The sequence below is a fragment of the Lynx rufus genome, unplaced genomic scaffold, assembly GCF_022079265.1.
Source record: "Lynx rufus isolate CCGP_SWC_20201006 ecotype Redwood Valley unplaced genomic scaffold, mLynRuf1.p SCAF_17, whole genome shotgun sequence".
Lineage (NCBI taxonomy): Eukaryota > Metazoa > Chordata > Mammalia > Carnivora > Felidae > Lynx > Lynx rufus.
In genome coordinates this window covers 10,508,132-10,652,310 of record NW_025814831.1, presented here as the reverse complement: position 1 = coordinate 10,652,310, position 144,179 = coordinate 10,508,132, and the positions used below count along the sequence as shown (strand labels likewise).

At 48.0% G+C, this 144,179-nt stretch overlaps 1 protein-coding gene and 1 long non-coding RNA gene across 7 annotated transcripts; one reads left to right on the top strand and one right to left on the bottom strand.

Moving 5' to 3' along the window:
• Positions 1 to 35,431: 35,431 nt before the first annotated feature.
• On the bottom strand, positions 35,432 to 108,682 carry DICER1 (dicer 1, ribonuclease III). Of its 6 annotated transcripts, none has more exons than XM_047080164.1 (29): positions 108,452 to 108,672; positions 87,551 to 87,614; positions 86,534 to 86,634; positions 82,971 to 83,157; positions 82,175 to 82,337; positions 80,616 to 80,746; positions 79,501 to 79,635; positions 78,893 to 79,053; positions 76,498 to 76,666; positions 74,562 to 75,034; positions 67,370 to 67,502; positions 65,800 to 66,042; positions 65,071 to 65,225; positions 62,089 to 62,221; positions 61,031 to 61,106; positions 60,067 to 60,206; positions 57,911 to 58,090; positions 57,493 to 57,706; positions 57,137 to 57,290; positions 55,544 to 55,726; positions 55,158 to 55,263; positions 54,568 to 54,743; positions 52,829 to 53,612; positions 49,258 to 49,413; positions 45,284 to 46,172; positions 43,187 to 43,455; positions 40,589 to 40,751; positions 40,421 to 40,496; positions 35,432 to 40,063 (listed from the first exon to the last, which is right to left on the bottom strand). In XM_047080164.1, exons 4-29 carry the CDS (start codon positions 83,115 to 83,117, stop codon positions 39,898 to 39,900), a joined length of 5,775 nt encoding a protein of 1,924 aa, XP_046936120.1. In that variant the 5' UTR covers positions 83,118 to 83,157; positions 86,534 to 86,634; positions 87,551 to 87,614; positions 108,452 to 108,672; the 3' UTR covers positions 35,432 to 39,897. The 6 variants fall into 6 exon arrangements, 5 of the variants coding, with proteins under 5 accessions (XP_046936120.1, XP_046936121.1, XP_046936122.1 ...); XM_047080165.1 differs by having other exon boundaries at positions 86,534 to 86,629; XM_047080166.1 differs by lacking the exons at positions 82,175 to 82,337; positions 82,971 to 83,157; positions 86,534 to 86,634; positions 87,551 to 87,614; positions 108,452 to 108,672 and having other exon boundaries at positions 79,501 to 80,493; positions 80,616 to 80,962.
• Positions 108,683 to 108,967: 285 nt separating this feature from the next.
• LOC124512351 (uncharacterized) lies at positions 108,968 to 112,154 on the top strand. The gene is made up of 4 exons (XR_006962106.1): positions 108,968 to 109,400; positions 111,283 to 111,478; positions 111,580 to 111,650; positions 111,887 to 112,154. It is a non-coding gene; the product is annotated as an uncharacterized LOC124512351 (long non-coding RNA).
• Positions 112,155 to 144,179: the final 32,025 nt, after the last annotated feature.

The following is a 144,179-nucleotide window of genomic DNA, read 5'->3' as shown; positions in this document are numbered from 1 at the left end:
CGGCCACTGCTGGGTGCCAGGCACGTGCCACCCCATCCGGGGGCCCCGTCGGATAAGGAGGAAGTCAAGACTGGGTAAAGCCAAGTCACGGTAGAGCCAGAATCTGACCTCAGCCACTCTGCCCAGAGCCCATCGGTGCTCTTCCCACCACCTCACTGACCCTTCCCCCGTCACCGGAAGTCCAGGGCAGCATCAGCAGACCCCACACAGCCATGGGCCTCGGAGCACTTTCACCCCTTCTGCACACAGATCACATCCGGCCCACCTCCTGACCGTCGAGCGCTTCACCTGTCCGCTTCCCTTACTTTCCACTGCCAAAGGCCTAGTTAGACCAGGCCACCACGGTCATGGTCGTAGGAGGCCACCGTGACCTCTCAACGAGTCTCCCAGCTTCCGTCCTCGCCCACGATGGTCCAACAGCCACACCTCAGCGGGTGCCATCTTTGTAAAACACAAGCCATACGTCGCCTCTCCCCCTTAAAATGCTCTTGAAGTCTTCCCCTCGCCCTGGAGACAAAATCCTCCACCTACGAGGATCTGCACGATTCAGCCCCACCTCGCCCCGGACCCCGGATCGTGGTCTGGCGCCTCGTCTGCCTTCCCTCCGTTTTTCCAACACGCGTGCCTCTTTCCAGCCTCGGAGCCCTCGCGCATGCCGTTCCCCTCCGCGAACGTGCCTCTTGATCTTTCTTGTTTAGGCGAGACCGCTCTTTTCCTTAAAGCCCCGAGCACAAGTCCTAACTGTGTATTTTCCCATTTACTTATTAAATGTTGGTCTCCTCTCCTGAGCCACAAGCTCCCGGACATCCAGAACCGGAGCTCTTTTGTTCACATGCGGTTCACACGGCACAGAGTTGGTGCCAAAAAACGTGCCGAGTGAGCGCGGGGAAGACCGTGGAAGACAGAACTGCCGATCACGATGGCGTGCGCTCCGTTGACCGGGATGAGATCGCCGTCGCTTGTCCCCGTGTCCCAGGTGGCCACCACCAATGGGGCGGACCTGACCATTTGGCTGGAATTTGAGTGAAACAAACTGGTACATCGCACCCTGGACTAATCCTCGGTAATAAGAAAGGAACCAACTGGGATGGATCTCAAGGGCGTGATGCCCGTCTCAGAAGGTTCCATAACGTACGGCTCCATTTATGTAACATTCTCCATCTGAGCAAACAATGGAGCTTCAGAAAAGAATGGAAACCGAAAACAGAGACGAGAGGTCCCAGGCGTGAGGCACCGGGGGGTGAGGGGGGGAAGCGACCGTCAAGGGGAAGGAGGAGGGAGTTCCTAGAGCGGAACATTCCGGATCGTGATCACGGTGGCGGTCGCACGAACCTGCACATGGGATAAAGTGTTGTAGGACTATACACAGAGCCACACAAAGAATGAAACCTGAGCGTGTGTGAACGCTGGTGAGATCTAAGCAAAGCCTAAAGTCCGATTCGCTGCATTGTGCCACACGATGTCCTGATGTTGACAACGTGCTGGAGTCACATATGTTGTCGCCGTGGCAGAAAGCTCACACAGGACCTCTTGGTTCTGTTCTTGCAACTTCTTGTGAGTCTATAATTGTTTCAAAATAAAGAGTAAAAAAAAAAAAAAAAAATAAGATGAAATCCATGTGCCGCCCCGGGCACAGACTCTCCGTACCCATCACCGTCCCTCCATCCTCGGGACACCAGGTGCCTTGTGAACCCATGCGCAACAATCTGGGGGCGAGGAATCTGTAACCGCACCATTCTGTCCCAAAGAGGACAATTCTGTCAGTCGGGCCACAGGCCGCAGGCCGAGGAGCCGCTGGTTTCTGTTAAGGGTGGAAGCCTTGCCGGCCTGGGACCAGGGGACAGACGTGCCAGGAGGCCCGCGTGGCTCTGCGGCTCGGGGACGGGAGGACAGGCCTGCTTTGAGTGCGGTCCAGCTTCTGGTGGGAGAGAGCCAAAGAAGGAAGGAAATTCCCGTCTTGGGGCCACACAGGGGGCAGGAACTCCGTCTACACCCAAACAAGGCTGCGGGCACGGTGTCGTCTTCAGCCCTGGCCAGCCCTGAGCACGGACTGTCTACACAGGCAAAGGACCGGCAGAGCCCCGGGGTCTCTGGGGTGACCCAGGCAACTGAGTGGGACAATGAGCACCGGATGAGGAGTCACTGGGGTTCTAGTCGTGGCTCTGCCTTGACTCACCAGGTGAGACCCTTCCTCTCCCTGGGCCTCAAGGAGGGGCAGGGAGAGCTGCTGCTTTGATCACTTGTGGTTCCCACCCAGGGCCTCTACACCCCAAAAGAGGCCTTTAGGGAGATGGGGCCCACGTCTCTCTTTCGTCAAAGTTTCCTGACTTATGAGGTCATCATCGGAACTATACCTTTGTCTACACCAGGGTTTTTCACCCACTGTTCTATGCACACTTGGAGCCAGAGAATTCTTTGTTGTGGGGGCCGGAGTGAGCTTGTAGGCCAGGTAGCAGCACCCCTGGCCTCTACCCCACTACAAGCCAGCAGCAAAGCCCCCCACCAACCCCACGCACGCAGTGTAACCACCCCAAATGCCTCTGGACATCGCCTAATGCCCCCTGGCGGGGGTGGGGGGTAAGATCGCCCCCCATGGAAAACCACTGCCCTAGACTCCCAACACTCAAATCAAGGAGGAGCAGGGAGTCCGGACCCTCACCTGACGGAGGGGGTCCTGGCACACCTTCTCCATCAGACTGTCTCCCGCCTCTGAGCTCTGGAGTGTGGTCCTTCCCTCCAGGACTGCGCTCCTCATTCAAAAGTTCTCTTTGGATTGAGCCGCGGGATCTGTCGCTGTTTGGAACCACCCAGAACCCGGCTGGGCTTTCCCCTGTGGCATTTGAAAAGAACCATAATTTCCCTTCTCTCCTCCAGGGCCGCACCCTCGGAGGCCAGGTACCTGCACATGGGAGGACAGAAAGGGGGGGGTGACCCCCATCGGGCTCTGAGAAGGGGTGCCCCCTTCCCGGTCCACAGCGGCCCCGGCCCCTGGCCCTTCTCCCTGTTTCTGAGCACTCACCGTCACCTGGCCCCGGAGCAGACATGACACGCGTGTGATGGTCGGGCTTCCCTTCAATGTCGGCCCTGTTCACAGCTGTCTGCCCGGGGACTCGACAGGGTCACACCAGACGGATGCACAACGGCTGATGGCAGACAGCCCCGCTGATAATGGAGGACGCTGCCCGAGGCTTCAAGACCCCAGTGAGCCGGAGCTGGCGAGGGCTGGCCAAGGAGATCAAACGTGTAGAAACCTCGAAGCTCAGGGCTTGGGACACGAGGGCAGGAGAAACGAGTAAATGCTCGAGTTGGCGGCAGACCTATCAGAGGCGACACGAGCCACCCTACGTGGGTGTGGTAATATATTTGTCAACTGCTATGCTAATAGAAATGAATATACTCATCAATATGTAAACACGACTTTGAGAAATATTTGACTTATTCCAACGTGCACGTGTGTATACAAACCACAGGGTATCACTTATCGTGGAAGCTGCTCGACCATCCATTCTAACAATTCCCCAGCAGGCGGTTGGCTTTTTTTTTTTTTTTTTTAATTTTTTTTTTCAACGTTTATTTATTTTTGGGACAGAGAGAGACAGAGCATGAACGGGGGAGGCACAGAGAGAGAGGGAGACACAGAATCAGAAGCAGGCTCCAGGCTCTGAGCCATCAGCCCAGAGCCCGACGCGGGGCTCGAACTCACGGACCGCGAGATCGTGACCTGGCTGAAGTCGGACGCTTAACCGACTGTGCCACCCAGGTGCCCCCAGGCGGTTGGCTTTTAGCACCTGCTGGGCTGGCCTTTGACGGGGCCATTACTAACTAAATGGCATCCTTGTCTGAGCCGTGACTTGATAGGGGAACCCCCTGTCTTAGTCCGCTCGATCGGGCTGCTAGGACAGGACGTCGCAGACCGGGGGCTCAAACAACAGATGTTAATTTCTCACAGTGCTGGAGGCTGGAAGTTCAAGATCAAGGTGACAGCAGATGTGGTTCCCGGTGAAATCTCTTCCTGGCTTGTAAGTGGGCACTTTCTCACTGTGTGCTCACATGACCTCTTTGCATGTGAGTGGAGAGAGCCATACCCTCTCTCCCTCTTCTTATGAGGGCACTAATCCCATCCTGGGATCCCCCCCCCCCCGATGACCTCATCTAAACCCGTGACCCCTCAGATGAAGGCCCCCTCTCCTAACACATCATGTTGGGAGTTAGGGCTTCAACTTCTGGATTTGCGGGGGAGACACGAACACTGAGTCCATTACACCCCCTAAAGGTCTCCAGCAGCCTGCCCGTCGAGAGTCCTTAGGACGCTGGTGCCCAGCCCTGTGCCGCCCCCAGCAGGCGGATGTGACCTGGCTACACAGCCAACTGGACACCTGACCCCGTCTGACCTCGCCACGTCCCTGACCTCGTCCCCAGCGCTGTCATATAGATTCCGTGGAAAACTCCTTTGGGTTTTGACTCAGTTTCATGTCTCAGTTAAAACTTCCTTGGCCACCCTTCCTAAAACTCCCGGCTACCCATATGCCTCCTCTGCCCTGTTTTCTCCTGGCACTTGTCCCTAGCTGGCAGTCCACACATCGTCAGTCAGTAAGGAGCCAAGGCCGGGACTCCCCTCTGGGGAGGTTAACTGGGCTCCATAAGGTGGCCTATGGCCCCCGTGAGGAGACTGCTCACCGGGTACCCTCAGCTCCACCGTCACAAAAATATAGGATTAAAAAATTTTTTTTTTATTTATTTTAAGTTTGTTTATTTATTTTTGAGAGAGAGAGACACACAGAGAGTGAGCGGGGGAGGGGCAGACAGAGGAGGGAGACAGAGAATCCCAAGCAGGCTCCACGCTGTGAGCACGGAGCCCGATGTGGGCCTCGAACCCACACGCCGTGAGACCGTGACCTGAGCCGAAACCAAGAGTCAGACGCTTAACCGTTTGGGCCGCCCGGGTGCCCCCAAAATATCACAGGATTTTTTCAAGGCAAGGGGTGGGGGCGGAGGAAAGGGACTTTCTTGAGTGCCCAGCGCCTTCTGTCCATTGTCTCACTTGTCCCCCACGAGGACCTGTGAGGCAGGCGCTCTCAGTCCCGTGTTCCAAAGGGTTTAAGTCCAGGTCATGGAATCTTTAAGCGCAGAGTCGGGACCGGCCCCAGGTCTGTCCTGCTCCAAAGCTCGTGTCCCCTCTCTGCATAGCCTCCGGTTCTAGGGAGCAACGAAGACACAGACACCAAGCCCCCCGGGGATGTGAACTTGATCCTCACCTGCGTCCAGCCCAGCGATCCCAACGGCCTGAATGTTGGAGCCTTCGGAGGGAGGCCGGCGGCAAGGACCCGACCCTCTGGAGCCGCGGCCCTTGTTCCACCGAAAGGAACCGAGGACACATGCCCGGCCTGGCGTTCCTGCCCGTCAGAGCTGTCTGCTCCCATCAGGACAGGGCCTCTGACGTACAAAACCCAGGCCCTGCCTCGGGCTGGTCTCAGGTTTCCACGGCACAGTAAAGCGGCGTGTTTTTATTTCTCCATCTGTAAACATCTCTCCCTCTAACACGGTAACTGCTGTTTATACAGAGCTATAAAAACAGAGGTCAGAGCACAATAAGATTATAGTCTTACTTCAATACATCCAATCCATAATAAAATAAAATCTTACAAACGATCCAGAGGACCCGTTTAGGGGTTCTCGAAGAATTAATGTCTGTCGTATGTAAGGATTCTATTTGGGCATAATATTTTCCACAGCTGTCAGGGTCGATTTAAAAGGCAATATCCTTTCACTGCATTTGATTTAAACTCTGTTTATACCACGTGGGGGATTGTTAATTCTGCAACATCTGACTCAGGGGTGTTTGATTACGCCGAGGCCACCGCCAAGGGGATGACACATGATGTCGTGGGAGCCCGGGGAGCAGGGAGAGAACCCAGCGGCGGGAAACGAGGTGCTCTGCTCCCCAGGCAGAGCTGGTGGGCTGGTGGTGGGAGCTTCGGTCTGAAATGGCTTGTCCGTGGCCACGGAGCGAGAACGCGCAGAGGTGGACTGTATCGGGCGACCTGGCCCCTATCCGCCACCCCTGTTGCCCTACTCCGCTCCTTCCTGCTCTAGAACCCACCTCACCCCTCACAGCTCGCCGGCTTGAACCCCTGCCTGGGCCACGCCGGGTGTCCGGAAGTTTCCACGGGAGTTAATTTCCGATTGCCCAGTTCTACCGATGTCTGCTCCTGAGGAAGCGTATTTGGCCAAGGTTGTCCGTTGAAACAGAACAATAAAGAGATTTGTTAGAAGGGATGGGCTCACGAGGTTATGGAGACGGGCAAGTCCAGGCTCTGTAGGGCGAGCGGGCTGGCAGGCCGGAGACCAGGGAGGAGGCGATGTTTCCATTCAAGTCTGTCGGCTGGTGGAATTTCCTCTCGCTCAGGGGAGGTCACTCGTCTGTTCTCTCCAGGCCGTCTACTGCTTGGAAGAGGCCCATCCACTTAATGGAGGGTAATTTGCTTTACTCAAAGTCTACCGATGTAAATGTTCATCTCATGCCAAAGACGGTGGTCACAGAAACACCCAGAATAACGTTTGACCGCGTGGCTGGACATCGTAGCCCAGCCAGGCTGAGACGTAAATTAACCATCAACAGAAGTCAGGACGTCCACACACCATGCCGCTCCTTGGAGCCTCAGACAGCACAGCGGCTCGAGCCCAGGGGCTGCCGTCAGCTCCGCCTTTCGCCAGCTGGGGACCTTGGACAAGTCACTTCCTGTGTCTTGGGTCACGCCCTCTGCTGACCAGGGGAGTCAGAGTCCTGCCCCTTGCGGCTGGGGCGAGGGCCGAATGGGCCGGTGTCTGTACGAGCTCAGCAGCGCGGCCGGCCCGCGGGGAGGTCTGGGAAACGCTGTTCCGGGGCGGCGGCGACGGCACGGCCCCACTGGCCGGCCCCCCCTCCCTGCACCCCTGCCCTCTGCAGCTGTCACTCGCCTGCCCCCTCTTCGGAAGCAGTCCTATGCTCTCCACACCTTTCCATTTGCTCCGACCACTGGCTTCTGACTCAGCCAGGCCCTCTGGACCCTCCTTAGCCTCCATCCCTGGAGCCCACAGGGCTGATCTCTGTCCCCCTCCCCCCGTATGTGTGCACATAGACACAGGTGCACACTCGCACGTGTCCAACACACGCACACACACCCCTCACGTATACACACGTGCACACTCCAGGATTGGGCAGCTGTGCTGGTTTGGCAAAAGCAAGTGGTTTATAAAATCCCCTTTGTCTCCGCGTTCAGACAGGGTTTACAGAGACGCCCTCCGTGTCCGGCACTGTGCCTCCCTCTGGCCGCACGGAGACAACAGCGAGAGCGTGTGCTGTGTTCTTCGGGCCGCCGTGACCTCATGTGCCCGCTGAGGGGCGGATGGACGCCTGACACGGAAACGCGGCTGACAGCCGAGCACTTTCCTTCATCCCACAATTACTGGCCCCCCACCGGTGTGCCGGGGGCTCGACCAGACCGCTCCGAAAGCTTCTATCTGAGGCTGTCCTTGTCCCAGCCGTGACAGACCCCACGGACTGTCGTCCCCTGCTGCCCCGGTCGCGGGGGGCTCCAGCCCCACGCGAGGCTTGTGAGCCCTAGAATACTCGTCCACAGAGCCAGAGGCAGGGCAGCGGGACCCGAGCTCCACGCCATCCGTCACCAAGCACCCATGAGTGACAAATCCGTGCCAGGCCCAGGAACACTCCAAGGGATCGCCGCGGCCCAGTCCTCGAGGAGGAGGTCGGTAAACCCACACGGTGGATCTCATCCCGCCAGGGTCAGCGGCAGCAATGGCGCCGATGGCCAGCGTCACAAGAGCCCTCGTCCCAACCACCGCCCCGGGGTGCTCCCGCCAGCCCGGGAGCGATGGCTGCCTCCGAGCGCGCCCAGCCCTGCCCTTTCCCTTCCTGCACCCGGCGCCTCACGCTTCCCCACCCGAGCACCAGGCCACGGGGTTGGCGGGTGTCTGGAGCCGCATTTCAGGAAAAAGATGCCCCTGTGAGTTCCTGGGAGCTGGGGCTGAGGCAGGGCTGGAGGCAGGCCTCGCTCGGCCGCGGGTGGCCTCCGTGGGCCTGGGGGGGAAGGAGGGAGGAATCACCTGAATCGTTTAGATTGTTTTTCACTCCCGTTTTTCCCACCGGCTGCGTATAGTTGAAAATGATGGTCCTGGGACTCCACGGTGCGTCCTCAGATCACGGCTCACAGGGATACGTTCTGTGACAGGGGCTGTGGCTCTGTGAGGGTCTGTGACACGTTCCGGCGTGTCTTTGTGTATAAATGTGTGCGTCAAGGACTTCAGCTGCGCAGCCAAGCTGTGTGGGTGACATCTGTGTACAAGGTCCAGCCTCACGGAGGCGGGTAACAAGGACGGCCATGCAGGTCGGGAGGCCGGGGGGCCTGGAAGCAAGGGGGGTTGGGAGGCCGGGGGGTGGGCTGGGAAGCTGGGGGCCTGGAAGCAGGGGGGTTGGGGGACCAGGGGGCCTCAGCCCAGCCTCGTGGCCCACGGTGTCGGGGCAGCCGGGTCACTCACCTGCTCTGTGCTGGCACAGGACCAGATTCCAAGCCTCTCTGGCTCTGATGGTCCTACGTGCGTGGAATGTTCTCGGCTTTCTCTAGATTGGCAACAAGCTGTAGTTGTGCGACTGTCCATAGATAACTTCACCCTAGAAAACTGCGGGAAACCAGAGCGATAAAGAAGGTTGAGGGAGAGCCCAGGGGGTGCTCCAGACCTGAACGAGGGCCTCGGAGGTGCACCGCAGTGGGGCAAAAACCCGGACTCTGAAGTCAGACAGACCCGGATCCCTGGCTCTGCCCCTTGCAGGCTGTGTGACCTTAGAGAAGTCACTCAACCTCTCTGGACTTCATCTCCTTCATCTGCAAAAAGGAACTGGCCACAACGGCAATGACAATCACACGGGCCACACGGGGAGGGGCGAGGGCGGAAACATCACCGCGAACTTACTGGCAAACCGCCCCATGGTACGTGCTTCCTGAATGTTTGTTGCTATGATTACTGGAATGCGTACCCGAGGTGCACATCGGCGGCCCCTTCCCTGGTGGCCGCTGGTCGCAGGGCTGAGCAGCACACGGCAGCGCTTTGCCTGTGAAAACATTTTGGTGCAATTTTCCGACCCGCAAAAATATTTTTACAATGAAAACGCACGTCTGGTGTGGAGCTGCTCAGTCTCACTGGCTTATTTAGCTTTTCAGGAAAATAAACAAAAGCGAATTTGCGGACACCGGGGGATGGCCTCCAATCAAACAATCGTGCCCTCCCCCCTACCCTCAGCATGCCCCCCGCCGCCACCGCCCTGCCCAGCAGACAGACCGGGTCAGCCAGTTTGTCACTTGTCTGGGAGGCCGATGAGCCCAGGGCCTTGCGGTCTCGAGGTGCAGCCGGGTCCCCTGGGCGCCTGCCCGGTCCTCGTCGCTCAGAGGAGGTGACAGCCCACAGCAGGAAGGGGACCCGCCCAAGATCTCGCCGCAAGATGGTGTTTGCTCACTTGTCAGCTTGTTTAGATATCTGATATGACGTACTGAACACACAGCGATTCCTTAAGGAAGCCAGTCCGTCCCCGTTTTTTTCACAGGAGGAAGATGAGGTTTGCAGAGGTTGCTTGACATGCCCAAGATCATCAGGCATCAGGGCTTAAGATTCCTGAAGTCCCAGAACGTCTCCGGCCACGGCTAGATGCACCTGCAGCCGGCTCACCCCGGGGGCCTCAGGAAGCCGCCCTGGCCGGTTCCTAGCCACCCGAGACGTGCGGCGAGGTCCGCTCGGGCTAGAGGCACCGGCAGAAACCAGTGTCCTCACGTTTTCCCAAAGGCCACTCTCCTGTGCCCGCAGCGTTTGAAGGCTTCTCGCAGGCACAGCGGGCCCCTGGCCTCCGGCAAGTGCACCCAGAGCTGCACCTGCAATCACCACTGGGACGAGTGTGGAGAAGGAAAGGCAGGGACACGTGGGCGCAGATGTCGGGGGGGGGGGGGCGGCCTTATCTGGGGGGCAAGGAGGCCAACCGGACGAGGCACCATCGCCGGGGTGAGGTAGCCAATGAGCAGGAAAAAGCATCCCCACAAGGGGAGGGGCGGGGAGGGGCGGGGAGGGGCACAAACGGGGGGTTGATGAGCCAGAGGTGGCGAGAGCAGCAGGTGGGGGCAGAGCCACACGACATGGGGCAGGGCTGACTCAGGCCACGCCTCCAGGCCCCGGAAGGGATTCGGGGCCTTCTGTGGACACGGGGCCAGTGGCGCCAGGGCTCTGAGGGTTAAGCAGGAGCCTGACTTGATGGGAATTAAGCGTATTTACCGTCATTCTGGCTGCCAGGTGAAGAGCGGCTTAGAAAAGGCAGGTCTGGGGGGCTGCCTGGGTGGTTCAGTGGGTCAAGTGACCGACTTCTGCTCTGGTCATGATCTCACGGGTCATGAGTTCGAGCCCTGCGCTGACAGCTCAGAGCCTGGAGCCCGCTTCAGATCCTGTGTCTCCCACTCTCTCTGTTCCTCCCCCCCGGCTCACTCTCTCTCTCTCTCTCAAAAATAAAGGTTAAATTGGGGCGCCTGGGTGGCACAGTCGGTTAAGCGTCCGACTTCAGCCAGGTCACGATCTCGCGGTCCGTGAGTTCGAGTCCCGCGTCGGGCTCTGGGCTGATGGCTCGGAGCCTGGAGCCTGTTTCCGATTCTGTGTCTCCCTCTCTCTCTGCCCCTCCCCCGTTCATGCTCTGTCTCTCTCTGTCCCAAAAATAAATAAAAAACGTTGAAAAAAAAAATTTATATAAAAAAAAATAAATAAAGGTTAAATTTTTTTTTTAAAAAAGAAACAAAAGGGCAGGCCCGGAAAGCTTCAGGGCCCCTCAGAGTTGTCGGGGAAGAAGCAGAAGAGACCGGCCATGGGGACGGAGTGACACCAGGCCTCCTGCCTTCCTGGGCTTGGTGACCAGGCAAGGGCAGAGGGTCACGAGAGCACCTGGCTGGAAACAGAGGAAGAAGACAAGTCCGGGGGCCCCTAAAGTCTGGAATGTCCTCCTTTCTTCTCGACACGAGACAGGCACCCGCAGGCCCCAGCAGGCCCCAGGTCTTAAGCGCTGCCCAGCTCCGGTGGAAAGCCCAGCTGAGCCCAGAGGCACGTGAAAAACAAGTTCAGCCACATTCCCTTCCACAGCCCAGCACCTGGCCTCTGTGATGCAACGTGCCCCAGGCACCTTGGTCAAATGCAGGTTCTCAGTACGCAGGTCTGGGGAGGGTCCCCGGATCTGCAGTCTCACGGGGCCGCTGCTGTTGGTCCCCATACAACCAAGTAGCAAGGGGTTACGGGGACCCTGCCTGGACTTCCAGTCGGAGACTCGATGGCCCCGCGTCTGGGGGAGGGCCTCCGGCTCGTCCCACCCTCAAAGGCAGGATATCTGCCTCTCTCCCTTGCCATCCTCGGCCCTCCCGAGGAATCCTGTTGTCGCTTACGTGCTCTTGGCCCACGGGTGGCATCTGCCATTTTCCTGCTCACCTGCTCCAGGACCCAGGCGTTTTGAGCACGGAGGCCGCCGATGCCTGCCTGGGCACCACAAGGACACAGCCAGGCCCTGCTGCAGGGAAGCTGGGCTGGAGGGGCGCAAGGAGCGTCCGGGTGGGCACTGCCAAGCAGCACTTGTATATGTGGGTCTGGAGCCCAGAGCGCCGTGGGTGGGAGTGGGCAGTGAATGGGTCCCGGCGGAGGCCCTGGAGAAGGGAGGGGCTCGTTAGCTTCCTAGGGAGGCAGCTTCACGCAACAGGAACGTATTCTGTCACAGTGCCGAGGACCAGAAGTCCACGGTCAGGGAATCGGCGGGGCCGTGCTCTGATGGTTCCGGAAGGAACCCTTCCTTACCTCTTCCAGCTACCAGTGGCTCCCGGGATCATGGCAGTCCTTGGCTTGTGACGGCACGACCCCAACTCTGTCTCCATGGCCACAGGGGCTTCTCCTCTCTGTGTGTGTCTGTGTCTTCATAGGGCCTTCTTTTTATATATATATATATATTTTTTGTATGTATATTTTAATTATATATTTTATATATTAAAATATATTTTAATACATTATGTATATATTTATTAATATATATTTATTAATATATATTAAAATAGATTTATATAGTGATTTATATAGAATAAATAAATTATATAGTAATTCATATAGTAATAAATAAATATACATTTATATAGTATATAAATATATATTAATATATATTTATTTATATTATTTATATATTTTTTATTTTAATTATATATATATTTTAATTATTTAATCTTTATTTATTTTTGAAAGGGAGAGTGCGAGCAGGGGAGAAACAGAGAGAGGGAGACACAGAATCCAAAGCAGGCTCCAGGCTCTGAGCTGTCAGTGCCGAGCCCGATGCGGTCTCGAGCTCTCGAACCACGAGATCATGACCTGAGCCGAAGTCGGACGCTTAACCGACTGAGCCACCCAGGCGGCCCTCTTCATAGGGCCTTCTCATAGGGACACCAGTCATTACAGATCAGGTCCCATCCTGATGACCTCACGTCAACGTGACTACATCTGCAAAGACCCTATCTTCACGTAAGGTCACATTCCCAGGTATCGGGTTTAGGACTCCAGCATCTTTTGAGGGGACACAATTCAGTGCACAGCAGTGGGGGGCGGGGAGACCCGAGGGAGCCAGGAGCCTCCCAGTGCTGCCGGTGAGGCGGTCCCGCCAGCCAGCACACCCCCCACCAGCCCCTAACAGAGGAGTGACTAGCCGTGTGCCCTCTCCGCGGCCCCTCAGGGCCGCCCGGCAGTGAGGTCCTTGCCTGTAAACTGTGCTCCATTGGCTGTAAACTGTTTGTAAGGTTTTAAATAAACACCCACAGTCCTTCTGAAGTCTGGTGGCTTTTACCACTCAGCCTGGGCTTTGGCAGTTGTCAGCAAAACTCCACGGCCCCGGACTCTGGAAACTAACCAATGGGCAGAGCCACCCACAGAGGCCAGCAAGGACGCTGTCGCCGCCCTGCGGGGACCCAACAGCCCAGGAGGCCGGGGAGGGGTGGGCTCTTCTCTGGCTCAGACGCCGTCTGGAGGGTAGGAACTTGGCACGCTATTTCCCCCGTCGGCCTCGGTTTCCCCGGTTGTACAGGGAGGTCCGGACTCAGCCTCAAGCAGGGACACTTCAGCGGAAGGTCTTTACCCGCCGAGGCCGGCTGGGCCCGGGGAACAGGCCCCTTCCTTTACCATAATGGAAGCCGGGGGGACCTCGGCTCCCCTACGGGAGAGGCAGATGGCCCATTTAGCCCCGTAGCTTCTAGCCCGTATCACTTCGCAGCCGGGGCCACTAGCTGGTAGCCAGCGGGCAAAATCCAGCCCCCACATGGGGCTAACTGGGCGACCAGAGGGTGGATTTTAAACGTTTTTAAGTAGTGACCCGTATTTTAAGGTGGGGAAATGTCCTGTAGAGATCTGGATCTGGGGCCTTCCTTGAAAACCCCCACCGGGCAGCATGGACCCAACACTGCCTTCTGGAAGGAAGCCCACAAGCGTTCACTCAGCAAGCTGGGAGGACGGCAAGGTAGCTCTGGCGCCCAGTAGAGTTAGCCAGTGGGAAAATGAGAGAGCAATTCAAGAGGCAAAGAAAGCGTTTCGAAAAGAGCGGTGAGTGAGACATGAGGCACGGCCCGGGGTTTGCTGGGCTCACGGGGCCCCTCAGCAGCGGCCCGGCCGGCCCAGACCTCCTGGCTTCCCGTCAACCAGAGCTTTCCCCAGCGTCGAACTTCCGGACGGTTCCACCAAAGGGCACCCACACGACCGTGTGCCTAGAGGTGGGAGCGCGGGCTCCAGACGCTTCCAGAGCTGGAGTCCCCGCGCTGTGCTCGTGAGCCGTGAGGCCGGGGCGAGCCGGGTAACCCCCCTGCGGCTCAGCGCCCTCATCTGGAAATGTGTCTCCTGCGAGGGAAACGGAAGATTCAGGGAGGATGACGCGTGGAAAACGATCAACCTGCTAATCGGAATCTATTTCTATTGTCGTTATGGTCGCTTCTCCCGCTGCTGCTGTGGTGGGGGTCTCGCGGCTTAGTTTCCTTCCCCCAGAAACAGACTCTGAGGCCAGGCGGGGGCGCAGGGGCAGGGGTTTGTTTGGGGGAGAGGAAGGATCCCAGGACACAGCGGCAGGGAGGGGGAAAACGAGACGAGGAAGGGAAGGCGGCCGGAAAGGTCTAGGTGGGCAAGCCTGTGACCGTGGTGGGCAACTGCCCCCCAGGTGCTGCTGGGGACTCTGGAGCCAATGTAGCCCATATGCCTCAGAGCTTACACACCTCAGGGTTTACACACCTCAGAGCTTACACACCTCAGGGTTTACACACCTCAGGGCTTACACACCTCAGGGCTTACACACCTCAGAGCTTACACACCTCAGGGCTTACACACCTCAGAGCTTACACACCTCAGGGCTTACACACCTCAGGGCTTACACACCTCAGGGCTTACACACCTCAGGGTTTACACACCTCAGAGCTTACACAGCTCAGGGTTTACACACTTCAGAGCGTACACACCTCAGGGTTTACACACCTCAGGGCTTACACACCTCAGGGTTTACACACCTCAGGGCTTACACACCTCAGGGCTTACACACCTCAGGGTTTACACACCTCAGAGCTTACACACTTCAGAGCGTACACACCTCAGGGTTTACACACCTCAGAGCGTACACACCTCAGGGTTTACACACCTCAGGGCTTACACACCTCAGGGTTTACACACCTCAGAGGTTACACAGCTCAGGGTTTACACACCTCAGAGGTTACACAGCTCAGGGTTTACACACTTCAGAGCGTACACACCTCAGGGTTTACACACCTCAGGGCTTACACACCTCAAAGTTTATACACCTCAGAGCTTACACACCTCAGGGTTTACACACCTCAGAGATTACACACCTCAGGGTTTACACACCTCAGGGCTTACACACCTCAGGGCTTACACACCTCAGAGATTACACACCTCAGGGCTTACACACCTCAGGGTTTACACACCTCAGGGCTTACACACCTCAGGGCTTACACACCTCAGGGTTTACACACCTCAGGGCTTACACACCGCAGGGTTTACACACCTCAGAGCTTACACACCTCAGGGTTTACACACTTCAGAGCATACACATCTCAGGGTTTACACACTTCAGAGCTTACACACATCAGGGTTTACACACCTCAGGGTTTACACACCTCATGGCTTACACATCTCAGAGCTTACACACCTCAGGGTTTACACACCTCATGGCTTACACATCTCAGAGCTTACACACCTCAGGGTTTACACACCTCAGGGTTTACAAACCTCAGAAATTACACACCTCAGGGTTTACACACCTCAGGGTTTACATACCTCAGGGTTACACACCTCAGGGTTTATACACCTCAGACCTTACACACCTCAGGGTTTACACACTTCAGAGCATACACATCTCAGGGTGTACACACTTCAGAGCTTACACACCTCAGGGTTTACACACCTCAGGGCTTACACACCTCAGGGTTTACACACATCCGAGCTTACATACCTCACGGATTACACACCTCAGGGCTTACACACCTCCGGGTTTATACACCTCAGGGTTTATACATCTCAGAGCTTACACACCTCAGAGCTTATGCACCTCAGGGTTTATACACCTCAGAGCTTCGCACCTCAGAGCTTACACACTTCAGGGTTTACACACCTCAGGGTTTACACACTTCAGAGTTTACATACCTCACGGATTACACACCTCAGGGCTTACACACCTCCGGGTTTACACACTTCAGAGCATACACATCTCAGGGTTTACACACCTCAGGGTTTACACATCTCAAAGCTTACACACCTCAGAGCTTACACACCTCAGGGTTTACACACTTCAGAGCATACACATCTCAGGGTTTACACACCTCAGGGTTTACACATCTCAAAGCTTACACCTCTCAAAGCTTACACACCTCAGAGTTTACACACCTCAGAGTTTACACACCTCAGGGTTTACACACCTCAGGGCTTACACACCTCAGAGCTTACACAGCTCAGGGTTTACACACTTCAGAGCGTACACACCTCAGGGTTTACACACCTCAGGGTTTACACACCTCAGAGCTTACACACCTCAGGGTTTACACACCTCAGGGCTTACACACCTCAGAGCTTACACAGCTCAGGGTTTACACACTTCAGAGCGTACACACCTCAGGGTTTACACACCTCAGGGTTTACACACCTCAGAGCTTACACACCTCAGGGTTTACACACTTCAGAGCATACACATCTCAGGTTTTACACACTTCAGAGCTTACACACCTCAGGCTTTACACACCTCAGGGCCTACACATCTCAGAGCTTACACACCTCAGGGTTTACACACCTCAGGGTTTACATACCTCAGGGTTTACACACCTCAAAGTTTATACACCTCAGAGCTTACACACCTCAGGGTTTACACACCTCAGGGCTTACACACCTCAGGGCTTACACACCTCAGGGCTTACACATCTCAGAGCTTACACACCTCAGGGTTTACACACCTCAGGGTTTACACACCTCAGGGCTTACACACCTCAGGGTTTACACACCTCAGGGCTTACACACCTCAGGATTTACACACCTCAGAGATTACACACCTCAGGGCTTACACACCTCCGTGTTTACACACTTCAGGGCTTACACACCTCAGGGCTTCCACACCTCAGGGCTTACACACTTCAGGGCCTACACACCTCCGGGTTTACACACCTCAGGGTTTACATACCTCAGGGCTTACACATCTCAGAGCTTACACACCTCAGGGTTTACACACCTCAGGGCTTACACAGCTCAGGGTTTACACACTTCAGAGCGTACACACCTCCGGGTTTACACACCTCAGGGCTTACACACCTCAGGGTTTACACACCTCAGGGCTTACACGCTTCAGGGCCTACACACCTCCGGGTTTACACACCTCAGGGCTTACACATCTCAGAGCTTACACACCTCAGGGTTTACACACCTCAGGGTTTACATACCTCAGGGTTTACACACTTCAGAGCTTACACACCTCAGGGTTTACACACCTCAGGGTTTACACACCTCAGAAATTACACACCTCAGGGTTTACACACCTCAGGGCTTACACATCTCAGAGCTTACACATCTCAGGGTTTACATACCTCAGGGTTTACACACTTCAGAGCTTACACACCTCAGGGTTTACACACCTCAGAAATTACACACCTCAGGGTTTACACACCTCAGGGCTTACACACCTCAAAGTTTATACACCTCAGAGCTTACATACCTCAGGGTTTACACACTTCAGAGCATACACATCTCAGGGTTTACACACTTCAGAGCTTACACACCTCAGGGTTTACACACCTCAGGGCTTACAAATCTCAGAGCTTACACACCTCAGGGTTTAGACACCTCAGGGTTTACATACCTCAGGGTTTACACACTTCAGAGCTTACACACCTCAGGGTTTACACACCTCAGGGTTTTCATACCTCAGGGTTTACACACCTCAGGTTTTACAAACCTCAGTGTTTACATACCTCAGGGTTACACACCTCAGGGTTTATACACCTCAGACCTTACACACCTCAGGGTTTACACACTTCAGAGCATACACATCTCAGGGTTTACACACTTCAGAGCTTACACACCTCAGGGTTTACACACCTCAGGGCTTACACACCTCAGGGTTTACACACCTCCGAGCTTACATACCTGAGGGTTTACACATCTCAGAGCTTATGCACCTCAGGGTTTATACACCTCAGAGCTTCGCACCTCAGAGCTTACACACTTCAGGGTTTACACACCTCAGAGTTTACACACTTCAGAGCTTACATACCTCACGGTTTACACACCTCAGAGCTTACACACCTCCGGGTTTATACACCTCAGGGTTTATACATCTCAGAGCTTACACACCTCAGAGCTTACACACCTCAGGGTTTACACACCTCAGGGTTTACACACTTCAGGGTTTACACACCTCAGAGTTTACACACTTCAGAGCTTACATACCTCACGGTTTACACACCTCAGAGCTTACACACCTCCGGGTTTATACACCTCAGGGTTTATACATCTCAGAGCTTACACACCTCAGAGCTTACACACCTCAGGGTTTACACACCTCAGGGTTTACACACTTCAGAGCTTACACACCTCAGGGTTTACACACCTCAGGGTTTACACATCTCAAAGCTTACACCTCTCAAAGCTTACACACCTCAGAGTTTACACACCTCCGGGTTTACACACCTCCGAGCTTACATACCTGAGGGTTTACACATCTCAGAGCTTTCACACCTCAGGGTTTACGAACCTCAGGGTTTACACATCTCAGAGCTTATGCATCTCAGAACTTACACACCTCTGATGTTACACATTTCAGAGCTTATACATCTAAGAGCTTACACATCAGGTTTATACATCTCAGAGCTTTCACACCTTAGAGCCCATGCATTCTCAGAGCTTACACACCTCAGAGACCACACACCCCAGAGCTTTCACACCTCAGAGCTTACACACTTCAGAGCCCATGAATTTTCGAGCTCACACACCTCCGAGCTATCCATCCACCCTACTTCCTACCCCTGTGAACACACGGAGCTGCAGCCTTGATACACCAACACCACCTTTAGCCACTCATTGACTGAGGGCTGCCACCAGGGGTTGTTCATCTCCCAGCCCTCTGACCTGCACGGGGGAGGAGAAGTGAGCTTCCATAGCATTTGGGAGACAAGTGGTAAGACCTGAAGTTCTCTAGGTGAGGAGATGTGGGCAGGCCACCATCGTGTCTGCCAGAGCTCATGTTTCTCTTTTCCATGGATGCAAAATCTGCATTCGATTCCGTGATATGTTCATGTTTGTTTTAATGTAAAAACATATTGGTGGGGTGCCCGGGTGGTGGCTCAGTTGGTTAAGCGTCCGACTTCGGCTCAGGTCATGATCTCGCCATTCGTTGGTTCGAGCCCCACGTCGGGCTCTGTGCTGACAGCTTGGAGCCTGGAGCCTGCTTTTGGATTCTGTGTCTCCTACTCTCTGCCCCTCCCCTGCTCGTGCTCTGTCTCTGTCCCTGTCTCTCTCTCAAAATAAACAAATATTAAAAAAAAGATAGATAGATGGATAGACACTGGGCCTCAAGAATTGAGTAAAAGCGAAATTATAAGAAAGTGCCTCATACTTACCCTGCAATTCTTTGTACTCCCTAGGACACTGCTACACACACACACACACACACACACACATGCCCGTAACCCTGTTTGTGAAACTGAGCCCGCCTTACTTCCTTCAAACCTCACAACGATCTTGTGTGTTAAGCACGTGTTATCTATCCCCCTTTCACAGATGGGTATATTAAGGCCTATGGTGCTGAGTGGCCTGTTTAGACCTAGGGTGGTAAGCCGGTGAAAAACACTGGAAGGCGGCCCTTCAGCAGCGAGGCCCCGGGAGCTATGGAGGGGCTCCCCTATTACCCTATACAGGGAAATAGTCGCTAGGACCAGAGGTCTCCCGGAAGTGAGGCGGTGGTAGAATCAGCCTGGCATCTCAGAAACGTCATTGCGGTGACCGTGCAGAGAAGGGGTCAGAAAAGGCTGGAGTGGGGGCCAGAGAGCAGTGGGGAGGCTGCCGAGATGTGTCCTGCCTGGCCTGAGAAGGACAACCCAAACCAGAAGCTCTAAGAGAAGAAGACTTGGCAGGAAGAGGGCTCACCGGGAGGCAAATGGGGAGATGGCAAAGGCAGGGGACCAACGTGATTCCCACGTTTCTGATCTGGGCAACTGGGTGGAAGCTAAAGGAAGCCCTTTACTAAGACAGGAAGCACCGGGGGAGCAGCGGCTTCGGAGAGGCTGGGAAGGGGATCGGTTCTCAAGGAGCTGATGTGAAGGGCCATCCAAGGGGAAGTCAGGGGATGGACAGATATACGAGACCAGAAGGGAGCATGACTGGTCTCGACTGAAGATGATGTTCCGGGAAGCCATCCTCACAGTGGGTAATCAAGGCCATGGGAGTAGAAGAGGTCATGAGGAGAGGGAAGAAGGGAGAGCAGCACCGAGGGAAGAGCTCAAGGAACACCCACATCCAAGGCCAGGCAGAGAAAGAGCCAGTGCTGGAGACTAAGCTGTGGTCACAGAGGTCAAGGGAGAACCCGGAGAAAGAGACGTGGCGGCCAAGGGCAGAATGTTTAGGATCCAGCAGCCTCTCTGGGGCTGGCACACAGCGGTTGCTCTAAGAAGGCTTTGTTGAGTGAAGGAGTGTATGAATGAATTGCATTTCCTTAGTGCTTTGTAGCTTGCAAACTTCGACCACGGCTACGGACCCATGTGACCCTTATAAGAGGTGAGCAAGACTGACCCCACGCTACAGGGCGAAAGCCTGAGCTTTCAAAAACTTCCGCAGTTGGTGGAGAACCTGTAGGTTCTTCACAGGGTAATTTCTCTTCCCTGGCTCCCCGTGGCTCTGTCTGGCCCTGAGGGCAACTAATTGGTGCCCTGGGGTTAAGCGCTTTCCCAGAGCCCCCGCCGTGCCCCTCCCGCTGCCTCTCACACCCCTAAACACCAGGCGGGTTGCCTACACCAAGCAGGGATATTTGGTGTGTGAGAGTTGATTGGTTTTTGACAAAAACAGCTTGGCCTCTTTTTAGCACCTACTCATCCCCCAGGGGTTGGAAACCTGATATTTTAATGATTTGCTCCAGACCCTTTGCGGGCGGGGTGGAGATTTTGTGGGGCCAAAATCGGTGGAGGCAGGCCTGGTAGATGTAATTAGCAGGTGAGGCTCGCTGGCTGGGAAATCAGGTACGGTCAGCCCTCTGTGCTGGTCACTCACTTCCATTCCAGCCGGAGAGATTCTTAGTTCCCCAGAGGTGGAGGGGCGGGCTTCCCAGGCTAAGGATGAGAGAGACTTCGGGAGAGGTTGCTCTCTCGTCTCGTGGCCTCACAAACAATTTCCCTCCGCTCCTGTTTGTTTGGTCCCAATTGGTGTGTTTTCCTCCGGTCCCTTTTCTTTCTCTCCTAAAAGATTTTCCTACATCCTTCTGATCCTCCCTTTGGATTACAGAACCTCACAGGAGGAAGGAGGCTGACGTTCCACCTCTTCATGTTATAAATGGAGAAACTGAGATGCTGTGAAGATAAACGTCTTACCCAAAGTTACCCAGTGAGTTATTGCCATCATTATCATCTTCACCATTGTCATTGCCATCACCACCACCATCACCACCACCACCATCATCACCACCATCACCATCATCATCATCACCATCATCATCACCATCACCATCATCATTACCATCACCACCATCACCATCATCATCACCATCATCATCACCATCACCATCATCACCATCATCACCACCACCATCGCCACCATCACCATTATCATCACCATCATCATCACCATCATCACCATCACCATCATCACCATCATCACCATCATCACCACCACCACCACCATCACCATCATCATCACCATCATATCATCGTCACCACCATCACCATTATCACCACCACCATCATCACCATCATCATCACCACCATCACCACCACCATCACCACCATCATCACCATCATCATCACCACCATCACTATCATCACCACCACCACTATCATCATCACCACCATCACCACCACCATCACCATCATCACCACTACCATTACCATCATCGCCATCATCATCATCACCGTCATCATCACTACAATCACCGGCATCATTATCATCACCATCACCACCACCACCACCACCACCACCACCACCACCGCCGCCATCAACATAATCACCATCATTACCACTACCACCACGATGACCACAACCACCATCATGCCCATCATTTATTTGTTTGTCACCCCAAAAAGAATTCAAGGCACCTTAGCCACCACAAGATCATGAGTCTTCAGACTCCTTCCTGAGGGATACTCCTAACCCCCATCGTGTCCTCTGTCTCTTGCTAAGGTTTCCTACTTTCACACCATGTCTTCCTCCCCATCATCCCTTCGCCAGACTGGGAGCCGGCTCTCGTCACCTGTGATTTCTCACAGACACACTCCTGTTCAAAATCCCATCCGTCTCTATTGTCCCTGCTGCTTCGGGAAGGACTGAAACAGAAGGACCCTGGAGAAGAAACATCTACCACACAGAAGATGTGAAGGTGGGGGAACAGTTGAAGAAAGTAGCAGGTGCTCTCAAGTGAAAGGGGTCCCGGGCCGACCGCTGCCTCAGCTCCACAGCCGGGGAGGTGACAACACAGATGAGCCACATCTATTCTCTGCACCTCTCTGTCTCCTGGTTTAGAAAATGGTCTGAGAGAGGGAAGGAGTCTGCTGGAAGATCCGAACGCCCCAGACGGCCGTCACACTGCTCGGTTCTAACAGCATGAGGCCTGGGGAGGAGGGCGGAAGGTCTGGTCTGGGTATTCCCTGCAGAGGGCAGAGGAGGCAGTCAACACAGCCCCCAGCCCCTAAAATCTGACCGGCTCCAGAGGCTGGGCTGCATCTCCGCACCCCACCGGGGGATTAGGGTTTTAGCTGCCAAATCTCCTGACAGGCCACTCCTCCCTCACCAAGCCCCTTAGGTGGGGGCCGGTAGGTTCACACGTGGGAGGTGCCAGGGGCCTAATCTCTGCAGGGACAGCCACCGGGGCAACGCCGCCCTCCAGGCTGTGCCCTCCCGGGTGAGCTCCCGGGCACGTCATCCCCCAGCCTCCCCTCTCCCAGCCCTCCGCCGCCTCCGCCAAGTCTTCTTTCCCACCCTCCGTCCCCCTACCTTGCCTTTTGCAGCCTGACACTTTGAAATGCGGGTCCCACTTCGGCCGGGTTTGGCCAGGAACAGCCATCCGTCACGGCCGCGCTTTTGGAAGGAGTATGAAATTCACAAACCTCCTCCGAGAGCCTCCCAGCAGGGAAGAAGTTCGGCTCCACTGTCCTCTCCAGAGTGACAAGCGAAGGGACAAAGATGACTTCAACCGTCCGAGGGCCCCCACAGGGGCTCAGTCAAGGCCCGAGTGATGCCTGGCGGAGCGAGTCTGACAACACGGCCAGGATGCCTTCCCCTGGCAGCCTAATGAGGTCCTTCTGGAGAACGACAGCCAGGAGGCGAGGCCACAGCAATGGTGACATCCAGGGGACCGGCTCAGTCGTGGAACAACTGACCTCGCCATGGTGCGGGCCAGCAATCGACCCCCAGCCTGGCCTGGCGATTCCCGACCACGCGGGTGTTCGTGGCTCCAAGGTCTGAATTACCTTTCAGAAAAAGGAATGCAGTACAGTCCCCAAATAAATGGGGGTGCAGCCAAGAGCAGCACCTTTTCCCCTCACCTGGGGCTGGGGGCCAGCTGGCAGGGGATGAATAATCATCTTCAAGACACGGATGTGACTTAGGCGATAACAGGCCCGTTTATTTCACACGTGCTGTGTGTCTGGCCCCGTGCTAAGAAACAGAAGAGTCCTGAAGTGATGCAGCCATGGTCACTTCTACGCAAGAAGGTCAGACACCTGCTCAGCGGCACAATCCAGGTGCAAACCCAGCCCTGCCGGACTCCGAAGCCATGCTTCTTTCTGTCGTGTCACGTCGTCTCCACCTCGCACCATCCACGGCAACCAGACCGCTCATCTTAACCACACAAGAACCAAGGGTCGTGCCTAAGTAGCTGGCCCAAGGTCACCCAGCAAATGGATGGAGCCCGGTCCTGTGCGGCCCGAGCGTGGGGGGGGAGGGGGTGAAGACGGAGTGGAAGAGGAGGACTGGAGTCAGGTGACAGCTGCGGTGGGCCAGCTGAGGAGGCACACGAGCAGGGCGGGAGGCAGGGAGTGGAGAAAAGGGGAGGACAAAGCCATCTGAGGGCAGGGCATGGTCTGGGCTATTTTTGCCCGAAAAGTCTGCCAACTGCATGGACACAGATAGCAGGACAGGGAGGCTGAAGATCGAGCTGCCGCTTAGGGGTCATGAGGAAGGTCCGGGCAGGCCAGTAGGAGAGGCAGAAGCAGAGGATAGTCTTGGAGAGAGGGCGAGAGGAGGCAATGCTAAGGGAGAGGTGAGCAGGAGGGAGGAGGAAGAAGGCATTTCCAGAGACAGAGGATAGCAGGTGCATCGACCCAGCAAAGTAAGGCAGAGGAAGCAATGAGTCTCCCGTGCCCTTTGGAAAAGGCTGGGTAGGCACTGGGACAGCCAGGCCGGGCTTGAAATCCAAGCTGGAGTGTCAACTCAGGATGCAATCTGCACATTCAACATTATTCACCGAGTAAATACGTACTGGGAACATCTGGTTTCAAGCTCTGCACAGGACACTCCGGTAGGAGAGATGGTTTGTGATGGTCCTTGCACTGCAGGAGCTCAGACTGCCCCCATCCAGGGCACCAGGGATGATGACAAAGAGACTCCCCACCTTCTCCTTCCTCTAAGAGCCAGGATGCCCCCATCTCTATCCACCACATCTCCCTACCCCCATTTCCATCGCCCCCCATCTCCATCACCCCCATCTCCATCGCCCTCATCTCCATCACCCCCATCTCCATCACTCCCATCTCTATCACCCCCCATCTCCATCACCCCCATCTCCCTGCATTCATCTCCATCACCCCTCCGTCTCCATCCCCCACCTCCAACCACCTCTTTCTATTCGGTCCAGGTGTGAGTTTCTTCTCACTACATTGTTCCGTTTGCCTCTGTGCACCATTTCCCCACCTGGACTGGTACCACCTCCATGGCAGGAGCCACCAGCCTCCATCCACAAAATCCGTTGCGTAGTAGATGTTCAGCAGCCAAATAAGATACCCTTGATTACTATGCTTATCAGTTACTTAATAAAGGTACTCATTGCCAAATAAGTATTCAACAGTCCCAAGTCCTAATTAAAAACAAAAATCAAGCAACCTAACTTCTGAGACTTGTGGATGACGCTTTGGGATCTGTTCCTCCGTTTTGCTTTCTCATTCATTCAACAGACTGGGGCTGCCCTGGGCGATACAGAGATGATCCTGAGACCCACCCCCAGTGGCTCAAGGCAGGGCTCCAGGAACGCAGAGTAAGACTGATAACATGTGACTCGGGTAATAGTTCTACCAAGATGAGGAATCCAGGAAGGCTTCTCAGAGGAGGGGCTGCCTTGAGAGCTGGGCAGGGCAGGCCAGGTGGAGACGGACGATTGTTCAACAGAGCAGGGGCAGGGAGACTGAGGCCATGACAGTGGAAGTGTGTGGGGAGGCTGGAGTGTATGGATTTTCCCGTTTGGGGGCTACGGGGCAACCACCAACCTGTTCAGAACTCACGGACCAAGGTAGGCTGTAGGCTGATGGGATCCTGGAGTTTCCTTATCACATTATTTCAAATCAGGAATCCTTCTGGGCCAGCATTCCTAGCCCTTCAACCATCCGGCACTGGCACCCAACAGACGTCCCGGGTCCGAGCTCTGTGGGGACAACCTTGCCACCACGGCCCTGGAGTCCTGCCCAACCTCAGAGTCCATTTCCCTTTTAAGGTAACCTCCCCCCACCCACGCACACCACCGATTCCACCTCTACCCACCTTCCCCAGAACCCAGCACTGCCTTCGCTCCTTGTGACACCCCTTCCTTGGGGTGCAAACTGGGTTCTGGCCGGTCGGCCGGACGTTCAGATGCTTCCCCGTCCCCTGCAGCGGAGTGGGTGGGCGTGGGAGGGGGCCGGAGTCTTTGAAGGGTAAATAGGAGCCTGTGAGATGAGGCAGGGATGAGAAAGGGGCCTCCAGGCGGAGAAAGTAGCAGAGGCCGAAGCTGGAGGCGTGAAAACACTTGGCATTTTGGGATCGTGGTAGAAAGTCGGGTGAGGAGGAGTGTTAAGTGCACGGGGGGTGCGGTGGGGGGTGAAGAGGACGTGGAGGTCCGAGGGCCGGCGGGACAGGCTGCCGATAACAGTGTCCAAGAAGGTACGCGCAGCCCCTCTCGGGCCGAGCACGTGGCTCATGCCAGCGGCCGGCAGCAGGTGCTGGCGGCACACCCACCTGGACGACACACACCTCTAGGTGAGTCAACCGTGCAAAACACCAAGGCATCGCCTCCAGGGTTTTCTAACGGACCCTCCCGTTTAGAGCTTTCCTGCTGGACCCCGCTTAGCCCTCCCTCCCCCCTCCTTCCGGGGGCTCCAAGGCTGCGATCCTATCGGCCATCATTTTTTTTTTCATTCATTCATTCATTCGCTCACCGATCATTATCCTCCGCCCTTCCGACGCTTCAGACAGGCCGTCCGTTTAATTTTGTTAAAACTAAACAGCGTGCTCAGTTCTTTCAGGACGCGTGATGTGTTCTGGGCAATGTTTTTCAGAGCAGTGAAACATTTCATTTTTCCCCCCAGCATCGAGATGTGTCAAACATCATTTATGCCTGGACATAATTCATCCCTCAAGATAAATATTGAAACCCAAGAGAGGAGAGACGGCGGCAGAATTTCCAGGGGCCGGGGGAGGCGGGGGGGTGGGGGGTGAGGGGTGGGGGAGAGGCTAGGAAAGGGGGTCTCCCTTCCTGATCCCACCACCGGAGGGGTGAAAAAAGCATAAACGAAGCGAAAGTAAAGTAGCTAACTCCGGGTCTGCTCCCAGTCTCCCAGAAACGGCTGCAGACTTTTTTTTTTTTTTTTTTTTACAGGCCTCTTTTGTGTCTGTTGAACTGTTGCTCTGTCTTGCATAAAATCTCTTGCAATAGAAGCCCTCAATTAAAGTCACCTGCTGGTCTTTGTCAGCTGAGGTTGACGTTGTCAAATCGTGCAGAGCTCCTTAAGCCAATACAAGTCATTAAGGAGGAGGTGAATCAGAGATCCGACATGGCGGACAGGAGCCATCCATAATCAATTGATATCTTCCTCTGCTGGAGGCGGGGTCTCGGGGAGCCCTTTCCCGCCACCTCCCCCCCCCCACCCACCCTCAACTCACCTCATCCACAGGGGCCGCTACCCCTGGATCTAATTAGGCTGAGTCTCAGCAGGTCCGAGGCTGCGCTGAAAGGCCATCAGTAGGCGAGCCCATTAATAACTCGCCGGTGCCCTGCGTATTGTAATTGTCAGGCTGCAATTTACAGTAATCCTCCAATGCAAGAGCCCGAACTATTGCAGCTGATTGGAAATGCATACGCCCATTTGAAAGAGAAAAAAACACAAGATGCACGGGTTAAAAGGTCAGAGCATGCAAGTGTGTGTGCTGAGTGACAGGCATTTTAGTACTAGCCTGGGACCATATTTTAAAAGGTCACTGAAAACTCTTGGCTTGGGCCCTCTGACAAACAATGAACGTTCCATATATTTATTTGCCATCTCCTTGTTTTTACAGCAAGCAGAATAAATGAGTTAAATGACGTTGTGCGGGCCTGCATATTGTCAGCACAGGTTATAAGTCATTATTAAACTCCATCAAATCAAACCGAACCCGGTCAAGGCAATGAGACTAAAAGTTATTTGCATTCCTTCTGTCATAAAAAATCATATCCCCTTACTCAAGACTTTCGTTTCTTTATTAAATGCAGCCACAAGAGTATTTCAGGTCTGGCAATATAAGCTCAGGAAAACCTTCTCGGTATAACTCAGTGTAACAGCTTAGACCCGATTCCACTAAAAAGTCCCAGCTGAGCGTATCTGGGCACTCAATCAAGACATACATATTACTTTTAAATAAGATTAGCCTTTATATTTTGCTGCTTAAGTTAAAACTTTTCATGTCAGTCTCTACTTTTATGTAAACTCCAACATAATTCTGTTTTAGCAAAACACTTCAAACAAATTAAAAACCTCAAGTCCAACGTGTCCTTAACAAAAACTTTCTTAATGGCATCGCAATGTGTTTGCTGACACTAAAACACTTTTAAATGAGATGGATTTTCCCTCCACTTCCCTGCCTTTGTAATTACGGCTGCTGCGGGGAGTGCGCCTTCGGTTACAATGGCAAAAGCAGTTATCTGTGCTCCAAATAGTATTTGACCGATAGCTTGCCGGCGACCCACGGCAACTGCGTAAAAAACGTGTCTTCCCCTATCTGCCTCCGGCCGGGGTCACGTTGGTTGAGAAATGGAAGGTGACCTACGGGGACCGTTTCGGGGAGGGGTGCCGGGAAGCCAGGGGGTAGGCAGGGAGGAGGGGAGAACCCGTCCCACCGAATGGCCCTTCTATGGTTAAGTCACAGAGTTGTTGAGGTATCGTCAGCCGAAGCAGAACCGTGGCATTAGTGGCACCCCCCACACCTGGCCCCTCCTGCCTGCCCGTGGCACCTGGCACACGGCACCTGAGGCTCCCCAGCTTACTCCACGTTCTCTCACGGAGGCCACCAGATCCTTCCAAGACACGTAGAAATCGCCACCCCCGTTTGACAGCCCTCAAAGGGGAAGCGCCAAGAGGTACAGAAACTTGCAGAAGGTCACATCTGTGGTATGGCGGGCAGAATTCTCAGATGGCCCCTAAGACTCCCATCCCCTGGTGTGTACGCTGTAAATAACACCCTCCCCTTGAGTGTGGGCAATATGACGGGATGTCACTGTCATAGGTTATGGTATACGATCAAGGAGAAATTATTTTGCAGATGTAATTAAGGACCCTAATCAGTTGACCTTAAATTAATCAAAGTGGGCATCATCCTTGGTGGGCCTGACGTAATCGGGTGAACTAAAAAAAAAAAAAATAAAAGGATCCAAGCCTTCCCTGAAAAGAGACTGAGGGGGGAGGGCAGCTCTCCTACCAGCCTTGAAGAAGAAAGCTTCCGGAAGTTCTGCACCTGCAAGACGTGAATCCTGCCAAAAACCATGCGAACTTGGAAGGATCCCAGGCCAGATGAGACCACGGCCCAGGCAACACCTCGATCGTCACGACCTTGTGAAGCCCTAAGCAGGAAACCCAGCTAAGCTGTGCCTAGACTCCTGACCCACAGAAGCCTGGGGGGTAACAAATGTGTACTGTTTTGACCCCTCGAATTTATGTGAATCTGTTGCCCAGCAATAGAAAACAAGTCCACATGGCTTACGATGTACTCAAGGCCTCGTGGCCATCAACCCAGTAGACTCGCCCCAACATCCACACTGCGGCCATATTTCAACCCCACATGTACACTCCTTTCTAGTGTTTGCGGTCTAAACATCAAATGTATGCTTATTTTCAAGTGGTTTGTGTCTTACCGTTTTCTAATCCTAAAGTATAGTCTTAAATACACTAATATCTACTTCTTGATTTGGCTATTACTGCCAAATGTTCGAAGAGCTTTCTTATAATACGAAAAGCAAGAGCCCGCGGTGCCTTTTCCTTTTTCATTTCCAAGTCCCACAAACGGCAGCATGGGTGACACCAGGATGAAATTTTCTTGCTGAGCCCATAAAAATTAGTACCTTATGAGAAAAGCCGTACCTTTAAAAACACCTGACTAAATATTTCATAAACGCAACGTACAGCAAATTCCTACAGTAGATTCACTGGATTTACAACCATCAAACTATATTAAACTTACAATATCAAGATTTATCACCTATTAAATGGAGTCTCGTTTTAGTAATATCTAGCATTTGCTCCCAAAGGATCTCAAATACCTTCGACCCTTCACCAGGGCACTCCACCGTAATTCATAACGAGGTAATAGAAACCCTCGCTGTAAGGCCGCTGCTGCCGCGTTTGGGGATTAGCTCACCTATCAGCGAAAGGTAGCCAGAGCTGGGCTGGACGGCGGCCGCTTTACAGAGTGCGGAAACGGTACCGAGATCCAGACCGCGGGGGGAGAACCCCACAGAGAACCACAGACGGCCAGTCGCAGGGTCCTAGCAGGCTTGTGTCCCAGTGGTTCTCCAACATTAGTTTTTGGCAGTGGTGCCCTTTCTTCCCACGCGATGTCGTAAGAAAGCTCAATAAATAAAACAGATAAAACGGGAACAGCTCTGGCTGAGCTGGGAAGGGGGCCCCCGGCCCCCCCCCCCCGGGCCTTCCGCAGCACACACGGCGGGGGACAGTTTCCACTCCCGCGGTTCCTTGCCTGGGCCTCTCAGCTCCCCGAGATGCTGATTTTGTTGTGATTCTAACTCACATTTGCTGGTGCGGCTGAACCCCCACCTTATGTTTGAGGAACCCGAGACTCAGAGCGGGAGAGACGGGCTTATGGAAGTCAAGGCTTAAAAGCACAGCCCGGAAAAATACAGCCTGCCCTCAGAACGTGGGCAGGGATGTCATCATCCGTGTTGAAATTATAAACTAGGGGTAAAATGTGAGTTAATTTGGAAGATTTAGAATTCCTTACCTTAAAGAACTCAAAATCAGGGCTTTATGATATAGGCAGGTGTCATAACAAAGGAATAACAAAGAATGACGTGCTCTACTGAAAAGACTGCAACGTCTACGGCACCACAGACCAACGACCGCTATAGTGAGACGTTCTGTAAGAACTTCTATTCATCCCTCAAAACCCCAGCTCAAGTACTACCCTGTCAGTAAACCAGCCCTAAGCGTCCAGGCTTTCTTCTACTGTGCCCCAGTCAGTCCTTTATCAGAGGGAACACCGGATTGAAACTGATTACACACAGCCATTGCCCCCGGAACTTGAGCCCTGAATATAGCCTCTGTGTGTTGTTGGCTCTCAGGGATGTCTTCAGAGTCCCGGCTTCTCTTTACTCGTCTGTAAAATGAGAACAGCGGTCATACCTACTCTGACCTGAAACACAGGGAAAGTGCTTAGGACAGTAAGCACTCGACAAATGTTGTCATTACTATTTAAACTTGGTCACGTTCCCCCCAGCCTTTCACACGATTACACTACCCCGTTTTATTGTCTTCCCGGCGAGAATCATTCTCCAGAATGATCAGATTTCTTCTATTAAGATCTGTCTCCCCTCCCCACTCCCGCACCCCCACGGAGCGTAAGCTTCTGCGCAGGTGACGGACTCGTCTGGCTGACGAATGTCACTCACTCCACGGTGGCCCCACAGGGGCCCCGGCCACAGGGGGTGCCGGACCAATGTTCACGGACGAACGCATAAATGTGTTGAGCGAAAAGAGCAAGGACATGAGCTCGGCTTCTAGGAATTCGTGGTCTTAGCCAGGATTCAAATCTCTATTACTTCTGCGTTCGCAAATTCAACGTTCGTGGCTTTGCGTGTCGACTGTTAGCAGATCCCGTGGGCCAACTCCTTCACCGTAGAGGACGAGGCAGAGGCTACGGGAGGCTAATGAATGACTTGACCAGACAGTGGCTGGCCAGGGGCTGTGCTGCGGTGCGGGCTCCTGGCCATCGGCTGCCTGGCTCCTTTCAGCATCCTTGGTGCAGGAGGGTTAAAGCTGGATCGCCCTGGAGGCGTGTCTGGGACTCAGGAATCCCAGATGCCTCGAGATGCTCAGACCGCTGGTTGACAGTACGTCCCCTTTGTCAACAAAACTGGTTTCGGGGAGCCTTACTTCTGGAAAGCCTCGGTTTCCTATTTATAAACATAACCGCAAGTTGGAATCCTGGCTTGTTAAGAGGACTGATTCAGCCCTTTATTCCCAAATAGGTAAATATAAGTAAAAATAACTAACCGCCAAATAAAACCCAAAGTGGCCTTACGGCTCTTAAAAGAACTTGAAGCTCAAACGCGCTTTCCCATAAAAGCAACTCTGTCCCGCTGTGTCTGCCCACACTGGAGCCTGGCCTCTGGGTGGGAGGAAACGACGAGGGCGCTGCCTCCCCCCACCCCCCGGCCCCCTTGTCACGGGGAGAGCCACGGCTGGCTGTCTTGTCATCACCAGTGTGTGAAGGGTGGCTCTACCCACCCATCACACTGGCCCCCCGGCCGAAGCAGCAAAAGCCAGCGCCAAGTTCAAAGCTGTGACTAGAGCACTCTTTGCCTCCTCAAGGAGCCCCTTCCTCACGTAGGTCAGCCTCAGGTCAGACACTTAGTAGGCTGCTTAAGAAATATATTCTGGACCAAGGAGTACCAACATGTTTGTCCCAGCCCTTCCCATTCCCCAAAGGGTCTGTGGCAATAGTGCGACAGTGACAGTCCCAATGCTGCTACAGGACAGGGTGGAGATGCAAGGCGGGCGTCCATGATTACAGACGCGTGCGCTAATGGGCGCACCGGGAACTGCTCCCTGGAAACAACTATCGTCGATTTGGCCACGGCCTGTCTTCCCCACCAGGATGCACCACAACATAACGGCCTGAAACGAGGGCAAAAACTTCCCGTTATTCATTGCTCTGCCCCCAGCACCCCCCGGGGGAGGGCCTGCACCCAGAAGGTGCTGCATAAACATTGGAGTCAGTAGAGGGAACTGGAGGTCTACCAGAAATCTGGCTCTGAGTTGCCTAGTAGTCTGAGCAAAAAGGGAAAAGATCCACTGTGAGATTTGGGGTCCATTTAAACCGAATCTTCAGGAAGATCACAGGTTCTTCCGGGTATTTCTCTACCGGGTCTTCAGCTCGACGTGTCCCAAATGTGTCAGAATGACCAGGGGACCTAGCCTTCACCCAAGACTATGACAATATTTAGGAACGCCAGGTCCTAGTCTCTTTGGAGAAAATATTGTAAAAAGCAGGGATGTTCCCCACTCTGTGCCCACGCCCACCTCCCTCCTGACCCGCACAGCACGTCTCCTGAGGGATCACGGACGTCTACGGACAGCAGATGGAGAACACGGCAGCACTGAGCCGACACTGGCATCTAGCGAGGTTCTACTGTGGTCCAGAAGCATTTGGGACTTGGGACGCGTAGTGGTGGTGAGGACACAGTCCTTTGCATCCCTGTAGCTCATAGACACGGGGGGGCAGTGGCAGGGACCAAAGCACAGGCACAGGCTGAGGGTGGTGGGAAGGAGGTGCCCGGCTAGGTCTGCAAGGCAGGAGGGCAGTGCTGGAGGAGTAGAGGTGGCGGGGAGGGCCAGGACCGTTTCAGGCTGAGCCAATGACACAGGACAAGGCCTCTCTCAAAGCTGCAGACTTGGGATTACTGGGAAGACAATAGCCATCCACCCGAGACGGGCAGGGTGCACCCCTCTGAGGAAGGCAAACTTCACCTCTCCGTGCCTCACTGTCCCCGTCTGCAAAAGGGGGGCTGCGGCAGTAACAATGAGCATTGGTTGTGGGCTCATGACGTGTGGGGCACCGCGCCCAGCAATGTACACAACCTGCCACTGAATCCAAACGCTGCCCTTCCTCATGGTAGAGGCAAGGGCGTGAGGCCAGGAGGGCTAAACCACTTAGCCAAAGTCACGCGGTGCTGGGAACCAGGCGGGCTGAGTCCGGGTCTCAGTTAGAATCTCTGTGCTTTCCTGCCCTCCAGTAGCAGTCACGTCCATACTTGTGGTGAGGAGTAAGTGGCACGAAACGAATAAAACATGTAGCACAGATCAGGCATTTAGTATATGTTCAGTAAACCTTCGCTGTCATGGGCCCACAGGCCCTGTAAGGAAGCCTTGAGGCCAATGTGTTTTGCAATTCAGAACGTTTCAAGAGAGTCAAAGGCAACCCACAAAAGGGGAGGATAGATTTGCAAATCACAAATCTGGTCAGGGCTTAATATCCCAGAATACATAAAGAACTCTTACAACTCACCACCACCACGAAAACCGATTCAAAAACGGACCAAGCACCTGAACAGACATTTCTCCAAAGAAGTTAAAACAAATGGCCAGCAAGCACACGAACAGATGCTCAACAGCACTAATAATTAGGGAAATGCAAATCAATACTATGAGACGCCACCTCATATCCGTTAGCATAGGTGTGATAAAACCACCAACCAACCAGAGAAACAAAAAAACCCTGAAAGCAAGTGCTGGTGAAGATGTGGAGAAACCGGAACCCTGATGCACTGCTGAGGACAATGTAAAACGGGGCAGCTGCGGTGGAAAACGGTAAGGCAGTCTCTCAAAAAATTAAACACGGAATTACTGTTATGAGCTAGCAATCCCACGTCCGGGTGTACACGCCGAAGAACCGGAAAGCAGGAATGCAGGGCGTGTGGGCACCAGTACCAAAGCACCATTATTCACAACAGCTGAATGGCGGAGGCAACCCAGACGCCCATCGGCAGATGAATGGGTAAGCAAAACGCGGTGTTGATATACAGAATGGAATACTATGCAGCCTTAAAAGGGAAGGGAGTTCTGAACCTGCTCCAACACGGATGGACCTTAAGGACCTTATGCTGAATGGAATGAAGTCAGATGCCAAAGGGCAAATGCTGTCTGATTCTACTCAGAGGAGAAGAGTCAAATCCAGAGACTGAAAGTAGAATGGGGGATGCCAGGGGCTGGGGGAAGGAGGGGAAGGGAAGTTAGTGTTTCACGGATACAAAGCTCCAGTGTGGGACGAAGAAAAAGTTCTGGAGATGGATGGCGGTGACGGCTGTACGACAGCGGGTTGTACACCGAACAATGGCAAAAACGGGAAAGTTTTATGCGTGATTTGCCACAAAAAGAAGAAAGAAAAAGATCGAAGGGTCGTTCCCGCATTGCCTTGCAGGCAGCTTAGAAAGCGAGCTCTTGGCCCGCACCTCTACGGTGAGTGCACCTCCCTTGCTCCTGGCGTCTTTGCAAGGACAAGTCTGTTTACAACCCAGCCGGCTGTGAACCGGCATCCGCCAGCCCATCTAAAGCACGCGTCATGTTATGCCGATGGATCCGCAGAAAGAAAACATTTCACGTCCATCTGGATTCTTTTCACGCACATCACGACCTGCAAACCGATATGCTCGGCCCGGCTGTGTTCTCTGTTGCAAGCCAGGGGAGGGCAGGGTCACGGTGGCAGGAAGGGGCGGTGGGACCGGACCGATGCTCGGCCTGAACTAGCCAGTGATTTCTGGGCCGTGACACCGGCACGCACACGCACGTGGCCCTTAACCAAACCCCTCAGAATGAAAATACACAGGCTTTTTCTCCTTTCGTTTAGAGAAGGTGGAAGGAAGGGAAAAGTTAGGGATTAAACTTTTCACAAAGAAAAACTAAGATTTTTTTTTTCTCGTTCTGAGAAACTTATACTTACCGTCTTGTTCCTACAGCCAAATCATTTCTAGTAGTCCTTAGTTTACCGAGTTACAAAAAGATCGGGTCAAATCTTGGAATCACAGAATTCTTGCACAGCCAACAATAAATATCAGGAGTACGTTCTAAAGACAGAGAAGCTGAACCACTTGGTTTCAGAATAATCAAATTCACTTAAGGAACGTGGCAAATGTATCACATGATAACCCAGGACTCGGAACACATTCAATGTGGCAGAATTTCAGAAAAACACACTGGTTAGGATTTAAATCTTGAAAAGAAAAAGACAACTGTTACTATGCCACCCCACAAGTCAGCGTGAAGCAGAGCTCGGGAGACAGGCCTTTCATCTTATGAAAATGTGCATTTTCATAGGACCAGGGAATTAACACACTTCACGGGTCCTTTTTGCTACAACTATTTTAAGTGTTATCACCCGCTTGAACCGAATCAAAACGAATCAAAACGAGAAAAGAAAAAGAAAGAAGGACACAAAATGAACAGACCATAACTTTATTGGAGATTGACTCTGCTACAATTATTACAAAAGGAAACAACTAAAGGGAACTGGGACCCATAAGGTGCACTGCGTTATTTCTGCAGCATGGTGACCGTATGAATGAATTACATCATGTTCCTTAAAAACAGCTGCAGCATGTGATGGTGAATATGTTATTGTCAATCAAATCATGTTAGTTTTTCTCGATTTTAGTCATTTTCCTTCACTCTATTTACAGCAGAAAAAGCCAGAGATTCTACTTGGGGTTCACCTTTGCATTTCTGCTATGTAACCCTGCTGATGCAGTGAATTCTGAGTGCCTCTGTAGGATTGAAAGTGTCTGTGGTTGACGTCCAAATGAAAATGGACTAGGGGAAAAAAAAAAAAAAGACCAATCAATGACTAAAATATATTTACAAGTTAGTTCTGAAAGACCATTTTCACTGCGAGTGGAGAATACAACAGTCTCAATGTAAATTCCCGTGATATTGCTACCAGGGTCTCCAACAACTGTTAAAAGATCACTTTAATATTCTTGGTCTTAAACATTATCTTAGAAACTTCTCATGTACAATATAAAATAAAGAAATTTATTTGGAAAGAACTGAATTCCCGAAAAGTAATCAGCGGCTGAAAAAATAGACCTATTCAAACGCAATCAAAACGACCGTACAGGTTGATGGACGCGACACGAGTCTCTCTTCCGCAGAGAGCACGGGCTGGGTTGAGGGCTCCGACATTAATTTCAGATGCAGTTTAAATAAAGGTATCCAGGGTCTCAGCTTGGTGGCTTAACTTTTGTGTGAAAGGATTCGGTACCCTAGCAGAGGAAGGTAGAAGGTTTGAAATCAACCGGGCCTGAAGACGGAACGAACCGTGGTCAGTCTGGGATTCGACTCTTCTCTGCACCCCGCAGTCCCCGCAGAGCACCCCGGGGGAGAAGGATGGCAAAGAGCCCACTGCTGGGTGAGCGGTCGCATCTGGGAACTGAACCCACAGAAGCAAAGCGGCCTCAAGTCTCTTGCTCTTTAGGCAGGGCAGTCTGAATCTCTCTGAGGGCCAGCTATTACTAAGAATGTTAAAATATTAGTATTTTTAAGAGATAATTACAGGAGTGTTAGAGGTCATTCTAGATTTCATCACTTCACATGACGTTAAAGGAAAACCGAAAAAAAAAAAGAGTAACAAATACGTTTAAAACATACTTAAGAGTTCAGTGAACAGATCTTTGTCATACACAAACAGTAAGAAATGCCACAGACAAAAAAAAAAAAAAATGACCTATTTAAGTTGTGCGAGTATATGACACATTGCAGGCATTATAATCATCTTTTTCAAATCCGGCAAATCAAAACAGCAGCGAGGCCAAACCACATTTTTTTTTTTTCCTCTCCGTGAAGCAGATTTTCCTTGAAATGAGGTAAAGCATGGTACCAAGTGCAAGGCTTCTCTGTGCTACACGAACAGAACGGAGGGGGGACAAAGCTATTACAAAACGCAGCATAGTTAGGACCGTGGAAAGGAGATCACGAGAGAAAGGAAAAATCTGTACAACGAAGGTTCGTCCCCACTAACCTCCACACAATCATCGGAAGGAGCTTCTGCAGCTGCTTCTTCAGGACACCCCCCGACCCCCCGCCCTGCCCCGCACACACGTGCCCGTGGCCCCCCCCCCCCCCCCAGTGCCCTCGGCTTGCGGGGCTTCCGTTACATTCGCTCTCACAGTGCAATCACAGGAACAAAGGGATGACACACGCGGGTGGCAAGTGGGGCGACAGAGAGTGATTTTCCTCCTTAATTGATGGATGCAAAACATTTCAACAAGCTAAACCGGGGGGTCGGGGGGGTGGACTTTACAGCATTAAAAATCAGCAGCACGAAAGCGTTCGTAACCCATCTCATTTGTCTAACTCGAGTTTTTATTTTTTGACTTCGTAAACCAGGGGATCACAGAATCCGTCTGAGTGTGAGTCACAGATCAAAATTAGCTATCTGTCTCCAACAACAGAAAAATGGAATAGCGAAAGGTTGCTGTTGAGAAAACATTTTGAATGGTAGCAGGAAATTTGAACCCCTGAGAATGTATGACCTAATCATATCCGAGTCTGAACTTTTTAGTTTTAACAAAAAATACTCTTCTTAAGGTTACAAAATATATTGAGGCATTTTTCTCCCAACGGGAATTGTAACTGTGAAACAATCTGGTTTTGGTGCCAGGAGGCGAGAGAATCCCTTAACGCTGGGATTAGTGCATTAGACGCAATGCAAAGCCCTGGGCTCCCGGCATCAGGTAGTTTATAAATTAAGAAGAGATTTGTGATATAACGTTATCACAAAATCACCCTCACAAGTACAATTCACATCCAGCCTTACTTGTCAATTATACACGTTTACAGTTAATATAATTCAAGAGTTGCTTGGTTTTCACTTGCTAGGAGATCTGACACTGAGGTTTTATTTTAAAAAACTGAATAGAAAGCGAAGGTTCCAAATCGGAAAGAAGTATTTTCAAAAGGAGTCTACCCAAATCAATTTGCTCAAAGACACACTGAATAATTTAGATCGCAATTGAAATTTAAGACCGGAGACAACGAATAACATTGGAGAAGCTTAACATCCCCCTCCAACTCAGGTCTCCTTAGAAAGTGGAGCTGACCATTTTCCCTGCGCACGCGTGCAGAGAGAGGTGTTTCTCTGGGGGGGGGGGTGCAGATAAAGCAAGAAATACAGTATCTGAGTGTATCTGAAAACAAAAACACAGCATTACATGAAGCATCAAGTTCAGGATGATGTGCTGGAAAACATTAGACACCTCTGCTCGGCTTTCTTAAACTTCAAGCATAATTAACAGAGCAAATTGCAGCAAACCTCTACTGGTGTGTCGGTGGGAGTGCAGGACTGACCCGCAGCTTTTCAAAAGGTAAATTAAGAGGTATTATAGTTACAGTGCAAAAAAAAAAAAAAAAAAAGAAAAAAAAATTAAAATTTCAAGCATAATACATAAACATAGCACCAAACACGGGAAAAATGCATGCAAAAGAAAAGAAAAACTGAGGTATTTAAGTGAAGAGTGCCTACAGGTCTAATTAAAGAAACTTCGGCAAATGCCTAAAAATGTTTTTTTTTTCTTTTTTTTCCTTTTCCAAAGATGGAAAGAATGAGTTTATCTAAATTAATGACCTAAATCACAGATGTATCAAAATTACGGCAGTTTATCACAAACGTTACACTTCCATGGCATTAACAGCACGGCTTTGGTAGGTGAGATCTGCATGCAACACTGTGAAAAGTACAGTAAGACATTGACGTGAGAAGAGACTAACGGTAAAGGTGCTTTGTTTTGCTTCTTTAAATAAGTAACCAATCACTTATAAAATCTGCAGCATATTTTAGGTGTGATATGTCTAAAGGTTATCTTGTTAGAGCAACAGCCTACAGGGCAAAACTCTTTGCCACAATTTCCATCAGTGGAGCTACCTAGCAGGAGGTTTTTAGTAAAACTGGGTATTTAGCCAAAGATCCTTTTTATTATGGTGCTTAGAAAAAATCCAGAGACTACATATCTATTCTGGTTTTCAAGATGCCTTCAGGACACATACTACAGAAACGCTAATATAATCCTGTAATAAGTCACAACCACACTAGTGAGTTGCAAGTATCACACGGTCTCGACATCTTAAATGCATAATAAAATGAAGGGAATGTAAAATAGTTTGTTCCAAAAGGATCGGAAATCAAAAGGACATCCATGAGGGCTTTACTTTTAAGGCGAGAACCTTTTTCTATGCAAGACTACGTGGCATGAGAAAACGAAAATTTGATTCACCAACGTGCCAGCCGACGTTAATGAAAAACGTGTCCCTTACTATATATTAAGTGCAATGGCGACCGGGAGACATCATCTTACATGACAGGGCATGGAAAGAAAGGACGGTGCGGGCACTCTTCTCCTCTGGCAAACCGCACCATTCTCCTGGGCGCATGGGCCACCGGGGGGACCCGTGCCGGCGCCCACGCTGAGGAGGGGAGGACGCCCCACGGAATCCAGGGGCCGTCTCAGCTGTAAAGCTCCTTGGCCTCCTACCACTAAGCGAAGCTGACAGAAATGAAACTAGGTTAACACAAAAACAAAAACAAAAACCCCAAACAAAAAGAGAACTGCCGATAATTATTTTGAACACTTGCCAAATGTCATCATTAAAGCACTCTTGTGATCTGAACAAAGCGGAAGTGAGGAAAGAAGACGAGATTGTGTTTGCGCAAAAAACTAAAACTACAGTTAGCTCCAAAATTTTTATACATATGTTAAATGTTTTATTCTGTAATCTAGCTTGTTATCAAACAACCTTTAAATTCTGCCTTCGATTCATTCCGCTCACTACCGACTTGAAATCACCCTTGTCAATTTCAATGGTTTTCCCCTTAATTCTGCTTTTTTTGTGTTTTTCACTTTAAAAAGGGGCTTCAGCTGTTGGGAACCTGAGGTTGATTGGCTTTGAGGCTGCGGAGGGCTCTTCTTGCTGCCGCGGACTTGGCAATCCTGTAGCTTCGGCCGACGCCTTTAAATTTCCCCTTCCCCACCACTTCCACCGTGACTCTGACCTTGCCGTCGTACGTTCTCTCAGCCGGGCTGCGAAGAAACCAAACAGCTTGTATCAGAAGTCAGAACTATTTATTATGATTGTCAATCAGCACTGAGCACGCACTCGGGGGGGGGGGGGGTGTGTGCAAGCCGACAGCACACAAGGAAACGTGCAGCGCACGGGGGCGCGTACCCCGACAGACGGGGCTGCGTCTCGCTTTTAACGCGGCATTACTCTATGAAAGCAAAAGGGAAAGTCAATCAGACTACAAATATAAAGTGCAGAGCGCATGCCCCAGTGTAAACATTTTTCAGAATCATTAGTTTATGACATCTCTGACAACTCCCCCCCCCCGACCCTCGTTTTCAAGCAACTTAATTTTTTCCATGCACGTTCTGCCTCACCTAAATTTGGCAGTTTCTGGTTCCATTTCAAGCAATTCTCGCACAGGGGAGCGGGGCACATTTGCCGAAAATTTTTCTGTAATCAAAACGAAAGAACAGCGTGCGTGATATCCTTGTCATTCCTTTTTAAGGATGATTTTGTTTCTTTCCCAGGGGAGCGAACGGTACCTATCAGCGGCCGCATCATAGGATAGTACACCTGCCAGACCATCTCCAGGGACATCCCACTATCCATGTAAATGGCACCAGCAAGTGACTCGAAAATGTCCCCCATGGCCTTTGGAACTTCAATATCCTCTTCTTTCTCTTCGTCCTCCTCAGACCTCCTGAGCTATTTACACAGAGAAAAGTGATGTGTAAGCAAAAAGACCATCTTTAAAGGCGTGCCACAGAAGTGCGTTTCTTTTCTCAGCAAGGACTCTTACTGTATCTTTAACAAGGGTAACACCACCAACCATTTGGGGCAACCACCTACTACACTGTAACAGGTTCTTCATAAACATTGTCTTACCTAAAAAAAAGATTTTTCCAACTTCTCAAAGAAAAAAAACAAAAACAAAAACAACTCCCTTCCCCATTCAGTATTATTCTATACTCAGCAAAGGGAAAAAAGAGTACTTCTAAATGAAAACAAAATCAACTTTAACACAAAATTAGAAATAGTTAATGAACGTATGAAAAAAATTTTCAAATCCACTCTTCATCAAAGAACTTCATCTTAAAACATTTCTACCCCCTAGCGGCTTGGCAAGGATTAGGCAGAATACTAATCCGTACAGCACGGGCAAGGGTTGTGTAAGTTACTTTGGGGAGAAGTTACCACTTTTTGCCAGGGAAATTCTTCTAGAAGACAGATTTCTCCAAGCTCCCTTTTTATTAAACCCCTTAGTACACACTGCCTATTAAGAGTACCTGACACGTATTCAAATTAATGTAATGAAAAATTATGAATATACTAATGCCTTTTAAAAGTTCAAAATTCTTTGAACAGGAATTCCATCTCTAGGAATTTATCTGAAAAAGGTACTGGATATATTTGCCACACCTATGTTTATTAAAAGCCCTAAGTAAAAACAACCTAAATATCTAGGCACAACGGACTGTTTAAATACATTCCATTAGAGCTATATGCACAACTGTGCAGCTACTGAAAGTTGTAATGCCACTGGATACGTGGAAAGGTGTCCTCGATACATTAAGTGAAAAAAACACATTGTGGTATACTATGCATAATATAATGGCACTTTATATTTCGTGTATGTTTATGTTTATACGCATTAGCAATAAAACATCACAGACCGTTAAGTCTGGTTATCTCTAAGGGAGCATATTTGCGTAACTTTAATCTTCCTTTTGCTTATTTGTATTTTATAAAATAAACACAAATTACTTGTGAGAAACAAAAAAAGAGGTGAGGTTTTTTTTAAATTTCTAGATGGACTGTTTAGCCACACAGAGCTCTATATAAACCACTTGTAATGCTGACTCTTGGGAAAACAAGATACTTACTGTTGGTACATCATGGTTTTGAGGTAGAAAGGAATTTTAAAACTTACTGAGTTTAATTCTCTCCTTTCACAAAAGAAGAAACCGAGGCCCGGAGAGGTGGAGAGACTTTAAGATCCAGCAGGAAGTCAGAAAAGCCAGACCACTGACATTTCTAATCACTTTTTATGACTCCTGATACATACGTTTATGTAAACAAAGGTCAGGAAAAGAGGGGACACAACAGAACCGGCCTGGCCCACTGTCATCAAAAACGGCTGAAATCGAAGTTTGGCCAGTGCCTCAAATTCTAAGCTTAAACGCTTCTGAAGAACGAGACCAGAAGTCCTCCTGAGAACACAGGGGCTGGTCCTAAGTCCTGGTCCCACTGCTAGCTGTGCTCCAACTCGGACCATTCACCCTGGACGAGTACCCGCCTACCCGCCGGGGAACGTGGATTCCCCTCCGGCACACGCTCTGTAGTGTTTACAGGCTCTGACACTTCCCTTGCGGCCACACCTCCAATTCCTTTCACAGCAAGTCAAAGGAAATGCACTGCTCCCCACCCAAGGTTTGGGGCAATTAAAAGAAGGGAAGGTGCAGATCACCGAAGGAACAATTAAAACGGCCACCAGAAGGCCGCCCACATTTCCTGCCGCCTTACAAGAAAGCTACAAAAGTAAGAGAAACAAAGGAATCAGGACGTGCAGAACAGGACCCGAGAGTGCTCTCCTGGGAACACACAGGCCTGCGGAAGGATGGCAGCGAAGGATCAGAGAGGGGAAAGATGGAAGTGAGATCCTTTGCTACAAAACTTCAAAACAGCCCGGAACACGTGAAAATGAGCTCCATCACGGAAGAACCTCGGGCTGAACTCAGGCCAGAAGCCTCCCAAATGCCACCGGCTAGAATCTCAGAAGGCTGGTTTTTAAGCGAGTTCTCCTATTTTCAAGCAGCAGCAGCAGCAGCAGAACAGACACACGTTTGTGACGCTTACCTGACAAAGCATCAGCGAACCTTTCTGACCCCTTCGAACAAGCAAAGGCAGAATAAACCGCACGAGCCCTAAGGTTCACGCTGGCTTCGGGCAGGGGAGGCCGGGGCGGCCCGATCCGACCCGGCCCCAGGCCCCGGCCGCTTCCCTCCCCCGAAGGTCCACGCGCGGCCCCGCGGGCGCGGTCAAGGGTAAAGGGCCCACGGGAGCGCGCGCGGCTGTCACCTCCGTCCGTCCGGAGACCGGAGCGCCCGCGGCGGGCTGGCTGCCGGCGGCGCCTCACTCACCTCCGAGTCCATGCCCTGCATCTCGTTCTTCTCCAGCTGGAACTGCACGAAGTCGTCGATGACGTGGAAGAGCTCGGGGGAGACGGCTTTGAAGTACTTGTGGTAGTCGTACTTGACCGCCAGCGACGCGAAGATGGTGTTGTTGACCAGCGCGGACCGCAGGTCGGTCAGGACGCCCGGGGAGTGCTGCCGCGGGTCTTCGTAAAGGTGCTTGGTTATGAGGTAGTCCAAAATCGCATCTCCCAGGAACTCCAGGCGCTGGTAACAATCTGCGGGCGGCCCAGGGCGCAGCCGTCAGCTCGCGCCTTCCCGCACGGTAACCCGCACGGTAACCCGCAGCGTGCGCGCGCGGGGCCCCAGACCCACCGCAGCCGGGCCTGGCTGGGCTTCGCGAAGTTCACACGTCCGCTCCAGTGACAAGCCGTGTGACGTGCCACACTTACTAAAGCCTCTGGCAATTCAATCTGGCCAAGAAAGCGTATTTCATATCTATAAACTGGGGGTCCTAAAAGCCTACGGTGGCCCAAAGAGCGCTGCGCGAGGGGACCCACACTGGCCAGGGGGCCCCAGCAGGGCGGCCCCCCCAACCCCCACCCCGGGGGCGCAGGGCTGGCCAGGCGGGTGCTGAGCGCCACCGAAGCGGCGGCAGCCTCGCTCCCGCGCCGGCGGTCTGGGGCCAGTCGTGCCCTGCCCCACGCACCCCTCTGCCCCGCCTGCTCTCCCCCCGCCTCCCGCCCGCGCACTTCGTGCTCCCGGCGCTGATCCCCACGCACCCTGTGTTCCCCATGCTCTGAGCCCGTGCAACCCCGAACCCTGCGCTCTGCCCCTGTGCACCCCGTGTTCCCCAAGCTCTGCCCCCGTGTAACTCTCACACAGTGTGCTCTTCACCCCGCGCTCTGGCCCCACTCCGGAGTGTGTACTCGGCCGCCCTGCCTCTCCACTCCTGGGTCACAACAGCCACCCGGGAGGCCAGCCAGTATACTAGAAAACCCCCTTCTCTGCCTGCGCCAAGAACTGCGGAGTTTGACCCGAACAAGGGGCCGGAGAAAGGAGAGTTGAGGCCGTGCGCAAAGACCCGAGGCACCACGGGTCGGCTGCCCACACCGGAGAAGGCCCCCAGCCTGGGGCCGGCACCCCTATCTCCTCACCATGCCCAGCAGGACCCGCGCAAGCCAGGAGGCTGGGGCAGGGACAGATGGGGCGGCGCGTCCTGGACACCTGGAGCTCCGAGGCAGGGCCCCTCACTCCTCAGAGGGCAGGAGGGACCATCGGCTTCTGCACAAAGAGAAACAGCCCTCCGTGCTGTCGGTCCTCCCGGTTGAGGGCCAGATCGGTTTTTACTTTTTGGCTTTGCGCTTTTCTGATCATCTTAACCTTTATTGTTTTCCTTAATACAGACTCTCTACTCTGCTCTGGGATTCCAGATTCAAGCACTTACTACTCGAATACAGAAAAAAGTGCACAGGCTTTTCACAAGCTGAAGCTGACAGCAGTTCCAGGCACCTAATCTCCCTTCTAATCTGATGGCCCGGGCGCCTACTAAATAGAAGAGGAAAACCTGGGGCGCAGTGCAGTGCCGAGTGGGAGACGGCAGCAAGAGCGAGAGCAAGGGTAATGACGCCCTCCCGGAAGAAGTTCCTTTTCATCGGCTCATCTTTAGATCCAAAGGGACCTTAAGAAAGGGAGGGGCCTTTCCGTTCAGGAAGAACCGTAAAAAGATGTGACAGTTCATCCAGAATGTATGAATGAATCAAGAACCAAAACCAGCACTGAACAGGCAGCAGAGAGCCACCGGGGGAAGACTCAAATGGGAAAAACACAACAGAATACGAGGGCTCAAACTCCCCCGTGCGGCACGTCTACGCGAGCGCGTAAGGAGGGCCAGGCCGCCAGCTGCCAAGGATAAGGCGCAGGGCTCCCAGAAAGCAGAGGAAAATAAAGCCGCCTTCGTTTTTCTCTTGCTCCCTCCCTCCACCGTGCACGTTAAGCACCAAGCCTGTACACGCGTAGGATGCTTTTCTCTAACGGGGCCCAAGTAACGCAGTTAACGCAAGGTGGCCGTTTCAGAGAAACGGAGTGCGGGCTGGGGCTTCTTACCAGTGATAGTATTGTAGTGGTAGGAGGCATGTGTAAAAGCTTGCAGAAGGTAAGCCTTGTTCTTGAACCTGTAGTTGATTTTCTTCTCAAAATTCTCAAAACCCGATATCAGGTGATTCAGTGTTTTATCTGCGTCCGGATGATCAAACATGCATCGTGGTGGAATCTTCAAACAACCGTACTCCAAGTCTTTCAGGACGGAGGAGCGCGGGCCGGCCACCGAGGCGGCGGCCCGGCTCCCTGAAAGGGCCTTTTGTTGGCTGTTGAAATTCTCCCTGGCGGGGCACATGGCCTTTTCCCGATCAGTCCTTTTAATTACCGGGAGCACCTTGAGCCCCAAGGAGCAGAGGAACAGCTGGGCAGCCCTCTCCCCGCAGCTGGTCAAATAGCAGCCCAGCAGGGCCTCCACACAGTCGGCTATGCTTTTGTCCGCGATGCACTGCTCGGTGTGCAAGTCGTAAGAGATGGACTGTTTCCCTGTGTCGACACCACAGTTCTCTTCCGACGGATTCCAGAACCCCACCACAAAGTCATCCTCTTCGACGGCTTTGCTGGGATCCAGGTAGCACATGGCATCCCAAGAGCTATAGTCGAAGTCCTCGAAATCTGAGGAGAATGGCATGCTACCCAAGGAGGATTTTTTGGGCATTTTCCATTCGTATGCAGAATCAGTGGCTGAGAGAGGAGAAAGAGAAATTTTCTTTACGAAAGCTCCTGATCCCATTAGCATGTTATCTATGAATTTGATATGTTCCTGATCATACTCCAGGAAATCATCTTCGTCGTCGGCGTCCTCCTTTGGAACCTTCCACGTCAGATCCTCCCCCTCCTCGTCGTCCTCCTCAAAGTCCTGGTCCAGTTTGCCATTAGCCAACATGCAGTCTTTTGTCTGAAACGACGGGGAATGGGGAAGGAGGGGAGACATAGCTGCTGTTTTTAAAAGGGTTTGAAACTCAATAAAAGCAAGGGTTGTGGATAATTTCAAATGACAACCACAAATACTAAAAGGCAACTTTAAAATCACGGCCATTTGTTTTCAATTAACATAAAATAAGTTATTTAATCATATAAACAAAGTAAAACATGTTCTTTGAATGTTCATTTTCTAAGTTATAAAATGACCTTTAGCCAGTATGAAGCTTTAAGTTAAGGATTTCTGTACATGGATATAAAGTTAAAATTAATGTCCGCGAGGCACGACTGCAGCTAAGGAGGCTTACTCCAGCAGACACACAATAAAAGCACTCACATGCCGATCACAGAGGTCTTCAATTTTGCTGACAAAGTTTTAAAATGTTTCGAAAAGATTTTCAAATTAATAAAATCAAAGTCCAGATGCAGAGAAAGCATTATCTGTGCAATGAAGAGTATAAATACATGAAAAAAGATCAACTGCTTTAAAAATCTGTAGAATATTAAAAATCGGCAATAGGGGTTCATGGGAAAGTTCTGTCCCCGCTTTCCACTGCAAATCAAAGTACATTCGCTATAATGTAAAACTGGATTGCTCTGCTTGAAAACTAAAAGTGATCACTGAACTAAGCTACGAATTTGGGAAATTACGCTTTTCCCCTCCACCGTGCTACAGTAATCAGAGGAACAGATTATAGCATAACTGACAAAAACAGAAGAAAATTTAGACTAACATGAAACACAACAATCCAATTTCTGTCAGAAGATCTTTGCTAATTCCAATTTCTTTGGCAAAAGCTTATTTGTGAATGACAACCTTAATAATGGGCTAGGATTCAGTAATGATGTAACTTTTTTGCAATGCTAAGAGATGCCAAATTTCTGTTGCGCAAGAAATAAAAAAAATAAAATAAAAAGACTTTCCTTTCCTTTGGGGCGAAAGGCAGGAGAGTTTGCTTCAATTTTGATAGCAACAACTTTCCAGAGATTTCCTGACAAAAGTTTTCAAACCTTGTCAAGTATTTTTTAAATACTGCAAATATTTCATTTTAAGTCGGACTCAAAAGGGACAGTGTAGTTGTTTGAAAATAAAGACGAGTAGTGAGCCAATGTAGATATGTATGTATCTACAACAACATACCTGAATTTTTTTTTTTTTTTTTAATAAAAAAAGTTTGTAAAACGTTTTCAAGGTTACGGAAGAATATGAGAAAAAACTATAGTGGCAGACCTCTAGGAACTACTTCCTGCAAAAAGCCCTGTACTCTTCCGAGGTAACATGAGCTGTTTTGACTACTGTTTGGTCCTTGCACTAAAAAAAGGCAAACTGCCATTAAAACAAAAAATCAAGAGTGAAAAAACGTTTCATTAAATAGAATCTTCGTATATCTTCAGTAAGATGCTCCTATAGTCTGAAATTGGCAATGTACACACACCAACCCCAAAGACTGGGTTTTATCACAAATAAAGCAAAGTTCTTTAATGCCTCTGGGTTTCAGTTTCTCCATCTGCGAAATAGCGGGGTCCGACCTCCCTAAATAAGAACACTTCAGGCTCTTCAGAAAAAATGCCAGCCTAAAACTCTTTTCGCTTCCAGTTCAAGTCAACCTTCTACCTGAGTTATTACCCTCTGCACTCGCATGCAAAGGTTTCTCTTAAACCTACGTGGGGAGGAGCGAGGCGGGTGAAGCAGGAATGCACACGCTCTCCTGTGTCTGTTTCAGTAAGCATAAATTACTAAGTGAAAATACGAACAGGATCTTTAATATATTCCAAAAGTCACGGTGCCAGGTCATCAGAAATGTTAAGGAAAATAAGAAATGTCTGTTCTAACTTAAAACAAAATTTTTTTTAATCAAAAGGACTTGTCAATGTCACCTTGATGCTAATTTTTTTTAAAGAGCCGATTATATTATGAACCTACTTACAAGGCAGAATAATTATCACTGGAACGTTTTTCATAGATATGCAATATTTTCTCTAAAGTTCTCAAAATCTACATATTTTCCTCTAAGGTTCCACCCATTTCTAAATCAGGAATGAATATAACTTTTCTAACCCAACTTGCATTAAAATATTCTGATGCTTTTCTCCAGAGGAGGTCAATTTCTGTAAGACACTGAAATCATCTCAAATACTGCACGAGTTAAAAATATACTCAATGAAGAGATAAAAATCAAAACAGGGTCGCAGAGCATCAGGCCTGGAAATATTTGAGTCCAGGAACCGGGACGCGCGTGTCAGAAAGAAGACGCGAAGAGCACATATTTAGGAGGCATAATCTGTGAAAGAAACAGTATTCTCAGTGTTGGCCTGGAGGAAAAATGAAGTAACAACAATCTAGTTTCTCATTAATGCAAAATAAATGTCCAAGAAAGCAAAGTGCCAGAGAGATCGCCTCTGAGTTTGGAAGAGGCGCTCTCGTTCCCCAGCCGCCCACCACGGGGAGGGACCGACCGCTCTGCCGGCTCACGAGCCCTCCGAGGTGCCCTCTGGTGGCCTTCAAGACGAGACAAAATGACAAAATGAAGCCGCTGCAGCTAATACTTGGTCGTCTCAAGTCCCTGGCAAAATTTAAACTGTTTCCAAAAAACTACAACCTTTAGGATCTTTTTTTTTTTTTTTTTTTTAGTTCACTAGAGAAGGCCTAGTCCTCACTGAGAAATCCCTGAACTACAAAGCAAGGCTTTACTGAAATTAATGACTTCATAGATAGGAGATCACAGACCACTGAAGAGTCATTTTATTGAACAGAGCTAAGGGTCTGTCCTCAATTGTAATACAGGGTAACAAAGTGAAATATTATGGAGTTTTGTTTTCTTCTTTTTCAGAGTCACAACATCATATACCTCTGGAAAAGGAAGATGATACAATTGTCCCCCCCCCTCAAAAATATCTAACACTGTTTCTGAATTCAATGAAGAGACAGTCTCCTTAGAGAAATTAACACATCAAATTCCTACTCTATTACAAATATGCCACGGAAAAGAAACAAAAAATTAAGAGAACAAAATTCTCCCCGTTCACCAAAGTAGAAGTCCTTCCAGTTACCAAAAACTTACCATTTCATCTTTTTCCCATTTATCTGTATTACTTTTGTCTTGGTTTACTACATAACCAGGAGGAAGCCAATTCACAGGGGGATCAAATATGGACACCACCATGCGGCTGGGCAGTCCCTTCTTTTTTCCAAGCCGATACAGATTACAGTTGCTGACCTTTAGCAGAAAAAACGTGTAAGACACTTATCCATAAATGCCCACTGCTGGAGTTCACACCAGGCAAATAAACACATTTTTAGTTAAATGTTCGTATCAACCACAACTGGTCATCAATTATAAAGAACGTACAGGTTTTCTGCCTATTCACGGTAAGAAATTTTACGTGCCCATGTATTCTACAACCTTTAGTGTTGTTAGATGAATACTTCTGGATATAAAAACGCAGATCCGAAAAAACTAATACGCAAATTCCCTATAAAGTCAGAACAAACAATTCACACAATTTCAAACTTTAAAAAAAAAATCACAACCTGATGATATCAAATGCAAACTGCCAACTGGGACTATCAGAATAGAAAAGAATCCCTGTAAAGCATCTAAAGTGTCACAATATTCGTAATGAAATAAATGGGGGGAAATGCCACAGACTCTAGCTATGTAAGTGGAAACTGGCACTGAGTAAATGCAGCTAAAATCATTTTATACTCCTAAGCCACAAATGACATTTTTGTTCAATCATTTTAAAACACAGCAAAAGGTAATAACTCCACGTTTATTCACATCAATAAAACAGCTTCATTGTTTGCCCTGTGCTGTGTTTTTCCTACAGACCCCATGTCCTCCCTAACTCACTCACTCGTTAACATTTCTACCTAGAAACGTCTAGTAAAAACCTGGAAACAAGGATCTAGAACGGTCCACGCCATATGCATTTTCTATAAACCAGGTTCCTTTCTACTAAGTACTTCACGAGCCCTTTCTCTGGGGAACTCGGGACCACTGAACAGGTACCCACATCCCTGAGAGAACAGTCAGAAAACTGAGGGACTGCTAGTCCCTGCAGGCGACACAGCTGGGGGGGGGGGCGGGGGGAACCGGTGTCTGCAGGTGACACTCACTACGTGAGGCATGCTGTCAGAAACGTAAGGGCTCTGATAAACGCTAGCATCCTTTTCCAGAGTCGGAGAATCACAGCATCACAGCCGGCAACAGGAGGACGGAGACGGCGATCCCATCCACTCAGACGGCACGGGTGGCAGGACGGAACGGGAAGAGAGAACTAGAGGCCATTCGACAAGCGGGGGGAGGGCCGTGAGAGAGGAACAACAGCGGGGGTGCGTGCGTGGAGTCGCGCGAAGACCGGCGAGGGGCTCAGGCCTGGTCAGGACACCAGACCGGGCTGAGGGAATAACGATGATCTCTACTGGAAGCAAGGAGCCAAAGCTGTCCGGGCAGACGCAGAGATGCTATTTTGGAAACGTACGCTGATTTCTTCCTTACCTAACAGAGTCCATGTGCTATCGCTTTATACCGATTCTCAGCCTCTGATATTTTGTTCCTACAACCACCTTCTTGGTGACCCCATTTGTTCTGACAGCTTTGATTATCGCTCTCATGAAGACTATTCGCCCAAGCCATAGTTCAGTCCTAAATTCTCAACGATCCCAACGTTTCACTTCATTTTCCACGAGGTCCGAAAACCCTAATCCTCACCCCGATCCCTCCATTTGTGCTCCTCCCACCAAGAGCGCCGCCACGGCCCCAGCCTACACAAGGGCACCCCGGCATCACGGCTCTCTCTGCCCCCCAATCACACGGAGGGGCAGTGAGAAGGGCGGTGGAAGGAACGGGTTCTCGCTTCCGACGCCCTCCCGACTGGTAAGTTAAGTAACCTTACGCCAACCAAAAGCAAGCTCTCCAGGCAGGAGTCTCCCCACCTGCAAAATGGAGGCGTGTTATCCAGCCCCCAGGGGCTCAGTGAGAAGAGTAAACGAGGTCTGTAAAACGCTCAGTGTAGTGTCCGGTGTTACAGAGTGACATCGGAGGTAGGGGAGTGTGACGGTGAAGAGCACGGTCTCTGAAGCCGCACTGTCTGGGCTCCGCCACGTACTTGGCACGTGACCCTGGGGCAAGCTAACACCTCCCACCTCAGGATCCTCGTCTACAGAAGAGGGATAATAAAAGTGTATACAATTATACATAAAATCTAAAAAATGTAATAAAAGTGGGGCGCCTGGGTGGCTCTGTCGGTCGAGCGTCCGACTTCGGCTCAGGTCATGATCTCGCAGTTTGTGGGTTCGAGCCCCGCGTCGGGCTCTGTGCCGACAGCTCGGAGCCCGGAGCCTGCTTCGGATTCTGTGTCTCCCCTTCTGTCTGCCCCTCCCCTGCTCGTGCTCTATCTCTGTTTCTCAATAATAAATAAACATTAAACATTTTTTTTTAAATGTAATAAAAGTATGCAGAATTTAATTAGGCGACTGATACAACACATAAGGCTGCAAAAGTAGCGTCTGGCTGGAGGAAACGCTTAGGAAGTGTGAGCTTCAACTCTCATTCCCCCCGAACTACTACTCGCCTCGGTCCTGTCCTCACTGCTGGAACTCGAGAACCATCCCCTACTCTGCCTGCTTACACTCTGCAAAAGCCCAGCCGATCGCCCCGCTCGGTCTGGCTTTGCGCTTGGACTCAGGCCGCACTCTGCTACCAGAGCGATCACGTACAAGCAGCACTTCCAGAACGGTAAGAGTCCCTGACGCGAAAAGTGCCCCCGACATCCCAAACACGTGCAAACTCCTGGGCCCAGCCTTGAACATCTTCCACGACAGAGCTTCCCACACCTGCCCTTTTACCCTTTCCTCTGCCTGCTGCCACAGTTGGGTCACTGAGTGCTGCCGACGCGCCCTGCCGTCTGTTCACTGTTTACACACTAGGTGCCAGGGCACCTCCTCCACGAACGCCTTCTCCTCCCAGCGACGGTCCTTCTCTCTGAGCGTCCGGGGCAATGAGCAGCTTTGTAAGTTACACGTCAAGCACGGACGTGTTGCCCTGTGACACCTCTTTTATCATCGTTTAAACATTTTACCTTCGCCGCTTCCCTTCCTGAAATCTTAATTCCCGCTGGCGTGGGGTCACACCCTTCCTCTGGGCTCTCAGTCCCCTGCGTGCTCGGAGTTCAGGCGTCACCCCCTTTATGCTGGGGAGTCACCGAGCTCCCCTCCCTTCCTCACTCTCCAAAAACCCTGAAGACGAGCTCCTCCGCACAAGACCTGTGTTTTCTCCAGGTCTGGATGCCTTGTGTGCCAGACGGCATTCTCCCAGATAAACTTTTCTCTCCACTGAAATTAAAGCGCGATCACCCTCCCCCCCAAACAACCACACCTCGTACCTCTTCACACCCCCTGGGGACCCAGCGAGCACACGTATTCTCGCAAACGGTCCCATCAGAGCTGAATTTCCATCCATCCACAAGGCACACACAGATCAGCTGACGCCCCAAACCTTGGGGGCTTCATCAGGGAAAGGCAGCCTCCCGTCTGAGCGATCCCTCATCCTCTGAAACCAGCCGGCGCGTGACCCCATGTCCTAGGCACGCCGAACGCTTACTCTGAGTGAGAAACACGGTATTTCTTACCTTTTTGCTTCTCATATAGGAAAGGCGGCCCTCGTGCGCGTCGGGGTAAGTGCAAAACAGGTACGTGGTGATGGCATGCTTTAGAAAGGAGTCACCAAGCATTTCAAGCCGCTCCAGGTTAAACCCATCGCTAGCATTTGAAAGGGTCAAAGCCTGCAGAATGAGTCCAGGGTTCGGGCCAAGAGTCCTCGAGGAGTAGCCGGGACAAGGGCTCTGCGCAGAAGCCCTCCCGTCCCGGGGCGCGGGAACAGCTTCGTTAGTACCGGGCGTCGTGGCCGCTGCGGGACTTCCATCTGAGGTAGATGTGTTAGCATTTCCATCAAGGTATTTGTTACTCAGGAGAGTACATTCATCGCTGGGCTTGGGCTGGTTCTCGTAACTGTATAAATTCTGAATGGGATATGAGGTAGTTGGTTGTACAGGTATTTCCTGCTCGTAGTAACTCAGCTGATTTCCTTGGCAAAAGTCTCTGTTCGCTAAATCGCAACTGCCATTGGCAAGGTTTTTACTGTACGAAAGACCGTTGGTCGCCGTGAGATCTGTCGAAGCTTCGATCTGGAGCTTACCGGGTGACTCACCGAAGAGCGTTCTGCAGTTCACAGACATTTGGTCGTGATTTTCTAGAGAGGAGGTTCTAGTAGCACCTTGACGTGCAGCATTTTCAGGGACTACAATTGTGCTGTGCTTACAGTAATTATCGTTTTCAGCCCAAGAGGAGCTAGCAATTGAGATGAAGGACTTGCTGTCGATAGATTTCTTCCACCCGAAGTCTAGGTTGGGGTATCTGCAAAGACATTTTTATGACTTCGTCAAACCCTTCAAAAGGGCGAGGTTCAGAGCAAGAACAACGTCAACGGCATAAATAAGTAAAATAACGATCCCTCCAAAAGAGCTCCCACTTTGGAGGAGAAACAAGTCCCCGAGGCAGAAATCACCATATCGGAATTCTGCCCCGAGTACGTCAGGCAGCGGGACGTGGCTCCCTGCACCGCTTTAATCCGCCGCCCGACAGCAAGCGCGGGGTGGGGGCGACGCGCGGGGTTGGCAACGGGACCCGGAGCCACCGTCTGGGCTGGGATCCCAGGCCCTCCGGCTAACGAGCTTGTGATTTACGGAACCTCTCTGCGCCCCGGCTTCCCACACTCGGAAGAGGGCTGACCACTCCTACCCCATAGGGCTGTCCTAGTGATTAAATGACCCAAGACAGGCCACGGCATCTGAGCCAGTGTTTGACGCCGAGGTAAGTACTCAGCAAATGCAGCTGTGACTACTACTGTCCTGTTTTAAGATTCCTTAATCCCTGGAACCACTGTGGTCTCCACAATTGGGTAACCGAAATTAATCTGAGTGGTTAAGCCAATAATTTCCTTAGAACGTGGAAACTTTCCTAGCGGGAAGAGAAAAAGACAAAAAACATCTTGAGGCAATTGCCATTTAATATAGACTTGATTTTACAGAAGAGGAAGTGGTCTTCCAATGTCAGCAGGGCAACAAAGAACTGTTTCCGTTTTCGCTCTGACCGCCATCGCTGAAGGAGGAACGACCCCCTTCTCCCTGCGCAACTTCACAAGAACGTAGGAACCAAAGGATGCATTTATTTCATGTATGAGACATCCGTGCTTTCTTTTTAAGCTTTTGAGAACTGTCTTGTATAAAATTAAAATCGGAACTTAATTCAGTTCTTTTGCAAACAGGCTTCCATAACCCCGCGCTCCTTCCGGCTGACAGCACAGGCATACCTAAAATCCACAGGAAGTGATCGGACTCCCACGCCAGCGTCGCTGGCCGTTTGGGCTCTTAGCTCCTCTGCGGTCAGAAGGCAGTGAAGGCGGTAGAGTATGCTAGGGAGACAGACTGCTTTTCTCCACAGTGATGCTGGAATCGGATGTATAGCACAGAGCTCTGGAACCAGGATCTTTGAACAAGCAAAAATGTGGACAAATATAAAGCAAACACACAAAAGAATAAAAAATGAAAGACCAATTTCACTAATGGATAAAGACAAAAATCACGAATATTAATGAAGTCTTACTTCTAAAAACAATCCCTTTTAAGGCTTAAGGCTTAAGGCTGCATGGGATTTAATCTAGGATTTATAAGGATGAATCGAATTTTGCCAGTGGACCAAGTATCAAAGGAAACCCATCATATTTCCAAAAAGCCATTCAAATACAGGTTCACACACGGTATTAGCTAAAACATGACAAAGCCTAAGTGTTGGGGATCTTCCAAAAACTTCCTAAGTCACTCAGTTCAACCTGCTGATAAAGAAGTCAAACCTAACGTTTCAAAATAGTAAATGATGCTAGAGTAATAGTGAACACATTACCTGTTTATTCTGCAGACTTTCCCACTTGGCTTTTCTCTTCTCAGCACTGCTTAGAGGAAGGGCTTTCCCCTTCTGATTCAAATGGCGAGGTGTCAAAAGATTAAGTCTGTAGGAATTTCAAAATATTTTTATCAAACAAAAAGAAGTATCCCCCCCACCCCGACCCTTCACAGGGGTTCTCTAGCTCAGTGTGCCTACAAATCACCTGAAGAGCTCATTTAAACTGAGGACTCCTGGACCCCACCCTGGGCAGTTCTCTGTGCAAAGAATCTCCCGGTTTCAGAGTTACAGGCAGGCAGTGGGACAGTGACCCCCTATGGTTGTCTGCCGACCTCTGCAAATAGTGCCTCAGGTGACAGTCAAATGCCATCTCTGAAACCCCTTACCTCGAAGATGTGTGGTCCACATCCAGCAGTGGCTGGTTGAGATTGGTCAGATCAAGGTTATACTTTGTTTTATAATATTCTGCAAAGGTTTCATACTCAGGGGAAGGAAATTTACTCAGTGGGGTAAGATCAGTGTATACATCAGCTACATAAAATCGATGAGGCTGATCAAAATTACGGTATCTAAAAAAGAAAAGCAATACATTTGAGGCAACTATTCTCAACGCGTGTTTTTAATATGAAAATGCAAATTATGATTTTAAAGTTCAAAGATTAAAAATAAATAGTGTTGATGAACACTTCAATTCCAAATAATATATTTCAAGTGGGTGTAAGATGAACATTATGTTTATATTAAGTAAAAATCGCTTCTCCATTCCACCCTACTAACGTTATGGTTAACCTCCTTCTAAAGATCTCCGATCACTCTGATTAACACATGAAAGCTACATGACACCTTTAAATCTCTCTTAGTTTCACTACTATATACGGGGCAGAGCACTTTCAATATCCTACCAACCGAGTGAGCAAGCACTCTGCATTACAAACAGGCTACACATGAAAGGTGCCTGCCACATACATGCATGAAGGCACCACTCATGGTATTAACAGTCTGATGACAGCTGACATTTAAAACAGGACTTTAAGGGGCGCCCAGGTGTCTCAGCCGGTTAAGCGTCGGACTTCGGCTCCGGTCATGAGCTCCCAGTTCGTGGGTTCGAGCCCCGTGTCGGGCTCTGTGCTGACAGCTCGGAGCCTGGAGCCTGCTTCCGATTCTGTGTCTCCCTCTCTCTCTGCCCATCCCCTGCTAGCTAGCACTCTGTCTCTGTCTCTCAAAAATGAATAATAATCAAGTCAGAAAAGTTTTTAAATATGATTTCAAGTTGCAAAGAAGAAAAAACAGAAATCAGGAAAGACCGAGTTACAGCCAGTACTCTAATTTTATGAAAGGTTCCTATATTTAAATTTATTGCTCAAAAACTATCCCCTAAATTCTTACAAAATAAGAAAAAAAAACCATCCTGATTTACTACTTCATTGCACTTAATACCATTATTCCCTATAAGAAGTTTAAGAAGCTATTGTTTACAATCAAATTCTTTAAGACTTTGGGGATTAAAACAAGGAAGATTTTGGGGTGCCCGGGTGGCTCAGTCAGTAAGCATCCGACTTCAGCTCAGGTCATGATCTCACGGTTCGCGGGTCTGAGCTCTGGGGTGGACTCCGCGCCGACAGCTCAGAGCCTGCTTGGGATTCTCCCTCCCTTCCTCCCTCTCTCCCTCCCCTCGCTCTCTCCTTCCCCTCGTTCTCTAAGAAATAAACTGGAAAAAAAAAAAAAGACGATTTTAAGAAAGCCTTTCAACAGCGTGTAGATGATCTGAACTTCACAAAATCAAACCCCTCCACCCACAGCGTTCGAGGTGTGGTTTTTCACAAGAGGAAGTCAGCTAGGGAGAACAGGCCCCACCAGGAAGAGACACCTACGCTTCCCAGGAGATGCATCAACGCCACGGCCCCCGAGTTTCCACGCGAGGGAGCGACTCTCCCGAAACAAAGTGCCACCCCCGCGTGGCGCTCCGCTTCGATGCTCACCTCGGAATGATGACTGCGTCCTGGTAATCTTCTAATTTAAAAACAAAGGGTGTTTCTTTTGAATACTTTGTGCTGGGAATGCCTATGCGAGCTTCAGATTTCTCAATATCTTCCATGAATTTAAAGTCAATGTCCAAAGTGCTGGAGTCATTCACTTAGGGAAGGAAAAGACTCTTTAGCTCGTTAAAATAGAATACGGGTGGGATTCTTACTTAAGCTACGTATTCGAGTAGGTGTCTAATTTGGAGTGGTCTCTAGTAAGAGATTTCTCTAGCGGCCACCATAAACTAACGTTACGCAAGCTTCCCTTTTCCAGCTAGTATCGGCCAACACGTCAGAGTCTGGGCCCTTCTTACCAACGTTAAGAGGTAGAACACAGTATGCTGAATCAGCGTCTGTGGGTTTAAATTCTAGTGCAGGTTTTTCAAGCCGAAGAATATGAGAGAATATATACTGGTGAAGTCTTGTGATCAACTCAAGCATTTGGAGAGACAACGTGAAACCAGACTTCTTCAACTCAATGGATATGGTGACCTCTCCGGAGCGCGTGTACACAGGAAAGTGCGGGATCTTAGCAAAAAGAAAAATCAAGCATCCCCAGAGTTAACAGGTATTTTATTCCATCACAAATATTTCATTTCAGAGGGGGAACGACATTGTCAATCCGGGGAACAGAAGGGACACCTTGACTTTTAAGTAGCAAACATTCTGAGGTAACGAGAGATAGCTTTAGCCGTTCCCTCTTATCGATAGCAGTCCTAAAGAACTGTCTACCTGAGGTATGGGTTTGGCCGTCAGTATTCCAAAGCATCTCGTGGTATCCTCAGGGGGATAGAGCTTCCGCCTTCTGAAGTTGAGTTCATCAGGTAAGGGTGTCGTCAGAACCATTCCTATCACATACAGGTAACAGGGCTGATCGGGTTTGGGATAGCTATCCCTCAAACATTCCGGAATCTAAAATTAGAAAGAAAACTTAAGCAAGTGTGACAGCCTCTTGTCCAGACACTGGCCAACAAACAAACTAACAAATTTACTTGCAGCTTTCCTAAAAGCTGATGAGAAAAAGGGAAGCAAACACCCAGGGCAGGAGGCCTCATTCCTTAACTCTGGGGGACAGCCAGCGCTGCTCAGGCCTGGGCTCTGGTGGCCCATGGTCACCTCCCTCATAATGCACTGCTGACTCTAACACCAAAACTTTATAAAAACGACCAAACCCTGTAGGGCATTTTCTTAGAAACGCTCTTCCTTTCAGCTCTTTCTTTTGACCAGAGAACTCTTCCTTGGGGCTTTTAGTCTTTACTCACTGCAGAATAGCAGAAAACATGCAAAATTTTACAAGTCCCACGTAACTGTATTGCTCAGATATCGCCTCTACTATTAACTTTTTGACAGACTGCATCGTCTTCCAGATGTTTTCCCGTGTGCAAATGTGGATCAACGTACACACACACGTGTGCTTCACCCCCCACGGAATGACACAACAAAGACTGTCGTCACCTTATTTCTTTTATCTCCAATTCCTACAATGAGAACGCCTTTCTTGGTCAATACAAATCTGTATCATTTTTAATGGCTATGTAGTTACAGGAGTAAACTGCAGTTTAACGGGCCTGAGACTGTTTCCAAGCTCTCAATAGTCACACGACCCTACGCAACAGAGTCGTGAAGTTTCTGAGGCTCAGGGGCATAAATTGCATCTGTAGTTAAAAGGCACAGAAATACTGGTGAGGAGACAGGGTTATCAGAATGCCGGATAATCCAGTACGTATCTATTGATTAAGGCTTCTTCTGACTGACGACCTTTGTCACAGGAAACAAGCCCAGTGGTCTCCGGGGTAAGTGTCGAGTAGGAAGACAGAGAAGCAAGCCCTTGAGGAAAACTGAGGCAAACAAGCATTTCAGGGGACGGGTTAATATTCATAATTTTTAAACAACTGACATGATTTTGAATCTTGAAAATGCTCGGCTGAGTGAAAACCGTCTAAAAAGTAAAATGCTCAACAGCGCTGCAAAAATAAAACAGAAGAACCATACTTCTAGGCTAGGATGAAAAACACACAGCAAAATTTTGCTTTTGTTTGCAATTCTTTTTTTTTTTTTTATGTTTATTTCTGAGAGTGAAAGAGACAGAGCGTGAGCGGGGGAGGGGCAGAGAGAGAGGGAGACACAGAATCCCAAGCAGGCTCCAGGCTCCGAGCTGTCAGCACAGAGCCCGACACGGGGCTCGAACCCACGAACCGCGAGATCACGACCTGAGCCGAAGTCGGACGCTCAACTGACTGAGCCACCCAGGCGCCCCTGTTTGTAATTCTTATGGGGGAAAAATCTTAGCAAGTATTTTTTCAATAAGACCTTCAGTCCAGTACGGCTCTGCCAGGAAGTCAGGCTCAGGGACGGGACGTCTTAGCACATGAATCCTGCCAGGATGCCGCAGAGTTAGCCAGACGCGGCACGCTGGCGGAACTGGCTTTGACCGCAGGCGGGCCACATCCTGGCTCCCGACAAATCCTTGTGCGCCTGCACCTTGAGCGGGCACCCTTCCACCTGCCTACCTTACCGTGCAAATCCTCTCTTGTCTTAGTCCCGAACGCAAATGAGGCCAACGTCTTCCCGCTAAAGGGAATGAAACAAAAAACACCTCTCTAAAGGGAATGAACTCATTCTGGATAGAATCTGACAAACGAGGCCAAACTCCTTTTGAGGAGAAATACAAAAGCAATGTCCTAAGTGGGAAAGAGCACAGAGCGCACACGGGAACGAGGAGGGGCTGGTTGATCTGGCAGAAGCTGTGATGGGAGGAAGCGAGCGGAGATCCCAAGCGGGCCAAATTACAAGGCCTGGGAAGCCAAGCAGGGGAATGCAGATTTGAGGTAGCAGGAAATAAAAAGTCAGAAAGGCTAGATTCATATGCAGTTCTAACCGATACTAACTGCCTTTGGGTAGCACTGTCTTCGCTTTGTGGAACCTGGTCTTCCTGGAACGCTGGTCTCTTCTTCGTCATGTAAATCGAGCTCTTCTTCATATTTAACCGTCTCTTTCCCAACTGGCATCAAATGGTCATCCAGTTCACCTAGGAAATGTACCGAGAATTAACATAAACAATCCGGATTTTGCCTCTCTAATAAGTGAATAATCCGGAGCGGCACGATATTAGAAAGCAACGGGAAGGGGGGTGAAAACTAAAGCAGCTTTGCTTTTAATAGCACAGCGTAATCGGACGTGATGCTTCAGGGAGGCTATTTTAGCGCTCATATAGTCAACGTGAGGATTACAAACTCTGCTCCAAGATGCAGAAATAACGTCTAAACGAGGCACAGCACAGGGAGTATAGCGCAAGGTGCTGGAATAGCACTGTATGGTGACAGATGGCAGCTACGCTTGCGGGGGGGCACAGCATAACGTCCAGACTTGGGGAACCACCATGTCCTACGCCAGAAACTGATGTAACATCGTGTGTTAACTACATTTCAATTAAAAAAAAAAAAAGTGTTTTTAAATGACGTCTGAACAGAGAAACAGCACTCTGTTTTACGAAGTCTATGGACAACAAGACTTCCCTTTTTTTTTAAGTGGATTAATTTGTAAACTAAACCGATCTGAGAAAACGACCCATTAAAACACAAACGCTCACGACTCAACAGTTACAAGAAGACCTTTATGTGTTGAAAAGGGGTCAGTAAAGGGAGCAAATACATTACAGGTATTCGCAGGGAAGCTGTGGCCTCAAAGCTGGTACATGTCACAGGACCCTCACGTTACACCGTATTTACGTACGTACGTCCGCCTTCACCAGAGCACAAGGAGAGCAGCGAGTTCAGAGGTCCTTGATGTGCTTTTGTTTTACAAGGGTTTCAACCTTAGTTTTATCTGCATGTGCTTTTCAATCACTCTTACCAATTTTGTGCAGTTTTTCACAGCAAATGAGAGCTACAACTCTTTCGGCCAATCGTATACAGCTCATTGGCGGACCCTGAAAGTAACAAAAAACATTTCCACTGTACATGAGCGTAGCTATCGATCATTAGCACATACGACTTCTAGGAAGCCTCTGCCCCAGCATCTTTAAAGCTGAACTTTACCAGAGTAAAGTTCTTCATTTTGAAAAATACCAACAAGTTTGTTAAAACCCTGATTTCCACAGTTGAAACGGCCATTTTTAAAAGTCCTGCCCAGTAAAACCTAGATCAGATACGATGGAGATCTGACAATTTTAATGAATACAGACTTCAGTAAGATTTTAACGTATCTTAGTTCGACTAATCTATGAAGAGGAAACAAACTAAAGATCTATCAAAATGTGACTATAACATACACATTAACAGCACAAATTTTCATATGTAAGAGAAATCAGTCATCCCGGAATATCTGGAAATCAGTACTGGGACCAAGCACAGCAGTTACACAGAGGCAGATTTTCGGGTGAACAACCAAACAACTACAAAAGCCCAAACATATTTAATAAATTCTGCTCCCGGAAGTATCTTAAGCCACAGCCGAGGGATTCGGTCAGAAACGCTGACACTAGTAAGATCTCAGAGGAAACTTTAGGGGTCATCTAGCTCTACAGTCTGTTGAGGATCTGAACGTGCAGTTGACCACAAGAGAGACTTATAAACCTTCCCTGGAGAACAGATTTAAAGTGGGGCGCCTGGGAGGCTCAGCCAGGTAAGCCTCGGACTTTGGCTTTTGGGTCACGATCTCACGGCCTGTGGATTCGAGCCCCGTGTCAGGCTCTCTGCTGCCAGTGCAGAGCCCACGTCAGGCCCCATCTCCCTCTCTCTGCCCCCATCCCCCGCACACTCTCTAAAATAAATGAACATTAAATAAAATTAAGAAAAAATAAAGATCTAAACCTAAGTTACCTATAACTTGCGTTGGTGTAGAGAAGCTGAAAAAAAAAATCCATTAGTGACATATTTTCAAGGCACAATCATTTCTTTTTCTAAACTTACAACAATGGAGGCTCGAAGAGGTGAGTTAATTGGCAGATAAAGAGTTGAATAAAATGTACCATCAGGCAACTCTCGAGTTCTACATTTAGGAGCTAGATGAGTAAACGGATCACTTGGTAATCTAGCACAGTATCTGTGAAGAAAAAGAAATTCTGATGCTAAATCCACAACTGAGAAATAGGGGAAAAAAATCCGTTTTGGTAGTCATATACTAAAGTTTAAGTTTTTATGTCCCTCTTCCCCTCTACTGGATTGGTACTGACACGGGAAGTGTGAGTTCACTGCTTCCAACTTTCAGTAAGATGGAACAGTGCCGTCCAAAAGAATCGTCTGCCGTGACAGTTGGTGTCAACACTGTCCAACAGAGCAGCCACGGGGCACTCGGAATGCGGTGAGGACAGCTAGGAAACTCACTTCGAATTTTATTTAATTTTGATTAAAATTAAAACTCGAATTTAAAAAGGCACGCCCAGGGCTACCATACCGCACAGAAAAATACTGTGCGGAATCCGTAAGGAGAACACACCGCCAGGGTTTGGTCCTTACTGTCTTATGTGCCCTGGCAAACTACCAGGCCCCGCCCAAGGAGGGCGTCAGAAGAGGCCGGAAGGACAGCCCGGTACTGACATATCGCAAAGCATCAGAACAAGAAGACCGCCCCTGCCCTCCCACCACACCCCACAGCAGTACAAGGAGAGGGATACGGAGCAGGAAGCTAGCTTCAAGGGCGCTGAGACTGAGCAAGGAGGGCGCTGGCTGGGACAGGAAGGTAATCCGGTGGGGGCAGGACTCACACAAGGAGGGCAGCAGAATGAGCAGCTGCCCTGCAAGGTCATGACCCGTGCATTCGGGACACCCAAACACGGCGGCAGCCCTGCGAAGTAGGAGACTGCCTACGTTCAGGGATACTAAACATAAAAGTAACTATTTTGAGGACAATGGGAGTCCTATCTCTCACTATGGAAGAAGCCAGAAACAAAGATGGAAAAGAGGAAAGCTAGAATGAACCCTGTGGTGTCATGGTAAAAGTGGACGTAACAACATAAAGGTAGTCAGGTATGCAAATAAATACAGCTATAAATGTGCATGTGAATACACACACACACACACACACACACACACACACACACACACACACACGTAGTTTCTAGCTCTGTCGGCTAAGGAGCCTGAGAGTAGCAATACTCCAGAGGCAATGAACACACTTAGTGCTCAGACTTTGGTTTCTAAACACCACTCATCCGCCACTAAAAAAAACCAGAAGCTTTTGGAGAAACAGCCAATATCTAGGCTGGGGCAAGGAAAATAGGAGTTAAATCTAGAACATCTTAGTGTGCCATAAAATAAGGAAGTGACCAAAGAACAATGGTGATGTAAAAAAGACCAGCTTGAAGCGGCTTCCACGGCCAAATCTCAGATAACTGTAACATCAAAACAAATAATAAATGATAGTGAGCAGAATATAACCCACTCAATAAAACAGAAGTCCCTCAGTTTGTATGAGATAAAAACATTGATAAATAAAAAGAATAAACGAGTGGGGAAAAGAGAAAGCTCTTCGTCACGGCAGAATGCCAGCAAACAGAACAACGGAATCAGAAAATCACCATTTTGCAGATGCCACAGCAATGATCAATTCAGGCCAGAAATATCAGTGGATACTTAAACTAATGGGTGAAACCAGGAAGAGGAATAAATTTTACATGGTCTTAAACCACCTCCCCATGAACTACACACTCACTATGGAGGGAGAAAAGGCAACTTTACGACAGAGGAAGCTGCAGACCTTCTGGAAGTGATCAGGAGCCACCACCACCAGTAAGAGCACAAATCGACACTGAGTGCGCCCGGCGGGACGGGATGGGAACAGAGCATCCCTTCTGTGATGTGCCGGCTCCAGTGCACAACCTGGGGCTCAACGTGGGAAAGAGCAGATAAAGCCACGCTGAGAGACGGCCTACAAAATGGCTGGCCTATAAGCTTCAAACGTTTCAAGGTCGTTAAAGTCAAGGAAACTGAAGAATAATTCCAGGCTGAAGGAGACTGGAGAGATGAGAAAAACACACACAACTCCTGATCCTGGATTGGATCCTCTCCCTACCAAAAACATTCTCGCGAAACCTGAACGGGTCTCTCTGGGTGGGGGGCGTATGAGAGTTCTCTGCAGTATCCTTGCAACATTTTAAAGTGTGAAATGGTTTCAAATTAAAGAGTTAAAAAAAAAAAATCTTACGTCGGTTGCTGCTTTATTTTGCCTCTGCACAGAAACTTATCCTGATACATAATCTAGGCATGTAGCTGCTTTTCTTAGTTCTTGGAAAGGTTATTACCAATTCTGGACAAAGTAAATTAGCCCATGATCAGAAATACAAGTTAATGTAACATCATCTTGTAATATCGCAGCTAAGGGAAAATTCAACATCCCTCAACGTTCATGGCACGAGATTTTTCAGGATAAAAAAAAAAAAATTCAGTGAGCAAGGTAAAATTAAATTAAATCTAATTAAAAGAAGCATCCCTTGGGGCACCTGGGTGGCTCAGGCAGTTGAGCGTCCTACTTGAGCTCAGGTCGTGATCTCATAGTTCGTGAGTTCGAGCCCTGCGTCAGGCCCCACGCTGACAGTTCGGGGCCTGCTTGGGATTCTCTCTCTCTCATCTCTCTCTGCCCCTCTCCAACTTGTGCTTTCTCTTGCTCTCAAAATAAATAAATAAACTTAAAAAAAAAAGTGATGTCTTCATTAAGTCAGCCTTCCAACAAAACCTAAACATTTATTACCGTGCAATACAGTTTTTACCTTCTGACCAAAAATGAGCATGAGTGGAAAAAAGCAACTTCTTTTCTTTCTCTCACCAAAATATTACAAGCCACAAATGCAAAGACTGGTGATCGTCTGCAACAGGTAAACACTACAATACTCACAGGTTTAGACTTAAACCTTGTAACACTCCTAGGTTTTCCACGCAAGTGACTTCATATCATACCTGTTGATGTGTCCAATGGCCGTGTTGATCGTGACTCGCGGACCACCGTCATCGGGCCTCAACACATATGGCGGGAACACATCGTCATCATCCACAACAGGTTCAACGTCAGTCTCACCCGCATCAACGGACTTGGAACACTTGTTTCTCAAGATCTGGACGTTGTAAAAACAGACTTTACGAGGAGAACAAATGCCGTGTTGCCCTATGTCAGTTGTCTGCCTCTGCACCTACGGAAAAAGCTCTCTTGACGTGCAACAGCGCTCTCTCCTAAACATGCTTCAGAATTCCAAAGTCACCTGATGCGGCAACTCCCTCCCGGAGCACTCCCCCCGCCCCAGCTCCAACCGCGGAGACACTCACCGCACGTGTACAAGGTTTGCACGGTACCGTATCTACACACACGCACGCACGCACGCACGCACAGGGGCTGTGTCATCACCCTGTGACGGCTCCGCAACTCAGCCCCTCAACTGGGACTGCAGCGCCCGCACCAACAGGACACACTCTCCAGGCATTTTCCCCCCACGATCCACAGGACCATTTTCACTGTGGGCTCTCAAACAGTTCGTAAAATAGTGCTGGCTCTGTGGTTGCTTGACTTTTCTCACAATGTCCACACTGCACACCCTTGCTGAGACTATGCTCTGCAGGTAAAACTGCTTCTACCCATTTCTTTGCACATAAAAAAAAAACCTTAAAGACACCCTACTGACTCTCGGAACTTACCTTTTCAATAGCTTTGTATGTTTTAAGGTCTTCTTCAAAACTTTTTATTTTGTCTGTATCTGCTAACATTATGTAATTAGAGATCGGTGCCCTTGCTCGTCCCTTAGATTGAACATAGGATCGATACTCTGTGGGTAAATCAAAACGAACCACCAAGTTGCATTTTGGTATGTCAACACCCTCTTCCACAATGCTTGTCGCAATAAGCAGGTTGGTCTCATGTGCTCGAAATTTCCTAAGTACCTGAAAAGAGTCCACCAAGAGAAGCAATTCTAAGAAATTTCCAAAGGAACGGTGCAGTACCAGTAAGTGAAAACTGCCGTTTCTGACACGTACTCTAGGCGCACTCGATCTTCAAGTCCAGGCTAAAGACGACAGCAGCACACAAACAACAAGACGCATGAGCACGTGTGCAGAGAGACTCTGGTTTATTTTCAGCTGAGCACGACTTGAAAAATCAAAGTGCCCTTCTGCTGTACACAAGTATGCACGAGCCACAGAAAACCTTCCGGGCGGAGAGGCTGGCTTCTTCAATGGCCACCACAGAATGCAGCCAACAGTGACCAAACGAATCCGCTTCTGGAGTCCTGCTGATACTCTGACCTCACATAGGGTATCTTCCGGCCGTGACACTGTGCCAACGGCCTCCCAAGGATGTCAAGACTCTTTCACTAGAATCCCTAAAACACTTGTAATTCAAAATTACAAGTAAGGCATTACTTACTTTCTGGCATCTTGGGACATTTTCGATTTAAGGAATCAGAACTACTCATTAAAAAAGGTAAGTGAAAAATTTTTTATGTTAGATTTAACATAACACCATTTCCCAATCTAGGAGAAGTTAAATTATAAAGTAAGCTGCCTTTTAAACAGGTCTATCATACTGGCTGTTAGACTCTCCAAACTTGGAATATTATCAAATAGCTACGACATAGAAAACGAACGCCAACGTGAATTAGTCTACCTTGAAGTTAAATAACAAACTTCAAATAAAAACTTTTTGTTTGCCAGCCAGAGCACTATATTAGGTTTCCCATCTTTACAATGCTGTCTCCTATATTAAAATCTTAGAATGTATGAAAAACTTTAAGCCCAAATCTTTAAAATATAGCGTTATTTTTGAAGTATTCAAGGCAGAACTTTAAACAGAAAACAAAACACTTTATAGGAGAACAAATTCATTTTGTAGCTCAGTCATATGCAGTCAACAGGAGTTACGGTTACACATGCTTTGTTTTTCTAGGAAATGCCATCAGTCCAATAAAGGAAAATGAAATGGTTGATGGTAATTAAGACCAAATTGATTTCCTAGACGGCTATTCTAATTCTGAACATATGAATCACCAAACAGCTACCTCATAGGAGACGGCTAGTCTATCTATGAGCAAGTATTCTATGCGACCGAAAATGCCGCCAAGCAACTATGAAGAAAGGGAGCTCCTAGGAGCAGAGTTCGTGTGTGTGTGTGTGTGTGTGTGTGTGTGTACATATATATACGTACGTATGTATATATATGTACACACATATATTCTGACAATTGTTACTGTACAATTATTTCAACTTAAGTTACCTCTTCCTGTTTTCTGAATTCTGCTTCCATCTGTTTGTTACGAGGCTGATTCTTTCCAATGCCATGTCCAGTTATAAAATTGCTGCTGATGTAAGCCAGCTCTGGATCTTGTTTGCCAGCTTCCTTTATCAATCTAAGAAAATTACATACATTTGGAAGTTAAGCATTGCTGAGGGAGAAAAAAAAAATTTAAACTTTTTTGTTTGTGAGGTCTCCCTTAAAATGGAAATTACGTGTATTTTTTGCCAACATACCTAACACAACGGGTCTCTCGGTGGTTTTTGTTTTTTGTTTTGTTACGTTTTGTTTTCAACTAGCTTAAACAGAAATCACTGCCACTCTTCACCGCGTCGATCTGTGGACCAAACACTCACTTGTAACGCCAAATACAGGGCTGATTTAGCCTGCCGAACAAAATGGCCACAGTACGTCCAACTTTCTAATTTGGCAGTGAGGACTTACTAGGAATGTAGCCCAGTAGGGGACAGAGCAAGGCAGGGAGAAACATGGAATCCTCAAACGTCTTGGCCTCAGGCCAGGACCTATCATGAAAAAGCCGCACACACTTCTCTGAAAGCTCAATGTTCTTCTCCACACACACACACACACACACACACACACACACACACACACACACACTTGCGGCTGCAGTCAAGCCCCTGTCTCTACGGCCAAACTTATGCAGAATGCGTACCAACACCCTGAGGCCAAGAGGGGATTCAGAGGCGGAGGCGAGGGAAACCTCATTCTCCCGCTACGTGCACTAAGAGAGCTCCTGCTGTGTGCGAAACAGCATGGTTATTTTAATCTCACCACAACGCCCTGTATCACTGGAAGCAGAGCTCCAGGGCAACGGACGCCTGTCTGCTGAGGCGCGCCTCCAGGCCCAACACTTTCCTGCCCCCAGGCCGCTGACACCCCCCCCACCCCAGTTCTGCACAACAGAACACGCCAGACTTCGGCATGGCAGTCGGTGCCAGAGTCCCCATCCCATCCTGTCACGGAAGACAGGCTCCCCAACTCGTCCCTCCTCCTGCCTGTTGCTCTGTATTAATCCAGAACGCCAGTAACCTAAAGCGGGCCTTCTGGTTGAGAGATGGAAGAAAGCTACAGGAGGGGGGTCACGTTACTCGGGGACAGAGGTTAACAGTTAGTGTTGCCATTACAGCTATTTTGGAAATATCCACATTCAAAAACTCAGCACACGGGATAAATGGTTCCACACCTGACGTAAGTGATTCCAGATGGTTCTTCTGAAGTCATACGCATAGTATAAATTCCTAATAGAAAATTGCATTTTTAAGTCAAACCATTCTTTTTTTTTTTTTTTAAATACATGAAACAGACTAATATCAAAGAGCTGGAAGAAACCTTGAGTGGCCATCTAGAATATCTCCCTGCCTCCAAATCAGCCAAACACATGCATGTCTAGGTTAGTTTACACGTCTGTTCTACATTCAAATACTTAAAATGTTCAGAATCAGAAACCTCCTTAATATGTTCCAAGCTTTGTTTAGTTATTATAAGCTTACGATGTCAGTAACAGAAGCGTTACAGGCCAAGAAATCGCATGCCTGAAATACAAAATTTATTATCGTAGAAATAGGTACTTCCAAAGGATCGTGTATGCAAATAAGCATCAAGAGGTTAAAAAATGCACTTCATGTCAGGCAGTAGGCAAAATAATTAACTCAGTCAGGCAAAGGATGTGTTTTACTTTGCCAAAATGATCACGTTAGCAGATTTCAACGAGCTGAGAAGCAGAAGGCACTAAGAGTAAACGTATTTCTCCTACTGAAACTCACATCAATACTGCAGAGGACAGAAGAGACAATATGCACGTCAACAAACCCAATCTCTTGTAAGCAGTAATTAAATGCTATATACTTATGATGATGGTGTTTAGAGAGGAAACTTCATCCGATAAATGAGGGGATGCCTAATCACACTCCTCAGGCAAAGCTATAGGCTTCCAGAGAAACGAGGATGGTCGGGGAGCTCACAAGTGAGTTACGCAAACTGCTGAGAGACTTCGCTGTACCATGAACAGAGGCCACGAAGTCTTACTTGTTTCTTTTGAGTTTCACACTGAGTTTCTGTCAGCTGTCGCACAAGCAAGCGGTTCAATAAGCCCTGCTGCTCTCTAGTGCACAGAGCTTCTCAAACCATCTGTGGCTAAGAACGAGTTATTTATTTTTTTCTAGTATCAAATCCATCAGAGAGCAGTATTTTTTGTCAACTTCCATGAAAATTTACTGAGAAAATGAAACAAATATTCAAGAGCCAATGGTCTTATATGCAGCAGACATCACTGTCAAAACTGAGAGTTTTTAGATGTTTGCCCTCAATCTCTGTACCTAGCTCACTCAGTTGGCACCAGCCCACACAATGCATTGTGTTACACGCATCGCCTCCCAGTTACATCAGAAACAGCATGGGCAGGGGCGCCTGGGTGGCTCCGTGGGCCGGGTGGCTGACTCTGGATTTTGGCTCGGGTCCTGATCTCAGTCGTGAGATGGAGCCCCGCGTCAGGCTCTGTGCTGACAGTGCAGAGCTTGCTTGGGATATTGTCTCTCACTCTCTCTCTCAAGATAAAATAATAGATGTTAAAAAAAAACAAACAAACAAAAAATGAAGCAGCATGGTCAGAAATAGGAAATATGTGCGCTAGATTCAGAAAACCAGTAGAACTGTGATTTCACTAAGCTTGCAAATTTGTGCAGACAACCGTATGGGGAAAAAAATTCAAAGAAACAAACACATCATTTGAAATGTCTGCCAAGTACTAAAATATGTGAACAATAGCTTTTAATAGTCTCCTTACGCCTTACATTTTTTTAACAACATGAACAAATCAAATGTAATTCCTCTGTGACTCCACCAAAAGAACCATCACCGATAGTTCTAGCATACAGACACTATACGCGCCCCCAAACGTGTGCGTAGAGCACGTGAGAAAACAGCACCTACTGTATCAGGTGATAAAACAGCCATTTTTACCTACATTAAGAGACAGAGAAGTAATTTCTATCTTACAAATGAAGATGCTGAGGCTTTAAAGAGCTAAATAACTTTCGGGTTGCTCGGGCGGCTCAGTCAGTTGAGCGTCCAACCCTTGATTTCAGCTCAGGTCATGGCCTCACAGTTCGTGGGTCCGAGCCCCACGTGAGGCTTCGCACTATCAGTGTGGAATCTGCTTGGGATTCTCTCTCCCACTCTCTCTCTGCCCCTCCCCCACGCATGTTTTCTCTCTCTCTCTCTCTCTCTCTCTCTGAGAGTGTTTTACAAACACTTTTTGTAAAAGTTAAATAGCTTCCACAAAATACACATCTAAAAAAGTGAGTAGAAATAAAAGGAACCGGGGCTCGTTGACGAAATGGCTGATCAACAACAGAAAGGATGAGGGCATGCTGAAGGGACACAGGAGCTGACCTCAAGGAGCCCCAATGGCTCAGAGCGGAACAACGAGAGCAACAAGGTAAATGACCTAACGTCAGGTTAAAGCCTGAAGTGCGAAACACACAAACGTGAGGGGCGCCCGGGTGGCTCAGTCCGTTGAGCGTCCGACTTGGGCTTGGGTCATGATCGCGCGTGGGTTTGTGGGTTTGAGCCCCGTGTTGGGCTGTGCTGACGGCTTGGAGCCTGGAGCCTGCTTCTGGTTCTGCTTCTCCCTCTCGCTCTGTCCCTCCCCTGCTCGTGCACTATCTCTCAAAAATGAATAAATGTTAAAAGAAAATATTTAAAAAAATAAACATGAGTCCACAGTGAGAAAAGAACCTAAGTCAATGAATATAAATAATAAATAGGATCAAGAGAGAAGAAGTTTTCCTCACAGAAGAATTCCAATAATAAATGAATTGGCTTAGTGATTTGCTTCCACAGAATAAAGTAAGGAGACAAAGAACACCTTCCAGGAGAAACCTGGCAAACACTACCATAACCATGTGACGAGGTTTCATGTCACTGGTGATGTCTCACGTCGATAACCATGAGTCCCCCTGATGCGATGTGATGAGAAGGGCACTTCATCTCTACAGTATTCTTCCATATCCTAAATCCCTATTTTAATCCTGAGAAAAACATCAGACAAATTCAAATTGAGAGCTAGTCTACAAACTACCTGGCCAGTACTCCTCAAGACTGTCAAGGTCATCAGAACCACAGAAAAAGAGAAAATACAAGAGACCAGTGGAGATCAGGGACACACAACTAGATGCAACATGGTACCTGGGATTAAGACGATGACACTAATGGGAAAACTGGTAAATGAAACTGAAGTCTGAAGTTTGGTTAACAGTAACGCACCAATGTTAGTTTCTTGGTTGGGCCAAATGTACACGATAATGTAAGATGTTAACAATGGATGGGGGGAAGCCAACTAAGGGGGACAAGGGAGTTCTGTAATCTCTTTACAACTTTTCTGTAAACATTTAAGTTACTAGGGAGACAGAGGGAGAGGAGTAGAGAGAGGATGTAAACCCAGGCATGTCAGATTCGATTGTCATACAAGACTAATAAATGACACAGTGAAAAGGGCCACATCTGCCTTATTTTGGGAGGATCACAAACGGAGTCTTCACTTCCTCATCTATGATGCAGTTAATACATGCACCTTCCTTTCTCATGGGAGTGTTGGAAAATTTAAAAATAGATCTAAAAGCGGGTCTCCTGGGTGGCTCGGTCGGTTGAGCGTCCAACCGGCTCAGGTCATGATCTCGTGGTCTGTGAGTTCGAGCCCCACGTCAGGCCCTGTGCTGACAGCTTGGAGCCTGGAGCCTGCTTCGGATTCTGCGTCTCCCTCTCTCTCTGCCCCTCCCCCACTCACACTGTATCTCTCTCTCTCAAAAATAAACGTTAGAAGAAAAAATTTTTAAATATATATCTAAAAGGTAAGTTAGAAACCAAGGTATCTGGGTGGCTCAGTCAGGTAAGCGTCCGACTCTTGGTTTCGGCTCAGGTCATGATCTCGCAGTTCATGGGTTCAAGCTCTGCACTGGGTTCTGTGCTGACAGTGCGGAGCCTGCCTGGGATTCTCTCTCTCCCTCTCTTTCTGCCCCTCCCTTGCTCTCACTCCCTGTCTCAAAAAATAAACTAAAAAAACAAAACAAAATTAAAGGTAAGTTATAAACCATAAAGCCCATACGTAAGGCAAAAGGAAAAGTGTAATCCTAAGACTATACACGTGGCTACATTACACACAGAAGTAGCTATGATTCATTTTTTTTAATTAGGAGAGGACAAAACTGCCCATGTATCACAATAGCTTAGACTCCCATGAAACTATTCACTGAGGAAGGGTTTTCCTCCCATTAAACTGATGGAAGGAAAGAATGTGGATTTCAGGAAGTTTTTCTAAGCTTATTAAAAAGCTTACTGGAACAAGACCTCTATTGTATATTTCATTAGCTGCCCATAAAGTTGACTCTCAAACCGCTCTTGATTCATCATCCAACACTAAATTCCAGGCACTTTTCATGAAAGCTGATCACAATTAATCTGATCCTCAAAGTCAATAGGAAATAACTGATCGGTTTTTGATACACGGTTTCAGGCTAGTATTCCTGCAGTGAAAACTGGCACAGCTCTACATTTAAGAATTCACGTAGAGAAGAGGGAGAAGAAGAAAATGTACCCCATTTCTTCCAAGTCCCCTAAAGTGTATTTAATTCTTAAACCATCCTGTCTGGGGGCAGGGCTATAATGAAGCTTGGAGCTGACCCTTGAAATGCCTCTCCCCCATTCTAAGAAACAATCCTGACGGTCATGGCTCCCTGGTCTGCGTCCCGGATGGTCTACCCACTATAAAGCGCTGGTTTTTAGTGTTCTGTGATGCCCAAGGGCATCATGATTGTAGAAGGAACTGAAACTAGGAGGGAGGATATCAGGATTCTAGAACTGTCTCTGCCACTGCCTAGCAATTTCACTCAGAGCCAATCACTTTTCCTCCTGAGGCCCTTTCTTTTTTATAAAAATAAGTAGGCTGGATTAGATAGTCAATGAGTCCCTTTCCAACCTTAAACTTCGGATTCCAATGTAATTCACTACCTGACATTATTTTACTTTGTATTCATCATAAGGATCAGGCCCAATGACTATGAAAATTACCAGACTAAAAACCGCCAGATGACTACCCCAGAGTCCAATTTCTCATTACTCAAGTAAGTTTTCAAAGCCCCAAAACAGTGAGAAGCAGTTTGGGGGGGGGGGGAAATCCCAAATTACCACAGGAACCAAAGCCGAATTTCTCCTCAGAGATCACTACTTGCAGAACTGGCTCTTAGAGATCAGCTCTGGCCAGTTAATGGATCTCAGAGAGAAACAGATCGTCGTCTGATTGTCTGAAGCACAAAATAAGGCCCCTTTCTGGCCCTTTGATACCACAGCATCTGTACACAAACCAGAAAGAACCACACGTTACCAGACCGTCTGACACAGATCTGGAGTACCGCTCCCCGGCTGGGCCGACGTTCAGGAAGAATCAACTTCTGCCAAAGAGGGGGGAGACGGGCATCCACGGCCTAGTCTGGATGCAGGGTCGTCCTTTGCCAATATTCTCGAAATGCTTCCCCAACATTTTTATTTTCTTCTGAGTCAGAAAGTTTTAACATATAGTCTATGAACTAAGCCAAACTGCAAACCCAGTTGTTCTCAACTTTTTCCACCGCGGATCTGCAACCCTGAATCGACATTTGTCAGGAGGAAAAAGCTAACAGCAGCAGCGGCAACAAAATAACCACGATGATTCCCCGGTAAAATTTATCCTCCAACTACGTGAAGGGGAAAAAGCCTGGTGTGAAATGCTCAACACAAAGCCTGACACACAGTCACGGGTGAACTATCTGAACTGCATCTGACAACTAAACGGGAGACAAAAAGTGTTTCACTGTAACGTCACGGAAGTTTTCCATATGCGCTCTCTGTGTCAAACGGGTCACGACCGATGGACATCCTTCAAGAGAAAGAAAATCTCAGGTCACGTCAGACCTAGCCTTTCGGGAACGCGACAGTCACACGCACGTCCCTCCCGTCGATGCCGGTACAGCATCGCACACGACCCATGACGGTATCGAGTGAAGGCCACCCACCTGGGCCTTCCGCCAGTCTCAGAGCGATTACAGAGCATCCCTCCACCAAGCCAAAAGCTGCCTCGCTCCACTACGGGAAGAGCCGCTAATCTTGGACGTCTATTTACCTGTTTAAGACAACTGCTGTGTATCTTCTTTCCACAAAAATGATCCCGCATAAGATGTTGGTGAACGGAGACGGGAAATTGGTCTCCGGCTTCTCTTTTTCTTCGATCTCTTCGTCCTCGTCATCATCCTCAGAATCACTCCAGGACACGTAATTATCCTGATTCCTGTTATTATACCACTCGACGCTCTCGAACTGCTGCCGCTCATACGGTTTGTACTTGCGCAAGATTTCGAGCAGTTTTATTACTTTAGGAGTTACAAATTTCAGGTCAAGTGAGGCAGGAGAGAAGTGCTCTTCACATAGTGCATGGATTTTCCTTAGGAAGGTGTCTGTAAACAATAGAAATTTCCTGTGCAGCTCCTCTTGCTCGTGTTTGATGTACTTCTGCAGCTCCCGGACCATCATCCCAGCGACCTTATCTGCACACCAGGGGCCCAGGACCACCAATACGGCACGACAGTCTGACAGTATCTACAGGACAACAGAAAGAGCCAAATGCTGAACGGTAACATCACGCAGCGTTTTCACGCACGGTTCAAGTGGGACTGAAGCTGTCTCCAATCGGCCCCTTCAAAATACATTCACCCCACTCATCCAGACACTGAGGCCAGTGCCCCAAGGTTGAGGGGGGCGGCCGGTGGGCTTTTCAATCTCTACTTTTTCATATACGTGTATGCCAGAACCATCCTTCTGTCTTCCCCAGAAAAGGTAATCATTAACAGAATATAAAAGACGCACCCGTATAAGGTTAATAAAATTTAATTTCAGGTCTGTTGTTACAAGTAAAACGGAATCACTGACTTCCAGGTAGATACGCAAGGTGAATTATGTAGCAGAGCAATTTTCTTTGAGGCGTCAGACGAGAGCAAGAGAATTTTCCTTGCACTTTATGCCCAGAGAGCCGCATCTTCCGCTCTTAGCTCAGAGCGGAATGTAAATCCCTAACGAGGCTGTAACTGAGGGACTGCCGGGTCTGCAGGCCAGTAAAAGGCAAACTGGGTTGAGTGCAGACTTAATGAGAAATCAAGGGCTGAGAAGAGTCTAAGCACGGCTGCTCCAGAAAAAAATCATCAGGAGAGAAATCTGGACTCCGATGTAACAGCGTTATTTCACAAATGGTTTGTGGGGCGCCTGGGTGGCTCAGGTGGTTGAGCGACCGACTTCGGCTCAGGTCATGATCTCGCAGTTTGTGAGTTCGAGCCCCGCATCGGGCTCTGTGCTGACAGCATGGAGCTGGGAGCCTGCTTCGGATTCTGTGTCTCCCCGTCTCTCTGGCCCTCCCCTGCTCATGTTCTGTGTGTCTCTTTCTCTCTCTCAATAATAAATAAACGTTAAACAAAAAAATTAAAAAAAAAAAATGGTTTGCAAAGTCCTAGGATGATGATTCTCAAACTTCAATGCATCGGGATACCTGGAGAACTTGTCACGTCTCAGCCAGCTGAACCCCTCCCCTGAGCTTCAGCTTCAGCAGGTAAAGGATGAGTCCCTAATCTGTTTTAACAAGTCCTAGGGGGACGCTGACACTGCCGATCTGGAGTCCACACTCTGGGAACCACTGATCAAAAAGGATCTCCTCCCAAAGCTGTGCCACTCAGGAGCGATGGGCTCAGACCCAGTTACACACGGGTAACAGCAGAAGAATTCGTTCAGCCCGAGGGTTTGACTAACTCATCTGACCCAACAACAACAATGGACCCCAACCCATCTCCTTGTTTTCCTTTTTCCAACCTATTTCCTGAAACCAAGGAGGTCGACATTGAATAATGTCAGGTGACCATGAACTCAACCCGGTACGATCTGTTCCATGAAAAAAGTCCAGGAATAAGAAGACAAGTCCTTGAACTAAAACATACCAACAGCCTCACGAGAAGCACACTGTCGTTTCGACAGGAAAACTCAACTTCTGCTTTCTCTACTTACTCGTACACGCTTACCTGCTTAGAAATTGAAGTCGAATCTCTCTCTTTCGAACGCACAGATATGTTACAGTCGTTGATAAAGTTCAGTGCCTCCTCCAGCTCCAGCAGCAGCCTGCCATAGAGGCCACTTCGGTCCGTGAACGGCCCACAGTCCACCACAATCTCACACGGTTGAGAAGTGTATCTGTAACGAAACAACGGGTGTCACTGCCACGGTGAACTCACTCCCGCACTACGATCCCCGAATATGTGTCTACACCCTGGGATCACAGGCAGGCTCGCAGTGGTCTTCCTCCCAGGGCGCTCGCTTTCAGATGTGCTACGCTTGCTCAGGAGGGCTCTAGGAGGGACTGTCTAGAGCCCACGTTCCAAGAATTCTGTGAGTCTTATGGTGACCTTATTACCCCAGGGTTTGTAGGGTTAGACTTTCAGCTTTTGCCTCTTTGGGCATCGAGATACTCAAACAACTCAATAATGATTACTTCTCAGACACAGAAATAGGGACGGGGGCAGATCATAGAGGGAGAATGCTATCGTTGAATCTATCCACCTCCACACTACTCGAAACTCTTAGCATCTGCAAATTCAACTTTATTTTAACGTGTTTTGACCGTATCCTTGTAAGGAAAACTCACCTAACTTTGAACCGATTATGGTATCATCCTTGGATCTCTTATGCCTTTCATGAACTAGGACAACGAGAACAGCACATAATATTCGAAAACACTAACAATGACTGGGGCGCCTGGGTGGCTCAGTCGCTTAAGTGTCCGACTTCGGCGCAGGTCATGATCTCATGGCTCGTGGGTTCTAGCTCTCCATCAGGCTGTGTGCTGACAGCTCGGAGCCTGGAGCCTGTTTCAGATTCTGGCTCTCTTTCCCTCTGCCCGCCCCCCCCCCCCCCCCCCGGCGCTCATGCTCGCACTTGCTTTCTCTCTCTAAAATAAACATTGAAAAAAATTTTTAAACGAAAGCACTAACAACAATTAAGGAAATGAAATACACTAAAGACATGTGTAAATACTACGGTTTTCATTATTCTCCATCAGAATTTATACTTAACCAGAGAGTCACGCTTAGAGAACTGGGAAGTACCAGGTTCAATAGACCACTTATCAGTTTTACTTAAATGTCCTAATACCTCTACTTCTGCAAACCTCAAGTAGTGCAGGCTTCCCAATCTAATTCGGAACGAAAGTACAGCCTTTCACTGCCACATCAGCTCATTCTGGCTCGAGAAAGTCAAAAACACCACGTCCGAAATGTCACGAGATTTGTATTTCATGCGTGCATTTCATGTATTTTGAATCCTTACATTCCCACGGATCTGAAACATTACCTTTTCTTCTCGTTCTACAAAGAGATCTTTCCCCAAGTTCCTATTAAATGGCAGGTACACTGCAAGATGTTTTCCATGTATCAACGTGACTGATCATCAAGGAATCCCCCGAAACCACTGTCAACATCATTTTACCGGTTCTGGGACAATAAAGGACTCGCCTGAAGTCATACAACTCCCAGTCAGTGGAAGCCAGGATTTCAAACCCTGTCTGATTTAACTCCCTGAGAAATCGGCTTCTCTAGTCATTATAACTGTTCCAAGAACTATCGCCTATAAGGATGCTTTAATGTGAGTTGAATCAACTTAATTATAAACCTAATTGGTATAAGCTCCCATCCACCAACTCAAATCAAAAAGTGTGTATGTGTGCACGTTTTACTGAAACTCAAAGCAGCTACCTTTCCAAAGACACAAACCCAGAAAGCATAAACAACATTGTTCTCACACAGTCACACCCATTTGCAAAACACCGGGGTTTTTCCAATCAGTTTAAAACGTAGCGTAGGGGCACCCGGGTGGCTCAGTCGGTTAAGCGTCCAACTTCAGCTCAGGTCACGACCCCGCAGTTCGTGAGTTCGAGCCCCACGTCGGGCTCTGTGCTGACAGCGCAGAGCCTGCTTCAGATTCTGGCTCCCACTCTCTCTCTGCCCCTCCCCTGCTCGTGCTCGGTCTCTCTCTCTCCCTCTCAAACATAAACATTAAAAAAAAAATTTTTTTTTAAACGTAGCGCAAAACACTGAATTCTGTCCATAAAGTCGTGTTCTTGCAAAGTATCACGCGGACACTTAGGTTGGAACGACCGTGCACACACGTGGGCAGAAATAAGCTTCCTGTCCTGGCTCCCGGTCCTCGTCCACATCAGCAAACAGGAGGGGCCCACGCTCATGCCATCTTCTGAGAGACGAAGCCCCTCCATCTGCTGTTCTCTGTGGAGACGAGGGGACGTCCCTGCCCTAAGGATTCTCAGACTCGCTCGTTCCCTGCCTCAGGCACCCGTCCACTTGTACAGGCGCTGCCCAGGAGGCCCCAGGAAAGGGACGGAAGGGGAAACTCCAGCCGAGCGCCTACCTGTCCAAGACCACCAGGTCAGTTGCGGTCTCAGCATTACTCTTGAGGATTTTCTCCAGCTTCTGAATCTTTTCTTCCAATTCCTCGGGATCGCATTTCCCATTTAAAATGGAAGCAGTCAGTCCCAAGATACGAGGACACGATGGACAGTTTTCACAGAGCTGACACGATAAGAGATGCTGACAGTGAGGCATTCGTTCTGCGAGGCCAGGACGACAGAGACACTGCCAGACTGACACAAATCAGGAAGATGGGCAGACACTAAAAGTATCACTTATGGAATGACCGGAGCCTGTTTCAAAGATCCCTGTATCCAAGAAGCGTACGTCAATGTGCTACGACAGATGATATAATGGATGTATCACGCATTACGTACTTCATTTACGTATGCTTAAAAGTTTATCCCAGGACTAGATTTACTATAGGTTACGCACGACAGTTCATTATTATAGATCTCAGTGAAAATTAATTTCACATTCATCCGTTCATACAGGGAACGAAGCTCCCAAAACTGGTAACGGATATTACTGCTTTTGATATATAAAAACACCGCTTATTCTCAGGAATTTTTGACTTGCATTAAGACTGATAAAAACCTAAAAACTTACCTTCATAATTTCTCGGTAGGGGTGGTCTAGGATCGCAAGATGACACTCATCAAACACCAAAAGGTTAATGTCCGACAGCGATAAGTAACCATTTTTCAAAACATTCAAGGCGACATAGCAGGTCATAACAAGAACCTAAGAGAAAGCTGACATCAGTGTACGAACGTGCGTTCACCTGCCTACCTGCCTGGATACACTTCTATTAAATCAGATTACGGAGCCACCGTTCTGTAGGCGAGAAGTGAGGAACTCATTAGTCAAAATCAAAACAGACGTTCTAAATGTATGCAAGCTGATACTTTGGAACCAAGAAGCAGAGATGGGCAAATACGGAAACAGATTAGGGGAAAAAAATTCTTGATAACAGGGACCATGCTTTTATGATAAGTCTCCTAAAACTACTTCAGGTTTTCAGGTTCCTATTAGCCCCATTTTGACTGACGAGACCTATTAATTTAATCAAATGACAACACAATTCACCCTGTGTTTTCCTCTTTTTTCCCGCTGAACTGACAAGGTTTTCTGGAAGAAGACACCGACCAAACGTTCTTTTCAGGGCACTATCCCTGTGCGGACATCTCAATGTTTCACTGATGAGGACTCTACCCCGTGTGCGAGACGTGCTAGTCCGTGTGCACTGCTCCAGCCGAGCTACGGAGCATCTCCTAACCGCTTCAGACACACCAACACCAAAAAGACCCTCTACGCATGCTGGCTCCACACAAACGCGTACGTCAGAGGAAGTCTCTGGTCAAAGACCCAAGGGTCTCAACCGAGAAGCGTCTCCAGTCTCAAGACACTTAACTCAGGCGTAAATTTTCTGAAAAGCAGGTTATCCACAAGCGGGAAGTACGTCATCAGAATTTGTGTTTTTCCAGCCAGTAAATCACACTGCAAAGCTGTTTCTCTCCTGTGCAGTAAGAGCAACATTATACGTTCCTGTTCATTTGGTTTTCGACCGTGAGAAAGAGTACGGGAGGGCTGGTTCCTAGGCTGACAAAGTACAGGAACGAGTTTTCAAACTAAACAAAGACAACCAAGACTAAAGGTCATCTTATAAACGAAGTTGAGGAGTCGTAGGGATTCACAAAGGGAAATTTCTTTCCAAGTCTTACCTGGTGCTTAGTAAACTCTTGGTTCCATTTCTCTTTTGTCCAAGCTGCATTTACTTCCAGGCTTGAGTATTCCCCAACCTTGAGATCTGAATGAGTTCTGACAGCTGACACTTGTGGAGCAACCTGGTTTGCTGATTACAGATACAAATACTCCTTGTAAACAGGACAAATCTTACCTAGCTGGTTCTCTGGACTACTAATGATTAAGACAGCTAAGGAAATCCTTATTATTATCTATCATTACCTAACCCCCGATTTTTTAGATAGCCAATTGAAAACTGTATTTCCGGGGCGCCTGGGTGGCGCAGTCGGTTAAGCGTCCGACTTCAGCCAGGTCACGATCTCGCGGTCCGGGAGTTCGAGCCCCGCGTCAGGCTCTGGGCTGATGGCCCAGAGCCTGGAGCCTGTTTCCGATTCTGTGTCTCCCTCTCTCTCTGCTCCTCCCCCGTTCATGCTCTGTCTCTCTCTGTCCCAAAAATAAATAAACGTTGAAAAAAAAAAAATTTAAAAAAGAAAACTGTATTTCCAAGGTGATCCTCCAAAATGCTTTTACTAGACTTAAGACCTGGTCCTCCGTCATTCACTTCAGAGAACCCTATGCCACCCTCCTTCTTTACAGCCGATTTTCCCAACCTAAGAACAGAACTTCTAGGCTGGAATGGGAACTACTCCAGATCCACCCCCCACTCCTGTTTTCTTCAGTAAAATCAGATCGTTTTGCCAAGACATAAGACGGTCTCATATATATTTAAAGTACAGGAGAATCACATGTTGAGACCATCTGAAAACAAAAAAGGAGACCAGTGCCCCAGCAGCTCAGGTTCACATTTTATACTTTTTGTTTTAATATGTAAAGCCAAACACAAATCCAGGATCACAGACTCTAACTGAATATCTAACTTTTAAGAAGCACCTACCTCCCCTTCTGTAATTGGCATAGTAAAATCACAAATCATAATGCTACCAGTCTCATAAATCAAGCACTTTTTGATGGACTTTGCAAAGCTAAAACAAATATAACCAGAAATAACTGTGACGACACAGATTAGCTTATGTTCCGAAAGGTAGCCCATGCAAAAACCGTAGCATCGGAATTAAATACGTTTAAGGAAAAAGCTGAGGTTTAACATCTGTGAAATAAAACGGCTGACGCTTAAAAGAGAAGTACTATAAAGTTAAGAGATAAGACTAAATGCTATTTCTGCTCTCAGAATCTCAACAAATATATTATTCTTCAAGCCCTCTATACGTTCCATCATCTAACTTAATAGCCACAGAGAAAAAGTGCTTACGGGACACCCCTGGGTGGCTCAGTCGGTAAAGCGTCCGACTCTTGGTTTGGTCTTAGGTCATATCTCACAGTTTGTGAGATTAAGCCCCACGTCGGGCTCTGTGCTCACAGCTCAGGGCCCGCTTGGGATTCCCGGTTCCCTCCCTCTCTGCCCCTCCCCCATTCTCTCTCTCTCTCAAAATAAATAAACTTTTTTTAAAAATGTGCTCAACCGTAAAATCTCATCCAATGTCCTCCACACAGTATGATAAAACAATTTCTGCATTACCAGAGTTGACCAAGAACACCGTCCTTTTTCCGTTTCTGTTGAAGTCTCCCCTGATCTGATAGGACAGCTCTTTAGTGAGTAGTACGGCAATAAACGTCTTCCCTGAGCCAGTGTTTAAACAGACTATGGTGTTATGATCCAGAGCTGCTTCGAGCAGTTCCACCTAGAAATACAGTGGGGAAGAAGAGGCCACACTTCTTATCTGGGTACAACACTGGGAAAACTGGGTTCTGTCTTAATTCAGGAAACTTCACTACTTCCTGAGATCTTCCTCTGCTAAGTCTGCCAAAACACAGACTCTCTGCATCTCTCCAGAAGGAGATCACAGGCGCGAAAATGCCTGTGACGTATGGCCAGCTGTGTTGTAGAAACACGCGTGGGGTAACGTTTACAATCTGTTTGAGAATTATTTTTGCAGGGGGGACAGAAAACTCCCCAAGAATAACACGAAGAACTGAGTTTACAGTAACCGTGGTCCTGCCCGTTGGTGGTGGTTCGAACCGTCTCCATTCCCTCCGAGCTCTTGAGGACAGACACACCCAAGCGGGTATTGCGAGGGGAGAGGTTTTCAGAGGGGAAACAATAAGGAACTTCACAAACAAAATGATTACGTCAATCGGCCGGCAGATGTTAGAAAAGAAAAGGGCCATTAGGAACAAAAGTATCTGGAAGGAGAAAATTACTCAGAAGAGGAGAGCTTGAAAAGGTAAATGGGTTTTACATAAGACATGTCAACTGTGTGCTAACTGACTCCATTTCCGTGGAAACGCTCCAGTATTAGTGTTCTCATTAGTACCTGGTATTTTCTTGGCGTATAAATGTTATCATGGATTGCTTCTTGTTGCCACGGCAGTCCAAAGAAAGGGCCCATTGGTGAGGAGGCAGGGGTCACGAGCTGCAGGCCCGCCATGCTGAGGGGCTGCAAAGCAGGGCTTTCATTCATCCAGTGCTTCTCTCACTGCATTTTGCTCTAGCACAGCTTACTACAAAGGGAGAAAGAATACCGTTACACCACCATGCAGGGTTAAGGACGAAAGAAAGCCAAGAAACAAGAGAAACATCAGAGTATCACTCCTCCGGACCCTTTCAAACTTCCCCTGTCATTGTTTTAGCTTTTTCTCGATCTAAGAGGATTGTTTTAAAAAGTCAAGCGTTCTGTACTTTCCGACCCGGCAATTCTACACCTAGAAACTTGTCTGAAATAATTAGGCAACTACACGAAGAAACAAGGACACGGGTACGTACTGATGCCTTAGTACCTGGGAACAAGCAATACCTTTCAAACGCACTGATAAGAAGTGAGCAAGTAAATGATGGTATAGTTCTATCATACAATACTTTGAACTCACGAAGAAAATCCGGATCTGTATTGACTGATAGAGAACCATGCCCGTCATATACCTTTAAAAGAAAATATGAATATGATGCCTCTTTAAATACATATGTACATGCGAAGCATGTGGGTGCATAAACAAACATTTTCAAGCATTATCAATTCTATTGATGCCACTATCGATAAACTTGCGAGATAATGTTTGGAAGGCACTGAAGTTTCAGATACCTGCCAACACTTTGTCATTGTATCTAAAGACCATAAACACACAAGGTCTTTTCCTCAACTGACAACCTAGCTCAACTGCACAGCTGACCGACGATTTAAATATTTACCTTTAAAATTACACATATCCTAGATGAATCAAGACAAAGGGCAACCATTCTGAGTTTTTCACGGTAGGTAAGGGCTCTTCTGTGTTTCACGTATTCTTTCCCAAAGAGGAAGTGGATTATGTAAAATGACAAACTAAACCCGAGTCTTTTTCAAACTCCTAACCTGCACACAGAGGGTCAGGGTCTCAGACCTCAACGTGGCAGTCCACCATCGGCTTTCTGACTGTCAGCAGCATTTATTTGCCCCCAAAGGAAATTTCTGCCCCCACACTGCTTGGGAGTTTTCACTGTTATCACTCTATGAAACCGGAAAGAAGCCCACTCTTCGTTCCTTGACGAGAACCTTTGAATCTCCTGACGCGTGAAATGGACGACCATGATACAGGACAGCGACTGAAGCTGTTCTATCAAATCCAACGAGAAGTCTCCAGTCTCCCTTGATTTCAGAGGTCAGTTCAGGGGACCACAACTCAACATCTGGCCAGTGCCGGTGTGATCTCCTGTAAGTAGTGGGGGACACAGGGCTGCGGGCGCCGAGGACAGCAGCAACGCAGGTGCGGCCAGGTCAGACGGCACAGACCAGCCAGGATGACCAACGATCGCTCTCGTCATCCCTCTGGGAGGAGGACGGCGAGCAAAGGACTGCGGAGCACGGTCTGAACGCTACCAACTGTGTTCTTCCTAGAAATAATCCGCTCATCGTCTACCGAACCAAAGCCCCACCGACCATTCTTTTTACCCCCTGCGCAGCGTTCACTGTTTTCAACTCCTCAGGCCCGCTGCTTGCACGCCCGTGGGTTAACCAAACACGGCTGCCAAGAACCCAAAGCTAAAGCCATGGCACCTCATCTCCTGAGGTCCACTGGGCCACTCTGCAGGCCCACGGCCCAGACCACAGGCCCCTCCCACCGACTACCACCCGGTCAAACCATTCTGCATTTTCCTTACCGTGGGCTGCTCACTGTCTGGGACGACTTATGCCGAAAGCCTGACCCCCTCCCTCGGCCTCCACGCAACTCAAATGCCAATCCAAGACCGATCAAAACTATGGCAAAAGGGGTCAGGAAATCAGCATAAATCCTGACCGCTGAAGAGAATAAAAAAGGAGGAAGGTGGCAATGCCAGTCCCCAAAGAGTTCTTCCTTCACCTGCCAACACCACGTGGAGCCAGGAACCCGCGACACCCCTTCCTGCTGCTGTCACCGCTGCCACCATTCTTTCTCACAGAGATAACAGTGGCAGAACTGTAACTAATAAGTCCCGAGAAAGAGTCTAAAAAAATAAATGAGAAGAATGTTCTATTTTTCCAAAGGGAGACTGTATCCTTTAAAAATGTGTAAAATACAAAGAAAAACTCTAAAAACGTTCCAGATGAAAGACTATAAAGAGACATGACAGCTAACGGGAGTGAGTGATCTCAGACTGGATCCTGTACTGCAGAACGATGCCACAGAGGGCATTACAGAGCCCCTGACAGAACTGTCAAAGTCACCGAGGCTGGTCACGGCACTAAGGCTGTTTAAGAAAGCAGCCTCATTCCTAAGAAGCAGACCCCACGGCGTCCAGGGGTAAAGGGCCATGAGATGTACGCAACTTCTCCTCGAATAGTTCAGACAAAGAAACCACATACACGTACAGCAAATGTGTGCAACACGTTAAGCAAATGGGGCAAAGCGCGGATTCTCTGCCCCACTCTTAACCTTGTGACTTCGCTGTACGTTTGAAACTGTTTCCAAAAAAAGACTCTCGAAAAGGAAATATGTATGAGTGGTGAGACTGGGACTCCCTTGCACACTCGGTTCGCCCGCCACACCAAGCCACCCCCAGAACGTGGCAGACAAACAGTGCAGTTTGTAGAATGAAAACCGTGCCCACGTGAGTGACGATAAAGACCTTCAAACGGCTTCTGTGTGCCTTGCAGACATCTGCACGCATTTGCACAGGGATGCATGTACACCCTGATTCTTCTACCGGCACACGTGTGTAGGAGCACGCGTGCAGAAGAATCAAGTTCAAGCGAGTATTTGATAAACTCAACAAGAGAGTCACGACTGTCACACAATAACGTACAGAACAGAATCGTCACAGTTCCAAAGGTATTTGTGTAGGTTCTGGAAATCCACACCCTCTCCTGGGAGGGCGGGTGCGGGAGAGGGTCTGCAAGGAGACAGGGGACCGCGATTTAACCCTCTCAACCTGCTTTTCCGTAAGGTCACAATAGTTAAGTTCATCTTCACCGACTGAATGTACAGTGGCTGGCCCCAGAGATACTTTCTATTTAGGGAAAGCGAATCCAAGATGAAAAACCTCAACAGGTAATCCAATAATGTGAAAACAGAACAATCTGTAATTTTGCCAATTTTTACTTTCTTTGGTGTGTTTAAGTAGATTTTTTTTTCCCCTTAAGCTGGTCTTAAGGAAAAGCTCTGAATCCCTGCTGGTAAGTAAACGTTCTGTAGTTTCACAGATGTACTGATTATTGATTAACTGCTTTCGCAGAGCCAACAGACAACGCCTTGTGATGGCTCCTCGAGGACAGAGTTTAAGTTTCTGGACAAACAATTTACATCCACGAAATTGGTGAGGCCATTGTGTAGCTTCTACGTAGTATTTTCTCAGAAATAATTTAGTAAAACACACGAACAAACTCTCTTCCTCTTTCCACGTATGATAGAGAAATCACAGATTTACCGTTTTAATGTTTGAGATCTCTGTGTTGCTGTTGTCCGAGCTGCATTTTGACATTGTGATAGCAGTTTATTGGAAAATCACAGCATGCCCAAGCTTCTGCTCTAAAAATAAATGCAAAAATAGCCAAGTTTAAGGTTCCTGTACTTAAAACTGAATATAAACACATCTACAAGAAAGCCCCATTGATAAGAAGAGTTAAATAAAAGACCATTATTTTGTATTACATTTTAAACAAAAGACATTTGGGTTATTTTAGGATATGAAGTCTTATTCTAAAACAAAGAACAAGAGAGTGGGGGCTGGCAACAATAGCATGCCTAATTCCCAGAGATCTGGGGAAAAGAAAAAGTTAGAGGAAAGTTCAAGAAAAGGCTGCAAAAGGAATACAAGAAAATCAAACACAGTAAACAAAATCTAAAGATAGCAGCTAGAATAACGGGGGGTAAAAATGACAATGCCACGTATACGTCATTTCCTAAATTCACGTACACCAAAGAAACGAAGATCCCCGAAAGAGGCACTTGGCTGAGAAATCCCAATCACCGCGATACGTGCATGAAATCTGTCAGCGATTTCAATTTCTCAGAATGGAATTAAAAACACAACAGTTCAATCCACACTATAAACTCTCTTACAGAATTCATTCATGAATAAAAGAATTCAGAACACACCCCAACAATACTGTTACAAAGAACTATAAATTCAGTGAGGTTCTGGTAAAAGATCACAGATCAAAAACTAAGGAAGTGTGTTAACACGGGAAGCTTAATTTAAATAACAAATGTTGATTTTGTCGGCTTTGACACCAAATCTTGCTCGTGCTCATTACGCTAATGACCGCAGTGTCTCCACTCCCAGAGGCTCGGGAAAAGAAACCGTGAAACTCATCCGTGTCTGGTCTGGTCGGGCGAAGGCCATTCGAGCACAGGTGACGCTTTCTCATCTCACAGACAAGTTCGTTTTGCTAGTCAGCTAACAAAGCAGGTCTTAGTACTGCTGTAGTACGTACATATTTACCTCAAAATGCTGATTCTAAGTTCTTTCAGTTTCCAAGTCTGTATTAATTCACACCCTAGGTAACCTAAAAGCAATCAGAGAGAATATTTTAGAACATTAAACTCATTGTTAAAAACCAACTTTAAGAAAATTCCTATTTGACAAACTTTGCATACTTCACTTACCAGAGTAAGATTCCTGGTAACTTATTTTTCTACTCAGAGTCAAGAAAACAGTACACACCTGGAAGAGCTGCCTTCAAAATTAGCCTTTGTTATGTTCTAGTACAACTGAGAACGTGTGCAGGTTGTTGGCACAATCCAGTTAGATAGAAGGGAGATTTCTTGGCAGTAAATTCCATCCTCTCCCCCCCCCCAACCCCCCCCCCGCCCCGTAAAATCTGACTTTGAAACTGCAGGAACACCATGTGGGTCGGTAACCATGCTTCCCAGGAGCAGATCTCCCCTCTCCTGGCGTCTGTGTGGGTTTCTAAAGCTACCTCCTCCTGTGACGCTTAATTCCATTCTGTCCCACCACCTGGGAGGATACAGACTCTGTCCACCATCAAGGCCTCATCTGTCACGCTCCACCCCGCTGTAATTCACACTCACACCTTTTCTCAAAACACCATTAACTAAAATAATAAAGCTGACAATGCTTTAAAATTCAACTCCACTCTTACAAGATTACCGTCACCCAAATTATTTCCTTAGGCATTTCGGTACAGACGTCAGAGAGTTAACGCACCAAGTACAATGAAAACTTATTTCGTGTTCATAAATACAGAGCCAACAGGTCAAGTTTTCTCATTTTAATTGATGATCAGAACTTCGACTACAAACATGCAAACTCCTGTTTTAGAAGCCCCTTTCAGATAGCTCGGAAAGAGACGTGCCAGGTATCAGACACTCAGTCAAGGTTTAGTCCGAACCGACAAACTTCACCCACATTAACTAGCATCTAACTCCCGCCATACCCCTTCGGACAAAGGCCTGTGACAACAGACAGCCTAAGCATTCTGATCTAAGGTCCAGAAGCATCTAGAGCTTGCCGGTACACATTTTCGAGACCGGTAACACAACTTACAACTCAGTCGTTTCATCGCAACGTGTCACAGGTGCCGACACTCTTAACTCTACAGGTTATCGCTGTCCGGATTTCCTTCCTACTCTCACGAAGCCCAACACGTGCCAACTACTAAAAGTCCCATAGTGAAGCAAAGAAAACCACGTGTTAACACCGTGACCGTAAAATGCTGTCAAAGTACTTCTGTAAGCGAAAACAGATAAAACTAAGGGCTGTTTGACGAGCCTTTGGATCCTGGCAACAAACACGATGTCGGAGATCCGGGGCATTTTACCCACCAAGCCTGAAATCACCAAGGGAGTCCGCGGTTATAGATGCAAAGTAATGGGTCTAGACGATTACTGGCATAAAGGCAAGTTACAAGTAAGAGGCTTCCCTCTCCCAGTTGATCATAAAGGGAAGAGATTCTCCCTCCCTCCCTTTGTTCACAATTTCTTTCTCAACACTTTCCAAACGTAAGTGAATCTCTTTAAAAGCCAAAGAGCCTGTAGCCGGTCTCCCATCTCAGGAACGTTTTCCTAGCACCTGAAAGGTATCCCTGAAACCTAATCCTCAAGAAAGACAAGGCCCGACGTCTCCCAGTCTCCTAAGTAGAGATGGGCCTCATTTGTCACCGAACTCCAAACTGCAAAACCTACCTCTGGTCATGAAGATGTGAGGAAATGAGCAATTTTATCTTGAAAACATGGATGTCAAGTGTTGTAACCACTTGACTGTACAGAAGAGTGACATCTCTTGGTCTTTGGAGCCTGCTTAGCGGACAGCCTGTGAGGCCCGTGGCCCTCCGGTTTAATGCTTACCCAGTAAGAAAACTGTTTTCTTCCCTCTACCTGTGTGGACAGATTTTTCTGGGTGAAAAAGGAGGTTCTGTTTTCAATTATATTTCCTCAACACACATCTTTAAAACAAAACAAACCCATAAAATATATTCTCAAACAATATCCATGCCAAATAACAAACTTCCATTTCTTGGAACTTGAATACTAGAGAAATCTTAGAGTTTGCCATCCAAGCACGTTAGGGGGAGGAGCTTTTAAAATGATGACGGAGCTAAGCGCACCAAAGCTTGGCTCCTTCAAAGAGGATTCTGTGCACGGCAAGGACCCAAGTTGATTCAAAACCACTCCCACCGACCTTCCTTTTCTAAGTTAGAGTCGGGGTATGAGCAGTCTCAGCCGTTTGACCTTCGGAAGCCGAGGTGCTGCCCTCACCCCTTAATACTTTCTCACTTACAGTCACTCCTCTCCGAGGCCCGCCACGTGGGAGGGGCACGGGGTAAGGTCACCTGGGGAGCTGGAAAGCAAACTGTTTTTTGTTTTTTTTTTAAAGTATCTATCATTTAAAAACCATCTGAAAGCCAACAAGGGGTCCAGTCTCAAGAAGACCCCAGTTTATCAGGCTCCCTCTAAGGTGGTTTCCTTGCCTGTAAAATATACTAAGCTATTACTGAGAATCTGGTTAAGATCACGTATATGAAGCTTGGTAGAAAAAACGTTCTTGTGACACAGAAAATGCTCAGTGTATGGCAGGGTTTATACAACCACACTCCCGTCCTATCTAGTCCTCTTCTCTCTCTGCTCCTCCCCGGCACACACGCGCGCTCTCTCTCTCTCTCTCAAAAATGAACATCTAAAAAATGATTTCAGTTTGGGGGCACCAGGGTGGTTCAGTTGGTTGAACGTCCGACTTCGGCTCGGGTCATGATCTTGCAGTCCATGAGTTCGAGCCCCGAGTCAGGCTCTGTGCTGACAGCTCGGGGCCTGGAGCCTGCCTTGGATTCTGTGTCTCCCTCTCTCTCTCTGCCCCTCCCCTGCTCGTGCCCTGTCTCTCAAAAATAAATAAATGTTAACAAAAAATTTTACTTACAAATTTAAAATTCGTAATGAACAAAACTGCTTACGGTATGGAATACAATGGAAAACAGCAAAGCACTTTTATTTAGAGGAAGATCACGACAAAGTCAAATTACAAACTAAACAAAAGAAGAAAAGGTGGAAGGAAAGAATGGAGAGAGAAAAAATTCATCCAAAAATTGAGGGTGGGATTATGACCATAAGCCATCTTTTCCCTTAAAACTTTTCTGCATTCTAAAATTTCCTGCAATTCGAACAATTTATTGCTTTTAGAACTGGAAAACAAGCTTTCACGTGGAGGATGAGTTGTAGTAAGACCACAGTTTAGAGAGAAATGATTCCGGGGGCACCTGCCTGGCTCAGTCGGTAGCACATGTGACTCTTGATCTCGGGTCATGGGTTCGAGTCCCATGTTGGGTGTAGAGGTTACTTAAATAAATCTAGAGAGAAATAATTTAGACTTTAGATTAAAACCAACAAAAACAAAGAAAGCAAAAAGTTTTTTTGTTTAACTTCTCCCTTCTTAAGCCATTAAATGTGGTAAAACTTACCCTAGCTTCTATGACTTAAACCACAAATTCACTAGCTTTCTTCTCTCGCACTACTCTATGAGCCAAATTTCTGGGTTTCTGTAAATCTGTAACAAACATATTATGTTTACATTTCAATGTCATGAAGCCTAAAATTAGATCTGTCCAAAACCGAAACTGAATACAGGTCAAACACCATTTTAACAAATATCATCCATCAAAATCTCCACATAAAAAGTATCTCTAGGCTGCCGGCCAGTGGCCCACGTACTTGGAATATTTCTTAAAAAGACAACGTTCCTACACACCAAAATGGCACTTGGAACTGTCCCTCCCCTTCAGGTTACCTACAAGGACATTTACCCTTCAGTTTGTTTCAAGAGGTAAATACTTAATACACCGCTAACTTTCAAGGTGAATTCTAAGGCTACTGTTTGATTTCAAGAGTCTGTCCTTTATTCAATAAAAACATTGTTCAACAAGTGCTAGAATTTACTCAATTCGTGACCCTCTTCTTGTCTATCTTTTACGTATCACATAAGAACATCCATGAGAGGAAAAAAAGGCCACCATTTTCTATGTTAAGCTGTTTTAACACAATACAACACATGAACATTCTAATACTAAAGAAAGGTTAGTCCTGGGGCGCCCGGGGGGCTCAGTCGGTTAAGCGTCCGGCTTCGGTTCAGGTCATGATCTCGCAGTTCGTGGGTTCGAGCCCCGCGTCGGGCTCTGTGTTGACAGCTCGGGGCCTGGAGCCTGCTTCGGATTCTCTGCTTCGGATTCTGTGTCTCCCACTGTCTCTGCCCCTCCCCGCTCACACTCTGTCTCTCTCTGTCTCTCAAAAACGAATAAACATTAAAAAGAAAAACAAATTTAAAGAGAGGCTAGTCCTGAGACAAAACGAGTCTGAGAGACCGCGGACTATGATGGCCGTTCAGCTCAGTCAACTTGAGTCACGAAAGCAAACATATTAAAAGCTCCGGGCAAGGGGGGAAGCACCAAGCACTGGAGCGCAAGGCGTGCACCCACTCATGTTCTCTGCCTTCCCCAGAAGCCCAGGACTCGTGTATCCCAGCCTTCAAATGAGCTTCTGCTTCCGGGCCCCCACCTGCCACTCACTCACCCCAAGAACCTGAAACCTATCACTGGACTCCCCTCTCATGCAGCACACAGGGGCCCACCCTACCACCCAAATCATGGCTTAATTTGTATCTTCTGCTCCACATTAGATACTATTGCTATAGCGATTTTCTCCCCAAAACTGTAAGATTTTTCAAAGGAAAGATCGTCTCATACTTGACTTGCACAGAATTAAAGCAAAGCTGGAAGTATCAATAAATTTGGTTTTCATTAACTAATTCCAGGTAGAGAAAAAAGCCTTACTGATCCAACCTTAAATTAATATGTATCTTTTTGCAGGCCAAATAACAAATTCAATTTGGATACTTCTTACTTTTAAAAGACTTTAAACCACCCGCATTATTTTCACAAGTTTAACACCCCATCCTTGCCGCGTCCCCCAACAAAGAAAAGTTCAGGGCTGATCAGAAGCCATCAAAGGTACAGAGGCACCCATCTGCACAACGATAATCCTGCCAGCATCCAGCTATCCTATCCCGCCAGCCTCGTCCTCCCAGAGCTCCGAACCTCGGCAAAATCGTCTTGCACGTTAACGCAACCTGATTGGATAGAAACCTTGAAAATGTTTCAGCAATAATGTACAGTTCTAAAGTTACAACATAACTAACTGGGAAAACCCAAAGACTCGCTTTAGAAACGTTGTTTTATTAGGTGTGAAATCTAGATAAAGTTCTATTTAATGTCAACTAATAAATGGAGAGGAAAGACAGAAAAAAAAATCACCATTTTTAACCATCACGTTACTAATTGAGGCAAGAGTCATTAACGGATGCGAAAGATGCTGGGTGAAGTTTACAAAAGAATATTTACGTCATCTTAAGGTATCTCTGCACAGATTACCTACGAACCCTAATGAAAACTGGTAACGTTGCCCCTGGAACACCCAAGAGATGACACCCTTAACCGCAGTGACATCTGGGACAAACTGGGACTGGGACAAACGGACATGTAACTTCTAAATGTGATGAACTGAGAAAGAAACGTCATTTATGTAGATTTTCCTGCCCAAAGTTGCAAAGCCTGAATCTAATCATGAGGAAACATGGAAACGAAATTTGAGGTTCATTTCACAAAACAACCGGCTCCTGCTCTTCAAAGATGTCAGTATCACAGAAGATACAACCTGAGAAAAGATTCCAGATTCCAAGTGGAAACAAACGTGTCAACTACATGCAACACACACGGTGCGGTTCCTGGACTGAATCCTGTACAATAGAAGGACAACGGCCATAAAGGACATTACTGGGCTGAAGCAGCACAGGCCCCCCGAAAACAGGCCACTTTGGCGTAGAGAGTATTCTGGGCTGAAGGCAACGGAGAAATAGCAGCTGCGGGAGGAATTCTCTGCCCTTTCCCTCTCTGCCTCAACGCAGGACATAAACGTCGCTTTGTGAAAGCGTCCCTCCTCCCCACTCCAGTACCAGGAAGAGACGTTAATTATCCCAAAGACCCGGAGGATGTGAATCTGCATAAACAAACCTTACTACCATGGCCCCTGTTACTTTCCCTCATCTATTTCCCTTCCCACGACTGACCATCCCCAGAAGCCCCAACTCTCATTCCTTTGTCTTGTCACGCGTCCAAAATACATCGCCCTTTATTAAAATGGTACATACACTCTCAAGCCTAACTGCTTCCTTGGGTGTTCACTCCTCCCGGGTGAATCTCCAGTGTGCATACGCCAAACAAATCCTCTGTCTGGTTCATCTGGCCTTTGTCAATTTAATTCACAGGCTCCATCCGCGAAGAGCCCAGAGGAAGAGGTTTTTTCCTCCCCCCATAGAGACACTGGTGAAATGTAACTGTCATCATCAATGCTAACGTCTCCGAATTCGGTGACCACACTGTGATTATGTAAGAGAATCTGCTCTTGTTCTTAGAAAATCTACCTCGAGTATGCAGTCGTGAAGAGTGTAAGGCCTGCCACTTGATCTAAAAAGGTTCAGAAAAGTAACAACGGAATGCGGAGAGGGAAGGCAAATGTGGCAAAATGTTAACTATCGGTACATGGAGGTAATGGTGTGGGAATTCTTTAGACTATTCCTACAGCTCATGAGTTTGAAAATATTTTTAAAACAAAGTGAAAAGCAAAACCCTAGTAAACACTGATATAGATGTTTGACTATCAAAACACAGGGGGAAAAAAAGGGGGGGGCGCTTAGGGTGATCTTCCCCACTTAAAAGACCTTTGTTTTGCCTCCTGCCCCTTGAATTATTCATTCATTCAACAAATATTTACTGAGCGAGACACCCGTACCGCCGGCTGGTATTCTGGAGAAGGTGAGCGCCGGGCGGGAGCTCAGTCCTGGAGGGACTCAGTCCCGGGAGGGGACAGTAACAGGGCCTCATGCGGGGGAGGAGCCAGCAAGTAAAAAGAAACCAGGCAAGTCACGCTGAGGACATCATAAGCCCTGTGCCGTGGCACCGGCCCCACACAAGCGTCCAAACAGCAGGATAGGTTAGGATAAGCAGGAGCCACAGCCTAAACGGCTTCCTGCGCAGCCCCACCAGGGCCGAGAACCCGCGGGCTCCAACAAGATCTGGGCCTCTGCTCGTCTCGTCTCAGCACACGCCAAGGGCTCCCACCTAGTTCATCTCGGCCAAGGGCTCTGTGTATGAGGCCCTCCGAGGCCCAGAGGCAGGAGCGGTGGCGGACAAAACAAGGAACTTCTGAAGTTTAGTCTTTCCTTGAGAAAGGACCTTCCTTTTCCTCGTTGTAATCACTGCCTCTACTCATACAGGAACTTTCTCTACTTGCACACTGCAAGTCCCCTGTCCCAGGCACTAGGCACCCACTTATCCCAACCGTGGGGGAGGCAGGATGGCTGGTCACTCTCTCTCTAGGGATGATTCTCTATCCTTGGCGACCTGTTTGCACGTCTCGACTTGGAGATCCACGCTGGGCGATCAAGAGAACTTCAGGCTGTTCCAAAACCTGACCTAATAAGAAAGATGGAGGTTCATTACTGCTAAACACAATTTAAAAAAATATATGTCCATTACGGAAATTCGAGAGATGCTTCAAAAAAGAGAAGAGAAGCAGCATCAGAACAGATGCAGCCTCCTGCATTTCACCCTTATTTCACTCAGTTACAATTAAACCCAGAACACACACGTTGCAGAAAGAATCCAGATGAGAGGGGAAAAGAAGTGGGCTCCAAAGTCAGAGTGGCGACAGGATCCATTTGTAAGCTACGAGATCTTGGGCACACGACCTCATCTGCCTTTCAGCCTCTGCCTTATTTCTTTTTTCTTTTTTTTTAATGTTTATTTATTTTTGAGAGAGAGAGAGAGAGAGAGAGAGAGAGGGAGAAACACAGAATCTGAAGCAGGCTCCAGGCTCCGAGCTGTCAGCAAAGAGCCCGCCAGGGGGCTCGAACCCACGAATGGCAAGATCATGGTGTGAGCCGAAGTCAGACACTTAACCAACTGAGCCACCCGGGAGCCCCTCGGGTCTACAACGGGAACTGTCTGTGGAGCTGTCAGCCTCTGGCTCCTCTCTCTCTCCTACATCATCCCACAACACCTACATTTAATTCAGTGGCTACATCACATAGGCAAATCACTAAAAAAATAGATACAATGTTAGGCGTGAAAAAGAGAACTTGGGTACTGGGGGGAGGAGGTGAAACACTGCAAGAGCCTCACTAAAGAACACGCTGTGTGAGGCACAATTAAGAGCATGTGACATTATTGACATATTTGGGGACTACAAAGGATGGGAAAGAAGCAGGAACCAAAACTATAAGTGCAGGCTCACATCTTTCAGAATATTTATAACCCTCTTAAAAGAAAGAAAGGAAAAAAAAAACATAGGAAAGAATCCACACTAGACCAAAGGGCAAAAAACCGGCAGCTACCAAACCCTGCAAAGGCAATGTGTTGTTAACCTCCTATACTACCAGAACCCAGCAAAGCCACTAGGACACCCCAAATGTGTTTTAGAATTTTCTACATCTGCTTCCACCTTATTGTATGGATAAAGCCTGAGGTCTGTAAGGGACCGAGGCAGTAAATGAACTGTCTGAATGCACTCAACACCAAAAGCATGAGTAAATCTTTGTTATTTGCCAGACCCAACCTCCCGCCAAGGACTACCAAAAACCATCAGTCCTAGGTAGGGGGAAGAAAAGAAAGCGATTAAAAACAAGAGAAGAATATTAATGGAGCTCAAAGCACCATGTAACTAGGTATAGGGAAAACATGAGTCAAACCAGTAGAGCAAGATGGCTCAAAAGTTCAATGCATTCCCTCTGCACTTAGAGAATAAAATCGAAAATCCTTACTGCACACGGCCCTGCATCTATCTCTACACGGCCCTGCATCTATCTCTAACTGGGACTTGTGTAATTCTACCTCCTCCCTGCAGACACATCCACCAAGGGCCTTTCTACCCCAGAGCCTTTGCATATACCACCACCCCCTCACCCCTCAGCCTCAACTGTAGGTCTCATCGAGTGCCACTTTTTCAGAAAGTCAACAGTTTCAGTTAAAGACAGTAAATCTATATATCCAGAACCAACTGGGGTGCCAGGCACAAGCAGGATCTTTTTGAATGAATAAATGCTGACAATTCTTACCACTAAGAACCAATCCTAGAGGTTATTTCAATATGGACTGCCCCACTCCCAAAATGTTTTTAAGGTGCCATTACTTCCTACTTTAACGACTTATTTTTATTTTTAGTATCACTTAGAAACAATCCTGCAAAGAACCAAGAACATGTTAAATTATAATTCACTAGTCGAATTAATCCAAAATGCAATGTGGTCAAAGATTAAAAATGTAGCTCCGAATCTAATTACAGATTCCACATAACAATAGCTTTTGAATATAGTTTGTTTTCAGGGAACTAACTTTGTCCACATAAATCACACTTGTGCCTAAACTGGAAGAGTATTTAAAAAACTTCATTCGAGTGGCATTAACCACTGCTTATTCTTCCATGAACCACAATGAAGAGTATTCTTTATGTTAAATCACTTAACAATCCCTTTAAAAAGTTGCAATTTTTCCAAATGGAGCGAAGTTTTATCTGGTTATTTCTATTTTTAGTATCAGTTACATCTTAGTAGCCGCTAAAGAAAGTACTTCAGAAGGGGGCAAATTCCCTGAAAAACAAAACCGACCAAAACTAACATCTAAAGAAACAAAAAATTTGAAGAGGCCTATAGCTTTCAAAAAAAAAAAAAAAAAAAAAAAAAAAAAGATTATTAAAAACTCCCAAGCCCAGATGGCTTCACTAGAGTGAATTCTTCTAAACATTTAAAGAAACAACTACAGGGGCGGCTGGGTGGCGCAGTCGGTTGGGCGTCCGACTTCAGCCAGGTCACGGTCTCGCGGCCCGGGAGTTCGAGCCCCGCGTCAGGCTCTGGGCTGATGGCTCAGAGCCTGAAGCCTGTTTCCGATTCTGTGTCTCCCTCTCTCTCTGCCCCTCCCCCGTTCATGCTCTGTCTCTCTCTGTCCCAAAAATAAATAAACGTTGAAAAAAAAAAAAATTTTAAAGAAACAACTACAATGTTAACAACAAACCCTTCGGGAGGACGGAAATGAAAAGGAATCCTTTCCAACTCTTTCCGTGAGACCTGCATAAACTTGACAACAAAATCCAACAAGGACATCATGGTAAAAGTAAAATTACAGACCTATCTCTCAAACCAAAAGTGTAAAAATACTAATCAAAATGTTAGCAAACTGAATCCAGGAATGTATAAAAAGGATAATGCATCACAATCAGTTACAGTTTATCACAGGAATGCAAGGATGGCTTAACACTCAAGAGTCAACTGATTTAGGGGCGCCTGGGTGGCTCAGTCGGTTGAGCATCTGACCCTTGATTTTGGCTCAGGTCACAATTCCAGGGTAGTGGGATCAAGATGCACATCAGACACTGCACTGAGCATGGTGCTTGCTTAAGATTCTGTCTCTCTCTCTCTCTCTCTCTCTCTCTCCCTCTCTCTCCCTCCCCCTGCCCCTCCCCCGCTTACACATGAGCATAAGTGCACGTGCACTCTCTCTAAAAAAAAAAGGTCAACTGATTTATTAATATTTAATATAAAGCTACAATACATAAGACAGTGTGGGTAATGGCACAAAACAATGCAACACAACAGGCCATGGAATCAGACCCAAACATACAAGTTATTTAATTAATGGCAAAAACAACACTGTAGTGTAGTACAGAAAGGATGGTCTTTTCAAATAACAACTGGGTTAATTGTGTATCCAGATGGAAAAGTGAGTCTTGACTCCTTCCTCAAGTCATACACAAAAATCAGTGCCAGCTGGGTTATAGTTCTAAAGGTGCAACGTAAAACAAAAAAGTCTTCAGAAAACAACTTAAGAGAATACCTTCGTGTCCTTGGAGTAAGCAAAAATTTCTTAGACGAGACGCTAAAAGTACTAATCATACGGGGAAAAAATGGACAAAGTGGACTACGTCGAAATTAAAAATGTCTGTTTATCATATGATCTGATTAAGAGTGAAAAGGCAAGCCAGGGTAGGAGATACAGAAACAATTTCTACCGATTAGTAAGGAACAGGCAGAGGAGCAAATGGAGCGTAGGCAAAGGACTTCCCAGCACAGGGTATCAAATGGTCAATAACCTTCATAAGCAATTAGAAGGATGCAAATTAAGCCACAATGAGCTACTACCACACCCATCAGAACGGCCAAAAGGAAGACACATGGTATCCAGTGTGGGAAAGGATGTGACGCTTAGAGAACTTTCATACAAGGCTAGTAGAACTGCAAATTGGAAGTATCTGCTCTGAATATACGCATGTCCCATAACCCAAATAATTCCGTTCTAAGTGAACACCGACTGAAATAGACACATATTCACCAAAAAACATGCAAAAGAACTGCACTATTCCTAACAGACAAAACTGAAAGCAAGACAAGTGTCCAATAACAATACAACAGACAAGTAAACGTGGACATATTCATACAACAGAATACTGTGAATCTCACACACTTCAGATGTTAAGTGAAGCGACCCAACACAAAATTCCAACACAAAATCATACCATATAACTTCTACTACCATAAAGTTAGAAATAAGGAAAAGTCAGTACGGTGTTTGCTTTTTTTTTTTTTTTTTTTTTTTTTTTTTTTGGGCAGGGGACCGGGGCGGGCGGGGGTGTAATTGCCTGGGAGGGGCACTGAGAGGAGTTTGTAAAATACTGGTCATATCTGCTCTTGATCTGGGTGTGTTCACTTTGTACATCCTTGTGATTTAGGTACTTTCCTGTTTATCAGCTGAAACTGATTTCACTTAAAGTTTATTTTAAAAGAGAAGTAAAAATCCTTAATACAATATGCAAAAATTCTTCATTTACCATGGTTCATATGAAATACCGGAAGTTCCCACAGAAAGAGGGAAGAGAGAAGATTTACCTTAATGGAGCATTAAATTATCTATTATCTAATTGAATCCTCAAAACAGCCCTGAAGCAAGTGTCATTTCCATTGCACAGGGATTTGAAATAACCTACCCAAGGCCAACTGACCAATAAATGGGAGAGGTGGAATTCTACCTGAATTCTGATTCCCAACTTATTTCCACAACACACAATACTCGATAATCTCAAAGGAGGGGTCAGTTAACACCGATTTGCTAGTCAAAATAAGGTGCTCCTGGATATGGTCCCTTTGATCTCCCCAGGGGATTGAAAAAGAGTAAAATGCAATTTAAAAATAACAGAGGCAAACTGAATGTTTCATTTTCAGCTGAATCTGCATAAACACATTTAAGTAAAAATACTGCTTTAATTTTAAAGCCACTGGCAGCTGAAATCAGCCCTGGCCACTGACATTCCTCTCGGCCTTTCTAGTCTAGGAACACAGGTGCTCGATAAACACACAATAACTGACCATATATCCCGCCATTTCTTCTAGTATCTTTATTCCATTCAACTGATGACTAAACACAATTGACTACCTGATACAAATACTACGAAACGAACTTCTCTAGTAAAATGAAAAGTACTACCTGAAACGAGACTGCTATCATAAAGGGGGTTCAGACATGGTGAAATAAACTAGAGAAATTAATATTCCTGAAACTACCATGCACTGTGTGATTTTTGTCTTCACTCGATACAGAAAACACAAGTAAGCACTTTAACCGAGCATCTGCTGCAGAGACCTAGATAATACAGGCTTCACACATGTATACGTGTATTCTGTGTGTATATGTACGCGTGCTATGCGTGTGCAAGTTTGTGCACGTGCTTTAAAGAAAGGCTTTAAAACAATTACTTCTTTCCCTATTCTTGGGGAAAGTACAGACCCAGCTCACAAGTAAAACAAACTTCCCAGAATTCTCTTTTCCTAATGTTCACCAACACAAAAGCTAGGTGTTTACAAAGACTGAGTGTCAAAACAACATTCTCCTTCAGAACTGCATCATATGTCGATGGAAATTTTTTATATCCCCAAAGGGAAGCACTATTTGGCAGTGACTATTTCCCATATTTTAGCGAAGAAGGGCTGAACACTAAAGGCATATATCAGATAAGCAAAAAAAGAATCATTCCTTTGAAGGCGCTAACTGCATTTAGACAAGAAATTACAGCTTTTGCCTTACCTCTGGCTCAATTTACCTAGTGCACTCAAATGCCTTAGGTGATTTTTGTTTGGTTTGGTTTGTTTAATCATTTGTTCACATATTCTTACCAACAAAATTCTGCCTTTTCCTTAAAACACCCCAAATTATTGGGGCGCCTGGGTAGCTCAGTTGGTTGAGCGTTCGACTTCGGCTCAGGTCATGATCTTGAAATTTGTGAGTTCAAGCCCCGCGTCGGGCTCTGTGCTGACAGCCCGGAGCCTGGAGCCTGCTTCGGGTTCTGTGTCTCCTTCTCTCTCTGCCCCTCCCCTGCTCATGCTCTGTCTCTATCAAAAATAAAAAAATAAAAGAATAAACACACCCCAAATTATGTTTGGCCTAAGATCAATAAATCACTTGAGTTTAGTATATGCAGCAGGTACACCTAAAGATTTAGAAGTTTGGGAGTTTCCCTTTTTAATGTTTAGCTATACAAGACTGGGAAAAAAGCTAGGTGCTCTCAGTACAGTGTTCAACACAAAATAAAAGCTTTTAAAATTAAAGTACCAGGGTTCCCAGTAGACCCTCTTCTCATTAATAGTACCCAGGGCCTCCTGATGGGTTACTGGCTCCTCACCATACTGGTCAGGTAGAAGGCTTCAAACCGCTTCTGTGAAATTTTCTCCTCATTCACCAACATTTACTGAGCTGTACTGGAAGCAGAGACAGACGATGAAAAGTCTCAACCGTGTCTGAAAGATTCTGCCATCCGGTCAAGGCAAAATCTGGCTCCCTCTATACTTTTCAAGACAATTTCTCCACGTTTGCATTTTACATTCCCTGCTCGGACCCGCCCACAATTCCGTGGTCTCCTTTCCCGTGGTCCCTGTATACAAACCTTAATACTCAAGAAAAATGCAGCCTCTCTTTTCCACGCCTCATGTTCAGTCGAAACCCTCAGCTTGAAATGGAGAGGTCCCGGAGTTCTAGGGGTGCCTTAAAGACTACTGACTAGAAGATATTTAGAGGCTTGCAAATGTTCTCATTTTACCAGTGAGAAAGTTAAAATCTAGAAAGGCCAAGGTGACTTGCGCTTACCACACGGCTATTTAGAAGTCAAGCCAACTAGAACAGAGGTTTCTTGACCACACGTTATTCTGCACTGTTCATTCGATTCCATCAATCGTGTGGAACTTGTGTGTCAACCATCCAGAATTTTGTCACTGCTCCTTAGTTAACCTATTAGTTGTCTTTGTGTAGACATGGCCTAAGCAAGCACGTGCAGATAGGATTCAGGAGGGATCCCTGCACCTCGTATAATTTTATGTGAAATTATGAGTATGTACGTTTTTCTGGAAATAAGATTCATATCTTTCATCAAATCCGTAGTCTCTGTCTACAGAGTAAGAACCAGTGGCCTACACCAAGGATGTGTGACAGATATATAAACGGTTCGTGATGGTGTGAAATACAGATTCAAGGATGATGTTTTATTCATGCATAATAGGAGGATAATGGTTACTTAGGGAGAGTTAGCAATATAAAGGCATTATTACACTTGGTATCTCTATTACAGAGACCCAAGTCAGAAAGATAGCTGCACTATTTGATACAGTGCAGACATCCCTATGATGCTATAGTAAAATATTAATCTTTAATTCTCCAAGGTGGAAAAAGCTTAAAACACCACTGATCAGAGGCCTTCAAATCTTTGGGTTTGACAGGTTAATTGCCCTCCTAGGCTGTAACCGACAGAAAGACACAAGTCCTGGAATCTCAAAGTATTAGATAAGTCTGCTGCTGCCTTTCTTTTCCCCTTCCGATAGTCTTGCTGATCTAACTCCTTGGTCAAAGAACCTTTCTACAACATTTCAAAGATCGAGTTTTACATTGGGATCCTCCTCTCATTATTTGAGTTCAATACGTTATTTTTAAAATTCTGAATGGGTTTGTAGACACCTAATTCCCAGAGGAATTTTCCAAACGTGTTTTTTTTAAATCGCTACCTCATTGCGTACATGGGGCTGTCGGCAAAAACAGAACCAACATCACAACAACCACAGTCAGGCTGCCTCAACAATGAGAATGCTTTCGATACCGGAACAACTCCCGATTTTTACAGCAATTTTCTTCTAGGAGTTTCTTAACGCTTCTCTTGGTCCACAATGTTTCCATGCACTTAATCATATGTACATCACAAATGGAGGAGAATCAAGAATCAGGCAGCATGATCTGTCCAAAATAAGAAGAACGATGATCTTTCTTTAAAAGCCTTAATATACAAGCAATATCACGCTCCGTAAATCTATCTTGGCTTCTAAGGACGACTCCAAAAAAAATTAAATATAAATTAATCAGTTCATTAGGCAAATCTGAGCACCTTCTATGCCAGGCACTATTCCATCCTTACTATCTTACCAACCTTAACGCAGCCAACACTTACTATTACCATGAGCCTCAAAGAAGAGAACGCTAGGGCCAAAACTTAATTGTTTTGTCTTCTTTCCAGTAACAGGCTTAGGGACCTCCTCTGACAATGTTTTCTTGTGGCATCTTCTTAGTCACTTATTTAAAATGTAAAGCAACTTTGTGTATGAAAAAGAGTCCTAACAATTCATTGACAATTTCAGATGAACGAGAAAGCCACTCTGTACTCGGGGATCTGTTTTAACAAAGGCCTTTTTACATGACTGAAGATTTCAATTTCATCAGCTTGACTTGACCTCAAAAATAATGCATTTCTCTCTGTATTCATTCACTGAGTATACACCACCATGTAAGAAAGGCAACTGACACGCGTTCCTAAAGACTGGCAGAGAGAATCTGGAAGATCCTGACTGCCTATGCTATCCAGAAAAGGGTTCATTTGTGACTGGATCGTGATTCAGCATCGGTCAAAAGCCTGAATGAGACCATTGATATTGCGGGGACATCACCTGAAAGATAAATTAACTAAACTCTGACGAATCAAATTACCAGTACGAGGCACACCCGTACTACTGAAGCCTGAGGCTTTTCTCCGCTTTCTCTAAAATGGCAGGTGCAAAATGTTTCCCTATATGTAAAATGCAACACATTTTCTCCATCTATCGTTAATGTAATTTTAGGCAAGAATCCAAATGATTCTTCTTCATACGCGAGAGAAGTCGGCTTCTCCTGGTTTACTTCCTCTCATTAGTCAATGCTGACTATATAATTAGTTCTGTTTCCTCTTTTGCTTTGACTAATAAAAATTAAAAACAAAAAAGCAAAACAAAACAACAACAACAAAAAAAACCTCTTCGGTTACATGCAGATGCCGAGGCTGTCCTTGCCCTCAGCCTCTCACCGATAATTCCTTCCAGCAACTTCCACACTCTACCCCTCCACTTAGGCCACTGTTTTCGGTCTTCTCAAATCAGTCCATCAGCGTAAGACAATCTCAAATCCTTTCTCAAAGTAGACAAATAAAGCAGTAAATGGCTATGTCTACACAGACTGTAATACCACGAGAATCGCCTTAGCGGAAATCAGTTGTAACTAAAAAAAAATGAGCCTGTAACATGCAAAGGATTTGATGAACATCAAAGAATCAGAAAATAAAGAACAAAAGATCCACCTCACAGGCTCAGGAGGTAGACTACAAAAGACAGGGTGCTGCTTCGTAAGATCATCACCTACTTCGGCAAGTCGTAAGTGCGTGACGATAGGAAAAAACATTCCAAAGAAACTTGTGAATAAGACCCAGTATAACACACATGCATCCACTGGGGTTTCTGAACGAAGTAAACTCTTGAATGTCCAAAAGGGAGAGCACAAGGTAAACAAGATAAATCACTTGGCTTCAACTTACTGTTTACACAAGTTGAACACAGACCTTCCCAGTTTCGTCCTCTAGCAGCATCAGAGCACTCCAAAGCCCCACGATGAATCAACTGAATGAATTCACTTCCTTGCACATCTACTCGCCAAGCAGTGATAGGAAGCAAGATCATAAAAATGAGTAAATCCTGGGACTCAAGGAGACTAAACTCATCTCTGAACAGAGGGGAATTATTTGTAGGATAGTGTAACCGCCTAGAGCAACCCTCAGAAAACTCGTACTACAGTAACTTCTGACTCTAGCGTTTTGATGATCAAGAAACAGCCTGACCGCTTCTGAGTATATACCCAGAAGAAGTGAAGGCAGGGACTCAAACAGATACTTGTACATCTATGCTCCCAGCAGCATTAGTCACAAGGCTAGAAGGCAGAAGAAACCCATGCGTCCATCCATGAAAAACCAGATAAAAAAAATGTGGCGTGTATACACATATACAAGGAATATTATTCAGCCTTAAAAATGGAGAGTCGAACAGGCACCTGGGTAGCTCAGTCAGTTAAGCAAGCGTTCAACTTCAGCTCAGGTCATGATCTCACGGTTTGTGAGTTCGAGCCCCGTGTCGGGCTCTGTGCTGACAGCTCAGAGCCTGGAGCCTGCTTCGGATTCTGTGTCTCCCTCTCTCTCTGCCCCTCCCGACTTGCGCTCGCTCTATCTCTCTCTCTCAAAAATAAATAAACATTAAAAAAAAAAAAAAAAAAGGAGAGTCTGACCCATGCTACAACATGAATGAGCCCTGAAGACTATGCCAGCTGAAACGAGCCAGTCACAAAAGGGCAAATATTGTATGATTCCACATATACTAGGTTTCTGGAGGAGTCAGATTCACAGAGATGGAAGAATGGGGGTGCCTAGGTCTGGGAGGAGGGGGGAATGGGGAGGTAATGTTCAATGGGGACAGAGTTCCAGGTGAAGATGATGAAAAAGTTTTGAAGATGGACGGTGGTGATGGTTGCAACACAACAGATATACTTAACGCCACCAAACTGCTCATTTAAAATTGGTTAAAAAGGCAAATTCTGTTATGCTGATTTTACCACAAAAAAAAGAAAAAAATATGAATGATTCCGATAATCAGGGGTCACCAGAATATTTAAGGTTAGAAAAAGTTCCATTCATTCAGCAATTAAAACAAAAAAAAATTTTTTTTTTTTAACATTTATTCATTTTTGAGAGACAGCAAGAGACAGAGCACAAGCAGGGCAGGGGCAGAGAGAGAGGGAGACACAGAATCTGAAGCAGGCTCCAGGCTCTGAGCTGTCGGCACAGAGCCCGACGCGGGGCTCGAACTCACTGACCTTGAGATCATGACCTAAGCCAGTCAGATGCTTAACCGACTGAGCCATTCTGGCGCCCCGTCAACAAATATTAACTAAGGACTTACCTGTCTTTTTTTTTCTTTTTTTTTTTTTTTTAGCGTTTTTACTTTTATTTTTGAGATAGAGACAGACAGAGCTTGAGCAGGGGCGGGGCAGAGAGAGACAGAGATACAGAATCCTAAGCAGGCTCCAGGCTCTAAGCTGTCAGCACAGAGCCTGACGTGGGGCTCGAACTCACGAGCCATGAGATCATGACCTGAGCTGTAGAAATCTGATGCTCAGCCAACTGAGCAACCCAGGCGCCCCAGGACTCACCCGCGTCTGACACACGTTTTCTCCTAAAATCCACTTGCAGTAACGGAGTGCACGGCAAAGAGCCCACACGCAAGGACTCTGAAATCAAACCATGACTGACTCCTGACTGCTACTTCTAGGTTCACAACTCAGGTCAATAATCGGAGTCTTCATATCCTTGCATGTAAAAGAAGGACGATACTGCGTTTGTCTCAGGGAGGTCTGAAGGAGCTGGTATAGAAAAGCAACCGAAACATCCTGGCACAGAAGGAGGAGGCACTTTTTATTAATAAACGTTTCCTTTCTTTCCTCTGCCACAAGTAATGACCACAGGATGTTAACCGGGTCACAAGTGAGGGAACCTCTATGAAATACCTACTTTCTCAAATGAAACAAGCATCTCGCACGTGGGATGGTGGCAGGGGAGAGTCCCAGGGTCATAAACGTCATTCCTAGAAGGCAGCACTACACCAAACGAACTGCCACCTATGTACCACCCCCCAAATCACTATCAGGTAAGAATCACGAGCCACATCAAAATAAAACGTCTTCTAAACCCAGGACAAGAAAACTTGGCAATGGCAAAACCCTGCTATACCAACTCATACAGAAGAGTCGCAGGCATGATACAGTCGACAGAACTTAACCTCTGATGGTGAGCTGATAGCGTTAAACTGCAGTTAAAGAAGATCTTTTCTCCCCGAATTAAATTGATGAATACATCTTTTCTTAAAACAGCACGTGTATACCATGGATAAATCCATTAACCCATGTGGCTATTTAAATGTTTATAGTGACCATATTACAAGCAATGTTTACAGTATTTCTAATCTACAAAGACAGTAAGTTTTATGTGACCTAAAATGAAGTTCTGAAATAATTATATGCACGTGTCCATATATGTCTGTGTGTAGACCACATATTCCATGTAACGTACACACACCACAGGTAGCTAACTGGCTCCAAAGACAACACTGCGAAAGAAACTGATTATTCCAGAGCCTAGATATTAATGACACTCCCCCAAATACTAACAGTCCTAAAATCGCTACTCCCTCCCAGTCTCATTCAGAATCCTGCACCATCATCCATCGTCCAATAACTTGTTGGAGCTCTCGATTCAGATGGGTTCTTACTGAGAAAACGACATGTTTACATCAACACATTTTCAATTTAGCGAACCTCTTACGAGAGCACATTAAAAAAGATGTACTTTCCAAGTAATTTAACTCCTAACTCCTGTCCTTTTCCATTCACTGAGTGTGCTGCACTTGAAAGACAAGCAACAGAAGACAAGTGAAAATCGGGATGGTAAAGATTCAGAAAATTCAAAGCCAGAAGCACCTCCCAGCGGCACAGGCTTCAAAGTTAATTACTCTTTAATAAGAGGAATGCTTATCTCGTGATAATCCTAAGAATGCTCAGACTTTCCATGTGGACCAGCAGCGGGTCCCCGGAAGAATGACTTTTCCTCACAAACGCACAGACTGAACCCTGAAGAGCAAAGGACTCCTCACTCATCCTTGTTTTTACAAATCTCCGGGCTATTAAAGACACATTACGGGGTGTGTTAGCTCTGCTGCGGGCAAAGCCTTCGGGGCAGCTCGGTTTTTCTAGACCATCCCCATGAATCTGATGCGCTAACCTAAAACATACACCGACTTCCCGGGGATGAAAAACCCTCCAGAAAGGCTCCTCTGCAGGGTTCAGGCGTTCTGGCAACAAAAACATCGGAGGGGAGGGGCGAAAAGATGGCCCCGGCCACCCGCCCCGGGGGACCCAGATCTGGTCACCTGCCAATAAACGCGAACAATCCTCGCCGGGCGGGACCCCAAGGCTCGCGCTTCCCCGCCAGCAACGACAGCCGGCCTCCCTGCCCTCCGAGCAGGCCCGGCGCGGTCCCGAGGATGCTCCCCGGACGCCGCCGCGGGTCCCGCACCGCTCCCGCGTGCGTAACCGGACCTGTCAAAGCCTGCTCTCCGCGGGCCCGGCGGGCGGCAGCGCGGGCTCCGCGGCCCCGGCCGCCGCCAGCGCGACCGCACCGCGGCCCTCCACGGCGCCGACTCCGGAGGGGCGCCAGGGGCCGGGCGGCGCGGAGCCCGGCCCGGTGGACGCCCGGCTCGCAGGCCGCGCCGCCCGGGACCGGGCGAGGCCGCGCGCCATCTGCCCGCGCCGGCTGCCCTCCCCGGCGGGTCCGGGCCCGGGCGCCCACGCGGGCCTCCGCGCCGAGGCGGGCGCAGCCGCTCCCCGCCCCGCACACAAAGCGGCTCCGCGGGAGCCCGCCTCACCTGCAGCACGGGGCGCCGCGGGCCTTCGAGAACCATCGGACCCCGCTCCGGCGCGCGCGTCACAGCCCAGGCCTCCCGGTGCCGCCTGGCGCCGCCGCCGCCGCCGCCATTTCCTCCCGCTCGCCGTCGCCTCGTCCCCGCTGTCAGGTTACTCCATTCACCTGGGCCTGGAGCAGCCTGCGCCGCGCCGCGCCTCCGCCTCGACCCCTCCCGCCCGCGCCTGCGGAGACTGCGCAGAGCCCGGCTCGCCCGCAGCCCGCGCACGGCCCGCGGCAACGGCGCACAGCCGCTTGAAGAATCCCACCGGCGCCCGCGCCGCCCCCTCCGCGCCCCCACGCTCCGCTCGGCCCCGCTCGCCCCGCGCCGGCATGAGAGCGAGCCTGTGATTGGACAGAGCGCGGCGGTGAAAGGTTAATCCCGGCCCCGCAGCCATTCAGGAGCCGGGAGACAGCGGACGCGGGAGGCGGAAGCCAGGCGGCGTTTGCGGCCCAGCGCCGGGAGTGGACCGGGGCGATCCACCGCCTGCGGCCCGGCGCTTTCGCCGCGCTCCTGGGCCCGCGCGCCGGAGCCGCGAGCGCTCGCCGGGCTCGGCAGAACCTCCCGGCTCTCGGAACTCGTCCGCCTCCATCGTTGCCCCTCTGACACCCACCGCCCCCTAAACGTGGCCCTTCCCCACGGCCGTAATTGTTCTCCGGAGGCTCAGCGCTCCTCTTACCACCGCCTCCCCTTTTTAAAGGGCCTTCCCACTCGCCTGCTTCTCCCCCGCGGTGGTGGTGCCGGGCCCTCCGCATTTGGGGAGACAACAGACCCCACCCCCGCCCCGGAATAGGAATAACCGGATAATGGGACGGAGACGGGGGGGGGGCGCTTATGTAAATTGTCCCTTTGCATAGGTTGCAACCCTCTGCCACACCTCGTGTCTGTGAATTGAAGAGTGGATGGAGGTCCAGTAAGTCATGGGCTTAAAGAGAATCCTATTAATTTACCCCCAAATGTAGGCATCTCTTCCAGAGGACTCCTGGGGTAGGCTGGTGCACTGCAGGGGATGCTTCCAGTCTTAAGCGTTAGCACTCAGCACCTACTCCGTGCTAGATAGCCGGTGTTCTACAGCCGCCACCAGCCTCGTGTGGCTCTTGAGCACTTAAAAATTGGCCAGTCCCAAGTGGGATGTGCTGGTTGGAACTCGTAGATGTATGTGTGCTTTACCAAAAAAAGACTGTAAGACATCGCACTAATAATCTTACTGATGACATGAAGTGATCATGTGTTTTACACAGCGGGATAAACAGTAGTTTCACTTGTTTTTTCTTTTTTTTGCTGTGCTAGAAGAATCGTGATGTCTTACGTGGGCCACATTTTGTTGCTATTGGACTGGCTGCCCTAAGGCGCACATGCTCGTGATATAAATTGGAGATGGGCATTGTAACTGGCCCCATTTTAGCAGATGGAGAAACTGGCTAGCCTCCAGCAGCTAATAAGTGAACTGAGATTAGAGCCCCAGGTAGTCTGGCTTCCGGACTGGCGTGCTGTCAGTCACTACTGTGCTCAAATTTTGATCATACATCTACCATAGTTTGGCTTGGAGTTTCGCCTTAACATAGAATGTTCATGGGCAAAATTAGGAAATAGAATGCTTTGGGCAGACCTCCATAAAAACGTTTCTTACACGTACCGCACTGTGGGCAACAGACCTCCCTGATAACACACATAAAGGCTTTCGGGAGATAATCCTTTGTGAAAAGGATGGCTTCTCAGGGTGAAAATAGGCACTAGCAGTGGGAATTTGGGGGCAGGTAAAACTTTTAGCCCCTCCTGATGTCCGTTCAATCTGTCAAGACTAGCTGGTCTTCTCCATCAGCGGATTTGTCTAATTTTCACCAGTTGTTTTTTTTTTAATAAAGAAAAAGAGTGGTACATACATATGGTTCATCCCTCAGAGAGCATAACAATGTATATAGTAGAAAGAATCTTTCTCACACCTGTCCCCAAGCAGATATTTCTTCCTCATTCATCAGAAGAATTTTTTCATGTGCATACAAGCCAAGACTGCCTCATTTACAAAAATGGTAGCATGCTCTACACGCCTACTTTACCTTGCCTTCTTTACATAATATATCCTGAAGGTATTTTGCAGCAATATATACTATTTTTAAAATTTTTTTTAATGTTTACTTATTTTCGAGAGAGAGACAGAGTGGTGCAGAGAGAGAGGGAGACACAGAATGCAAAGCAGGCTCCAGGCTCCGAGCTGTCAGCACAGAGACCAACGCGGGGCTCGAACTCACAAACTGTGAGATCATGACCTGAGCTGAAGTCTGATGCTTAACGGACTGAGCCACCCAGGCATCCCCTTGCTATTTTTTTTCAATCCCCATAACACTATATTGCTGGGATGTGCCTTGATTTATTTAACTAATTCTCTATCGGTGGGCACTTAGACTTCCAGTCTTTTGCAATTAAACATCCATCCATTTGGCAGTGACTGAGTATATGGGATGAGTGATGGATCCAAATTCTTTTTCTTCCAGATGGCTACACAGTTTGCCACTTATTGGCCATTTGTTGAAGGGTTCACTTGTAGACTCCGCATTTTGTTCCAATGATCTATCTATTCATGCTCTAGTTGCTGGCTTGTTTTTAAATCCAGAGACATAAACTCTTGTCAGGGATAGTGTTTCACACTTTGTTTGGATCACTAGAAATCTTGGAGCTAATATTTCAGCCCATGTTAAGCAACGGTATAGTACCATGTGGTATGCATTTTCGGTGGGCAAATTTTTTTATTTTCCCTCTGCCCTGATTATTTCCATAATTTGTTTTCTTTTTTGTAGGACAAGTCAGGATACAAATATACCTTTGCTTAAGACTCTTTGTTTGCAAGTAACAGAAACCAACCTGAAGTAGCTTAACCAAAAGGGAAGGACTGTATCATAAGGTTGCAGACACTTCTCACAGAAGCTGGGAGCAGGAATACAGCTGCAGCAAAGGAGTAGACCCAGGAGTTGGAAAGCTTTCAGGAACTCAAAGGTACTCTCTATATCCTTCTGTGATTTTTTTCCCCCTCTGTGTCTGCTTATCTGTGTATCTTTCTCTAGTGACTGGTTCTCTCTGCTTTTCCATCTACCCAGGAGAATACAGTCGTCCCACTATTCAGCTAGGAAGTCAGCCGAGCGTGGAGATCAGAGCCAAAACAAGGAAGGTGGGTGCAGTCCTGCAAAGTCAGGCAGCCAATTGTATATACAAGGGGACTCTGCAAATGAAAAACTATATTGAGGACCACAGAAGCCACATTCCTCACTGTTGGAGAATGGGGTTACAAATATTGAAAGGAGAAAAGAAGAAGGCTTGAGTGGTCAGGTTGGAATTGGAGATACTGATGTGAACCTAGGGCTTTCAGTATACATAAAAGTATATCTATGTATATATACTTCCTAGCTCTGTCTGCTGATAGAACCCTGGAGCAGCTTGAAACACCATCTTCTGCTAAAAGGAACCGGGAATCCTTGAAGAAATAACACATTTCACGGTTGGGACAGAGAAAGCGTAAGTGAGCCTGGACCTTCTTGTCGGGCCAGAAAACATGAAAACGCTCGAAGAGTGAAGGAGACATTTCAAAACAACAACGTAGTCCGTTTGAAGGGACTCCCGCTGGCCAAATCTGGGAAATTGAAACATCAAAATAAATGATGATAGTAGGAGATTATGTCCCGTGGAGTAAAATAGAATCCATGAGTCCGCGCTGATGTGTGTGTGTGTGTGTGTGTGTGTGTTTAATGAATGAATAAGTGAGGAGAAAAGAGACAGGTCTTCCTTAGGATAGAATGCAACTAGAAATTTGGAAGGAATAGGGGCTCCTGGGTGGCTCAGTGAATTGAGCATCAACTCTTGATTTCAGCTCAGGTCATGATCCCAGGGCTGTGGGCTCGGGACCCACGTCAGGGTCTCGCTGACCCCGTGCTGGGTGCGGGACCTACTTAAGACTCTCTCCCTCTCTCTCCTCTCTCTCTCTCTCTCTCTCTCTCCCTCCCTCCCTCCCCCTCTATCCCTCCTCCCTGCCCCCCCTCTCGAGTGTGCATGCTCTATCACTCTCTTAAAAAAAACTTAGAAGGAATGATGGAATTAGAAAATCACCATTTGGCAATCATCAGACAAGAAATATCAGCGTTTGCTAAATCTCCTGGGTGAAAGTTGGACAAAGAATGGGATAGTAACATAGGTTCAAAGCATCTCCCCTATAACTCTTAGTTCAAAAACAAGAACTTTACAAAAGAGAATCTAGCAGACGTCACCTTACTCAAGTATTCAATGTTAACTTTCAGGCAACAGGTCACAGATACACCCGAAGCGTGCTACACGGCGCAGCTATAATATGGGCTGTGTTGGGGGAAACTTAACCGCAGAGAAGCAGCAGCATGTCCTCACGCTATCCCGCGAACTGCCGTTGTGACACAGCACAGGCCAAGCACAGCTATTGTGCGTGGACCGTGTCAAGGGTCCCTACCGGACAAGGTCTGCTTCGGCCAGCAGCCAGGGACACGACAGCTGGACCTGAAGTCCAAGACAGAAAGTGGGCCCCACCCCACACTGCATTACATGCATTTAAAAAAATTTTTTTTTAATGTTATTTTTTGAGAGAGAGAGAGAGAGCCAGGGCGGGGCAGAGAGAGGGAGACACAGAATCCGAAGCAGGCTCCAGGCTCTGAGCTGTCAGCGCAGAGCCCGATGTGGGACTCGAACCCACGAGCTGTGAGATCATGACCTGAGCCGAAGTCGGACGCTTCACCGACGGAGCCACCCAGGCGCCCCTGAGCATCTTGAATCTTATGAGGAAACACCAGACAAACCCAGGTTGAGGGATAGCCTACAAAACGACTGGCCTGTAATACCGAAAGATTTTAAGATCATGAAGATCGAAGAAGGACTAAAAAACACTTCCAGAACAAAGGAAACTGAAGGTATATGATGAGTAAGTGCAACGTGTAATCCTTGCTTGCTTTGGATCTTTTGGCCCTAAAAGATATCATCGGTATGATTGGTGAAAAGTGGATGGAGTTTCAGGGTAAAGGAAATACGGGAGTTCTTCACACTTCTGTATTAGTCAGGGTTCTACAGAGAAACAGAACCAATAGGATGTATAGAGAGAGAAATAGAAGAGGAGATTTTTAATAGGAATTGGCTGACCCCGTCATAGAGGCCAAAAAGTCCCACAGTCTGCTATCTGCAAGTTGGAGAACCAGGAGAGCTGGGGTTGTAATTCAGTCCAAGTCCAAAGGCCTGACCGGGGGGCCATCGGCGAAACTCCCAGAGTCCAAAGGCCTGAGAACCAGGAGCAATGGCACCAGAATACAAAGGAACTTGTGTATCATGTTAAGGACTTACTGTTTCATTTCACAGATGGAGAAGCCATAGAAAGGTTTTTCAGCCAACGGTGATGACATCAGATATACATTAAAAATTTTTTTTAATGTTTATTTTTGAGAGAGAGACAGAGAGAGAGACAGCTTGAGAGGGGGAGGGGCAGAGAGAGAGGGAGACACAGAATCCGAAGCAGGCGCCAGGCTCTGAGCTGTTGGCATAGAGCCCGATGTGGGGCTCGAACTTGGGAACGGCGAGATCACGACCTGAGCCGAAGTCGGATGCTTGACTGACGGACCCACGCAGGCGCCCCCAGATACACATTTTTTAATGTTAACTCCAGCCAGTGTAGACAACGGAGAAGCGCAAAATCGAAGGATTCATTTGCGAAACTGTAAGGAAGTGATGGCTTTGACCAGGATGGTCCTAATGGGAGAGACATGGAGCTGAATTAGGGATATTTGGAGGGTAAAAATGTGTGTGCTTTACTCTCCCCTTGAATAGCGGTGGTTTCAAGTTCACTGAGAGCCTGTTTTCTGGGAAGCAGAAGGTGTAAGTCCGACAGAGCCCTGCTGGGCATCAGAGCTCTGCCATGTGACCAAAGGGCCTTGTGAACTGTGATCGACATTAGCAGCCCTGGGGCACCTGAGCGGCTCAGTCCGCTCAGTGTCTGACTTGATTTCAGCTCAGGTCATGATCTCACGGTTGGTGAGTTCGAGCCCCACGTTGGCCTCCGTGCTGACAGCACAGAGCCTGCTTGGGCTTCTCCCTCTACCCCTCTCTCTACTCCTTCCCCCACTTAAGCTCACATGCTCTATCTCTCAAAATAAATAAACTTAAAAAAATTATTTAAAAAAAAGATTATCGGTCTTTAACCACATGGTTCAACTTTTGTTGTTATGTTGCTTTTTTTTTCAGTTTATTTACTTATTTTGAGAGTGGGTGTGCGATGCATGAGCAGGGGAGGGTCAGAGAGAGAGGAAAAGAGAGGTTATTTTGCTTTGTTTTTAACAAAATAAATAAAACAGCTAAACGTGAACCTTAATCTATTCAAGTAACATTTTCAGTTGGAATAAAATGTAGAGAAAAATACACCAGTCAGACACATTCAGTACCTTTTTCACTGTCCCAGATCATAATTATATTACGCCTCTCTTTATTTTTTTAATCTTTTATTAAAAAAAAATGTTTTTAATGTTTATTTACTTTCGAGACAGAGAGACAGAAGCGTGAGCAGGGGAGGGCAGAGAAAGGGAGATACAGAATCCAAAGCAGGCTCCAGGCTCTGAGCTGTCAGCACAGAGCCTGGTGCGGGGCTCGAACTCACAGATTGCGAGATCGTGACCTGAGCTGAATTTGGACGCTTAACCGACTGAGCCACCCAGGCGCCCCACACCTCTCTTTAAACTTGAGTAAAAATTAAGTCATCTCCTGGCATCTTGGCGTCTCTTGGTTTTGGGGGATGACTTTTGATTCAATTCTGTCTTTTGCACTCACATCAGTACTGAATCCCTGAGGCTTGTTTGATTTAGAAGGAAAGAAGCCTGACCTTGAGACAATTCAGTATTTTACCAGGGAAAGTTACCCCAAAGTACTTGCCACTTTTCCCAGCGCCCTGAATAGCCCCCCCTATAGAGTTTCAGTATCTTTTCACTCTGACAGGGGAAAATAAAACAACAGAAACATTATAGCCCTGTGGTAACCTTATCGGTGTCACGGTATTTGATTGACTTTCCCTGCCCCTCCCTCACATCGAACTATAGCAATTTTCCCATGTCTTGGCATTAGCTTTTTGTAATTGGGGGAAAAAAGACATAGTATACTCTGAATTTGCATTGAATTGTTACTTGGTAAACAACATTCACAGGGGATTAGTACTTGCACGGAGGCCATTTTTCAAGGAGCTTAGAATTATAAAATCAGGTTTCCCCAGATTTTCTTTTAATGCAGGTCAACAGGACTATCGACTTTCATATTGAGTTTAGGTAGATTTATCATTCCTTTCTTCTTTATACTACCATTCACCTCCCTGTTTTTCTAGACCAACAAAACTTATCAGTCTTTCCTTTGAGTTCTCACACTCCAGAGCTAGTTCCATGCAGTTCTCTGACACCTTCCCCATGTGACTCGAGCCAAGCCAATCGGAACAAGGCCACTGCAGATGTAGCTGTGTGCTGTGTCCTGCAGATGTGTGTCCCCCAACTTCACACGTGGAAACCCTAACCCCCAAGATGACGGTGGAGGAGGTGGGGTCTGTGGGAGGTGATTAGGTCATGAGGTGGAGCCCCCATGATTTACGAGGGCCTGGGATTCGTGCCCTCGTAAAAGGGCCCCCAGAAAACTTGCTTTCACGCTCATATCCCTGGTGTCTTTTGGGGCAGCCCCGTTTCCTCTTCTTCCAAGGCCAGACTGGACCAGGGCGCACCCATCTGACCTCTTTTTACCTTAATCACCAATGTAAAGACCCTGTCTCCACCTATAGTCACATTCTCAGGGTGGTGATTAGGGCTTGAACGTATGAATTCTGTGGGGCCGCAACACAGCCCATAGCACCCCACAATGCTGCTGCCGTCCCTGGGGTCTCAGGATGGGTGCAAGTGACCCCTGGAGTGGCATCCCAAGCTGGATACCGGTGGGAGCCACTGTAATGACCAGTAATGACCTTCTCTCTTACCTAATAAATCAGAGGAAAATGAGAGGCTATTGGGTGTGAATCCCTTCGCTTGGATCTTTCCAGTGCTCCAAACCTTCCATGGCTTCTTAGCTGGGACTCAAGTCCCCCAGGAACCCAACATCTACCGGGGTTTCTGGCCTCAGGTCATGCTCCCCCGATCGGCTTGCTCCGTATGCTCTGGGGACACTGACCTCCTGGTGCCGCCATGAAAACACTCTCCTTTCCAGAGGCAGGGTGTTTGGGTCCCTACGTTTTGACTTGCGTTTGTAACAGTTGTTCTACAGCTACTGGCCGGAAAGCCTCCCCTGCTCCGTGCCTGCAAATGCGCCTTGTCCTTCACACTTTAGTCAAATGCCACCTCGTCAGGTGGCCACCCCTGACCCCGGCTCCCCAACTGGAGTTAACGCCCACCCTTGTTTTTTTCACAGCAACGCCCCCTCTGAGTCTGGCCCCGCCCACGTGGTGTTCTCTCCTCTCCCTGCCCCGACGCCCAGGCCAGGGCCCCACCAGGCAGAGCTTCTCGGGGACACAACTGGTGCTGTCTGTGTCATCCGTGCGTATTTCTATGTCTCCACGGTATACACGGAGCAAAAGGAAAAGGGAAGAAGGAGAGAGGAGGAGCAGGGAGGGAGAGAGGGAGAGAATAAAACCCAAGACTGAGTGATTCCCTATGCAGCCCACATTGACCTATCACACCACTGGTATGAAGGTCCCTTCCTCTGTTTAAAGTTGAGCGAAACGTACCTTCTTCTGCAGTTTCAATGCAAGTTACACCTACATTAGCTACCACAGGAGGCAACGGCCTGTGTCTTATGCAGCAATGCACACACGTTGCTTTGTCTGTCCTGGTGCAGCCCGTGTTTTCTTAAGTAGAAATTCTCTTTCCCACGATCCCACCTCTGACCGCGTCATTCCACGGACTGCCAGGCACAGACCCCACCCCTAATCTCAAAGCTGGCCATGTGAAGGCTGGAACAATTCACTTTTCTCCTGGCCGCGTGACCCCCTCCCGGCCAATCAAAACCTTCCCTAAGATTTTTGTGCCTGGAATTGGTGAAGAGGAATCCCGGTGCCTCACTGGTCAGCGGGCGTAAGCGTGTGGTCCTGGCAGCCGTGTTCCCCTCGTGCAGAGAGGGCCCATTTCAGGGGAAGCCAAGGACACCAAAAAATAGAAAAGACTGAGATGAGAGATGGAGACAGGGTGTGGAGGAGGAAGGAGAGACAGACAGAAAGACAGAGACAGAGACATTGTAAGATAGCCTTAAAGTCAGCTTCATTTTTTTTTAGTTTGTTTTTGGTGTTTATTTATTTTTGAGAGAGAGAGACAGAGTGTGAGAGGAAAGGGACAGAGAGAGAGAGAGGGAGACACAGAATCCGAAGCAGGCTCCAGGCTCCGAGCTGTCAGCCCAGAGCCCGACGCGGGGCTCGAACTCACAAACCGCGAGATCATGACCTGAGCCGAAGTCGGACGCTCGACCGACTGAGCCCCTCCAGGCACCCGGCCCCCAATATTTTTAAAACCATTTGAATTGCATCTCCATCCTTGCAAGTCAAATGATTATGAAAAATAGAAAGCTTGAAGTTTCATCGATCCTTAGCAAATTTTCCATAAAATGTGGTCACAGGACCATGTACGGCAGGAGAGAGGTCGGCCTCCGTCTCCAGACAGTCGAGACTGGAATCCAGCCCTGTCTCTTACAAGACCACCTTACAGAGCGTCATTTCTGTCCTTCATAAAGTGTAAATAATATGAGTACCCGCGGCTTGAGGTTGAGAGAATTCAGTGAATAACGTACTAGCACCTAATCGGCGTTCCATGAGTTGCGGTCATCGTGACTATTAGAGACGTATATAGCCAGAATCGCCGAAATCAACTCAATAAAAGTAGCAGCACGTATTTGAGTACGCCTTGAGTGTGAGGGTTCCCTACCCTCGTACTCCTGTGCTGGGCACCCCGGGAAATGAGAGAATCGCATATGGTCTGTGCCCTCCAGACGCCGACAGTCCCGTTGGCAGGATTCTGAGATGCTTCATATCAAAGCAGAGCCTTTCCCTGTGTCTCCCACTTCAGCGATCAGCCCGCACCAGGAGCAGAAAAGATGTCAGATCCTCTTTGGATCACATGTCCTTCGTTCCGTCCCAGGCACAAAGCAGTAGTTCAATAAAAGCCTGCTGGATGAATGAAGCCTTAGGGAAAAGACAGCTGTTCTTTGGAAGTCGCCGTCACCGAACTGGCTCTTGAATGGTCAGCAGAGGATATACAGTAGGCTAGTGACAGAAGCAAACTCACTCCCGTGCTTCTGTGTGCTCTTCCGGGGTGGCGTCTCGTGAGGCCCCGGGTTTGGCTGCAGTGTTCTCTCTGAAAGTGAACAACACACTTCGCAGAGCTTCACCACATGCCTGAGTAAACGTGAGTTCTTTTAGATTGAACTATGCATCTTTTGTGTTCTCCCCGGCAGTTTGGCGACCGGACGGTGAGAACATTTCTTCAGTTCCTCCCCCGCCCCCACCCCTACCCGCTCTCAACTACAGTCTCTTAGGGAAAATCCAGTCGTGTGTCAAGAACACGCAGATCTACTCAGAATGACATTTCCTGGGGCGCCTGGGTGGCTTGGTCGGTTGAGCATCCGACTTCAGCTCAGGTCACGATCTCATGGTTCGTGAGATCGAGCCCTGCTTCGGGCTCTGTGTTGACAGCTCAGAGCCTGCTTCGGATCCTCTCTCTCTCTCTCCCTCCCTCGCTCATGCTCTCTCTCTTAAAAATAAATAAGCCTTAAAAAAAAAAAAAAAAGAATGACATTTCCTTAAGGTTCCCCGTCAAAATGAGCTGCCTCACCTTTGACTGTGCCGGGCCAGGGAGAAAGAACCGTTTTCTCAGCAGCCCTGGTGTTTCGTCTGCTCCCTGTTCAGCTGTGCTGTGGAGCTTCTCAGGGACTGTAACTGCTTTAAAGCCACAGAAGCCTGACTTGGGGCTGTTAGCCAGGCCGTAGTCCGGCGGCTTGTTGCAGACAAGCGGTTTTCTCCGATGATTGTTCATTACAGCTTGTCTGTATTGATCGGTTTCTTGGGGTGACTGTCAACCGACATTTAAGGCTAGCTACCTTAATTGACAAAGGGATTTTTGTTGAAAGGATACCGTTAAATCCCACAGTAGATCCCTGTTATATCTGAGGGAGAGCTGACTAATCTAAGGGGCAGGCAGGAAGCATGACTGGTGTGAGAAACCCAGCAACAGAAGGTCATGAACCATGGCTCTGGCATTCTGCCATGGATGTGTTTCAACACCCACATGCCTAGGTCAAAATTCCAAACGCCTGGGAGGAAGAATCTAATTGTCCCCGCTTAGGTCACGTGTCCACTCTTAGACCAAGGGAAAGTAACAAGGCTGTTGAAATAAGTCATGGGGATGTAACGTACAGCGTGGTGACTATAGTTAATGATAACGCTATTCCATTTTTGACAGTTGCTGAGAGAATAGATCTTACAAGTTCTCATTACGAGAAAAAGGCTTCTGTACCTATGGACGGTGATGGAAGGGGACAATCTATTGTGGTGATCATTTTGCAATATATACGAGTATCAAATCATCATGTTGTATCCTTGAAACTAATGTAACGCTATGTGTCAATTACACCTCAATAAAAAAAAAAAGAAAGAAAGAAATATGACTATGGAGAGGCTCCCCCTATGGGTGGGTGTCTTAGTTTCCTGTTGTTTCTGTAATAAATTACCACAAACTCAGTGGTTTCAAACAACAGAAATGTATTCTGTTATGGGGCACCTGGGTGGCTCAGTGGGTTAAGAGTCCGACTTCTGCTCGTGTCATGATCTTGAGGTTTGTGGGTTCGAACCCCGCGTGGGGCTCTGTGCTGACAGCTCAGAGCCTGGAGCCTGCTTCCGATTCTGTCTTCCTCTCTTCCGATTCTGTCTTCCCTCCCCAGCTCACACTCTGTCTCTCTTTCTGTCTAAATAAGTAAACAAACATACAATTTTTTTTTAATGTATTCTGTTACAATTCTGGAGTTCAGAAGTCTAAACTCTATCCCATTGGGCTTGAAGCCAAGGTATTGGCAGGCTGGTTCCTTCTGGAGGCTGGGAGGGGAGAATCCATTTCCTCGCCTCTTTCCGCTTCTAGTGGCTGCCTGTGTTGTTTGGCTTGAGGTCTCTTCCTCTATCTTCAAAGCACGACCTTCGGCTTCCAACATTAAATCACCTTTCTACGCTTCTGTAGTCAGATCTCTCTCTACCTCCCTGTCATGAGGACACTTGTAAGTACCCTTAGCATCTACCTAGATGATCCAGGATAGTTCTTCCATCTCAGGATCCTTACCTTAATCTCACCTGCAAAGTCCCTTTTGCCACCCAAGGTAACATTCAGAGGTTCCAAGGATCAGGATACGGATATCTTCGGGGGCCATCTTTATTCAGCCTACTACAGTGGGGTAGGAGGTTTTCAGAGAAGGACAGGTGGACAAACATTCCACTACTGATATCGACTGATGAAACTGAGTGATTGCTACGCCCCAAGCATTATGCTGAATACCTTACCCACGTTGATTCATTTCATCTTTAGTGCTGCTTCAAGAGTGGGTGTTACTATCATCTCAATTTGACGAAGAAAGGAATTAAGACTCAAAGAGACAAGGGACACAGATTATCAGTAGAAGACTGAGTAGAGGAGGGACCCGGTCACATACCAGTTAGGAGTGAATTTGGGATTTTTAAAATATTTATTTATTTATTTATTTATTTATTTATTTAATGTTTATTTATTTTTGAGAGAGAGAGAGAGCGAGCGTGAGCAGGGGAGGGGCAGAGAGAGAGGGAGACACAGAATCCAAAGTCGCTTCCAGGCTCTGAGTTGTCCGACACAGAGCCCAATGCGGGGCTCGAACTCAAGGACCACTAGGTCATGACCTGAGCCGAAGTCAGACACCCAACCAACTGAGCCACCCAGGCGCCCCGGATTTGAGATTTAAATTCAAGACTGACTGACTTCAAGCCTGTGTCACTAGGCTTTTATTGCTGGGCTATGTTCCTCAAAAGCCAACGTGTACCATTCCCAGGTGCATTGACAGATGGGAACCCAATTCACACTGGGAGGTTGGTTACGGCAAATTCTAAAGTCAGCAAAGCTTGTCTGCAGCAGTCTCTATGGCATTTTCTCTTCTCTGACAACTTTTCCTCAACATGCCGTACTGCTCCCCAGCAAATTCAATCTGTCCTCCAGATTTCCCTTCCCCAAATGAAATGACACGGTCCAGACCCATCCAACTTAGTTAAGTGACTGATTTATTGTCTACACCTAGGCAACAGGGAAATGGGACGCGATTAAAAATCATCCTGGGACAACACATGTAAACTGGAACTGTCCTTGGCAAGCTGGATGTGTAGTCGATCCACACTGACATGTGTTGTGACTTACCTCCTCGGGGCCCCATTTGCAGACAGCTTATTAAAAGCAAGGAGTAAATAAGACATCATAAAGCGTTTGTAGGTAATAATGGCTTATTATCTCTCTCAGGGGTCTGTATGAGTAGCTGAAAGAGATTTCAGTAAATCATGATGATTTTAACTCCAAAAGGAAAAAAACAAACCCACAAATGGTACTGTTTCCAGTATTGAGAGAGTCTGGAGGTAAGATATGTATGTGGGGCGGGGAGAATGAGGGAGCAGGGAATAGAAGAAGGAAAGAAGAATATTTTAGGTGGGGGAGTTTCTAGAACTTTCCACAAAAAACTTCACATCAGTAGGAACCACTTCTGTGTGCCCCTAAGGCTAGTCTTGGGTCTTTCCCCTTTTGCTGTTGACTGTCTAAGGGCCTTGACCCCAAGTCATCATGGATTTCAGCGGTGGGTAGGCAGGAAAGGGCAGACACTAGGAACCGGATGGGGGTTTGGAAGAGGAGTGTGTCTGGAAACTGGAATCAACAAGGTTCCCAGGATCCAAAAGATGTTGGTAGGTCTGGGCTTGGTCCAAGAAGACTCAGTCTGTTGGGTAGGGCGCCATAACAAACGTGGTTCTCAGAAACCATTGGGACTTCACATAAGTTTCCAGTGTGTGATAAGATTCCACCTGGTAAGCGAAGATACTTGGATAATAATTTGTGGTTCCAAGGAACGAACTAGAAAACGCTCAGCAAAGTATCCAAGTTCTAGACCAGTTGGTGAGATTCAAGTCCATTCTTGAAGCTTTGCTTAGAGAGAACTAGGAGATAACCAAGAACTTGGGCAGAAGCCCAGGACCATCGATTGGGAAGACAAGGCTGGAGTAAAGAGGGAAATTGCAAATTGGTGGTCAAACAACAGCGATTGACCAGCCGTCAGGTTTAGAGCATCCCCAATTACAGCAGTGCAGGCAGATCCCCCAGCACCTGGCTCCCACCGTGCCAACGGCTTCCCCAGTGCCCAGTCCTGCAATGTAGCTTCCCCAGAGCCTGACTTCTGCAGTATACAGTCAGCAGCACCCAGCACCCAGCACCCAGCACCTAGCACCCAGCAACCGCCACAGGTTGTTTCATAGTGTCTGCAGCGAGATCCCTCTCCACGAATGGCTTTCCGCAGCACGGATGGATTTCCAGAAGGTTCCACACCAACTGCTCTGCCATCCAATAAGCCATGCCATGCCCTCTAACAATTCCTGGATGTCAGTCCCGAGCTCTCTTTACATCTGCAATTCCGACATTCTTTAGAATTCCCTCTACTTCCTACCAGTCAATTCCTTGTGATACCAATCATTGTTATAGTTAATAATTATATTAAACTTTCCCCTTTCAAATGTCCCTGTGGTTGCTGTCTCCTCACCGAACTCTGACTCCCGCAGAGAGCACTGACCACAGAGCCTGGGCATGGATTGAAATGAGTCTCCCCTCATCTTATGCTATTAGTGGGGGGTCCATAATGTAGGTTCACAGACCCCCAGAAGCCTTTGAATAGAATTCAGGGTGTTCATGAACCAGGATAAGGAAAAAAAAAATACATCTCTGTTTTGACTAACCTCTAACTGAAGTTTAGTATTTCCCTCAATGACGAATGTGATGGAGGCAGCAGCCACAGTAGTTACAAAACTCATTAGACCGGCTGCCATATTTGTTGTTAATGTGGTGAGAAGCACAGATGTAAATATTTCACAATTACCTGTCATGTAAATATTTTTGAAGTTTTTATTTTCTTAAAAACTTTGAGAATTCTGAGAAGCAGTTTCAACACATTGCCAAGGAGATCCACGGCCTAAGAAAGGTTAAGAACCTCGTTGTGTAAGCAATGGGAGTTTCCGGCAGGTGCACGGTGAGCCAGCTGAATGCTTAATTTCCCAGCATCCCTTGGAGCTAGTGTGACCGCGTGACCAACTTTGGCTAACAAGACGTGAACCAAAGTAATGCAGGCAACTTCTGTGTCATTCCATTAAAGTGAAAATGTCTTCCTCCCTTCTTTTCTTTCTTTCCTGGGGCTGGAATAAGGATACAGTGGTGGGGCGCTGGATCTGTCTTGTCAGATAAGGTAACAGAAGCTGCATATTGAGGATGTAAGAGCTACAAGATAGAAAGAAACTGGAATCCCAACATCTTAGAGCCACCATCAGAGACTCAACTCTTTTTTTTTAAGTTTATTTATTTGTTTTAAGAGAGAGAAGGCAGAGAGAGAGGGAGAGAGAGAGAGAGAGAGAGAGAGAGAGAATCCCAAGCAAGCTCCCCACTGTCAGCACAGAGTACGATTGATGCAGGGCTCGAACCCACAAACCGTGAGACCTGAGCTGAGATCAAGAGTCCTACGCTTACTGACTGAGCCACCCAGGTGCCCCAACAGCCTAAACTCTTAGGTGAGGAACATGACTTTGTTTACATCACTGGTATTTGGGGGTTTGTACCTGAATCAGTATCCTTGTACAAAAAGTCTGTGAAGTGTGCAGAAAAATCTGAGCAGTATTAGAAACCGAATCCAAATTGTTTGGGCTAAAACCTCTTTGACACATCGAGTTAGCGAGGAAACTACTAGGGAGAGGGAGGATGTGGGTAGCGGGACTTCGGCTGCCTCTGGATGGGAAGCTAATTGGCTCCTATTCGCTGTGGATTCCAGCGTGTCTAAGTGCGTCTGTCAGGCGTTCATTCTACTCATCCCTTGCCTGGGTCATTTGGGCAATTTCCAAGTATGATGCACATTATATTTAGTCCAAAAGAAGGATTTCATTCTTTTGTTGCCTCATCCATCCATTCATTTATTTATTGCTTCGTTCTTCAACAAAGGGTTTTGGAACACTGGCCGTGACCTTGTTCTCAGAGTCCCCTAAAGACTGGGGACATGATGGCAAAGAAGTCAGTGTCTGATTTGCGGAAGCTCTCAGCCCAGTGCAAAGGCAGGTGACAGAGGTAAAAACTAGGCGTGGTAATACCTTAATGCTTTGCACCTGCTTTATGGGCACTATTGAATAGACTAAGTTACCAAGGTTCTGACTTAAGGGTTCAAGATCTTAAATGCGGGGCACCTGAATGGCTCAGTCGGTTAAGCGTCCGACTTCGGCTCAGGTCATGATCTCACGGTTCGTGAGTTTGAGCCCCGCATCCAGCTCAGCTCTGGGCTGACAGCTCGGAGCCTGGAGCCCGCTTCAGATTCTGTGTCTCCCTCCGCTGCGTGCACTCTCTCTCACATTGTCTCAAAAATAAACAAACATTAAAAAAAAAAGGATCTTAAATGCAATAAAGGTTTTTCTAGTAATTTCTGATATTTTGCTTGAGCCAAAGAAATTCAATTATATAAGTTTTCTAAAAATTATCCATGAAAATGAGTATCTGAAAAAAAAAACCCAGCAAATGATGACTCAGTTGTTAAGATGCGTAATAGTAATAATAATAGATAATAAGTATGGAATGCTTTTTGTGTGCCATTTGGTGCGTCGACGGCTGCATATTAATGAAATGCCTGATCACTCCTTCTCTCAATGTCCCGTCTTGCTTAGAAATGCCACCCAAGTCCAGTTAGTGGCCCAGTACTGTCCGTCCCACAGGTGAATTTGAACTTCCCCTTGTGATTCTGTTTCCTCCTCTTTATACTGCCACTGCCCTGCTTCTGATCTCTTCCATTTCTCCTCTGAACTCATTGCAATAGCTTCCTACCCAGCCTCTCCAACTCTTCCCTCACTACAGTCCACCCTCTGCTTTGCTTCCAGACGATTGTTCTCTCGTCTCTGCCCTGCTTCAGGGCTCTCAGTGCTCCCCAGTGTCTGCAGGCTTCCCACCCTGAAGTTCAAGGTCCTGCAGAAGCTGCTTATGTAACTTCTCGCCCTGCCACCTTACTAAGCTGCAGCTGCACCAGGCTCCCTGTTTCCCAAACACATGATGACATTTCACGCCTCTGTGCAGCTCTTCATGCTGTTCCCCTTGCCCAAAATACCCTTCCTGTCTCTCTGTGCCCTCAGAAATCCTACCGTTCAGGGTTTATCTCACCAGTCTCCTCCTTTGTGAGGTCACCCGTCTGAGACCTGATGCCCCGCTCCTCCTGCCCCCCACCTCCCTGCAGCAAAGTGTCTTCCTTCTCTCTACTTTCAAGGCACATAGCACACACGGGCTTTTATTTCAGCACTTACCACAGGGTATGGTTTTTACTTGACAACCTTTTTCATCTACTGGACTGCAGTCACTTGCAGTTTCTTCCAGTTCAAAACATGCCGTCTGGCCTGTGCAACGCATTCCTGCTACGAACGGATGACCTGGTCCGTCACAGAACCGTCACCTCTGACCGCATCCTTTCATTGTCTTGAAATGCTGGTCACCTGGGAGTAAGAACACCATTGGCAACCTCCTTGCCCTGGCCCCTCTCCCTCCGCTTCCCTACTCACCTCTCCAACCCTTTCCAGAAGTCCTTTGCCCTCTCGTCATTTAACCTCACCCCCTTTCAGTGATTGGAGCTTTAGGTAGAGCAGAGCAAACTCCTCTTAGACCCTAAAACCTCAGTCCTTCCAAGGCAGTACAGGGTCAGCAGGTCACCGGCTCTCAAGCCTGGGCTAGGGGCTGCCTTAAAACTGTTCAGCGAGCAGATCCGAGGGCAGGATACTCATGTTAATTATAGTTATGTCCCTTAAGAGTCTAGCAAAATGCTATGAGCCCGACATCACTCACAAAACTCTTAATTAAATGCATGATGAAAACAAACTGAGGGGCATAAAGTACAAACCCAGAGATATCCAATTCAAAGTATTTACAGTAGATGGAGCTATGTATTTCCCTGTGGTCTATTCTGTATTTCATATATCATGTGAAATTATTACCATTTTGGCATCTATTAATCAGTTGAAACTCTTTGCTTAAATATATTAAAACGCCATGGGACCCACTTGCCCCGGACATCCTTGTTAGCAAGATATTGTCAGAAAATGTTATTAACGAGGTTCCTGAAAAATTGTACTGTGATTGAAAGCGATTGGTACAAGTAATCGATATTATCCAAAGCCAGAGATACACCCTAACGTGAACTGTGAACTTTGGGTGATTATGATGTGTCACTGTGGGGACAGCAGTTGTAACAAATGTCCCCTTCTGGTGGGGGACATTGATAATGGGGGAGGCTAACTGTGGGAGGGGGGAGGGGGCGTATGGGAAATCTCTGTACTTTCCTTTCGATTTTGCTGTGAACCTAAAACTGCTCCCCAAAAAGTTAAGCCTGAAAAATAAAAGCCAGGGATACAATGACATCTTGAAGGCCCCGATAGATATCCTGTGCAAGGACATTCATATTTCATACAAGGGCAGTCAATTTCAAATAAAGAGGTCAACCGCACTTGTAATCTTAAAAACTCAAGAAAAGGTATTCTTTTATAAATAAATTTCTAAAATATATTTTCTAAGTTAACCAAAATGTACGTGAAAATGCTCGAACGTGGTGATGTTCTGTTCAAACTGCTGTATTCTTAGTAATCATAATTGGCTCAATTCTTCCGGAAATCAGCTTGGCAGGGAACACAAAAATAATCACTCCTTGAATTAGCGTTTATACTCCTGGGAACTTTTGCTAAGAAATACTCCGACAGGAAAAAGTTAAATTCATGAAGTTGTGTATTATAGCATTTTTTTTATGATGGTGAAATAGTCAAAACAACCTAAAAACAAACCTTTAGATAGTAACTAAGTAAAATATGCTATTAGAATGATAGAATATTCTGCAACCATTAAGATATGTAGGCAGTCCATATGAAAAATGTGTGAATGAAGGGAGGGTGGGACCAAATGTTTCAGAATATAATCTCTCTCTTTTTAAATGTTTATTTATTTTTGAGAGAGAAAGAGAGAGAGAGCAAGTAGGCCTCTCAGCCCAGAGACCGATGCGGGGCTCGAACCCACGGACCGCGAGATCATGACCTGAACTGAAATTGACGCTTAACCGACTGAGCCACCCAGGTGCCCCCAGAGTATAATCTTAAATATATGCTCTAGTTAAGCTTTATAAAAGTTGTACATAAATATAAACAAGGACTGCAGTAAATGGAAACATTCAAATGGTATATGTATTGATTACTAGTGGAATTGTCTCTTTTAAAATATTTTTTGTAGTTATAATGTTTTTGCAGTTAAAAAAAAAAACAAAACCTCTGAATAGCAGCTCTATTCTTTTATTGCTAGATCGAAGCCAGCAGAGATTTGTTTAGAGTCAGGATTTTATATCTAATCAGAAATAATAGCACTGTGCGTGGTCTTGGAAAGATCTGTTTTCCAACCACAGCGCACATAATTCTGTCTACAGTCTTGTATAAATTAAATCACCAGGCGACACGATCTTTAAAAGAGGGAGAAATAGTACCTTATTAATTTGTCTTCTTCAGACCTGGCCCGGTGCTTGAAACATAATAGACGGGGCGTACAAATTTTTCATCATCTGTATTAACCGAGCAAATGGCTAAGAAAATTCCTAAACAAGCTGACACGACAAGGTCCCAGCTCGTGGCTATGAAGTTCATGGGTTCTCTTCTGATTCACTGCACCTAAACTAAGCCAGAGAGAGCGAGCATGGGGTGTTCCAGGAGTGACTCTCGAGTGAAGGCTCACTTGATGTAGTCATAGAAATTGGTCCTGAAATCGATCCAGGGAGACAGAGTATCCTTCAGTCTTATCTTTATGTAATAAAGAATGAATTTCTTAGATTAGGGGGCAAAAAAAAGGTTGGGATTCCTTGGTCTCTTTCCCAATATTTCTGACCCTGTCCCCTAGGATACGTGTGGGGAAATGGCAAAGACCAGGGAAACCCACATACAGGGAGTTATTTTAAGGGCAAGAACCATCAGTAGCACTTGTCAGGGGTCACTTCCTCTTAACTCTTATTGGTCAGAACGTGTCACATGGCCACACCTAGCCACAAGGAAGGCTGGGAAATGGAGTCTTTACCAGGCAGCTGGGTGCCCAGCTTAACGTCTAGAAAAAGTAGTAAGGTTTGTTTGTAGTAAGGGGATGGTTTAAAGCATTTTATTGTAGAAAATGTTAAGCATATAAAACATGTATAATAAATTGCAACGTGCTCATAATAAATCTTCAGCCACCGTCAACATTTACCAATCTTATTTCATTTCCCACACCCTTCTTCCTCACCACTACATATTTTTCTATGGATGTCAAAAAATTGTGGTAAAATATACATAACATAAATTTGGATTATTTTTAGCATGACAATTTATCTATAAATACTTCAACTTGCCTCTCTAATATGACTTTTTAAAACATAATCACCTGCCACTTTTTGCATAACAAAATTAACAATAATTTGTCAATATCACCTCATTTCCAGTCCCTATTAAAATTTCCCCATATGCCAAAAAAACACTTTTTTTTTAACATTTATTTATTTTTGACAGACAGAGAGAGACAGAGCGTGAACAGGGGAGGGGCAGAGACAGGGAGACACAGAATGTGAGCTGTCAGCACAGAGCCCGACACGGGTCTCAAACTCACGGACCATGAGATCATGAGCCGAAGCCGGATGCTTAACCGACTGAGCCACCCAGGCGCCCCCCCCCAAAAAAAATCTTTTTATGGTTCATTCAAATCAGAATCCAGACGAAGTTCATCTGTTGCATTTGGTTGTTATCTTTTCAGAGCCTCCTTTATCCTGTAACATCTCCCACTTTTTAAGATGTCATCAATGTATTGGAGACACCAGGGCATTCTTCCTGAACAACAATATTCCACGATTGGTTTTTAACTTCTGTAGAATTCGGTTCTCAGGAAACCTTCCTTAGAATAAATCTCTAGACTTTTCTGGTCAAAAGGCAGGAGCATCTTCCTCCCCACACCAGCAAGCCCAAGTGTTTATCGAGTAGACTCCCACCAGTCGGGAATTATCCTAACACACGCCTCACAGCTCTGGTGAACGGCAGGTGGCATCTGAAATTATACGCTGTTTTCGCACGTGTAAAACAGTGCCACAATGTACATTTTGTTAATTTAAAATGGGGAAAGTAGGGGCGCCTGGGTGGCGCAGTCGGTTGAGCGTCCGACTTCAGCCAGGTCACGATCTCGCGGTCCGTGAGGTCGAGCCCCGCGTCGGGCTCTGGGCTGATGGCTCAGAGCCTGGAGCCTGTTTCCGATTCTGTGTCTCCCTCTCTCTCTGCCCCTCCCCCGTTCATGCTCTGTCTCTCTCTGTCCCAAAAAATAAAATAAACGTTGAAAAAAAAAAAAAAATTTAAAATGGGGAAAGTGGTGCTTTCAGCTTACGTTTCTTTAGTTACCATTTGCACCCATGGGCTCATGTAAGATGTGTTCTTTGTCTTCTGTGACTGAACTGTTCAGATCCTCTCCCTGGGCAAAAAGAGTACCTTGTAACCCCTCCGGGTAATTATTCGGTAGTAACTTCCTATGATAATCATGGCTGTCGCTTACCTCTTTTTTTTTTTTTTCATGAAACTTTAAAAAAATTTAATAGACGTCCTTTTGTTGAGCAGTTATAGGGTTAAGGAAAAATGGAGCAGGAAGCACCCTACTTCCCGATTCTACAGTCTCCCTCCTCAACATCTTGCATTACTGTGGTACATTTGTTACAATCGATGAACCTGCACGGACACCTCATCATCACCCAAGGTCCACGATGCGGGCAACAAAGGCGAAAGGAAAAAATTCAATCTCCTTACTACTCACAGCCCATTGACAAGTTCATGAGGCAGGCAGAGTGACCTTCCTCTAGGAACTCAGCTGCCTTGAGGTTAATACTTGGCTAAGGGCAAGGGGCAATCTTGGCTTAACATTATCCTGACCTCCTGGAAGTGTCCTTTAACATATGACTGTCCCTTTGGAAACTTCCTTTATCTCCACCCCCTAAGACACGTTAGCAATCATACTCCAAGCATACGGCCCACTGACATACATCTGAAGGGTCTCATGACTGAGGTCTTCTTAGACGGTAACGAATGGCATTTTCCTAATAACAGCTAGCCCCCTCGGGGTCCTGGAACCCCTGCTTCCAAATTCCTTAGAGACTTAGTCTATCCCTGATCCCCTCCCAACTTGAAAGTATATAATCAGTCACCCCTCACAACCCCAACGCACGTCTCTCTGCTCACGGGTCCCGTCCCGTCCCGGCCCTTCCATAAAACCATCTTTTTGCGCCGGCGATGTCTCAAGAATTTTTTCCTGACTGTGCGCTCCAAGCCGCAACCTTTTCAGCTTAGCCCACACTTTATGTTAGGGCTCACTCTTGGTGTTGGGTAGTTCTGTGGGTTTTGACAAGTGCATATTGACAGGTACCCACGATGACAGTATCATACAGAATAGTTTCACTGCCTAAAGATCCCCAGCTCTGGCAATTCATCCCTCCCACTCTCCCCTGTGACCCTAGGCAGTCAACTGATCTTTTTACCGTCTCCATAGCTTGGTGTTTTTCAGAATGTCATGTATTGTGGTTGGAATCGCAAGGTGTATATAGCCTTTTAACAGCGGCTTCCTTCACGTAGCAATTCGCGTTTAAGGTTCCTCCGTGTATTTTCATGACTTGATAGCTCATTTCTTTGTGCTGTTGAATAACGGCTCATTGTCTACATGCGTCACAGTTTGTTTATCCGTTCACCTGTGGAAGGACATCTTAGTTGCTTGCAAGTTTTGGCAATCATGAAGAAAGCAGCTGTCGACATCTGCGTATGGGTTTCTGTGTGCACCCAAGTCTCAACTCATGTGGTTAAATACCAAGGAGCGTGACTGCCAGGTCAGATGGGAAGACAGTTGTTAACAAAGAAAAACACAAGCCCAGTTTGCAGTCCTTTGCCCCCTGCAACAGCAAGCGAAGATTTAACTACAGTTTCAACCTCTTCCGAGAATGTGATCTCTTAAGAGTCTACCTGCCATTTCCAGACCAAGCACGAGTGAGGGTCGCCTGCGTGACACAAACGCTTCCGCTCACCCCAAAAGACGACGTTCCGGCTGAAACAATCCTTTCTTTTCTTTTGCTGATGACTTCCCGCGTCACCCCCCTTCCCGTGTAAATCTGCCATTTTATGTAACTCCTCTGAGCATCTCTCTCCTTGCTGGACGGGCTGCTGCCCGATTCGAGTCGCTTAATAAAACCAATGAGACCTCCAAATACACCCAGTTGATTGTTTTTGCCGCCGTCGTCGTTTTTTGTTTGTGTGTTTGTTTTTTGAAACACTCTGTTTAGCTTTGTGGGAGACTGCTGAACTGTCTTCCAAAGTGGCTATAACCTTTTTTGCATTCCCGACAGCGACAAATGAGTTTCTGTTGCTCTGTATCGTACTGGCGTGTGATGTTGGCTGTGTTCTGGATGTCGGCCATATTCCAATAGATGTGAGGCGGTACCTCCTTGACTTAATTTGCAATTCCCTGATGACCTATGATGTTGAGCATCCTATTAAACACGTTCTTGCCATCTGTAGATTTTTGTTGGTGGGGTGTCTATTCAGATTGCTTTCTTACTTTTTTAATTGGGTTGTTTTCCTACCGAGTTTTAAGAGTTTGGGTTGTTTTTTTGTTTTTTTGGTTTTTTTTTTTTGGTATATTTTGGATACAAGTCCTTTATCAGAGGTCTTTTCAGAGTCGGACGCTTACCCAACTGAGCCACCCAGGTGCCCCATGCCTGTCCCTCATCATCTAAATAGTCTTCTACACGTAGAGAAATTTCCTGCCTGTGGAGCCCTGCCTCCCAATATGAGATGGGGTGGTGGCGGGCGCCTGGCTTTGGGGGAGGCAGCATTAGTGGAAGTTTGCAAAGTTGAGCCTCCTGGTGGTGAAAAGGCATCAGAGGGGTACCCCTGGTGCCTCTCCCCAGGGCTCCAAGGGGCAGGACAGGTGCAGGGAATTTCTCTTCTGACTCGGGGACTGATCTCCAAGCTTTACCCCAAATTTGGTTCTCTACCTCTGCCAACAATTCTTTTATTGCCCATATCCTTTTATTTACTTATCTCGTTGAAGAGAAAGTCAGAGCCTTTGATTACACAAACAATAAACAACCCCCCCCAGCATTATTAACTCCCCATCCCTTTCATTTAATTCTTTCTGCTTCATCATCCAGAGTCGATTTCTTTTGCTTGGAACTAGGCATGTTGACCGATCAGTTTCCTTAAGACTCAGGCTCCCTTGGGGGCGCCTGGGTGGCGCAGTCGGTTAGGCGTCCGACTTCAGCCAGGTCACGATCTCACGGTCCGTGAGTTCGAGCCCCGCGTCGGGCTCTGGGCTGATGGCTCGGAGCCTGGAGCCTGTTTCCGATTCTGTGTCTCCCTCTCTCTGACCCTCCCCCGTTCATGCCCTGTCTCTCTCTGTCCCAAAAATAAATAAACATTGAAAAAAAAAATTAAAAAAAAAAAAAAGACTCAGGCTCCCTTGGACCCTGAGAAACAGAGGTGAACTTTCAAGCACTTGTGTTTACAGGAGGTTTGCTACAAAAATATTTGCGGGGACCAAAATAGCACAGATGGCCATCTGAGACTGGATACCAGATTGTTTATATCAGTGAGTTACCCCATGGGACAGGCAGCAGAGGAATAGCTGGGAAATGAACGATGCTGAATTTAGAAGAATAATCTGCAGTGTGACAATCTCTCAGCACCAGCCCTTATTCTGAGGCGATGATCAAGATATATATTGGGCTATAGCGGAAAGTTAGACTTTAAGGAGACCTCAGAGTCGAAGCATGGATCTTCTCATCAGTTGCCTGGGTGATGCCTTGGATGGGACCCTTGACATTTCTTTCTTTTTTTTAAGTTTATTTATTTATTGAGAGAGAGAGAGAGAGAGAGAGAGAGAGAAACCCAAGCAGGCTCTGTGCTGTCAGTGCCGAGCCTGATGTGAGGCTCGAACTCAAGAACCATGAGATCGTGACCTGAGCCGAAATCAAGAGTCGGACTCTTAACCGACTGAGCCACCCGGGTGCCCCATGACATTTCTCAGTCTCCATTTCTTCATCTATAAAATGGGGATGATAATAATCTGCCTTCAGGATTATTGCAAAGATTGAAAGAGAACATCGAGGCTCAGGCAAACTTCCTAGTTCATGACAGATGTTTAATAAGTGGTCATTATGGTTAGGTGTCCCATTGGAAAAGAATGAGGTAACCCCACTCCCCAAAATGGGCAAGAGGAGTCTGGAGCGGACACAACCAGCTGCCTCCACTGTGCTTATTCTCTCCTTCTTCGTCATCAGACAGGTTCTTCTTTCTTACGGGCAGCTACTATGTTTCCCAACCTCCCTTGGTGCCCAGGGCTGATCGTGTCTCACAGTGTCAGCCAATGGGACATACATGGATGTCTACCAGACCGTTTTATTTTCTCCCTGGGGCTTCCTTCTACTGTCCTAACACAGAGATGCGAGGCTGGGGCTGTAGAGAACATCGTTTGACCGGAAGAGACCATGAGGGTGAAAGTCACACACTAAGGATGACAGAAGAAACCCGACACATGGGTGACATCATGGAGCCACCACACCTCAGGACCACCTACTTCAATGGCCTGTGCGAGAAATTAAAGCCTGTGTGGCGAGGCCAGGTTTCCAGAGCATGCAGCCGAATGTATGTATTCTCTGACGTGGGGACCCCACCTACCTGGCTCACAGATCCAGGGGTGAATTGGCTTTTAGCGACTTTATTTTTATTTATTTATTTTTTTAGTAATGACTTTAAAACAAGGGTGATAGAGGGGTGCCTGGGTGGTTCAGTCGGTTAAGAGTCCGACTCCTGAGTTTGGCTCAGGTCACGACCTCCTGGTTTGGTGGCTTTGGGCTCTGCTCCGACAGCACGGACCTCTGCTTGGGATTCTCTCTCTCCCCCTCTCTCTCTCTCCCTTTCCCCGACTCGTTCTCCATCTGTCTCAAAAATAAGTAAACTCAAAAAACTTAAAATATGAGAGATAAATGTGCCAGGGAGGAAGGGCAGCCTAGACTTTTATCCCACTTACGGAACAGACGGTAAAAGTGAAAGCTATTATTTTCTGATAGATTTAAAAAGGCTGAACGTTTGCCGTAGCACCTACGCGGTGGGGTGTCTCCCTCTGGCTGGAGGTCGCGTTGGTCCCCAGAGTGCAGTGCTGGCCACCGTGTCACATGCTATACGTGGGAGGACATTTAGAGATTCACCACCCCACCCCCCCCATCAGTTGGTATCTAGGGCTTGAGTGTTTGAAAGGAGAGAACGATGATTTGGCTCAGTCCCGTCTGGCGTTTTGACGATGCTGGAGGATGCAGGCGTACTAAAGCCAGGAACTTACCTGCGTCCACACAATGACGGTTGGGCAGGACGTCCCGCGTCCTTGGCCCTAGACCGTGTCTTGTCGTGGCCGGAGGATTCTTCTAGCGGGAGACAGGCGTACTTGCCAGGGCTGTGGTCAGTGAAGGAGGTTCGAAGCTCAACTGGTCAAGGCCATTTGGGAGAAAGCTCCTATGATCCCGTAGGGGAGGGGAAATTTCCCACTACCTTCAGGATTCTTACGTGAAACATATTAAAAGGAGGGGAAAAAAACCCTCTAAGTGTAATGACTTGTACACAGAGGCCTGATAGTGGAATCGAGACCTAAAGAAATGACCAAGGTGGGCAGTTTTTATACTATTTATTTATTTTTAAATGTTTTTTTTAATTTTCGAGAGAGAGAGAGAGAGAGTGTGTGTGAGTGGGCAAGGGGTAGCGAGGGAGACACAGAATCTGAAGCAGGCTCCAGGCTGTGAGCTGTCAGCACAGAGCCCCACATGGGGCTCGAACTCATGAACTGCGAGATCATGACCTGAGCCAAAGTGGGACGCGTAACCGACTGAGCCACCCAGGCGCCCCGTACGCTTTTGAGGCAAAGACAATACATCTGTGAGGAATTGACAGGACAAAGAAAACTTAACTTTGGCAAGTTCAGTCGGTAAGGAATTCCAAACAGCTTTTGGGCTGGGGTAGTAAATTAGTAAAGAGTAACAAGGTTGTCTATACAGCCTTCCAAGCTCTAAATTCTCCATCTCTGGTGATAACGATGTCTCTTTACCTCCTGGTGCAGGGAGGGGATCTTTCGTATGGGAGATTTATTTCCTGCTTTCAAGATGACAGAGGGAGATCTGAGTGTCCTTCCTCCCCTGGCTGTCTCTTTAAGTGATTAAAAAAAATTTTTTTTTAACGTTTATTTATTTTTGAGAGACAGAAGACAGAGCATTAGTGAGGGAGGGGCAGAGAGAGAGGGAGACGCAGATCCGAAGCAGGCTCCAGGCTCCGAGCTGTCAGCACAGAGCCCGACGCGGGGCCCGAACTCACAAGCCTAGAGATCGTGACCTGAGCCGAAGTCGGATGCTCATCCGACGGAGCCACCCAGGCCCCCCGGGGTGGGGGGGTGGGGGCGCCCCAAGTTCTTATTCTAACTCTGCCGGGCAGCGTGTGAATGAGTCTCTTGTACCCAACATCAGCCTTCTCATGGGCAGGATGCCCACTTCCCGGGATGGTGTGAGTTTTATGATGGCGTGAGGGGTGTCTGGAGCCCTGGGACAATGCTCACGAAAGGGCAGCTAATGGCAGCCATAGACACCGCTTTCTTCTCCAGCTACTCACTGACCTTACTCCTGCCCTTATCACCAACACACGTGCCGTTTGGGGGGACGGACACCACTTTGGAGCAGGGGACGAGGATGACAGCCTAGGGACGATGCAGCTAGAAGAACGCTGGGAGCCAGTGCTTTGGTGGGTTTTCTGCCAGAGGCGACTGACATTGGTCCTAAATGGCACATCCTCACATCCGACCTTTTCACGGCATAGTCACCGTGCCCGAAACGAGAAGGGGCCACCGAGGCGAAACAAGATCGCGCGCAGCTGGTTCCAGGCTGTGGCGACCCAAACGCAGGACGGATCTTCCTCTCGTGTCCCCCACCCCCGGACAGTTTGATGCGTTTTCACCCCGTGCTTTCTCCTCGTGTCCGTTCGAGCAGGGAGCAGGTTTGCGGAGGGCTTCCTGGTGTCGGTGTTCAGAAGATTAGAAACGCAGAGACCGCCAGGTGAGAGGAGAGAATGCTCACCGCGGGGGGCAGGGGGGAGCAGAGGCGGAGGTGGGGGCCCCGCAGGATGCCATCGGGGATGGCTGCGTGGTGCCCTGGGGACCCGGGACCCGGAACGCGCCAGAGGTTCCCAAGCCCCAGAGTAGCACAGCAGCAGAGCAGCGAAGGGATCACGGGGGCTGGACGGACAGGTCACCCCACGGCATTCCCCGCACCGTGGGCGGAAGACCCTTGGCCAAGGAGAGATGAAGGAGACATCCAACAGGCATCCCAGCTTCCCCTGCTCAAATTTCAGACTCCAGACCCGCCCCTCCCACATCCCCGCCCCTGGCACGGCGCCCAGCACTGGCATCGCTCCCCCCAAACCTGGAGCCTTTCTTGACCCCCACACCCCGCGCCCAACCCATCAGCAACTCCCGAGGGTCAGCTTCCCAAAGGCATCCACATTCAGTCACTGCTCGCCACCTTGGCCTTTAGCAGTGTCCTCTCTCCCCACACGGCTGCAATGGCCTCTTAGCTCTGCCCTTGTCCCCCAGTCTAGCCTCCTCGGGACAGCCACGGCCAGCCTGCTGACAGGTGAGTCAGCACGTGCTCCAACCCCCCAGTGGATCCCAGCTCTCTCAGAGGAAAAGTCAAAGCCCTTACGACATCCTACGGGGCCGGCCCTCCCTGACCTGGTCCAGTGAATTCCTACCTCTCCGCCCCGCCCCCAACCACCGCTTTAGCCACACGGGACCCTTCGTGTCCCTTAAAAACACCAGCTGTGGTCCCGTCTCAGTGCCTTCGCACCTGCTGCTTCCTCTGTTTGGAAAGCTCGTCCCCCACACCTTCCAGGGACTTGTCCCTGCGTCTCCTTTGGGTCTTTAGTCAAACGTCTGTCCCTCAAAGAGGCCTTCTTGACTGTTAATATCTCACTTCCCCTCCGCTCCCAACCTGATTCCCCTTCCCGGCCTTTCTGCCGGCACTCACCTATACGTATGTGACATGCTATATATTTTGCCTATTTGGGGGTTCATGTCTATCTCCCCCGACTTAGAACGTAAGCTCCAAGGAGCTTACCAACAAGGGCTTTGGTTCCATTTACTGTTGATACTCAGCGGCCAGAGCGGTGCCTGGTCCCCAGCAGATGGGCCACGAATATGCCGTCTTGCCCTCAGTTTGCTTTCTTCTCTCCTTCCTTGTCTCACTTTTGCTTCCCTAGGATTGCACTGATCCCCCCGATGGTGCATGAGCACATAAGCTTTACTGGGGCTCTGTTTTCCGGGGAGCCCACGCTCCTAGAATTCCACGGTAGGCCGCGTGGCTGGTGGGAGACAGATCCGGGTTCAAACCCAGGGCGGGCAGTCAGCTGCTTCACCACTGTTCTTTTTCTACTATTTCTTCTTGGAGCCTCACGCGCACAGGCTCGAGGCCAGTCAATTGTCAGAAAAGGCACCTTCCCAACAGTCTCTACAGCTCGAAAGGCCCCCCGGCTTCACTTTTACCCTGGCCACGGCAGTCTTGGTGGGGACACGGGAACGATGGTGCAATTTCTGACTCTCACAGACACAGACACGCATGGAAATAAGAGTTATCAATGAGACGGACAGTTTACACTTAAAAATTTTCTTAAGAATACACGTGATTTTCCGAGACCATTCGTCATAGCACCGGGCCTATGCTGTTCCTTAATAGAAAACGGTCAAATAGCAAATACTCCAGTGAATTTCCCACAGGTATAAATTATGCAAATAGTCATTTATATCTTCATTTACAATAATCAATAATCAATAAATAAGAGTGCACATTCATACCGTTTCTTTTTACAAAGACCCCTTTTTACAAAGCTACGGCTCTATGTATGTACTAAATAGACAAAATAATCCTTGTTCTACAAAATAACATTTCACTTTTTTTCAATAATTCTCTTAGTGCCCTCAGTAAAAAGTTCAGACATTTGTCCAGGAAGCTCTGCCGTGACATTGAAAGAAATGGTAGCATTGAATCCGTTAAACGTATTACAGACCTTGAAATAAACTCCTGTCGCCATCCAATAGGACAGGGTCTGAAGATACCACGGCCAGGCTTAGTAATTTGCCCCAACGATGTCCTATGGTAGCGAAAAACTATTTTTTCCAACTTGTCTTTGGCTCCGATGCAGGTGATGCAGGCACTATCTTACGGTGCAATTTCAAGCACAAAATCCCTCCACCCCCACCCCACAGGTACGGCGCCCGCTCAGGGACATTCGACCCGGAGGTGTCCCTCTTTGGCTCCAGGGGTCCCATGTTAGAATGCACACAGCTGGAGTCCACTGAGATTTCTCTACCTGTTTGGAGTCTGCTAGGGAAAGGGGGGGAAGCTGGGAAGTGCAGAAAGAAAGGTCCAGTTTACAGCTCTTTGCTCCCACTGCTGAACTTTGACATTTGGAACAGATTTCCCCGGGAAACTGCCTTCTATGCGGACCTAAGTTAAGGAGACCAGTTCAGGTCTGGGAGCCCTAGGAAGCAGGTCTCCCCCACCCTCCTCCCCACTTTCATCCCCACACCTCTAAAAGACTACGCTTTGTTTTACCAAACCCTTCCTGAAGGCACCTTTATCAGATACTAAAGCCGGAAGCAACGTTCTAAGCTTTGGATTTCACTTACAAAATACAGAGATGCATTTATTTTAAGCAAAGAGGTCACTTACTGAGCTTAAAAAACAAAACAAAACAAAAAACCCCATCGAACTTGCTAACCTTTGGATGTTTAAACCTAGGCAGGACTTTCTAACAGATCTTCCAACTTCTGACCCAGAGAGGTAAGTGAATTACTCAAGGTGTCACAGCAGGCGAGCCACAGCCTGGATGTGGGTTCCTGATGCTCAGACCACTGTCGTCCTACTTTGGAACCATGTCAACTCTCTAGGTTACAGAGAGTTTCCTTTAAGGAAGCGTTTCAATCCTCGCGGGGCATTTAGAAACACAGGCATTTGTAGCACCGTCTTGCGGAGAACATTCTATTGACTTCAGGTGGGGCTAAGGGAAGCGGTCGCTGACGTGCGTGGAATAAACCAAAAAGATATTTCCGTTTTTGCAATAATACAAAAATCACAACTTTTAAACTTCAAGGAAACATAAGTATTTCTAGGTCACGGACCCACGAATTAAGACTTCGTCCAAGTTCTCTGACTCCTCCAACCCCACTTTAATTGTGCTCTGCCCAGCACCGTGAAATGTATTTGTTTTTGGAAGGAGAGAGCCTAATTTCCGGCTCTGAAAAGCATGTGTTGGCAGGTGGAGAGGTGATTAGCTGGGGCAGGATGCAGAGGTAACGGGTCGCTGACGTTTGTGAGGTTAGACGCTGAGATTTTACTGCTAGAGGTTCTTTAGAGGCCATGAGTTTGGCTGCAAATTTGCCACCCCAGGCTAAAACATGAACTTGGGGCATCTCCAGTCATTTTTCTGCAAGCATGAAGGGGACACTTCAGCGGTTCTGATATGGGCTTGGGAGTAAGGGCAGCGACTTGAGAGGGGGAAGAAGGACGCACGGTGGGGAATGACAATGGGGCTAACCCAGTTCCCCACCTTCCCGACTCTGGGAACCTCCACCCCCAGTTGCCAACTAGGCCAAAGTCATCAAGAATCGGAACCTCGTCAGGGTAGAACTTTACTTTCTAAGCAGTGAAGCCCAGGGCGAAAATCAGGGTTTGCAAACAAGAGTCCTATGTTCCTGGTTCTGTGATCTTGTGTTTTTTTGTTTGTTTGTTTGTTTTTTCCCCTCCCCAGGCGTAGCTTCATCTCTGAACTGACCTCCCGTGGTTGTGCTGAGGGTCTGGGGAGTAATGGGTATACGGTGGTTGCAACTTCCTCTTTAAAAGGCTCGGGTTAGAGTGGAGACAGAGCAGCAGGTGGGAGCAAGGCAGATGGGAGAGGCTGCAAAGCAGCTCCGGTCAATGGAACGTTAAGGAAAGAGGGTGTCTCTTGGAGAGGAAGGCGATGCACAGCAAGGAGCTACTGGACACTTCCCAGCCTCGCGGCAGATTTGCAGGAAAGCACTCTTCATTCAACCAGTGCGTACGTGGGGGCCACTCCGCACAGAAGACGCCCAGAGGGCTTAATGGTCACGCCGATACCAGGTGACCGAGCGGGGACTCCAACCTAGATCTGACTGATTCCCAAACCTGCGCTTTCCCCATCCCACAGTACCTCCCGGAGGAAGAGGACGAGGGGAGTGATGGTTTAAGGAAAATGGTTTCAGCTGGACAGACCCCTGCGGGATGAAACCTAGGGCGTCGGCAATTTAAAAGGTTAGCCGCGGGATCGGCCCACGGAGGGTTGAGATGTGCTCGCATTTAAGAACAGCGTGGTCAAACAGCACAAGATAAATAGTTGGCTTTCTGGCTCGTTGATGGGACGGCCCTCGGCCAGCGAGAACTGCTTGCTTGATGTGTTTTCCTCAAGGTTCTCCGAACACATTGTAAACACAGACAAGTCGGTCTCCAGGCTCTGCGGAGCGGGGCGGGAAGGCGGGGGGAAGGGAGGTGGTCCTGCAGATTCTAGGACAGGCCGGGGTGCACAGGAACCCCCGTGGTCTTCCGCTGGCTCTCGGAGAAGCCGGAGATCCCAAGTACCCGGGAATCGCCCAGTTGCTCGGCCAAACTCACCCCAAGCCCGAGCCTAAACACGCGGGGTCTACACACGACAGAAATGTTAGATCCGGGGCACAATTCACCCCAAAGCCATACTTCTCGGGCACCAGGCTCCCTAAACTTCCCTAAACTGCCGTCCTTCCGCAAGGAAATGCCTGATGAGAGGTGGGGTCGAAAGATCTGTGGACTCCCCGTCTGGCAGAGAAGCTAGGTCTCCTTTCGTGGCTCCCTCACCCTGGCTAAGTGTTCAGGCAAACTCTGTGGCAATTTTCGGCAAAGAAGCATCTCATTCATGCCGGCTCTCAGCCTTCAGCGTCTCGCCCCGGGTCCTGGACTGTGTCCTGGGAGCAGCCCCGCTCACCAGCTGCAAGGGCTGAGGTGTAACCTGCTATTCGGGGGGTGGCGGGGGGTGGGTCCCTGGGACAGCTGCGGGCCCAACATGTTAAATCTTCCCCCAAAGTCCGTTTTAGCTGAGATTATGCAACGTCAGCGAGAGAGAAAGAGCACATCTGGACCTGGAGGGCTCTATGTGTTTGCTTCCCGGCAAGAGCATCGCCAAGAAGGTTCTGAGAAGCCACGCCGGCTTGGGATTCCCACGCAGCCCACTCGGGGGGGGGGGTTCAGGACGCGAAGCTGAGTACAGCTGGGTAATTCGGCAGAGACCCTGGAGGAAGGTCTCTAAGCAGAGAGGCAGAGAGGCCACATCTCAAAGCTCCGGCGGGCCCTCGAGTCCCGTTGCGTGACCGCACTCAGAAAGAGACAGGAAGAGGCTTGGAAAGCGACATAACCATGGAAGGAGAATAGTTCTTACCAAAGGAGCTTTGGTGATTTCCGATATTCGGTAAGACACATTCTTGTTTACTCGGATGTGTGTTTGAGAGACTGGCGTCGCGATGTTCTGAGTCCTTGGCAAGGAGGGAGGGGCAGGGCACCTTCAGTGGCTGCAGGATGTAGTTTTGCAGAAAACGTGACCGGCAGGGGCGGGTGCAGCGTGGCTCAGTCGGTTAAGCACCTGACTCTGGGTTTCAGCTGGGGTCATGATCTCAAGGTTTGTGAGATCGAGCCCCGTGTCGGGCTCTGTGCTGACAACACGGAGCCTGCTTGGGATTCTCTCTCCTCTTTCTCTGCCTCTCCCCTGCGCCCGTATGCGCGCGCGCGCTCTCAAAAAAAAAGTAATTGGGAATCACGATGACCATACTGGGGTCACTAACTAGCAGTGGGACTAGTCATGTCCCTTCCTGGCCTTCAGTGTTCTGATTGCTTAGATAAAGTGCTAGACCCATACGAGATGCCTAAGGCTGTCGAATATCCTCCGACTTCTACAGACTGACCAAAGAGGCAGCCTTCTAAAGTGCGGTCGCCTTACAAGGAGCAGGCACACACTGCGTGCCCAGGTGGCTGTCCTGGGCGGTGACAGTAAACTCCCTGGTCCCAGGTCCTGGCGGGAGCCCCTCTCCCCACAGAGGCCAGGTCTGGCCAGGACAGGACGGGAAGCTCCGAAACTCGGACGGGAAGCTTCAAGGTGGGGTGTTGAACACGTGGGTTCCTTTCATCCCTCGTGAGACCCCCACGAGAATAAGAGCAAAGGAACAGAGGTTCTGCGCTCGTGAAGACGATGGGACGGACAGGGGATGAGAGGGGGTGAAAGATGCCACCCCGTTGGTGGCAGGGGCAGCGCCGCTGGAGAGGAGGGCAGGGCAGAGGACCCGACCACCGCACACGGGCGGAGACATGCCACTGAGCTGTCACAGCTGCGGTCCTACTCCACAGGGGGATCGGAGGAGCTGCGACCCACGGACACCAGGCACAGCGAGGCAGGAGCAGTTCAATGAGTCCAAGTACGGACTGTGAAGAGACTGCCCGCTCAGGTCAGGACGCGAGCATGCGGGCGTGCGCTAGGATCTCTGGGTGCGGCCGTACAGTCTGAGCACTGCACAAAGGCGCTCGGCTGAGGGAACGACTGGGCGGTACAAATCTAGTCCTTGCTCTGCTCCTAAAGCCCTGCCCTCGCTCAGGTCTACATCTCGTTAGAGAAAGGGGCCAAAGATGCCATCTGCCAGCCAGGCCAAGTGCCTATGGGTGGCTTCTACCCAGCGGAGGCATCTTTCTTGAAGCCGTTCACCCGGAGGGAATGCCTTTTTTAGAAACTGTAAGAGGACACTTCATAGCAGCTCTATTATGTTCCTCTTTCCCAGACAGGAGAGAAGTGAAAATATCTGTAAAGAAACAATTAGCCCCAGAGAAAAGACCTACAATCGATATGGGGGCCTTCTCATGAAGATGTCAGGTGCCAACTGGGTGCCCCTACAGAAAAGCCCGCCGGTTGACAAAGGTCTTCCGGCCTGTTTTCGGATGTGTCACTCTCCAGTACGAATGGATCCACAGAACAACCAGATATTTGAAGAAAGCCCGTGATGTGAAAGACGGAGCCCGAGACTAACCAAGAGAAAAGGGAACTTCGAGAAAACAGAGCCAATACAGGGAGCAGGAAAGAACTTCCCCAGACCCGCTATCATGAACATCCCCAGACGGCGAAGATCTGCAGCCACGAACCAAGAACAGGACACTATAAAACAGAAACAAGAGAACGGCAACAAAATGTTCTGGAAATTAAGCATTCACCATTCATCAGGCGTGTGAGAAGATGAGCTGAGTACCTTGC

Bases quoted from the DNA above. Each gene is read 5' to 3' on its own strand.
- DICER1 (XM_047080164.1), bottom strand. From the start codon at position 83,117: ATGAATGAAAGCCCTGCTTTGCAGCCCCTCAGCATGGCGGGCCTGCAG. The intron at 53,613-54,567 runs GTATGCCTGTGC...ATGTCTTTGCAG, and splicing joins TCACTTCCTGTGGATTTTAG to ATACCCCAACCTAGACTTCG. The intron at 40,064-40,420 runs GTGAGGCAGAAC...GTTTCTTCGCAG, and splicing joins CCAGAAACTGCCAAATTTAG to CCCGGCTGAGAGAACGTACG.